General features: G+C 46.8%; 1 protein-coding gene across 2 annotated transcripts; it reads right to left on the bottom strand.

The window, feature by feature from the left end:
• Positions 1–72288: 72288 nt before the first annotated feature.
• LOC136579755 (N-acetyllactosaminide alpha-1,3-galactosyltransferase-like) lies at positions 72289–109538 on the bottom strand. 2 transcript variants are annotated; one of them, XM_066579816.1, is made up of 5 exons: positions 109469–109538; positions 82816–82889; positions 76625–76762; positions 75961–76231; positions 72289–73496 (listed from the first exon to the last, which is right to left on the bottom strand). In XM_066579816.1, exons 1-5 carry the CDS (start codon positions 109520–109522, stop codon positions 73089–73091), a joined length of 945 nt encoding a protein of 314 aa, XP_066435913.1. In that variant the 5' UTR covers positions 109523–109538; the 3' UTR covers positions 72289–73088. The 2 variants fall into 2 exon arrangements, with proteins under 2 accessions (XP_066435913.1, XP_066435914.1); XM_066579817.1 differs by lacking the exons at positions 82816–82889; positions 109469–109538 and adding an exon at positions 100170–100209.
• Positions 109539–121638: the final 12100 nt, after the last annotated feature.

The following is a 121638-nucleotide window of genomic DNA, read 5'->3' as shown; positions in this document are numbered from 1 at the left end:
AGATAGACTAGAATAAGTCACGTTTAACGAAACACCTAGTATGCTTTTATTGCTCCAGGGTTTATCAATGTTCTGCTTGGTTGCTGTTGTAGCTGGAAGAAGAGATCGTACCCTTAAACCTCAGGAGACTCCAAATCGGATCGTGGACCTTGGAGTATGGTGTTAAAGGGGTTGTCCCGCGCCGAAAAGGGTTTGTTTTTTTTTTCAACCCCCCCCCCCGTTCGGCGCGAGACAACCCCGATGCAGGGGTTAAAAAAGAACACCGCACAGCGCTTACCTGAATCCCCGCGCTCCGGTGACTTCTTACTTACCGGTTGAAGATGGCCGCCGGGATCTTCTACCTCCGTGGACCGCAGCTCTTCCGTGCGGTCCATTGCCGATTCCAGACTCCTGATTGGCTGGAATCGGCACGTGACGGGGCGGAGCTACACGGAGCTACACGGAGCCCCATTGAGAAGAGAAGAAGACCCAGACTGCGCAAGCGCGTCTAATTTGGCCATTAGACGGCGAAAATTAGACGGCAACCATGGAGACGAGGACGCCAGCAACGGAACAGGTAAGTGAATAACTTTTGATAACTTCTGTATGGCTCATAATTAATGCACAATGTACATTACAAAGTGCATTAATATGGCCATACAGAAGTGTATAGACCCACTTGCTTTCGCGGGACAACCCCTTTAAGAGCTTGTGGTCATTAGTTATAAAAGAAAGAAACAACGTAGTTTATGTGTCCTGTTATTTAGGATCTATAACACTCCGTTGAATAGAGAATAAGTTTGTCTACATACAGTAATTACTGTTCAATCAAGGACCACAGATGAAAGGGGCCTTATGGCTCTTATGGCATTTAATGCAAAAGTACTACAGGTACCATGTTGCTGATACCTGATTAGCCAGGTTCTAGAAAAATAAGCTCCTGAAGTAGTCAAAAAATCAATGCGTTTCCTCAATTGCAAAAAATATGCAATTGATTCATCAGGATTCTTGAGCTAGAGCTATAGAGTCCTTTGTCAATTTTTGGCGCGGACTGATAACTCCTATTTTCACATTAGGGATACACAGTTGTAATCTGAGTTAGGAGGTTGTGTTTAGAACAGATAGGAAGACTGAATATCAGACGATTGTGGATAGGTTACGTGTTATAAACCCTTGTTAAGTGTTGTGCGTGATTGAGATCTGTGCGCAGGGTAATGGTGGAGGTGTTGCTTACTATAAGCGCTTGACAGGACTGCTGCTGCGTATTTGGCAGTGGGGGCTTCTAATCATACTACTATTCAGCCAAAATGATAAAAGTGACTAGAGTAAGTAGTATTCGCTTAAATGTGCTGCAGCCTTGAGCTGTCAAATAACCTATGGTTAGGTCTATTTGAATACATAGACTTTTGCCCTAAATGATAAGTGCATTGACCAAGATAATGGCCTCAGCACTCAGGGTCCGATATAGTTTCCCCCAGAAAGCAACCAGAATACAGCTCCCAAATGCCTGCTAACATCTATAATAGTAGGTAATCACTTCCACAACACACACACATAACTGTCAGGATCAACGTCCCACAACCATCTGACAGACAGTATAGGCAGACCCCTGTAACATTTACGTGCCAGAAGTATAGGCAGAACCACAGTAACATTTTAGTAGCAGCAGTATGGGCAGACCCCTGTAACATTTATGTAGCAGCAGTATTGGCAGACCCCTGTAACATTTCAGTAGCAGCAGTATATGCAGACGCCTGTAACATTTCAGTAGCAGCAGTACAGGCAGAGCCCAGTATTTGTAACATTTCAGTAGTAACAGTATAGACAGAGCCGAGTAACGTTTCTGTAGTAACAGTATAAGCAGACCCCAGTAACATTTCTGTAGAAGCAGTATAAGCAGACCCCTGAAACATTTATGTAGCAGAAGCATAGGCAGACCCCTGTAACATTTTTGTAGCAGAAGTATACGCAGACCCCCTGTAACATTTACGTGGCAGAAGTATAGGCAGACCCCAGTAACATTATAGTTGCAGAAGTATAGACAGACTCCTGTAACATTTAAGTGGCAGCAGTATAGGCAGACCCCTGTAACATTTATGTGGCAGAAGTATAAGAAGACCCCAGTAACAGTTATGTAGCAGCAGTATAGGCAGACCCCAGTATCATTTCTGTAGCAGCACTATAGTCAGACCCCTGTGACATTTATGTGGCAGAAGTATAGGCAGACCCCAGTATCAGTTCTGTAGCAGCAGTATAGGCAGACCTCAGCACCATTTCTGTAGTAGAAGTATAGGCAGACCCCTGTAAAATTTACGTGGCAGCAGTATAGGCAGACCCCAGTAATATTTTTGTAGCAGACGTATACACAGACCCCTGTATTATTTCTGTCGTAACACTATAGACAGATCCCAGTAACATTTCTGTAGCAGAAGTATACGCAGACCCCCTGTAACATTCAAGTGACAGCAGTATAGGCAGACCCCTGTAACATATAAGTGGCAGCAGTATAGGCAGACCCCTGTAACTTTCTTGTAGCAGAAGTATAGGCAGGTAGGCAGACGCTAGTAAAATTTCTGTAGTAATAGTATAGGCCAACCTCTGAAACATTGGGATACCATGAGCGAAGGCTGGAAAAATTAGTTGGATAAGAGTGTAGACGTGGGCCCCAAAAATGAGTGTACCAAGAGTACAAGTGTACCTCTGAAAAATTTATCAACCGAGAGGGCAGGTGAAACCCATAAACATTTTTTTAAAGATACAGCTCACTGTTGCTTAATTTGTAACAGAGCCTGGAGGCAGCCCTGTTGAAAAAATTGGTTCATGTAACAGTCTCAATACTTTTGAAACTTAGAAAAATTGTAAAAACATTAGTAGATGTAGATGAGCCTTTTGGGCCACAGAGAAATTGGCCGTTCAGCGCAATGACATGTTGTTTCTGGAGGAGGAGTAGCAGGAAGAGGACTAATGTCAGAGACAGATTGACAAAGATAAATGCACTGTTTTCCTGGTGATACAGAAGAGTGCTTTTATCTGCGGTTGCAGCGAAAAGATTCTTTAGGTTCCGCTGCTCTCTGCTGGTGGAGAAGAGAAGTCTGGGGAAATCCAGGCTTTGTTCATCTTTATGAGTGTAAGCATGTCGGCACTGGCAGTTGACAGGCAGGTACGCTTGTCCATGATGATTTCCCCAGCTGCACTAAACGCCCTCTCTGACAAGACTCTAGCGGCAGGGCAAGCAAGCACCTCCAGGGCATACAGCGCAAGTTCGTGCCACGTGTCCAGCTTTGACAACCAATAGTTGTATGGAGCTGAGGCATCACGGAGGATGGTGGTACGATCGGCTACGTACTCCCTCACCATCTTTTTACAGTGCTCCCTCCGATTCAGCCTTGACTGGGGAGTGGTGAAGCAGTCTTGCTTGGGAGCCATAAAGCTGGCAAAGGTCTTGGAGAGTGTTCCCCTGCCTGCGCTGAACATGCTGCCTGATCTCCACGTCTCCCCTGCTACTTGGCCCCCGGAACTGTGCCTTCTGCCGCTAGCGCTGTCAGATGGGAAGTTTACGATCAGTTTGTCCACCACGGCCCTGTGGTATTACATCACTCTCGAACCCCTTTCCTCTTCGAGAATGAGAGTGGAAAGGTTCTCCTTATACCGGGGGTCGAGAAAGGTGTACACCCAGTAATCCGTAGTGGCCAGAATGCGTCTAACGTGAGGGTCACGAGAAAGGCAGCCTAATATGAAGTCAGCCATGTGTGCCAGGGTGCCAGTACGCAAGACATGGCTGTCCTCACTAGCAAGATCACTTTCAGGATCCTCCTTCTCCTCCTCGTCCACAGGCCATACACGCTGAACAGATGGGAGGCAAGCAGCATGTGTACCCTCTGCAGTGGGCCCAGCTGTCTCTTCACCCTCCTCCTCCTGCTCCTCCTCCTCCTCCTTCTCCAAAACACGCTGAGATATAGACATGAGGGTGCTCTGACTATCAAGTGACATACTCTCTTCACCCGTCTCCTGTTCCGACCGCAAAGCGTCAGCCTTTATGCTTTGCAGCGAACTTCTCAGCAGGCATAGCAGAGGAATGGTGACGCTAATGATTGCAGCATCGCCGCTCCCCATCTGGGTAGACTCCTTAAAGCTTCCGAGGACCTGGCATATGTCTGCCATCCAGGCCCACTCCTCGGTAAAGAATTGTGGAGGCTGACTCCCTCTACGCCGCCCATGTTGGAGATGGCATTCCACTATTGCTCTATGCTGCTCATAGAGCCTGGCCAACACATGGAGCGTAGAATTCCACTGTGTGGGTACGTCGCACAGCAGCCGGTGCTCTGGCAGATTAAACCGATGTTGCAGGGTCCACAGGGTGGCAGCGTCCGTGGTGGACTTGCGGAAATGTGTGCATATGCGGCGCACCTTGTAGAGCAGGTCTGACAAGTGCGGGTAGTTTTTCAGAAACCGCTGAACCACCAGATTGAAGACGTGGGCCAGGCATGGCACGTGTGGGAGGCTGCCGAGCTGCAGAGCCGCCACCAGGTTACAGCCGTTGTCACACACGACCATGCCCGGTTGGAGGCTCAGCGGTGAAAGCCAGAGGTTGGTCTGCTCAGTTAGACCCTGCAACAGCTCGGGGGCCATGTGCCTCTTGTCACCTAGGCTGAGTAGTTTCAGCACGGCCTGCTGACGCTTGCCCACCGCTGTGCTGCCGCGCCACACCGACAGCTGGCGACGTGCTGCTCACATTTCTTAATTGAGAGGTAGAGGTTGCGTAGGAGGAGGAGGAGGGGGAGGGTTTAGAGGAGGTGGCATAGACCGCCGCAGATACCAGAATCGAGGAAGGACCCGCAATTCTGGGTGTGGGTAGGACGTGTGCGGTCCCAGGCTGACTCGGTCCCAGCCTCCACCAAATTCACCAAATGTGCCATCAGGGAGATATAGTGGCCCTGCCCGCCAGTACTTGTCCACGTGTCCGTGGTTAAGTGGACCTTCCCAGTAACCGCGTTGGTGAGGGTACGATTGATGTTGCGGGAGACGTGCTGGTGTAGGGCTGGGATGGCACACTGGGAAAAATAGTGGCGACTGGGGACCGAGTAGCATGGGACCACTGCCGCCATCATGTTTTTGAAAGCCTTCGTTTCCACAAGCCTGTACGGCAGCATCTCCAGGCTGATCAATTTGGCAATGTGCACGTTTAATGCTTGAGCGTGCGGGTGCATGCCGGCGTATTTGTGCTTGCGCTCCAACGCTTGCACTAGCGACAGCTGGATGCTGTGCTGAGAGACCTTGCTGGATGGGGCCGAGGACAGCGGAGGTGAGGGTGTGGGTGCAGGCGGGGAGGCGCTCGTGCCTGTGTCCTGAGAGGGGGGTCGGATCTGACTGGCAGGTTGGGGCACAGGGGGAGAGGCAGTGATTTGACCCGGAGGCGGTGAACGGCCTTCGTCCCACCTTGTGGGGTGCTTGGCCATCATATGCCTGCACATGCTGGTGGTGGTAAGGCTGGTACTGGTGGCTCCCCGGCTGATCTTGGCGCGACAAAGGTTGCACACCACTGTTCGTCGGTCGTCCGCGCTCTCACTCAAAGACATCCACACCTTTGAAGACCTAGGCCTCTGCAGGGTGGCTTGGCGCGAGGGGGTGCTTTGGGAAACAGTTGGGGGAGTCTTCGCTCTAGCCCTGCCTCTACCCCTGGCCACCCCACTGCCTCTTACAACCTGTCCTGCTGCTGCACTTGTCTCCCCCTCTGAAGACCCCTCCTCAGTTGGCTTAGCAAACCAGGTGGGGTCAGTCACCTCATCGTCCAGCGGCTCTTCCTCCGAATCCTCTGTGCGCTCCTCCCTCGGACTTACTGCCCTTACTACTACCTCACAGATAGACAACTGTGTCTCATCATCATCGACCTCCTCGCCCACTGAAAGCTCTTGAGACAGTTGCAGGAGGTCCCCAGCCTCATCACCCGGACCCCGGGAACTTTCCAAAGGTTGGACATCATTCACGACAAACTCCTCAGGTGGGAGAGGAACCATTTTTTCCCAATCAAGGCAGGGACCCGAGAACAGTTCCTGGGAGTCTGCCTGCTCATCAGAATGTGTCATTTTCATAGAGTGAAGAGGCTGGGAGGAAGGAGGAGCAGCAGCGAGAGGATTCAGAGTTGCAGCAGTGGACGGCGTAGAAGACTGGGTGGTCAATACATTGCTGGATGCATTTTCTGCCATCCAAGACAGGACCTGCTCACACTGCTCAGTTCGTAATAAAGGTCTACCACGTGGACCCAAAAATTGTGATATGAAGCTGGGGACCCCAGAAACTTGCCTCTCTCCTAATCCCGCAGCAGCTGGCTGTGATTCCCCTGGACCAGGAACTCGGCCTGTGCCCACACCCTCACTTGTAGCTCCGCATCCTCGCCTGCGTCTACGTCCACGTCCTCTTGGCCTACCCCTACCCCTCAGCATGTTGTATTACGAATAGAGCAGACACAGAGCGGTGTGAATAATTATGCAATTATTGGCGTGCAGTTGGAGGCTGACAGCGGTTATGTAACGCACACTGCAGTCCGCGAAAAATTTTACGCTAGGCTGCAAAAAGGCCTAGCTGGGTAATAGTGAGCCACTACAACGTCCAGCGGTCATGCAGTAAAATGCACACGGTCACAGGTAGCCCTAAGAAGGAGGTTTTTTTCAATTTTTTTGGAAAAAGCAAACAGCCTAGATAGCGAGTATATGTCTTTCACTCTATCAGGGGCTGCCACCGCACGCTGTGTGTAAAGTTGAGGGGATGCACAGAGCGGTGTAAAAAATTAGGCAATTATTGGCCTGCAGTTGGAGGCTGACAGCGGTTATGTAACGCACACTGCAGTCCGAAAAAAATTATACGCTAGGCTGCAAAAAGGCCTAACTGGGTAACAGTGAGCCACTACAACTCCCAGCTGCCACGCAGTAAAATGCACACGGTCACAGGGAGCCCAAAGAAGGACCGTTGGGGTACTTGTTGACAGAATGCTACTCTACCACTGTCCCTGCCTCACCAGTACTGCCCCTATACTCTGTATAATTGACTGCAGACTGAGAAGGCTACAGTCTGCACAGCCCAAGATGAAAAAACAAATTTGTGCAAAACCGCTCCCAGCAGCCCAACAGTAATGCACACAGTCACAGGTAGCCCTAAGAGGGAGCGTTGGGGTACTTGTTGACAGGATTCTACACTACCACTGTCCCTGCCTAACCAGTACTGACCCTATCTTCTGTATAATTGACTGCAGACTGAGAACGCTATAGCCTGCACAGCCCAAGATGAAAAAAAATTTTTTTTTTGCAAAACTGCTCCCAGCAGCCACAACAGTAATGCACATGGTCAGATGTGGCCCTAAGAAGAACCATTGGGGTTCTTGAAGACGCTAACAGTAGCCTAACACTCTCCCCATAGCAGGAACAGTACTCTCCCTAATCTCTGCCAGCGTGTGTCTGAGGCGAGCCGCAGGCGGGACTGCTTTAAATACTCGGCGGTCACTTGATCTCACCAGCCACTCACTGCAGGGGGGTGGGATAGGGCTGGAACGTCACAGGAGGAATTTGTAATGCCTTCCCTGCATGTCTATTGGCTAGAAAATGGCGCAAAACATGCAGGGAAGGAAATGGAATTGACTTGAGTACCACGTGGTGCTCGTCTCGAGTACCGAGCATCTCGAGCACCCTAATACTTGAGCGAGCATCAAGCTCGGACGAGTACATTCGCTCATCTCTATCTCTTATCTCTCTCTCTATTTTTTCTTCTCTTCTCTCTCTCTACTCTCTGCCTTTGTCTCTGCATCTCTTTGGGTGCATTAACATGAATGCTTTTCCCACATGAGTTCCGCCTAATTGCAATATGGGTGGAACTTGCATAGGAAAATAACACATTGATTTCAATGGGTTAATGTACATGAGCAATGTTACGCTCACATCGAGAGTGCAAGATCGAAGAATCCCGGTGTGTCCTATGGAAGTAGAAAAAACACATTGTACTTACTTGTAAATGCAAGTTTCTCTATGTGATTTTCTAATTTTACTAATTGAACAACATGCGATTTTTACACACACCGAATACGCACGTTAAAACCGCATGTGCAGCGATGCGTTATCACACAAAGCACATCACACTTGTAGGAAAAATTGTTGGTTTGCAGATGTGATATTGGTCCACTGTTCCCTGTCAATGCACACTCATTAAACTATCTCTGTGGGCTAATTTCCACGGTTGATCTGGTTAAATGTCTGTTGTATTAGAATGGAAAGCAGTCTCTCTCTCTCCTTACCTCGTTGGCAGCACTGCTGTACATTCATCTCAAAAGGCAGCCATCAAGTAACACTTGCTGAATCCTCGCTTAAAATTTGACATAGGTCCAACCTAGTCCCTTCAACAATCCATAAATATTCTCTAGGCACCTCTCCGAACTGTTTTAGGGGATGTGATAGCTTGGGTTCAGCGGCCCATACATGGTAGAGGTATCCATTGGTGGAGTCTCTCTGGAGACGGGTGACTAGGCTTATATCCATAGTTCTGGGTAAAACATTCCCCTTTTCTCCGTTGACTTGTTTTCTAGTGAGCAAACCCCTGGGCTTTAATAACCAACAACATAAGCTTTCATAGCATATCTACATGGCCCCTAGAATCTATATTGCCTCCTACTGGCTGTCACCCACTCTTTCAGTTAACCCAGTTAATAGCATTCTTTGAGCTGGTATCCCGCACGGAGCTCTCAGCTCCTGCTGTTCTCGGTGCTATCAGCTCAGTGTGATACCAGCTGGGCACTTCCGGAAGAAAGCAGCTGTTTGCAGAAGACAGCACTCCCACTGTCTTCTGCAAACAGTTTGAGCCTTTATTTACACACTAGTAAGCTCTTAAAGGGGTTGTCCCGCGCCGAAACGGGGTTTTTTTTTTCAACAGCCCCCCCGTTCGGCGCGAGACAAACCCGATGCAGGGACTTTAAAAAAAAATCCGCACAGCGCTTACCTGAATCCCCGCGCTCCGGTGACTTCTTACTTACCGGTTGAAGATGGCCGCCGGGATCTTCTCCCTCCGTGGACCGCAGCTCTTCTGTGCGGTCCATTGCCGATTCCAGCCTCCTGATTGGCTGGAATCGGCACGTGACGGGGCGGAGCTACACGGAGCCGCTCTCCTGCACGAGCGGCCCCATTGAGAAAAGAAGAAGACCGGACTGCGCAAGCGCGTCTAATCTGGAGATTAGACGCCGAAAATTAGACGGCACCATGGAGACGAGGACGCAAGCAACGGAGCAGGTAAGTGAATAACTTTTGATAACTTCTGTATGGCTCATAATTAATGCACAATGTACATTACAAAGTGCATTAATTTGGCCATACAGAAGTGTATAGACCCACTTGCTTTCGCGGGACAACCCCTTTAAGTAACTAAGTAGCTACTTAAGAGCTTATGCAAAGTGATCACTCAAAACTGTCACTCAAACTGCAGCACCTTTGGTAATAGCTGGTCGAAGGGACAATTCGCGACTGTTGGCCGGCTGTAATGGAGAGGGCGAGATCAGGTCTGTGTTAAGCCGATGAAAATCTGTATGGCTAGGAGTACGGCCGGAGAAACAGCCATAAAAAGAGAAAATTTGCTAGTGCAGAAAAAGGAGGACATCACACAGAGATACAGTTGCCAAAAGAAAGAAACTAAGTGACCCCATGTCTAAAAAGAGTCTCATCCTATGACTGAGAAGGATGGAGACCATTTTCTTTGATTTGCAGGAGAAATAACATTCACCATGAAGTAAATAATCACCAAGGTAGAGCAAAAGTGATTGGCTAAAAGCCGACTACGGACATGTATGTTTCCACTTGTTGGTGGATTACAGAAAACAAAGCATCAAAAACAGATTCTTTAATGTGCGGTAGCCTAGTACAACAAAAACCCCACAGACGGCTGTTTATTAACAAGCACGGTTCTGGATATTAAATGTTGTATATACGTTACTGTCAGGTGACTATTTACTGCAAGGAATGCTCCTGACACCCTTTACAAACTCATTCATAGGCTGATCATGAACGTTTGTGCAACCTAAAAAAAAAATTGTCACCATCATTATGGAAGGGGGAGGAGATGTGCTGCCAAAAATGACAAGTAATGTAGGGGAAAAACGATTATTTGTTCTCCATGCAGTCTGAATCCGTCTATGTGAAGCATAGTTAAGTGATCACCAATTTGGCGCTCATCTTCCAGTTCATACCGAGCCATATAAAAGCACCCACCATAGATCAGAAGATAATTCAACCTAGAGGCTGTGGTGATCTAAGAAACCCCAGTGTAAGGACTGGCTAGAAACAGGAGGTTACGGAAGTCCCTATGCCAGCCCTCTCCTGTGTCCCTGCCTACTTGCCCCCCTGATCTAGGCCCCAGGGCGACAACTGGGCGACTGTCCCTACTCTGCACTAGGGACGTGACCCCCGGAAGGGAAGGGACAAGTGGGGAATAGTATGTGTAAATGTACAAGCTCAGTAGTACCAGGAAGCTGGGACAAACTAACTGAGAACGACAGACTAAAGGAGAAGACAAGCTCAGAGTCAGGGAATAGCAGGGTCAAAACCAACCAGGAACAAAAGACCAAGGGAGAAGACAAGCTCAGAGTCAGGAAACAGCAGGATCAGAACTAAAGGCAGACTGAAAATACGCGGGTGTTAGCTGGACGAAAACTAACCAAACACTGGCCAGGAGAGATGTGCTTCCGCACGGTGTGTCATGCGCTGCCGGCCAGCCCAAGTGACCACCAGCACGAGAGAGCCCCGAGTGGGGATGCCCACATGACCACCAGCGGGGCCAGGGAGGACAGCATGCACCCACCAAGCGCCGGTGCCCCCAGTGGTAAGCTTCTCCCTAAGGCCTCCTTCCCACGAGCGTGACGGGCTCCGCCGCGTAATATTACGCTGTGAAGCCCGTCACGGCGCCCCCCAGAGCCCCTATACTTACCTGCGGGAGATAGCGTGAAATCGCTTCCCCGCCCACCGCCGCCGCGTCACCGGCCGTGTCACGTGCACGGCCGGCCGTGTCACGTGACGCGGCCGGCCGCGTCATATGGCGTCATATGACGCGCGGCGGTGGGCGGGAAAGCGTTTTTTCACGCTATCTCCCGCTGGTTACAGCGGGAGATAGCGTGAACGGACGGCTTCCATTGACTGCAATGGAAGCCGTCAGCGCGTACAGCCCGTCCTTACCCGCAGAAAATAGAGCATGCTGCGGGTGAGGACGGGAGAAATCGCGGTGCGTAATTCCGCGGTGGAATTACGCATCGTGAGCATTGTGCTATTAGGTTCAATAGAACCTAATAGCAGGGTGCAACGCAGCGAATTTTTGCCGCGAATTTACGCGGCGTAAATCCGTTCGTGGGAAGGAGGCCTAACACCCATACAAAGGATAAGAATTAGAGATGAGCGAGCACCAAAATGCTCGGGTGCTCGTTACTCGGGACGAAATTTTCGCGATGCTCGAGGGTTCGTTTCGAGTAACGAACCCCATTGAAGTCAATGGGCGACCCGAGCATTTTTGTATATCGCCGATGCTCGCTAAGGTTTCCATTTGTGAAAATCTGGGCAATTCAAGAAAGTGATGGGAACGACACAGCAACGGATAGGGCAGGCGAGGGGCTACATGTTGGGCTGCATCTCAAGTTCCCAGGTCCCACTATTAAGCCCCCCCAACAATTTTTACTTCTGAAAAGCCCTCATTAGCAATGCATACCTTAGCTAAGCACCACACTACCTCCAACAAAGCACAATCACTGCCTGCATGACACTCCGCTGCCACTTCTCCTGGGTTACATGCTGCCCCCCCCCGCACGACCCAGTGTCCACAGCGCACACCAAAGTGTCCCTGCGCAGCCTTCAGCTGCCCTCATGCCACACGCTGGCCTCATGTCTATTTATAAGTGCGTCTGCCATGAGGAGGAACCGCAGGCACACACTGCAGAGGGTTGGCACGGCTAGGCAGCGACCCTCTTTAAAAGGGGCGTGGGGGGTTGCCCACAATGCTGTACAGAAGCAATGAGAAATATAATCCTGTGCCACCGCCATCAGGAGCTGCACACGTGGGCATAGCAATGAGGAACCTATGTGCTACACACTATTCATTCTGTCAAGGTGTCTGCATGCCCCAGTCAGACCGCGGTTTTTTATAGATAGTCACAGGCAGGTACAACTCCGCAATGGGAATTCCGTGTGCACCCACAGCATGGGTGGCTCCCTGGAAACCACCGGCGGTACATAAATATATCCCATTGCAGTGCCCATCACAGCTGAGGTAATGTCATGTTTAATGCAGGTGGGCTTCGGCCCACACTGCATGCCCCAGTCAGACTGGGGTTCTTTAGAGGTGGACACATGCAGTTACAACTCCGTGTGGACCGACAGCATGGGTGGGTGCCAGGAAGCCACCGGCGGTACATAAATATATCCCATTGCATTGCCCATCACAGCTGAGGTAATGTCATGTTTAATGCAGGTGGGCTTCGGCCCACACTGCATGCCACAGTCAGACTGGGGTTCTTTAGAAGTGGACACATGCAGTTACAACTCTGTGTGGACCGACAGCATGGGTGGGTGCCAGGAAGCCACCGGCGGTACATAAATATATCCCATTGCATTGCCCATCACAGCTGAGGTAATGTCATGTTTAATGCAGGTGGGCTTCGGCCCACACTGCATGCCCCAGTCATACTGGGGTTCTTTAGAAGTGGACACATGCAGTTACAACTCCGTGTGGACCGACAGCATGGGTGGGTACCAGGAAGCCACCGGCGGTACATAAATATATCCCATTGCATTGCCCATCACAGCTGAGGTAATGTCATGTTTAATGCAGGTGGGCTTCGGCCCACACTGCATGCCACAGTCAGACTGGGGTTCTTTAGAAGTGGACACATGCAGTTACAACTCCCTGTGGACCGACAGCATGGGTGGGTGCCAGGAAGCCACCGGCGGTACATAAATATATCCCATTGCATTGCCCATCACAGCTGAGGTAATGTCATGTTTAATGCAGGTGGGCTTCGGCCCACACTGCATGCCCCAGTCAGACTGGGGTTCTTTAGAAGTGGACACATGCAGTTACAACTCCGTGTGGACCGACAGCATGGGTGGCTCCCTGGAACCCACCGGCGATTCATAAATATATCCCATTGCAGTGCCCAGCAGAGCTGATGTAACGTCAGCTTTAATGCAGGTGGGCAAAAAATTAATTGGATTACACTGTAGGCGAGGGCCCCAAACAATTGGTGTACCAACAGTACTAATGTACCTCAGAAAATTTGCCCATGCCCAACCAAGAGGGCAGGTGAAACCCATTAATCGCTTTGGTTAATGGGGCTTAATTTGTAACTAGGCCTGGAGGCAGCCCAGTTGAAATAAAAATTGGTTCAGGTGCAAGTTTCAATGCTTTAATGAGCATTGAAACGTATAAAAATTGTTTACAAAAATTATATGACTGAGCCTTGTGGGCCTAAGAAAAATTGCCCGTTCGGCGTGATTACGTCAGGTTTCAGGAGGAGGAGCAGGAGGAGGAAGATCAATATTATACACAGATTGATTAAGCTAAAAGGTCCACGTTTTTGATGGTGATAGAGAACAATGCTTCCATCCGCGGGTGCAGCCTACGTATTGTTTAGGTATCGCTGCTGTCCGCTGGTGGAGAAGAGAAGTCTGGGGAAATCCAGGCTTGGTTCATCTTGATGAGTGTAAGCCTGTCGGCACTGTCAGTTGACAGGCGGGTACGCTTATCCGTGATGATTCCCCCAGCCGCACTAAACACCCTCTCTGACAAGACGCTAGCCGCAGGACAAGCAAGCACCTCCAGGGCATACAGCGCGAGTTGAGGCCACGTGTCCAGCTTCGACACCCAGTAGTTGTAAGGAGCAGAGGCATCACGGAGGACGGTTGTGCGATCGGCTACGTACTCCCTCACCATCCTTTTACAGTGCTCCTGCCGACTCAGCCTTGACTGGGGAGCGGTGACACAGTCTTGCTGGGGAGCCAGAAAGCTGTCAAAGGCCTTAGAGAGTGTTGCCCTGCCTGTGCTGAACATGCTGCCTGATCTCCGCGCCTCCCCTGCTACCTGGCCCTCGGAACTGCGCCTTCTGCCACTAGCGCTGTCGGATGGGAATTTTAGCATCAGTTTGTCCGCCAGGGTCCTGTGGTATAGCATCACTCTCGAACCCCTTTCCTCTTCGGGTATGAGAGTGGAAAGGTTCTCCTTATACCGTGGGTCAAGCAGTGTGTACACCCAGTAATCCGTAGTGGCCAGAATGCGTGTAACGCGAGGGTCACGAGAAAGGCAGCCTAACATGAAGTCAGCCATGTGTGCCAGGGTGCCAGTACGCAAGACATGGCTGTCCTCACTAGCAAGATCACTTTCAGGATCCTCCTCCTCCTCCTCGTCCACAGGCCATACACGCTGAACAGATGGGAGGCAAGCAGCATGTGTACCCTCTGCAGTGGGCCCAGCTGTCTCTTCACCCTCCTCCTCCTGCTCCTTCCCCTCCTCCTCCTCCAAAACACGCTGAGATATAGACATGAGGGTGCTCTGACTATCAAGCGACATACTCTCTTCACTCGTCTCCTGTTCCGACCGCAAAGCGTCAGCCTTTATGCTTTGCAGCGAACTTCTCAGCAGGCATAGCAGAGGAATGGTGATGCTAATGATTGCAGCATCGCCGCTCACCATCTGGGTAGACTCCTTAAAGTTTCCAAGGACCTGGCATATGTCTGCCATCCAGGCCCACTCCTCGGTAAAGAATTGGGGAGGCTGACTCCCACTACGCCGCCCATGTTGGAGTTGGTATTCCACTATTGCTCTACGCTGCTCATAGAGCCTGGCCAACACGTGGAGCGTAGAATTCCACCGTGTGGGCACGTCGCACAGCAGCCGGTTCTCTGGCAGATTAAACCGATGTTGCAGGGTTCGCAGGGTGGCAGCGTCCGTGGTGGACTTGCGGAATTATGCGCAGACGCGGCGCACCTTGCCGAGCAGGTCTGACAAGTGCGGGTAGTTTTTCAGAAACCGCTGAACCACCAGATTGAAGACATGGGCCAGGCATGGCATGTGTGGGAGGCTGCCGAGCTGCAGAGCCGCCACCAGGTTACGGCCGTTCTCACACACGACCATGCCCGGTTGGAGGCTCAGCAGCGAAAGCCAGCGGTCGGTCTGCTCAATCTGACCCTGCAACAGCTCGGGGGCCATGTGCCTCTTGTCACCTAGGCTGAGTAGTTTCAGCACGGCCTGCCAACGCTTGCCCACCGCTGTGCTGCCGTGCCGCGCCACACAAACAGCTGGCGACGTGCTGCTCACATTTTTTAATTGAGAGGTAGAGGTTGCGTAGGAGGAGGAGGGTTTAGAGGAGGTGGCATAGACCGCCGCAGATACCAGAACCGAGGAAGGACCCACAATTCTGGGTGTGGGTAGAACGTGTGCGGTCCCAGGCTCTGACTCGGTCCCAGCCTCCACCAAATTCACCAAATGTGCCGTCAGGGAGATATAGTGGCCCTGCCCGCCAGTACTTGTCCACGTGTCCGTGGTTAAGTGGATCTTCCTAGTAACCACGTTGGTGAGGGTACGATTGATGTTGCGGGAGACGTGCTGGTGTAGGGCTGGGATGGCACACTGGGAAAAATAGTGGCAACTGGGGACCGAGTAGCATGGGACCACTGCCGCCATCATGTTTTTGAAAGCCTTCGTTTCCACAAGCCTGTACGGCAGCATCTCCAGGCTGATCAATTTGGCAATGTGCACGTTTAATGCTTGAGCGTGCGGGTGCATGGCGGCGTATTTGCGCTTGCGCTCCAACGCTTGCGCTAGCAACAGCTGGATGCTGCGCTGAGAGACCTTGCTGGATGGGGCCGAGGACAGCAGAGGTGAGGGTGTGGGTGCAGGTCGGGAGGCGCTCGTGCCTGTGTCCTGAGAGGGGGGTCGGATCTGACTGGCAGGTTGGGGCACAGGGGGAGAGGCAGTGATTCGACCCGGAGGCGGTGAACGGCCTTCGTCCCACCTTGTGGGGTGCTTGGCCATCATATGCCTGCACATGCTGGTGGTGGTAAGGCTGGTACTGGTGGCTCCCCGGCTGATCTTGGTGCGACAAAGGTTGCACACCACTGTTCGTCGGTCGTCCGCACTCTCACTGAAAAACATCCACACCTTTGAAGACCTCAGCCTCTGCAGGGTGGCTTGGCGCGAGGGGGTGCTTTGGGAAACAGTTGGGGGAGTCTTCGCTCTAGCACTGCCTCTACCCCTGGCCACCCCACTGCCTCTTACAACCTGTCCTGCTGCTGCACTTGCCTCCCCCTCTGAAGACCCCTCCTCAGTTTGCTTAGCGAACCAAGTGGGGTCAGTCACCTCATCGTCCTGCTGCTCTTCCTCCGAATCCTCTGTGCGCTCCTCCCTCGGACTTACTGCCCTTACTACTACCTCACAGACAGACAACTGTGTCTCATCATCATCGACCTCCTCACCAACTGAAAGCTCTTGAGACAGTTGCTGGAGGTCCCCAGCTTTATCACCCGGACCCCGGGAACTTTCCAAAGGTTGGGCATCGGTCACGACAAACTGCTCAGGTGGGAGAGGAACCATTTTTTCCCAATCAAGGCAGGGGCCCGAGAACAGTTCCTGGGAGTCTGCCTGCTCATCAGAATGTGTCATTTTCATGGAGTGAGAAGGCTGGGAGGAAGGAGGAGCAGCAGCGAGAGGATTCAGAGTTGCAGCAGTGGACGGCGTAGAAGACTGGGTGGTCAATACATTGCTGGATGCATTTTCTGCCATCCAAGACAGGACCTGCTCACACTGCTCAGTTCGTAATAAAGGTCTACCACGTGGACCCAAAAATTGTGATATGGAGCTGGGGACCCCAGAAACTTGCCTCTCTCTTTATCCCGCAGCAGCCGGCTGCGATTCCCCTGGACCAGGAACTCGGCCTGTGCCCACACCCTCACTTGTACCTCCGCGTCCTCGCCCGCGTCTACGTCCACGTCCTCTTGGCCTACCCCTCAGCATGTTGTATTACGAATAGAGCAGACACAGAGCGGTGTGAATAATTATGCAATTATTGGCGTGCAGTTGGAGGCTGACAGCGGTTATGTAACGCACACTGCAGTCCGCGAAAAATTTTACGCTAGGCTGCAAAAAGGCCTAGCTGGGTAATAGTGAGCCACTACAACTCCCAGCGGCCATGCAGTAAAATGCACACGGTCACAGGTAGCCCTAAGAAGGATTTTTTTTTTCAAATTTTTGGGAAAAAGCAAACAGCCTAGATAGCGTGTATATATCTTTCCCCCTATCAGGGGCCACCGCACGCTGTGCGTGAAGTTGACGGGACGCACAGAGCGGTGTAAAAAATTAGGCAATTATTGGCCTGCAGTTGGAGGCTGACAGCGGTTATGTAACGCACACTGCAGCCTGAGAAAAATTATACGCAAGGCTGCAAAAAGGCCTAGCTGGGTAATAGTGAGCCACTACAACTCCCAGCGGCCAGGCAGTAAAATGCACATGGTCACAGGTAGCCCTAAGAAGGAGTTTTTTTCAAATTTTTTGGAAAAAGCAAATAGCCTAGATAGCGTGTATATGTCTTCCCCTCTATCAGGGGCTGTCGCCGCACGCTGTGTGTGAAGTTGACGGGATGCACAGAGTGGTGTAAAAAATTATGCAATTATTGGCCTGCAGTTGGAGGCTGACAGCGGTCATGTTACGCGCACTGCAGTCCGAAATTTTTTTTACACAAGGCTGCAAAAAGGCCTAGCTGGGTAATAGTGAGGCACTACAACTCCCAGTGGCCACGCAGTAAAATGCACACGGTCACAGGTAGCCCTAAGAAGGAATTTTTTTTCAAATTTTTTTGAAAAAGCAAACAGCCTAGATAGCGTGTATATGTCTTTCCCTCTATCAGGGGCTGTCGCCTCACTCTGTCTGGGAAGTTGACGGGACGCACAGAGCGGTGTAAAAAATTATGCAATTATTGGCCTGCAGTTGGAGGATCACAGGCGTTATGTAACGCACACTGCAGTACAAAAAAATTATACGCAAGGCTGCAAAAAGGCCTAGCTGGGTAACAGTGAGCCACTACAACTCCCAGCAGCCACGCAGTAAAATGCACACGGTCACTGGTAGCCCAAAGAAGTCCCGAGATGTATGCGCTATGATCGACAGATCATGTAACGAATAGGGAATGGAGGACATAGCTCCACCCCGAGGACGTCTGACGTCATGACGTCATCACGTATGGAGACGCCGGGCGGACGGCCCGCCCCTCCCGCTGCGCTCCGCTCTGTGGGGACGCCGAGACTGATCCTTCCCACCACACCGGGACGTATAGGATGACCACTACTTAAATGTGAGTTGTTTTTAGCGAAAATATGTAATTTTATGCTGTCTGTGCTTGATAAAGTCGTATGTTACGACGAAACGCGTTGCACTATAACAGCACTGAGTATGCAGAGATTGCATTAATAAAACGTTGAAGCGAGTGATGTTTGCAGCTTGATCCGGGGGTTCGGGTCCTGAGAGCGCGGGCAACTTTTTCTCATCTCACGGATTTTACTAGTGGGTCCTGCAATCCAGCAGGACACAGAAGCCCAGCAGCCATACGGACGAACCAGGGGATTTATATGCTAACGAGGACGTGGAGGTGTTGGTGAGGCCTCTAACCAGGGGTACTCACCAAACACCGGGTGAGTCAATCTCAATACTTTTTTTCTTAACTATAGCACTCCCAGGAGAGTGTTACATCTATTTCTATTTAACTCCTAGCCTACATCTATAGCGCTTCCCTGACGTGCATTTGCAAAGAAGGACCGTTGGGGTACTTTTTGACAGGATTCTACACTACCACTGTCCCTGCCTCACCAGTACTGCCCCTATACTCTGTATAATTGACTGCGGACTGAGAACGCTATAGCCTGCACAGCTCAAGATAAAAAAAAAAATTTTTTTTGCAAAACTGCTCCCAGCAGCCACAATAGTAATGCACACAGTCAGATGTGGCCCTAAGAAGGACCATTGGGGTTCTTGAAGACACTAACAGTAGCCTAACACTCTCCCCATAGCAGGAACAGCACTCTCCCTAATCTCTGCCAGCGTGTGTCTGAGGCGAGCTGCAGGCGGGACTGCTTTAAATACTCGGCGGTCACTTGATCTCACCAGCCACTCACTGCAGGGGGGTGGGATAGGGCTGGAACGTCACAGGAGGAATTTGTAATGCCTTCCCTGCATGTCTATTGGCTAGAAAATGGCGCAAAACCTGCAGGGAAGGAAATAGAATTGACTCGAGTACCACGTGGTGCTCGTCTCGAGTACCGAGCATCTCAAGCACCCTAATACTTGAGCGAGCATCAAGCTCGGACGAGTACGTTCACTCATCTCTATCTCTTATCTCTCTCTTTATTTTTTCTTCTCTTCTCTCTCTCTACTCTCTGCCTTTGTCTCTGCATCTCTTTGGGTGCATTAACATGAATGCTTTTCCCACATGAGTTCCGCCTAATTGCAATATGGGTGGAACTTGCATAGGAAAATAACACATTGATTTCACTGGGTTAATGTACATGAGCAATGTTACGCTCACATCGAGAATGCAAGATCGAAGAATCCCGGTATGTCCTATGGAAGTAGAAAAAGCACATTGTACTCGCTTGTAAATGCAAGTTTCTCTATGTGATTTTCTAATTTTACTAATTGAACAACATGCGATTTTCACACACAGTGAATACGCACGTTAAAACCGCGTGTGCAGCGATGCGTTATCACACAAAGCAAATCACACTTGTAGGAAAAATTGTTGGTTTGCAGATGTGATATTGGTCCACTGTTCCCTGTCAATGCACACTCATTAAACTATCTCTGTGGGCTAATTTCCACGGTTGATCTGGTTAAATGTCTGTTGCATTAGAATGGAAAGCAGTCTCTCTCTCCGTACCTCATTGGCAGCACTGCTGTACATTCATCTCAAAAGGCAGCCATCAAGTAACACTTGCTGAATCCTCGCTTAAAATTTGACATAGGTCCAACCTAGTCCCTTCAACAATCCATAAATATTCTCCAGGCACCTCTCCGAACTGTTTTAGGGGATGTGATAGCTTGGGTTCAGCGGCCCATACATGGTAGAGGTATCCATTGGTGGAGTCTCTCTGGAGACGGATGCCTAGGCTTATATCCAAAGTTCTGGGTAAAACATTCCCCCTTTCTCCGTCAACTTGTCTCCTAGCGGTTCAAACCCCTGGGCTTTAATAACCAACAACATAAGCTTTCATAGCATATCTATATGGCCCCTAGAATCTATATTGCCTCCTACTGGCTGTCACCCACTTTTTCACTTAACCCAGTTATCGCAAGAGTATCAAGAATGATGCTGTATGAAAAATTGTCGGGCATGAAGGAAGATGACATGGAACTATTCCTCAAAACCTGGCAGCCATGAGCCGATTCCTTAGGTATACCTGGTCTAAATCGACTTCTCAGCACCTGAGGTACCAGACCAGGAATGATTATTAGATTTCACCAAACATTTAATGGGAGGAAAATAAAACGGAAAACAAAACAGAGAAAGAACAGTTGGGGGGGATTTGGCAGGTAGGCGGCGACTTAACTATATAGAGTACAGTTTATTAATCATTTGTATGTTAGTTATTATATTGGATACATGAAATGCTGTATTTCGGTGATGTTGACGCCTATTGTAATGTTTGTATTGCTAAAGTCTCTAATAAAATTACTTTTTGAAATTTAAAAAGCAGGATGCAAATTACACAGCATTTCTACACAATTGCTGTGGATTTTTACTGGAAATCAGGCACATATCTGCAGTTGACTTCATATTATACGGCGCTCCCCTCACCTCCTCTGAAGACTTACAGATGTCAGCGCTTCCGGCTTCCGATTCCCAGTGGCCTGTAGTGGCTCCACCTGACCAGTGCCGACGCACCTGACCAGGCTGCTGGGAATTGGAAGCTGGGAGCACTGGCTAGCCTTCGGAGGATGCTATGCCAACTGGAAACTGTTGCAGCCGTGCTGAGGCCTGCACCTTGCCTGCAGACCAAACCAGGTTTTTGGTGTGCCCTTGCTTCTCCGGGAGCTGAGGGGTGTGGTAGCTGCAGGAGGAAGGTTAGTCAGCACCTGGTGCTGAGTAGATTGGCTCCTAACAGGGCCAGCACTATCTCCTGTGCTGGTCAATCACTTGAGTTGCATTTTGGACAGCGACAGAGCAACACAGCTTGGCGGAAGCTCTTCATGCAAGCTAAGTTCTTTTCTGTTTTGTTTGGTTCTGTTTCGCTCTATTTTGTGCTAGGGCTCCCTGATAGGGACTTGTTAGTGGCCCAGGTACGCATGCGGGCTTTTACTTGTCAGAGCGATCGGTCTGCCGAGTAGGTAGGGCTCCCTCCCAGGTTAGGGGACTATAGGGAGAGTATTCCCCATAGTGTTATGCTTCCTTTGCACAGTTGTGCCTTTGATTTATGTTATTGAGGTTGCACGTCCGGAGGACGCAACACAAACAATAAGTTCAGATACGGCATTAAAGAAGGACATGTGGGTTGATACAACACAATTTATTAATACAAATGAATAAATGATTAAAATAAAACAAAGTTACATAAAAACAGGTGATATTACATAAACATTTTGGTAAACAATAGTTAAACAATGGTTACATTAATACTCACATCACCAAGAGCCTTAGGTATACTTATCTGCTTTGTACATCAACCAGAGAAGCAACAGTGAAAAGTCAGAAAAACGAGAGGTCAGATAAAAGGGGCAATTGTCCATGACAGACCATATCCCAGTTCCTTTTAGTATTGATAGCTCAGTGATGTTCATCATGATGAGTGATTCTATATGTAGTTCCAAATACATGCTAGCTTGCGGTATCATAATAGAACTTTTGTTTATGATACACTCTGAGGTGTATCCGCAAGATCACGTTCACACATCATGGCTAGCAAATTGCAACTTTTGAAGTTAGCAAAATTCTAATTTGCCCATTTATCTCAGTGTGATTGGCCATCAAATCCATACTACAATATACGACACTGTGAGAGGACATTCCCCATCACAGGTCCAAAATGCTTCTAATCTGTATTACAATTTGTCACCTATTTTATACACTGTAACTATTTAGTCATATGCCATATACTCCAAGCTTTGCAACCAAGATGTTATCAATCTGAGACCTCCCACCATCTGAAGTAGCCAGCTTCATTGATGAAAGGTTCAGAATTAACAAGACTCAATTCCCTGGACAATGATGATCGTATCACAGAATTAACAAGACTCAACAGATTCATGGTGATACAGTGCATATGGACATAGTTTAAACAAACCTATAAAAATGGAATTGTAGTTAATACAATTAACATTGTTCTGTTAACTGTAGTTAATTCAATTAACATTGTTTTGGATAACTAAGCCTACACCAAACAGGTATAAAGTCCACGTGAGTGTTCATAGCATTTCGTATTTAAGGTTCAAAATGGAGGATAAAGGAACATAAATAGCCATTTATATGGCTTGCATTACCAAAAGATACAAAATGGAGGGCTACAAATAGCCAATTATATTTGCACCACAATCCACCCTTTGGCTATTTGTAGCCATACAACTATTTCATAATATGATCAAGATACATAAAATCAACATACAATTTAGGGCTGGAATATACATTTTGACATATTATTGTTTGATTTTCAAGTTCTATTAATGAATGATTAGCAGCTTCCAAATGTTTCCTTCAAATTTTCCATATGTTTCATATCCATGATGCATTCACTTTTTATTACTCTATTCCCTATATATTCATTTGCCAGCAACATAAAACATATCTTGTCAAATCTGGGTTTGAGGGAAAAAATGAAAAAAATTCAAAAACAGTCTTATATTGAATATACTTGTCTCTTTTTGCAAAAGTGTTTCCTCTTCTCTTGATCTTCTTTAGACCCTGAACCTACAGGGTTTCTGATACATAGAAGCAGGGGGATTATTGCGCCTTTACTGCTTTCCCTGGTTAGTCAAAGAACAGACCCTAAGTTTGAATCTGTCCCCGGCCATTACATTGGTGTCAATCAATCTTCTCTATTCTCCATGTGTATATGAAGTGCAGGTATCCACAGCTGACTAGAGATCCCCTTTATTCCACTGTTGCAAATGCCCTTTGTACACCATTTTGCTGCCCATGGCCTCCAGGGAGGAGCTATGATGCTTAGTCCTTCTTTGACATCATCAGCTGGCAGTTGTTCTGCAGAAGTCTGAGGATCACGCCAGTTTAGCAGCATTTGGGCACTGTTATAAACACTTGTCTCAGCATGTCAGTTCTTCAGGCTCAGATGAATAGTCACAGCGTATGGACAGATGCAGCATGCAATTTGGGAAGATGAAATTTCTAAATCACACTTGGAAAGTCGCAATGTCCTGGTGGAAATACCTCAGTTCATGAATTTACTCAGTCCCAAATAAACTTGATCCAAAATAATTCAGTCCATTGTAGATTAAACAAAACCAAAGACAAAATTTCAGTCCTGGGCCTTGTATGCTTTTCACACACCCCTCCATAAAAAAAAATAGATAAAACAAGATTCTGCTGGTCAAATTTATCAATAAAACAATCTCTGCCCAGAGTGACCTGATAAGTTTTCTGCTGTAGCAAATGAATATTTCTAATATTCCTAATTTTTCTACATTTCAGCACAAATACCTTCTATATATAGTAGACATTAGAGATGAGCGAGCATACTCGCTAAGGGCAATTACTCGAGCGAGCATTGCCCTTAGCGAATACCTGTCCGCTCGGAAGAAAAGATTCGGCTGCCGGCGCGGGGGAGCGGTGAGTTGCGGAAGTGAGTAGGAGGGAGTGGGGGGGAGAGAGGGAGAGAGAAATCTCCCCTCCGTTCCCCCCCCCCGCTCTCCCCCACCACTCCCCAGCCCCCGCCGCACCCGAATCTTTTCTTCCGAGCGGGCAGGTACTCGCTAAGGGCAATACTCGCTCGAGTAATTGCCCTTAGCGAGTATGCTCACTCATTTCTAGCAGACATATAACTAAAAAATTCTTAGTCATTTAAACAAATAACATAATATAAAACATTGCAAGTCAAGTCAATCAAGTTAACAATATAATAACCTTAGATTTATCATCACCATCGGTACAATTACTTATTTATCACATATGTTATCAAACACTGCAAACCAAGTTAATCAAATTTACAACACAGTTATCTTAGATTTGTCATGATCATCTTCATTTGTAGTTACATATTTACCACATCCCTTTCTTTTTGCGCGGATCGGCAACATTGCTATCACATTGATAGCAATGTGTGCGGATATCTGCATGCAAAAAAAATACCATTTAAAGCAAATCCGCGCGGATTCTGCGCGGATTGTATTTTTCAAGTGAACATGAGGCCTTACACTCTCCCTGTCTTCACCAATCCATCCATTCAATATGCAGTAAAGTTTCTGATCTACACAAATAACCATATATTTCATAAACCCCACATTTGTATTGTGTTCTGCATCGTCTCAGAGATGTAGATGCAAACCTGTTATCAGGATCCACAAACATTTAAAAGGTACAAGACAAACAAACATTAAACAAGGATCTTCTACAGCTAATATTCATTAAAAAGACATGGCTTGTTTTTTCAACACACACGAGTTCTTCTTAACTCCATATGCACTGGAGCTCCAAAGAATGAAAATTTTTAAAAAAAGACCTTGTCTATATTTAGGTTGTTTTTGGTTGGTTTTACAATGGATAGTGAAGCAAAGCTATCACGATTATAGATGAGCGAGTATACTCGCTAAAGGCAATTGCTCGAGCGAGCATTGCCTTTAGCGAGTATCTCCCCCTCTCGAGACTGCAGGTTCGGGTGCCAGCAGCGGGCACGGAGCTGCGGGGGAGAGCGGGGCGGAACGGAGGGGAGATCTCTCTCCCTCGCTCCTCCCCGCTACCTCCTACTGACAGCCGCTACCCACCGCTCCCCCGCGCCGGCACCCGAACCTTCTGTCTTGAGCGGGGGAGATACTCGCTAAAGGCAATGCTCGCTCAAGCAATTGCCTTTAGCGGGTATACTCGCTCATCTCTAATCACAATCTATTCTATCTATTGTATGGTGATATCACATGTCAATGAATGACCAAGGGTCTGCTCTTGTATTCCTACAAACAAACAAAGGTTATTAGCATCCCCTTCCACCAAACAGTCTTGACTTCTGCTCTGTAAAACCTATCATTAGAAAAGGAAAATAACATACAAAGTATTTATTTTTCAAACCCAAAGATCTGAGCCGGCAGATCATCATCCTAGTATTCCTTGCCGGATTATTTTTCCTGTTAGTTTAAAAGGGGAAAAGGAAAAACAAAATCATAATGAGACAAACATCACATTAAACAAAAAGATTATAGCAAACATTATAATCTTTCCACATTAGAGGATTTGCAGTTATATCAGGCACCTTTTTCCATGATTCTTCCCCTGTGTCATATAATCCCATTTTCTTATACATTCTCCACATGTCATCTGTACGGATCCCATCTAGTTTCTCCCATGGGATCCTATCTTTCAATAATACTGGGAACATATCTTTCTTGCTCACTCTATCTTGATTCACTTGTGTTCTAGTAGGATTGGGATTTTGATCTTGTTGTGACTCCTCCTCTTTTTGTTTTAACTCTTTCACCAATGATCCTACCTCTGAATAAAAATACTCTAACCTCGATGCAGAGGGTTGTTCCGGCGACACGGAAGGAGGGGCGCCTCTTTTGCTACGTGGCTCATTACACCCCCGCTGTGGAATTTCTGCATCTTTAATCATTACTAGAGATGAGAAAATCACAGTGGCCTATAAATTCTCATGAAGCTTCAAAATAACTCGTCACCGACAAGAACCTTACTAATACTAAAATTATAAATTTTATTAAATTTTTGTTAAAAGAAAGGGAAAGGGAGGGAGGACTATACACAAAAGTCCACAAACACAGAGAATTTGTTGTGAGTGTTGGTCCGTCTTCAAGGTGACTTGACCGTAACTCCACTCACAATTCTGTTATTTTCTAGGTGAGAAAATATTGCTTCTTTTTTTTATATTGTATTCCTCTTGTAACCTCTTAGTGCTGTGTATAGTTGATACTTGTAGCACCGGGTTATATTGGGAGATACAAATAGTCTCAAACGTTGAAAGTGATAAGATAATCTGACTCTGTCACCCGCACATTCTATTAATGCGTTTTTATGAAATCCAGAGCATTCATTCTTATCATACCCCTAGAGAAATATTAGCAAAGAGATTCAGATTGATAAAAGATCAGTGTTTTACTTGAATTTTCTATGTCTGTACACACTGTCACTGTACACACTATCAAACGACGCGTTTCTATGACACTATTTTCGTGTCACTTCATCAGGATGGATCAACCGTATGTACTTTAAATCATAGATTTTGCTTAGTTAGGGTTAGTGATTATCAGTTGTTCACTCTCTCCAGAGCCACGCGGCTGTACTGATGATGACAGATTGTGGCTTAAACCGTCAGAGAAAAAGGATCATTAATGCTTTAATATACGCTAGGAATGATCCGTTTTGACTTGACGTGTACCGGCTCCTCTATATCGTCCTCATAAGGATGGCAGACAATTCTCAGCCCCCCGCAATAGGTATATGTGTGTCCGCGCAAAATAATCCTAGCGGACAATAGATGTAACAACCCTTCTTCACTCTTGGTCCAGTACCTCACACAGCTAGATACAAAGTTCCTTTTGTGGCAAAACCCACATTTACAGGAATAGCATGTTAGTGCGTGACATGCCTGTATATATTGATGGTGATAAAGGTAACCCGCATATAAAACTGCTTTCAAATGTTAGGGTCACAGTGCTCGCAACCTCTAAATTCAGATAACTACTTTAGGCGGTAGTGACCCACATTTAGAAAGTGGACATACTATGGTGATCAACTTTTAGGCATTCAGTGTATAAGCTTCAATTGATTGCAATTTATGCATACGAGAAGCCTATTAAGATGCACATAAAGTTGAACTGATGCAAAGGTCCATGTCTAGCGGTATAGTACATAAGAGTACATAATACAAGGGTGTAACTGTGCAACTGAGGACATCTACAGGGCCCACATTTACGGGGCAAGAGAAGAGGAAAGGCCCACATTTATGGGGCAGAAGAGAAAAAAAAAAAAAAAGAAGCCCACATTTATGGGGCAGAGGAGTGTAAGACCCACATTTATGGGGCAGAGAGTTTAGAGTTTAGAAAGCCCACATGAGTGGGACAGAGATATATCAGAGCCACATCAGCTGCATTAGATGGAAAGCAGCTAACGTGACCATAGGGAGACAGAGCTGGTCTGTATGTGAGCTTTACCTTCTTTTATATACCTAGCTCCACCCTTTCTTCATGGGGGCTCGTCCTTCACAGCCAGTCAGCATTGCTCAGTCAGTATGGACTTATTAGCGAAATCTCGCGATATTTGTGACGTCATCACGTCACAGCGTCGCTCCGTACGTGGCCCCGCTGGGTCCTGGGAACTTCCCCATGCAGCCTCAGCGTTGCCAGCGTTACCGGAACGCCGGCACAGTAGCGGTGATGCTAGCATCATCACCTAGGTAACGGCCAGACAGCGGAGGTGTGTCTCTAATAGCGAAGGCATTGCCGGTGTTTCCAGGGCGCTGGCGACATGGCAGAGATGTTACCATGGCCACCAGGACGCTGAAACCTTGCACATGCGCTATGGCTCCAAAACGGGTGTTTGTCTTTCTGATACCTTCTATAAGCATTTTAGGATGGAGCTCCTATAGAGACACTTGATAATAGTGCCTAATGCAGTTTAAATACTGAGCAAGGGATATTTAATATGAATATAAATATAATTCATATGTCCCTACCATAAATGCTTCCAAGATTATTAAAGGCATAGGACAGGCATGCCCCTATTGATAACATTATAAACGGCCAAGGTCATTCTTTGTACCAAATACTACAGGACATTTTCTTCAGGGTATTTCTACCAAACAGGTAAGTCTACTTCTTATGGATCTCAGAAACAAGGAATCGAGGGAGATTTTCAGATATTATTTTATTTTTATTTTATTATTTATATTTTTTATATGATAGTTCTTAACTTCATTTTTAGTGGACTGGATTTTAGCCTCATACCCAGTTTTCTTCGCACACCGGTTGCGGCAGCACGGAGAACAAAAAGGATTTATACTTCAGCTGTAAACATTCTTATGATCATAATAAAGATCATGATGTTATTTATATCATCTCATAGGGCGCCATAAAAGACAGGTTTGATGTTACTACCCGAACTTCAAACATCAATCTTCTATATCTACTTTAATGCAGACAACGCATATGTTCCTTTAAATGAATGACGTAAAGGATAAGCACTCATTTAATCCTTTTGGTACACAGGAGTCCATTCTGAAGATACAACCAGATTCTTTTTGCTGAAGTCTTCTGTCTATATCTCCCCGTCTTCCATTGCTTCTTATTGTCTCTATTCCTCGGAACATTACTACATCAGGATTTCCGCCATGTTTTTCAATGACATGTGTTGCCAAACTTGTTTTCTCTTTCCTGTTTATATTTCCTACGTGTGCAAGCACACGACGGCGAAGCTGCTGCATCGTCTTGCCAATGTAGTCCCTCGGGCAAGGACACGTTGCCATATACACGACAGCATTTGTTCTACAGTTAATAAAATCTTTTATGATGTATTCTTTTCCTGTGGACGAACTCCTGAAGGACTTGCATCGATGCATGAATTTACACGCCTTGCATCCTGAACAAGGGTAGGAGCCTTTGACTGGCTCTGTTGGTAGCCACGTTGTTCTAAGCGATTTTTGAGAGAGATGGCTATGGACCAGGCGATCTTTCAGATTCCTCCCTCGTCTAAATGTAATCATTGGTCGTTCTGACAGAAAATCTTTGATGTCTCCATCTTTAGTGAGAATATCCCAATATTTACTTAGAATGTTACGTACATCTTGAGATTTCTCATCAAACGAGCCTATTACTCTGATCAGCTTATCATCCTTAATCTTCTGTTTGACTTCTAGCAGGTCCTCTCTTTTTGAAGCTTCCGCTTGATTATAGGCTTCTGTCACCACATTATCTGGATAGCCCCTATCACTGAACCTTTTCCGCATCTCTTGAGATTTAATACGAAACTCCCCCTCACTGGAGTAGTTCCGCCTTGCTCGAATGAACTGACTTTTCGGGATCCCCCTTTTCAGTGAGGCTGGATGATGGCTGCTCCAGTGAAGGAGAGTATTTGATGCTGTCTGCTTACGAAAAATTGTAGTTTCCAACTGGTCATTCTCTGTTTTTGAGACGGTCAAATCAAGAAATGTGATTTTTTGCGGATTAATCTCTGATGTAAGGAACAAATTGAGATCATTGTTGTTCAGGCTCAATACGAAGTTTTGGAATTCACTCGGATCGCCGGTCCATAGAATAAACACATCATCTATGTAGCGGAGCCACAAATCAATCGATGCAGTCCATCTCTCGTTTTCTTCGCTGAACACTTTGGTTTCCTCCCACCAGCCCAGGTACAGATTAGCATAACTGGGGGCACATGGGCTCCCCATTGCTGTACCCCTGAGCTGGTGGGAGAACTTACCCTCGAACAGAAAATAATTGTGTTCGAGGACAAATGTTAACAGTTGAAGTAGGAACGCATTATGCTCCTTTAAATAATTCCCCCTTTGGGACAGAAAGAATTCGGCGGCTTCCAGCCCTTTTTCATGGGGGATGGAACTATACAAGGACTCCACATCGAGACTTGCTAGCATAGTTCCGGGAGATAGAGAGATACCCTCTATTTTTTTCAGTACATCCATCGTGTCCCTGACATAGGCGGGCAGTGCTTCGACAAAGGGCCTCAATAGCTGATCTAAATATTTACTGATTCCCTGAGTTATGCTGTTGATGCCCGAAACGATAGGTCTTCCTTTAAGGGGCGTTAACCCTTTATGTATCTTAGGTAACCCATAAAAGGTCGCAATCTGTGGATTTTTTGGGTACATGAAAGAGAACTCCTTTTCACTGATCAATGATTTCTCTTTCGCTACTGTTAGAATCTTTTTGAGTTCTTTGAGGAAGCAATCAGTTGGGTCAGATTCTAGAGTTTTATACGTCAGTCTGTCATTTAGCATCTTGAGGCACATTTGTCGATAGTTCTCCCTGTCAAGGACCACGATGTTCCCCCCTTTGTCAGAGGGTTTCACTATAATCTCCGTATCTCTTTCAAGAGCTATCATCGCCTCCTTTTGTTTAGATGTTAGATTTTGTTGTTTAAAGTTCCTCTTTTGAGACAGGTCTTTAAGCTCTCTTAGGACCATGGACTCAAATAGATCAATAAAGGGACAATCCCCTGATGGTGTACTTGTACTTTTCAATCTAAGATCCGTAAATGGTCCATGTCCTGGATCCCTTTCGTTGTCATTTTCAAGGCATTCAAGCATTTCAAGCGCCTCAAAATCTTCAGGATCCAGGCCCATCTCTTTACATTTTTTCTTTCCTTCGATAATGAAATGTTTCTTCCAGCGCAACTTGCGCAAAAAAAGGGAAATATCTTTTGTCCACTCGAAGCTATTAAATCGGTTGGTGGGAATAAACGAGAGACCTTTTTTCAGAAGTGTTAGTTCATCCACAGATAAAGTTCTTGAAGAAAGATTTATCACTTGTAGTTCATCTTCATTCGAGTTATGAGAATTGTCCTTTAAATGCCCTGTTTCTGTTGGACTGCTTTTCGTCATTAAAGGGGGGTCCCTTGATTTCCTGGGTCTCTTATTATATGTTAAAAGGTCCCCATGCTTCCTCGATCTCTCAGCATATAGCTGGAGATCGGTTGGCCTAAAAAACGATTATCGCTGGGTCCATACCTCCCCCTGCCCCGTGCTCTAGATCTACTATTTCCCCTTCCTCTAGATCTTTCCGGAAAGTGAGCTCTTCTAGATGTTTCTGTACCTGAGAGTTCACCCTCTGATGAGCTTAGTTCTGATTCTGTGTGGGAGCGAGATTCATATACCCTATTTTCCTTAAAGTCGGCCAGATCCCTTTTAAATTGGAAATGTTTCCGTTCTTTTAAGTAACAGGTGTATTTCTCTATTGTTAGTTTCAGTGTATTCTCTCTTTTTTCAAAATCCTGTTCACTGGAGAATTTTTTTGTTTCTTTAATTAGTTCCTCCAGTGTTTTTCCATTTTTCTCAAGATTCTGCTTTTCTTCATCCAAGAGAAGGTTCATGAATCTAAAAGAGCTTTCCGTTGCTTCTTGCTCCCATTTCGTAAGAAAGGGACTGTTGCGTAGCTTCGGGGGGGGGGGGGGGCGATATGGACCCTGAGACCTCGTGGTACGATCTTATTCTCTAAATAATTAGAGAGACCTTGGACCTCCCACCATGTCCGTACATAGTCCTTGTAGGCTTTAGTAAGGCCTTTAAAGGCCTGATTGATGGATGTAACCTGAAAATTAGTGTCCAAGTCTTGGTTCGAGAATACAGACCTCGCCTCAGTCAGCCAGGAACCTGTATCTATCTGTCCTGACAGAAAACCAGCCATAAGGAAAATTCAAAAATCACAGTGGCCTATAAATTCTCATGAAGCTTCAAAATAACTCGTCACCGACAAGAACCTTACTAATACTAAAATTATAAATTTTATTAAATTTTTGTTAAAAGAAAGGGAAAGGGAGGGAGGACTATACACAAAAGTCCACAAACACAGAGAATTTGTTGTGAGTGTTGGTCCGTCTTCAAGGTGACTTGACCGTAACTCCACTCACAATTCTGTTATTTTCTAGGTGAGAAAATATTGCTTCTTTTTTTTATATTGTATTCCTCTTGTAACCTCTTAGTGCTGTGTATAGTTGATACTTGTAGCACCGGGTTATATTGGGAGATACAAATAGTCTCAAACGTTGAAGGTGATAAGATAATCTGACTCTGTCACCCGCACATTCTATTAATGCGTTTTTATGAAATCCAGAGCATTCATTCTTATCATACCCCTAGAGAAATATTAGCAAAGAGATTCAGATTGATAAAAGATCAGTGTTTTACTTGAATTTTCTATGTCTGTACACACTGTCACTGTACACACTATCAAACGACGCGTTTCTATGACACTATTTTCGTGTCACTTCATCAGGATGGATCAACCGTATGTACTTTAAATCATAGATTTTGCTTAGTTAGGGTTAGTGATTATCAGTTGTTCACTCTCTCCAGAGCCACGCGGCTGTACTGATGATGACAGATTGTGGCTTAAACCGTCAGAGAAAAAGGATCATTAATGCTTTAATATACGCTAGGAATGATCCGTTTTGACTTGACGTGTACCGGCTCCTCTATATCGTCCTCATAAGGATGGCAGACAATTCTCAGCCCCCCGCAATAGGTATATGTGTGTCCGCGCAAAATAATCCTAGCGGACAATAGATGTAACAACCCTTCTTCACTCTTGGTCCAGTACCTCACACAGCTAGATACAAAGTTCCTTTTGTGGCAAAACCCACATTTACAGGAATAGCATGTTAGTGCGTGACATGCCTGTATATATTGATGGTGATAAAGGTAACCCGCATATAAAACTGCTTTCAAATGTTAGGGTCACAGTGCTCGCAACCTCTAAATTCAGATAACTACTTTAGGCGGTAGTGACCCACATTTAGAAAGTGGACATACTATGGTGATCAACTTTTAGGCATTCAGTGTATAAGCTTCAATTGATTGCAATTTATGCATACGAGAAGCCTATTAAGATGCACATAAAGTTGAACTGATGCAAAGGTCCATGTCTAGCGGTATAGTACATAAGAGTACATAATACAAGGGTGTAACTGTGCAACTGAGGACATCTACAGGGCCCACATTTACGGGGCAAGAGAAGAGGAAAGGCCCACATTTATGGGGCAGAAGAGAAAAAAAAAAAAAAAGAAGCCCACATTTATGGGGCAGAGGAGTGTAAGACCCACATTTATGGGGCAGAGAGTTTAGAGTTTAGAAAGCCCACATGAGTGGGACAGAGATATATCAGAGCCACATCAGCTGCATTAGATGGAAAGCAGCTAACGTGACCATAGGGAGACAGAGCTGGTCTGTATGTGAGCTTTACCTTCTTTTATATACCTAGCTCCACCCTTTCTTCATGGGGGCTCGTCCTTCACAGCCAGTCAGCATTGCTCAGTCAGTATGGACTTATTAGCGAAATCTCGCGATATTTGTGACGTCATCACGTCACAGCGTCGCTCCGTACGTGGCCCCGCTGGGTCCTGGGAACTTCCCCATGCAGCCTCAGCGTTGCCAGCGTTACCGGAACGCCGGCACAGTAGCGGTGATGCTAGCATCATCACCTAGGTAACGGCCAGACAGCGGAGGTGTGTCTCTAATAGCGAAGGCATTGCCGGTGTTTCCAGGGCGCTGGCGACATGGCAGAGATGTTACCATGGCCACCAGGACGCTGAAACCTTGCACATGCGCTATGGCTCCAAAACGGGTGTTTGTCTTTCTGATACCTTCTATAAGCATTTTAGGATGGAGCTCCTATAGAGACACTTGATAATAGTGCCTAATGCAGTTTAAATACTGAGCAAGGGATATTTAATATGAATATAAATATAATTCATATGTCCCTACCATAAATGCTTCCAAGATTATTAAAGGCATAGGACAGGCATGCCCCTATTGATAACATTATAAACGGCCAAGGTCATTCTTTGTACCAAATACTACAGGACATTTTCTTCAGGGTATTTCTACCAAACAGGTAAGTCTACTTCTTATGGATCTCAGAAACAAGGAATCGAGGGAGATTTTCAGATATTATTTTATTTTTATTTTATTATTTATATTTTTTATATGATAGTTCTTAACTTCATTTTTAGTGGACTGGATTTTAGCCTCATACCCAGTTTTCTTCGCACACCGGTTGCGGCAGCACGGAGAACAAAAAGGATTTATACTTCAGCTGTAAACATTCTTATGATCATAATAAAGATCATGATGTTATTTATATCATCTCATAGGGCGCCATAAAAGACAGGTTTGATGTTACTACCCGAACTTCAAACATCAATCTTCTATATCTACTTTAATGCAGACAACGCATATGTTCCTTTAAATGAATGACGTAAAGGATAAGCACTCATTTAATCCTTTTGGTACACAGGAGTCCATTCTGAAGATACAACCAGATTCTTTTTGCTGAAGTCTTCTGTCTATATCTCCCCGTCTTCCATTGCTTCTTATTGTCTCTATTCCTCGGAACATTACTACATCAGGATTTCCGCCATGTTTTTCAATGACATGTGTTGCCAAACTTGTTTTCTCTTTCCTGTTTATATTTCCTACGTGTGCAAGCACACGACGGCGAAGCTGCTGCATCGTCTTGCCAATGTAGTCCCTCGGGCAAGGACACGTTGCCATATACACGACAGCATTTGTTCTACAGTTAATAAAATCTTTTATGATGTATTCTTTTCCTGTGGACGAACTCCTGAAGGACTTGCATCGATGCATGAATTTACACGCCTTGCATCCTGAACAAGGGTAGGAGCCTTTGACTGGCTCTGTTGGTAGCCACGTTGTTCTAAGCGATTTTTGAGAGAGATGGCTATGGACCAGGCGATCTTTCAGATTCCTCCCTCGTCTAAATGTAATCATTGGTCGTTCTGACAGAAAATCTTTGATGTCTCCATCTTTAGTGAGAATATCCCAATATTTACTTAGAATGTTACGTACATCTTGAGATTTCTCATCAAACGAGCCTATTACTCTGATCAGCTTATCATCCTTAATCTTCTGTTTGACTTCTAGCAGGTCCTCTCTTTTTGAAGCTTCCGCTTGATTATAGGCTTCTGTCACCACATTATCTGGATAGCCCCTATCACTGAACCTTTTCCGCATCTCTTGAGATTTAATACGAAACTCCCCCTCACTGGAGCAGTTCCGCCTTGCTCGAATGAACTGACTTTTCGGGATCCCCCTTTTCAGTGAGGCTGGATGATGGCTGCTCCAGTGAAGGAGAGTATTTGATGCTGTCTGCTTACGAAAAATTGTAGTTTCCAACTGGTCATTCTCTGTTTTTGAGACGGTCAAATCAAGAAATGTGATTTTTTGCGGATTAATCTCTGATGTAAGGAACAAATTGAGATCATTGTTGTTCAGGCTCAATACGAAGTTTTGGAATTCACTCGGATCGCCGGTCCATAGAATAAACACATCATCTATGTAGCGGAGCCACAAATCAATCGATGCAGTCCATCTCTCGTTTTCTTCGCTGAACACTTTGGTTTCCTCCCACCAGCCCAGGTACAGATTAGCATAACTGGGGGCACATGGGCTCCCCATTGCTGTACCCCTGAGCTGGTGGGAGAACTTACCCTCGAACAGAAAATAATTGTGTTCGAGGACAAATGTTAACAGTTGAAGTAGGAACGCATTATGCTCCTTTAAATAATTCCCCCTTTGGGACAGAAAGAATTCGGCGGCTTCCAGCCCTTTTTCATGGGGGATGGAACTATACAAGGACTCCACATCGAGACTTGCTAGCATAGTTCCGGGAGATAGAGAGATACCCTCTATTTTTTTCAGTACATCCATCGTGTCCCTGACATAGGCGGGCAGTGCTTCGACAAAGGGCCTCAATAGCTGATCTAAATATTTACTGATTCCCTGAGTTATGCTGTTGATGCCCGAAACGATAGGTCTTCCTTTAAGGGGCGTTAACCCTTTATGTATCTTAGGTAACCCATAAAAGGTCGCAATCTGTGGATTTTTTGGGTACATGAAAGAGAACTCCTTTTCACTGATCAATGATTTCTCTTTCGCTACTGTTAGAATCTTTTTGAGTTCTTTGAGGAAGCAATCAGTTGGGTCAGATTCTAGAGTTTTATACGTCAGTCTGTCATTTAGCATCTTGAGGCACATTTGTCGATAGTTCTCCCTGTCAAGGACCACGATGTTCCCCCCTTTGTCAGAGGGTTTCACTATAATCTCCGTATCTCTTTCAAGAGCTATCATCGCCTCCTTTTGTTTAGATGTTAGATTTTGTTGTTTAAAGTTCCTCTTTTGAGACAGGTCTTTAAGCTCTCTTAGGACCATGGACTCAAATAGATCAATAAAGGGACAATCCCCTGATGGTGTACTTGTACTTTTCAATCTAAGATCCGTAAATGGTCCATGTCCTGGATCCCTTTCGTTGTCATTTTCAAGGCATTCAAGCATTTCAAGCGCCTCAAAATCTTCAGGATCCAGGCCCATCTCTTTACATTTTTTCTTTCCTTCGATAATGAAATGTTTCTTCCAGCGCAACTTGCGCAAAAAAAGGGAAATATCTTTTGTCCACTCGAAGCTATTAAATCGGTTGGTGGGAATAAACGAGAGACCTTTTTTCAGAAGTGTTAGTTCATCCACAGATAAAGTTCTTGAAGAAAGATTTATCACTTGTAGTTCATCTTCATTCGAGTTATGAGAATTGTCCTTTAAATGCCCTGTTTCTGTTGGACTGCTTTTCGTCATTAAAGGGGGGTCCCTTGATTTCCTGGGTCTCTTATTATATGTTAAAAGGTCCCCATGCTTCCTCGATCTCTCAGCATATAGCTGGAGATCGGTTGGCCTAAAAAACGATTATCGCTGGGTCCATACCTCCCCCTGCCCCGTGCTCTAGATCTACTATTTCCCCTTCCTCTAGATCTTTCCGGAAAGTGAGCTCTTCTAGATGTTTCTGTACCTGAGAGTTCACCCTCTGATGAGCTTAGTTCTGATTCTGTGTGGGAGCGAGATTCATATACCCTATTTTCCTTAAAGTCGGCCAGATCCCTTTTAAATTGGAAATGTTTCCGTTCTTTTAAGTAACAGGTGTATTTCTCTATTGTTAGTTTCAGTGTATTCTCTCTTTTTTCAAAATCCTGTTCACTGGAGAATTTTTTTGTTTCTTTAATTAGTTCCTCCAGTGTTTTTCCATTTTTCTCAAGATTCTGCTTTTCTTCATCCAAGAGAAGGTTCATGAATCTAAAAGAGCTTTCCGTTGCTTCTTGCTCCCATTTCGTAAGAAAGGGACTGTTGCGTAGCTTCGGGGGGGGGGGGGGGCGATATGGACCCTGAGACCTCGTGGTACGATCTTATTCTCTAAATAATTAGAGAGACCTTGGACCTCCCACCATGTCCGTACATAGTCCTTGTAGGCTTTAGTAAGGCCTTTAAAGGCCTGATTGATGGATGTAACCTGAAAATTAGTGTCCAAGTCTTGGTTCGAGAATACAGACCTCGCCTCAGTCAGCCAGGAACCTGTATCTATCTGTCCTGACAGAAAACCAGCCATAAGGAAAATTCAAAAATCACAGTGGCCTATAAATTCTCATGAAGCTTCAAAATAACTCGTCACCGACAAGAACCTTACTAATACTAAAATTATAAATTTTATTAAATTTTTGTTAAAAGAAAGGGAAAGGGAGGGAGGACTATACACAAAAGTCCACAAACACAGAGAATTTGTTGTGAGTGTTGGTCCGTCTTCAAGGTGACTTGACCGTAACTCCACTCACAATTCTGTTATTTTCTAGGTGAGAAAATATTGCTTCTTTTTTTTATATTGTATTCCTCTTGTAACCTCTTAGTGCTGTGTATAGTTGATACTTGTAGCACCGGGTTATATTGGGAGATACAAATAGTCTCAAACGTTGAAGGTGATAAGATAATCTGACTCTGTCACCCGCACATTCTATTAATGCGTTTTTATGAAATCCAGAGCATTCATTCTTATCATACCCCTAGAGAAATATTAGCAAAGAGATTCAGATTGATAAAAGATCAGTGTTTTACTTGAATTTTCTATGTCTGTACACACTGTCACTGTACACACTATCAAACGACGCGTTTCTATGACACTATTTTCGTGTCACTTCATCAGGATGGATCAACCGTATGTACTTTAAATCATAGATTTTGCTTAGTTAGGGTTAGTGATTATCAGTTGTTCACTCTCTCCAGAGCCACGCGGCTGTACTGATGATGACAGATTGTGGCTTAAACCGTCAGAGAAAAAGGATCATTAATGCTTTAATATACGCTAGGAATGATCCGTTTTGACTTGACGTGTACCGGCTCCTCTATATCGTCCTCATAAGGATGGCAGACAATTCTCAGCCCCCCGCAATAGGTATATGTGTGTCCGCGCAAAATAATCCTAGCGGACAATAGATGTAACAACCCTTCTTCACTCTTGGTCCAGTACCTCACACAGCTAGATACAAAGTTCCTTTTGTGGCAAAACCCACATTTACAGGAATAGCATGTTAGTGCGTGACATGCCTGTATATATTGATGGTGATAAAGGTAACCCGCATATAAAACTGCTTTCAAATGTTAGGGTCACAGTGCTCGCAACCTCTAAATTCAGATAACTACTTTAGGCGGTAGTGACCCACATTTAGAAAGTGGACATACTATGGTGATCAACTTTTAGGCATTCAGTGTATAAGCTTCAATTGATTGCAATTTATGCATACGAGAAGCCTATTAAGATGCACATAAAGTTGAACTGATGCAAAGGTCCATGTCTAGCGGTATAGTACATAAGAGTACATAATACAAGGGTGTAACTGTGCAACTGAGGACATCTACAGGGCCCACATTTACGGGGCAAGAGAAGAGGAAAGGCCCACATTTATGGGGCAGAAGAGAAAAAAAAAAAAAAAGAAGCCCACATTTATGGGGCAGAGGAGTGTAAGACCCACATTTATGGGGCAGAGAGTTTAGAGTTTAGAAAGCCCACATGAGTGGGACAGAGATATATCAGAGCCACATCAGCTGCATTAGATGGAAAGCAGCTAACGTGACCATAGGGAGACAGAGCTGGTCTGTATGTGAGCTTTACCTTCTTTTATATACCTAGCTCCACCCTTTCTTCATGGGGGCTCGTCCTTCACAGCCAGTCAGCATTGCTCAGTCAGTATGGACTTATTAGCGAAATCTCGCGATATTTGTGACGTCATCACGTCACAGCGTCGCTCCGTACGTGGCCCCGCTGGGTCCTGGGAACTTCCCCATGCAGCCTCAGCGTTGCCAGCGTTACCGGAACGCCGGCACAGTAGCGGTGATGCTAGCATCATCACCTAGGTAACGGCCAGACAGCGGAGGTGTGTCTCTAATAGCGAAGGCATTGCCGGTGTTTCCAGGGCGCTGGCGACATGGCAGAGATGTTACCATGGCCACCAGGACGCTGAAACCTTGCACATGCGCTATGGCTCCAAAACGGGTGTTTGTCTTTCTGATACCTTCTATAAGCATTTTAGGATGGAGCTCCTATAGAGACACTTGATAATAGTGCCTAATGCAGTTTAAATACTGAGCAAGGGATATTTAATATGAATATAAATATAATTCATATGTCCCTACCATAAATGCTTCCAAGATTATTAAAGGCATAGGACAGGCATGCCCCTATTGATAACATTATAAACGGCCAAGGTCATTCTTTGTACCAAATACTACAGGACATTTTCTTCAGGGTATTTCTACCAAACAGGTAAGTCTACTTCTTATGGATCTCAGAAACAAGGAATCGAGGGAGATTTTCAGATATTATTTTATTTTTATTTTATTATTTATATTTTTTATATGATAGTTCTTAACTTCATTTTTAGTGGACTGGATTTTAGCCTCATACCCAGTTTTCTTCGCACACCGGTTGCGGCAGCACGGAGAACAAAAAGGATTTATACTTCAGCTGTAAACATTCTTATGATCATAATAAAGATCATGATGTTATTTATATCATCTCATAGGGCGCCATAAAAGACAGGTTTGATGTTACTACCCGAACTTCAAACATCAATCTTCTATATCTACTTTAATGCAGACAACGCATATGTTCCTTTAAATGAATGACGTAAAGGATAAGCACTCATTTAATCCTTTTGGTACACAGGAGTCCATTCTGAAGATACAACCAGATTCTTTTTGCTGAAGTCTTCTGTCTATATCTCCCCGTCTTCCATTGCTTCTTATTGTCTCTATTCCTCGGAACATTACTACATCAGGATTTCCGCCATGTTTTTCAATGACATGTGTTGCCAAACTTGTTTTCTCTTTCCTGTTTATATTTCCTACGTGTGCAAGCACACGACGGCGAAGCTGCTGCATCGTCTTGCCAATGTAGTCCCTCGGGCAAGGACACGTTGCCATATACACGACAGCATTTGTTCTACAGTTAATAAAATCTTTTATGATGTATTCTTTTCCTGTGGACGAACTCCTGAAGGACTTGCATCGATGCATGAATTTACACGCCTTGCATCCTGAACAAGGGTAGGAGCCTTTGACTGGCTCTGTTGGTAGCCACGTTGTTCTAAGCGATTTTTGAGAGAGATGGCTATGGACCAGGCGATCTTTCAGATTCCTCCCTCGTCTAAATGTAATCATTGGTCGTTCTGACAGAAAATCTTTGATGTCTCCATCTTTAGTGAGAATATCCCAATATTTACTTAGAATGTTACGTACATCTTGAGATTTCTCATCAAACGAGCCTATTACTCTGATCAGCTTATCATCCTTAATCTTCTGTTTGACTTCTAGCAGGTCCTCTCTTTTTGAAGCTTCCGCTTGATTATAGGCTTCTGTCACCACATTATCTGGATAGCCCCTATCACTGAACCTTTTCCGCATCTCTTGAGATTTAATACGAAACTCCCCCTCACTGGAGTAGTTCCGCCTTGCTCGAATGAACTGACTTTTCGGGATCCCCCTTTTCAGTGAGGCTGGATGATGGCTGCTCCAGTGAAGGAGAGTATTTGATGCTGTCTGCTTACGAAAAATTGTAGTTTCCAACTGGTCATTCTCTGTTTTTGAGACGGTCAAATCAAGAAATGTGATTTTTTGCGGATTAATCTCTGATGTAAGGAACAAATTGAGATCATTGTTGTTCAGGCTCAATACGAAGTTTTGGAATTCACTCGGATCGCCGGTCCATAGAATAAACACATCATCTATGTAGCGGAGCCACAAATCAATCGATGCAGTCCATCTCTCGTTTTCTTCGCTGAACACTTTGGTTTCCTCCCACCAGCCCAGGTACAGATTAGCATAACTGGGGGCACATGGGCTCCCCATTGCTGTACCCCTGAGCTGGTGGGAGAACTTACCCTCGAACAGAAAATAATTGTGTTCGAGGACAAATGTTAACAGTTGAAGTAGGAACGCATTATGCTCCTTTAAATAATTCCCCCTTTGGGACAGAAAGAATTCGGCGGCTTCCAGCCCTTTTTCATGGGGGATGGAACTATACAAGGACTCCACATCGAGACTTGCTAGCATAGTTCCGGGAGATAGAGAGATACCCTCTATTTTTTTCAGTACATCCATCGTGTCCCTGACATAGGCGGGCAGTGCTTCGACAAAGGGCCTCAATAGCTGATCTAAATATTTACTGATTCCCTGAGTTATGCTGTTGATGCCCGAAACGATAGGTCTTCCTTTAAGGGGCGTTAACCCTTTATGTATCTTAGGTAACCCATAAAAGGTCGCAATCTGTGGATTTTTTGGGTACATGAAAGAGAACTCCTTTTCACTGATCAATGATTTCTCTTTCGCTACTGTTAGAATCTTTTTGAGTTCTTTGAGGAAGCAATCAGTTGGGTCAGATTCTAGAGTTTTATACGTCAGTCTGTCATTTAGCATCTTGAGGCACATTTGTCGATAGTTCTCCCTGTCAAGGACCACGATGTTCCCCCCTTTGTCAGAGGGTTTCACTATAATCTCCGTATCTCTTTCAAGAGCTATCATCGCCTCCTTTTGTTTAGATGTTAGATTTTGTTGTTTAAAGTTCCTCTTTTGAGACAGGTCTTTAAGCTCTCTTAGGACCATGGACTCAAATAGATCAATAAAGGGACAATCCCCTGATGGTGTACTTGTACTTTTCAATCTAAGATCCGTAAATGGTCCATGTCCTGGATCCCTTTCGTTGTCATTTTCAAGGCATTCAAGCATTTCAAGCGCCTCAAAATCTTCAGGATCCAGGCCCATCTCTTTACATTTTTTCTTTCCTTCGATAATGAAATGTTTCTTCCAGCGCAACTTGCGCAAAAAAAGGGAAATATCTTTTGTCCACTCGAAGCTATTAAATCGGTTGGTGGGAATAAACGAGAGACCTTTTTTCAGAAGTGTTAGTTCATCCACAGATAAAGTTCTTGAAGAAAGATTTATCACTTGTAGTTCATCTTCATTCGAGTTATGAGAATTGTCCTTTAAATGCCCTGTTTCTGTTGGACTGCTTTTCGTCATTAAAGGGGGGTCCCTTGATTTCCTGGGTCTCTTATTATATGTTAAAAGGTCCCCATGCTTCCTCGATCTCTCAGCATATAGCTGGAGATCGGTTGGCCTAAAAAACGATTATCGCTGGGTCCATACCTCCCCCTGCCCCGTGCTCTAGATCTACTATTTCCCCTTCCTCTAGATCTTTCCGGAAAGTGAGCTCTTCTAGATGTTTCTGTACCTGAGAGTTCACCCTCTGATGAGCTTAGTTCTGATTCTGTGTGGGAGCGAGATTCATATACCCTATTTTCCTTAAAGTCGGCCAGATCCCTTTTAAATTGGAAATGTTTCCGTTCTTTTAAGTAACAGGTGTATTTCTCTATTGTTAGTTTCAGTGTATTCTCTCTTTTTTCAAAATCCTGTTCACTGGAGAATTTTTTTGTTTCTTTAATTAGTTCCTCCAGTGTTTTTCCATTTTTCTCAAGATTCTGCTTTTCTTCATCCAAGAGAAGGTTCATGAATCTAAAAGAGCTTTCCGTTGCTTCTTGCTCCCATTTCGTAAGAAAGGGACTGTTGCGTAGCTTCGGGGGGGGGGGGGGGCGATATGGACCCTGAGACCTCGTGGTACGATCTTATTCTCTAAATAATTAGAGAGACCTTGGACCTCCCACCATGTCCGTACATAGTCCTTGTAGGCTTTAGTAAGGCCTTTAAAGGCCTGATTGATGGATGTAACCTGAAAATTAGTGTCCAAGTCTTGGTTCGAGAATACAGACCTCGCCTCAGTCAGCCAGGAACCTGTATCTATCTGTCCTGACAGAAAACCAGCCATAAGGAAAATTCAAAAATCACAGTGGCCTATAAATTCTCATGAAGCTTCAAAATAACTCGTCACCGACAAGAACCTTACTAATACTAAAATTATAAATTTTATTAAATTTTTGTTAAAAGAAAGGGAAAGGGAGGGAGGACTATACACAAAAGTCCACAAACACAGAGAATTTGTTGTGAGTGTTGGTCCGTCTTCAAGGTGACTTGACCGTAACTCCACTCACAATTCTGTTATTTTCTAGGTGAGAAAATATTGCTTCTTTTTTTTATATTGTATTCCTCTTGTAACCTCTTAGTGCTGTGTATAGTTGATACTTGTAGCACCGGGTTATATTGGGAGATACAAATAGTCTCAAACGTTGAAGGTGATAAGATAATCTGACTCTGTCACCCGCACATTCTATTAATGCGTTTTTATGAAATCCAGAGCATTCATTCTTATCATACCCCTAGAGAAATATTAGCAAAGAGATTCAGATTGATAAAAGATCAGTGTTTTACTTGAATTTTCTATGTCTGTACACACTGTCACTGTACACACTATCAAACTACGCGTTTCTATGACACTATTTTCGTGTCACTTCATCAGGATGGATCAACCGTATGTACTTTAAATCATAGATTTTGCTTAGTTAGGGTTAGTGATTATCAGTTGTTCACTCTCTCCAGAGCCACGCGGCTGTACTGATGATGACAGATTGTGGCTTAAACCGTCAGAGAAAAAGGATCATTAATGCTTTAATATACGCTAGGAATGATCCGTTTTGACTTGACGTGTACCGGCTCCTCTATATCGTCCTCATAAGGATGGCAGACAATTCTCAGCCCCCCGCAATAGGTATATGTGTGTCCGCGCAAAATAATCCTAGCGGACAATAGATGTAACAACCCTTCTTCACTCTTGGTCCAGTACCTCACACAGCTAGATACAAAGTTCCTTTTGTGGCAAAACCCACATTTACAGGAATAGCATGTTAGTGCGTGACATGCCTGTATATATTGATGGTGATAAAGGTAACCCGCATATAAAACTGCTTTCAAATGTTAGGGTCACAGTGCTCGCAACCTCTAAATTCAGATAACTACTTTAGGCGGTAGTGACCCACATTTAGAAAGTGGACATACTATGGTGATCAACTTTTAGGCATTCAGTGTATAAGCTTCAATTGATTGCAATTTATGCATACGAGAAGCCTATTAAGATGCACATAAAGTTGAACTGATGCAAAGGTCCATGTCTAGCGGTATAGTACATAAGAGAACATAATACAAGGGTGTAACTGTGCAACTGAGGACATCTACAGGGCCCACATTTACGGGGCAAGAGAAGAGGAAAGGCCCACATTTATGGGGCAGAAGAGAAAAAAAAAAAAAAAGAAGCCCACATTTATGGGGCAGAGGAGTGTAAGACCCACATTTATGGGGCAGAGAGTTTAGAGTTTAGAAAGCCCACATGAGTGGGACAGAGATATATCAGAGCCACATCAGCTGCATTAGATGGAAAGCAGCTAACGTGACCATAGGGAGACAGAGCTGGTCTGTATGTGAGCTTTACCTTCTTTTATATACCTAGCTCCACCCTTTCTTCATGGGGGCTCGTCCTTCACAGCCAGTCAGCATTGCTCAGTCAGTATGGACTTATTAGCGAAATCTCGCGATATTTGTGACGTCATCACGTCACAGCGTCGCTCCGTACGTGGCCCCGCTGGGTCCTGGGAACTTCCCCATGCAGCCTCAGCGTTGCCAGCGTTACCGGAACGCCGGCACAGTAGCGGTGATGCTAGCATCATCACCTAGGTAACGGCCAGACAGCGGAGGTGTGTCTCTAATAGCGAAGGCATTGCCGGTGTTTCCAGGGCGCTGGCGACATGGCAGAGATGTTACCATGGCCACCAGGACGCTGAAACCTTGCACATGCGCTATGGCTCCAAAACGGGTGTTTGTCTTTCTGATACCTTCTATAAGCATTTTAGGATGGAGCTCCTATAGAGACACTTGATAATAGTGCCTAATGCAGTTTAAATACTGAGCAAGGGATATTTAATATGAATATAAATATAATTCATATGTCCCTACCATAAATGCTTCCAAGATTATTAAAGGCATAGGACAGGCATGCCCCTATTGATAACATTATAAACGGCCAAGGTCATTCTTTGTACCAAATACTACAGGACATTTTCTTCAGGGTATTTCTACCAAACAGGTAAGTCTACTTCTTATGGATCTCAGAAACAAGGAATCGAGGGAGATTTTCAGATATTATTTTATTTTTATTTTATTATTTATATTTTTTATATGATAGTTCTTAACTTCATTTTTAGTGGACTGGATTTTAGCCTCATACCAAGTTTTCTTCGCACACCGGTTGCGGCAGCACGGAGAACAAAAAGGATTTATACTTCAGCTGTAAACATTCTTATGATCATAATAAAGATCATGATGTTATTTATATCATCTCATAGGGCGCCATAAAAGACAGGTTTGATGTTACTACCCGAACTTCAAACATCAATCTTCTATATCTACTTTAATGCAGACAACGCATATGTTCCTTTAAATGAATGACGTAAAGGATAAGCACTCATTTAATCCTTTTGGTACACAGGAGTCCATTCTGAAGATCCAACCAGATTCTTTTTGCTGAAGTCTTCTGTCTATATCTCCCCGTCTTCCATTGCTTCTTATTGTCTCTATTCCTCGGAACATTACTACATCAGGATTTCCGCCATGTTTTTCAATGACATGTGTTGCCAAACTTGTTTTCTCTTTCCTGTTTATATTTCCTACGTGTGCAAGCACACGACGGCGAAGCTGCTGCATCGTCTTGCCAATGTAGTCCCTCGGGCAAGGACACGTTGCCATATACACGACAGCATTTGTTCTACAGTTAATAAAATCTTTTATAATGTATTCTTTTCCTGTGGACGAACTCCTGAAGGACTTGCATCGATGCATGAATTTACACGCCTTGCATCCTGAACAAGGGTAGGAGCCTTTGACTGGCTCTGTTGGTAGCCACGTTGTTCTAAGCGATTTTTGAGAGAGATGGCTATGGACCAGGCGATCTTTCAGATTCCTCCCTCGTCTAAATGTAATCATTGGTCGTTCTGACAGAAAATCTTTGATGTCTCCATCTTTAGTGAGAATATCCCAATATTTACTTAGAATGTTACGTACATCTTGAGATTTCTCATCAAACGAGCCTATTACTCTGATCAGCTTATCATCCTTAATCTTCTGTTTGACTTCTAGCAGGTCCTCTCTTTTTGAAGCTTCCGCTTGATTATAGGCTTCTGTCACCACATTATCTGGATAGCCCCTATCACTGAACCTTTTCCGCATCTCTTGAGATTTAATACGAAACTCCCCCTCACTGGAGCAGTTCCGCCTTGCTCGAATGAACTGACTTTTCGGGATCCCCCTTTTCAGTGAGGCTGGATGATGGCTGCTCCAGTGAAGGAGAGTATTTGATGCTGTCTGCTTACGAAAAATTGTAGTTTCCAACTGGTCATTCTCTGTTTTTGAGACGGTCAAATCAAGAAATGTGATTTTTTGCGGATTAATCTCTGATGTAAGGAACAAATTGAGATCATTGTTGTTCAGGCTCAATACGAAGTTTTGGAATTCACTCGGATCGCCGGTCCATAGAATAAACACATCATCTATGTAGCGGAGCCACAAATCAATCGATGCAGTCCATCTCTCGTTTTCTTCGCTGAACACTTTGGTTTCCTCCCACCAGCCCAGGTACAGATTAGCATAACTGGGGGCACATGGGCTCCCCATTGCTGTACCCCTGAGCTGGTGGGAGAACTTACCCTCGAACAGAAAATAATTGTGTTCGAGGACAAATGTTAACAGTTGAAGTAGGAACGCATTATGCTCCTTTAAATAATTCCCCCTTTGGGACAGAAAGAATTCGGCGGCTTCCAGCCCTTTTTCATGGGGGATGGAACTATACAAGGACTCCACATCGAGACTTGCTAGCATAGTTCCGGGAGATAGAGAGATACCCTCTATTTTTTTCAGTACATCCATCGTGTCCCTGACATAGGCGGGCAGTGCTTCGACAAAGGGCCTCAATAGCTGATCTAAATATTTACTGATTCCCTGAGTTATGCTGTTGATGCCCGAAACGATAGGTCTTCCTTTAAGGGGCGTTAACCCTTTATGTATCTTAGGTAACCCATAAAAGGTCGCAATCTGTGGATTTTTTGGGTACATGAAAGAGAACTCCTTTTCACTGATCAATGATTTCTCTTTCGCTACTGTTAGAATCTTTTTGAGTTCTTTGAGGAAGCAATCAGTTGGGTCAGATTCTAGAGCAAGGTTTCAGCGTCCTGGTGGCCATGGTAACATCTCTGCCATGTCGCCAGCGCCCTGGAAACACCGGCAATGCCTTCGCTATTAGAGACACACCTCCGCTGTCTGGCCGTTACCTAGGTGATGATGCTAGCATCACCGCTACTGTGCCGGCGTTCCGGTAACGCTGGCAACGCTGAGGCTGCATGGGGAAGTTCCCAGGACCCAGCGGGGCCACGTACGGAGCGACGCTGTGACGTGATGACGTCACAAATATCGCGAGATTTCGCTAATAAGTCCATACTGACTGAGCAATGCTGACTGGCTGTGAAGGACGAGCCCCCATGAAGAAAGGGTGGAGCTAGGTATATAAAAGAAGGTAAAGCTCACATACAGACCAGCTCTGTCTCCCTATGGTCACGTTAGCTGCTTTCCATCTAATGCAGCTGATGTGGCTCTGATATATCTCTGTCCCACTCATGTGGGCTTTCTAAACTCTAAACTCTCTGCCCCATAAATGTGGGTCTTACACTCCTCTGCCCCATAAATGTGGGCTTCTTTTTTTTTTTTTTTTCTCTTCTGCCCCATAAATGTGGGCCTTTCCTCTTCTCTTGCCCCGTAAATGTGGGCCCTGTAGATGTCCTCAGTTGCACAGTTACACCCTTGTATTATGTACTCTTATGTACTATACCGCTAGACATGGACCTTTGCATCAGTTCAACTTTATGTGCATCTTAATAGGCTTCTCGTATGCATAAATTGCAATCAATTGAAGCTTATACACTGAATGCCTAAAAGTTGATCACCATAGTATGTCCACTTTCTAAATGTGGGTCACTACCGCCTAAAGTAGTTATCTGAATTTAGAGGTTGCGAGCACTGTGACCCTAACATTTGAAAGCAGTTTTATATGCGGGTTACCTTTATCACCATCAATATATACAGGCATGTCACGCACTAACATGCTATTCCTGTAAATGTGGGTTTTGCCACAAAAGGAACTTTGTATCTAGCTGTGTGAGGTACTGGACCAAGAGTGAAGAAGGGTTGTTACATCTATTGTCCGCTAGGATTATTTTGCGCGGACACACATATACCTATTGCGGGGGGCTGAGAATTGTCTGCCATCCTTATGAGGACGATATAGAGGAGCCGGTACACGTCAAGTCAAAACGGATCATTCCTAGCGTATATTAAAGCATTAATGATCCTTTTTCTCTGACGGTTTAAGCCACAATCTGTCATCATCAGTACAGCCGCGTGGCTCTGGAGAGAGTGAACAACTGATAATCACTAACCCTAACTAAGCAAAATCTATGATTTAAAGTACATACGGTTGATCCATCCTGATGAAGTGACACGAAAATAGTGTCATAGAAACGCGTCGTTTGATAGTGTGTACAGTGACAGTGTGTACAGACATAGAAAATTCAAGTAAAACACTGATCTTTTATCAATCTGAATCTCTTTGCTAATATTTCTCTAGGGGTATGATAAGAATGAATGCTCTGGATTTCATAAAAACGCATTAATAGAATGTGCGGGTGACAGAGTCAGATTATCTTATCACCTTCAACGTTTGAGACTATTTGTATCTCCCAATATAACCCGGTGCTACAAGTATCAACTATACACAGCACTAAGAGGTTACAAGAGGAATACAATATAAAAAAAAAAAAAAAAGAAGCAATATTTTCTCACCTAGAAAATAACAGAATTGTGAGTGGAGTTACGGTCAAGTCACCTTGAAGACGGACCAACACTCACAACAAATTCTCTGTGTTTGTGGACTTTTGTGTATAGTCCTCCCTCCCTTTCCCTTTCTTTTAACAAAAATTTAATAAAATTTATAATTTTAGTATTAGTAAGGTTCTTGTCGGTGACGAGTTACTAGAGATGAGCGAGCACCAAAATGCTCGGGTGCTCGTTACTCGAGTCGAAATTTTCGCGATGCTTGAGGGTTCGTTTTGAGTAACGAACCCTATTGAAATCAATGAGCGACTCGAGCATTTTTGTATATCGCCGATGCTCGCTAAGGTTTCTATTTGTGAAAATCTGGGCAATTCAAGAAAGTGATGGGAAAGACACAGCAATGGATAGGACAGGCGAGGGGCTACATGTTGGGCTGCATCTCAAGTTCCCAGGTCCCACTATTAAGCCACAATAGCGGCAAGAGTGGGCCCCCCTCCCAACAATTTTTACTTCTGAAAAACCCTCATTAGCAATGCATACCTTAGCTAAGCACCACACTACCTCCAACAAAGCACAATCACTGCCTGCATGACACTCTGCTGCCACTTCTCCTGGGTTACATGCTGCCCAACCCCCCCCCCCCGCACGACCCAGTGTCCACACCGCACACCAAAGTGTCCCTGCGCAGCCTTCAGCTGCCCTCATGCCACACCACCCTCATGTCTATTTATAAGCGCGTCTGCCATGAGGAGGAACAGCAGGCACACACTGCAGAGGGTTGGCACGGCCAGGCAGCGACCCTCTTTAAAAGGGGCAGGGCGATAGCCCGCAATGCTGTACAGAAGCAATGAGAAATCCAATCATGTGCCACCTCCATCTGGAGCTGCACACGTGGGCATAGCAATGGGGAACCTATGTGCCACACACTATTCATTCTGTCATGGTGTCTGCATGCCCCAGTCAGACCGCGGTTTTTTATAAATAGTCACAGGCAGGTACAACTCCGCAATGGGAATTCCGTGTGCACCCACAGCATAGGTGGCTCCCTGGAACCCACCCGCTGTACATAAATGTATCCCATTGCAGGGCCCTGGACAGCAGAGCTAACGTCAGATGAAATGCAGGTGGGCTTCGGCCCACACTGCATGCCCCAGTCAGACTGGGGTTCTTTAGAAGTGGACACAGATGCATTTACAACTCCCTGTGGACCCACAGCATGGGTGGCTCCCTGGAACCCACCGGCGGTACATAAATAAATCCCATTGCATTGCCCATCACAGCTGAGGTAACGTCAGGTTTAATGCAGGTGGGCTTCGGCCCACACTGCATGCCCCAGTCAGACTGGGGTTCTTTAGAAGTGGACACATGCAGTTACAACTCCGTGTGGACCGACAGCATGGGTGGGTCCCTGAAAGCCACCGGTGGTACATAAATATATCCCATTGCATTGCCCATCACAGCTGAGGTAACGTCAGGTTTAATGCAGGTGGGCTTCGGCCCACACTGCATGCCTCAGTCTGACCGGGGTTTTTAATACATAGTCACAGGCAGGTACAACTCCGCAATGGGAATTCCGTGTGCACCCACAGCATGGGTGGCTCCCTGGAACCCACCGGCGGTACATAAATAAATCCCATTGCAGTGCCCATCACAGCTGAGGTAACGTCAGGTTTAATGCAGGTGGTCTTCGACCCACACTGCATACCCCAGTCGGACTGGGGTTCTTTAGAAGTGGACACATGCAGTTACAACTCCGTGTGGACCGACAGCATGGGTGGCTCCTTGGAACCAAACGGCAGTACATAAATATATCCCATTGCAGTGCCCATCACTGCTGAGGTAACGTCAGGTTTAATACAGGTGGGCTTCGGCCCACACTGCATGCCCCAGTCAGACTGGGGTTCTTTAGAAGTGGACACATGCAGTTACAACTCCGTGTGGACCGACAGCAGGCGTGGGTCCCAGGAAGCCACCGGCGGTACATAAATATATCCCATTGCATTGCCCATCACAGCTGAGGTAACATCAGGTTTAATGCAGGTGGTCTTTGGCCCACACTGCATGCCCCAGTCAGACTGGGGTTCTTTAGAAGTGGACACATGCAGTTACAACTCCGTGTGGACCGACAGCATGGGTGGATCCCAGGAAGCCACCGGCGGTACATAAATGTATGCCATTGCATTGCCCATCACAGCTGAGGTAACGTCCGATTAAATGCAGGTGGTCTTCGTCCCACACTGCATGCCCCAGTCAGACTGGGGTTCTTTAGAAGTGGACACATGGAGTTACAACTCCGTGTGGACCGACAGCATGGGTGGGTCCCAGGAAGCCACCGGCGGTACATAAATATATCCCATTGCATTGCCCATCACAGCTGAGGTAACGTCCGATTAAATGCAGGTGGTCTTCGGCCTACACTGCATGCCCCAGTCAGACTGGGGTTCTTTAGAAGTGGACACATGCAGTTACAACTCCGTGTGGACCGACAGCATGGGTGGGTCCCAGGAAGCCACCGGCAGTACATAAATATATCCCATTGCATTGCCCATCACAGCTGAGGTAACGTCAGGTTTAATGCAGGTGGTCTTCGGCCCACACTGCATGCCCCAGTCAGACTGAGGTTCTTTAGAAGTGGACACATGCAGTTACAACTCCGTGTGGACCGACAGCATGGGTGGCTCCCTGGAACCCACCGGAGGTACATAAATATATCCCATTGCAGTGCCCAGCACAGGTGATGTAACGTCGGCTTTAATGCAGGTGGGCTAAAAATTACTAGGATTACAATGTAGGCGAGGGCCCAAAAAAATTGGTGTACCAACAGTACAAATGTACTTCAGAAAAATTGCCCATGCCCAACCAAGAGGGCAGGTGAAACCCATTAATCGCTTTGGTTAATGTGGCTTAAAGGGGTTCTGACACAAATAATGTTTTTATGCTTTAGCAGCCATTGTTCCCTGGTCTGCCTAATGGACCCAGGGAACCCATGGTTTAATGGCTGCTAAAGCATAAAAAGATAATACTTACCTTGTCTCCTGTTGTTGTTGACATCGGGGGGTCATCTCCCAGCAGGCGCTGTTCCTCCTCTTCTGTCTGCACGAGCCGCGCCGCTCTGGGATCGCGCGCATGCGCAGTGGAGAGGTGCCCTCTGACAGGAGTCAGGACGGGCTGCGTCTCCACTGCGCATGCGCAGCACTCCGGAGTTCAGCAGGACGGACGGGCCGCCCACAGCAAGCACTGCTTGTGACGTGCTTGCTGTGGGCGGTCCGTCCGTTCACCTCGGAAGTGCCTGACGGATGGACCAGAGCAGGAAGCGGTCTTTTTGACCGCTCCTGCTCTGCTTTAAAGGCACAGAAGAAGATGCCGGCTGGAGGGGACATGCCTGGCGATCGGGCCAGGCCAGGCAAGGTGAGTACAATTTTTTTTTTTTGATGTCAGAACCCCTTTAATTTGTAACTAGGCCTGTAGGCGGCCCAGTTAAAATAAAAATTGGTTCAGGTGCAAGTTTCAATGCTTTATTGAATTGAGAATTGAAACGTATAAACATTGTTTACAAAAGTTATATGACTGAGCCTTGTGGGCCTAAGAAAAATTGCCCGTTCGGAGTGATTACGTGAGGTTTCAGGAGGAGGAGCAGGAGGAGGAGGATGAATATAATACACAGATTGATGAAGCTAAAAGGTCCCCATTTTTTATATTGATAGAGAACGATGCTTCCATCCGTGGGTGCAGCCTACGTATTGTTTAGGTATCGCTGCTGTCCGCTGGTGGAGAAGAGAAGTCTGGGGAAATCCAGGCTTTGTTCATCTTTATGATTGTAAGCCTGTCGGCACTGTCGGTTGACAGGCGGGTACGCTTATCCGTGATGATTCCCCCAGCCGCACTAAACACCCTCTCTGACAAGATGCTAGCCGCAGGACAAGGAAGCACCTCCAGGGCATACAGCGCGAGTTCCGGCCACGTGTCCAGCTTCGACACCCAGTAGTTGTAGGGGGCAGAGGCGTCACGGAGGACGGTTGTGCGATCGGCTACATACTCCCTCACCATCCTTTTACAGTGCTCCCGCCGACTCAGCCTTGACTGGGGAGCGGTGACACAGTCTTGCTGGGGAGCCATAAAGCTGTCAAAGGCCTTGGAGAGTGTTCCCCTGCCTGTGCTGTACATGCTGCCTGATCTCCGCGCCTCCCCTGCTACCTGGCCCTCGGAACTGCACCTTCTGCCACTAGCGCTGTCGGATGGGAATTTTACCATCAGTTTGTCCGCCAGGGTCCTGTGGTACAGCATCACTCTCGAACCCCGTTCCTCTTCAGGTATGAGAGTGGAAAGGTTCTCCTTATACCGTGGGTCGAGCAGTGTGTACACATAGTAATCCGTAGTGGCCAGAATGAGTGTAACGCGAGGGTCACGAGAAAGGCATCCTAACATGAAGTCAGCCATGTGTGCCAGGGTACCTGTACGCAACACATGGCTGTCCTCACTAGGAAGATCACTTTCAGGATCCTCCTCCTCCTCCTCAGGCCATACACGCTGAAAGGATGACAGGCAAGCAGCATGGGTACCCTCAGCAGTGGGCCAAGCTGTCTCTTCCCCCTCCTCCTCATGCTCCTCCCCCTCCTCCTCCTCCTCAACGCGCTGAGATGTAGACAGGAGGGTGCTCTGACTATCCAGCGACATACTGTCTTCCCCCGCCTCCGTTTCCGAGCGCAAAGCGTCTGCCTTTATCCTTTGCAGGGAACTTCTCAAGAGGCATAGCAGAGGAATGGTGACGCTAATGATTGCAGCATCGCCGCTCACCATCTGGGTAGACTCCTCAAAGTTTCCAAGGACCTGGCAGATGTCTGCCAACCAGACCCACTCTTCTGTAAAGAATTGAGGAGGCTGACTCCCACTTCGCCGCCCATGTTGGAGTTGGTATTCCACTATACCTCTACGCTGCTCATAGAGCCTGGCCAACATGTGGAGCGTAGAGTTCCACCGTGTGGGCACGTCGCACAGCAGTCGGTGCACTGGCAGATGAAAGCAACGTTGCAGGGTGCGCAGGGTGGCAGCGTCCATGGTGGACTTGCGGAAATGTTCGCTGAGCCGGCGCACCTTTCCGAGCAGGTCTGACAAGCGTGGGTAGCTTTTCAGAAATCGCTGAACCACCAAATTAAAGACGTGGGCAAGGCATGGCATGTGTGTGAGGCTGCCGAGCTGCAGAGCCGCCACCAGGTTACGGCCGTTGTCACACACGACCGTGCCCGGTTGGAGGCTCAGCGGCGAAAGCCAGCGGTCGGTCTGCTCTGTCAGACCCTGCAGCAGTTCGTGGGCCATGTGCCTCTTCTCTCCTAAGCTGAGTAGTTTCAGCATGGCCTGCTGAAGCTTGGCCACCGCTGTGCTGCCATGCCGCGCGACACCGGCTGCTGGCGACGTGCTGCTGCTGACACATCTTGATTGCGAGACAGAGGTTGCATAGGAGGAGGAGGGTGGTTTAGTGGAGGAAGCATACACCGCCGCAGATACCAGCAGCGAGCTGGGGCCCGCAATTCTGGGGGTGGGTAGGACGTGAGCGGTCCCAGGCTCTGACTCTGTCCCAGCCTCTACTAAATTCACCCAATGTGCCGTCAGGGAGATATAGTGGCCCTGCCCGCCTTTGCTTGTCCACGTGTCCGTTGTTAAGTGGACCTTGGCAGTAACCGCTTTGGTTAGGGCGCGTACAATGTTGCGGGAGACGTGGTCGTGCAGGGCTGGGACGGCACATCGGGAAAAGTAGTGGCAACTGGGAACCGAATAGCGCCGGGCCGCCGCCGCCATCATGTTTTTGAAAGCCTCCGTTTCCACAAGCCTATACGGCAGCATCTCCAGGCTGATCAATTTGGGTACGTGCACATTTAACGCTTGAGTGTGCGGGTGCGTGTCAGCGTACTTGCGCTTGCGCTCAAACACTTGCGCCAGCGACGGCTGGACGGTGCGCTGAGAGACATTGGTGGATGGGGCTGAGGACAGCGGAGGTGAGGGTGTGGGTGCAGGCCGGGAGACGGTCGTGCCTGTGTCCTGAGAGGGGGGTTGGATCCCAGTGGCAGGTTGGGGCACAGGGGGAGAGGCAGCGGTGCAAACCGGAGGCGGTGAACGGCCTTCGTCCCACCTTGTGGGGTGCTTGGCCATCATATGCCTGTGCATGCTGGTGGTGGTGAGGCTGGTGGTGGTGGCTCCCTGGCTGATCTTGGCGCGACAAAGGTTGTACACCACTGTTCGTCGGTCGTCTGCACTCTCAGTGAAAAACTGCCACACCTTTGAGCATCTCGGCCTCTGCAGGGTGGCATGGTGCGAGGGGGCGCTTTGGGAAACAGTTGGTGGATTATTCGGTCTGGCCCTGCCTCTACCCCTGGCCACTGCACTGCCTCTTCCAACCTGCCCTGCTGCTGCACTTGCCTCCCCCTCTGAAGACCTGTCCTCAGTAGGCTTAGCAAACCAGGTGGGGTCAGTCACCTCATCGTCCTGCTGCTCTTCCTCCGAATCCTCTGTGCGCTCCTCCCTCGGACTTACTGCAATTACTACTACCTGAGTGATAGACAACTGTGTCTCATCGTCGTCGTCCTCCTCACCCACTGAAAGCTCTTGAGACAGTTGCCGGAAGTCCCCAACCTCATCCCCCGGACCCCGGGAACTTTCCAAAGGTTGGGCATCGGTCACGACAAACTCCTCCGGTGGGATAGGAACCATTGCTGCCCATTTTGGGCAGGGGCCCGAGAACAGTTCCTGGGAGTCTGCCTGCTCCTCAGAATGTGTCATTGTAATGGAGTGAGGAGGCTGGGAGGAAGGAGGAGCAGCAGCCAGAGGATTCAGAGTTGCAGCAGTGGACGGCGTAGAACTCTGGGTGGTCGATAGATTGCTGGATGCACTTTCTGCCATCCACGACAGGACCTGCTCACACTGCTCATTTTCTAATAAAGGTCTACCGCGTGGACCCATTAATTGTGAGATTAATCTGGGGACGCCAGAAACGTGCCTCTCTCCTAATCCCACAGCAGTCGGCTGCGATACACCTGGTGCCCACACCCTGACTTGGGCCTCCGCGTCCTCGCCCGCGTCCACGTCCTCTAGGCCTACCCCTACCCCTCAGCATGGTGTATTACCAGTAGTGCAGAAACAGAACGCTGTAATTAAATGTGCCGCTTATTGGCCTGTGGTTGGAGGCTGACTTCGCTTACGGAACGCACAGCAGAGCCAGGAAAGAATTTTGCGCAAGCCTGTAGTGAGACATAGGTGCGTATGTCTCAGCTAGTGGAATTCACAGTGCTCAAGCAGTCAAGTGGCCAAACGCCACTCGTAGGCCTTAAGTGTTTTGCTTCTATTTTTTAAAGGCTGAGTTGAGACAGCAGACAGATACTGTAGGCAGCGTATATATGTATACTGTTTCCCTGTGGACGGGATGACGGCGGTGATGTCATGGGCAACGCAGAGCCAGGAAACAATTTAGTGCACGCCTGTAGTGAGACGTAGGTGCGTATGTCTCAGCTAGTGGAATTCACAGCGCTGAAGCAGTCAAGTGGCCAAACGCCACTAGTAGGCCTTAAGTGTTTTGCTTCTATTTTTTGAAAGGCTGAATTGAGACAGCAGACAGATACTGAAGGCAGCGTATTTATGTATACTGTTTCCCTGTGGACGGGATGACGGCGGTGATGTAACGGGCAACGCAGAGCCAGGAAACAGTTTTGCGCAAGCCTGCTGTAACACTTAGCTGCGTATTAATTAGGACTACTACCCCCAGCAGATACGCAGTACACTGAGGACGGTCACAGGCAGCCCAAATTTAGTTTTTTTCCCAAATTTGTTTGAAAAAGCCCACTGCCTATATAGACAGTATATCTCTTTCACCTTTCCCACTGTCCCTGCCTCACCAGTACTGGCCCTATACTATGTAAAATTACTGCAGACTGTTTCCCTGTGGACGGGATGACGGCGGTGATGTAACGGGCAACGCAGAGCCAGGAAACAGTTTTGCGCAAGCCTGCTGTAACACTTAGCTACGTATTAATTAGGACTACTACCCCCAGCAGACACGCAGTACACGGAGGACGGTCACAGGCAGCCCAAATATAGTTTTTTTCCCAAATTTGTTTGAAAAAGCCCACTGCCTATATAGACAGTATATCTCTTTCACCTTTCCCACTGTCCCTGCCTCACCACTACTGGCCCTATACTATGTACAATGACTGCAGACTCAGGACGCAATGCTCTGCACGCCCGAAAAAAAAAAAAAACGTGCGACACTGCTAAAAGCAGCCTCAACAGTACTGCACACGGTCAGATGTGGCTTTAAGAAGGACCGTTGGGGTTCTTGAAGCCTAAGATAACTCCTAATGCTCTCCCTATAGCAGCAGCAGCATCAGTAGCACTTTCCCTGATCTATGTCAGAATGCATCTGATCTCCCCAGCCACTCACTGCAGGGGGGTGGGATAGGGCTGGAACATCACAGGAGGAAGTTGTAATGCCTTCCCTGTCTTTCTATTGGCCAGAAAAGCGCGTTAATGTCTCAGAGATGAAAGTGAAAGTAACTCGAACATCGCGTGGTGCTTGCCTCGAGTAACGAGCATCTCGAACACGCTAATACTCGAACGAGCATCAAGCTCGGACGAGTACGTTCGCTCATCTCTAATCATTACCTGTTTATTTTGGCCCCACTGTTTCTTATTAAGCCCCCTTTCCTGGTACATCCTCCAGATGTTTCCTGTGCTTATACCATCTATTGTATCTCTCATGGCCCCCATCTTTCAATAATGAAACCCGATTCTTACTATTAATACTATGTTCCCTATCTCCTCTTTCCCTGTTAGAAAATTGCTGGGGGCCCTATTCTCCCAAATCCCCTAATTGTCTGACAGCCTCCAGGATGGCTCCTGTTTCCTGCGCAGTCTGATTAACCAATAAAGCCATAATAACAGACTTGTACGCTGGCGGGGCACATCTAATAATTTTATTCCTCACACCCATCAAATAGGGCAACTGTAACATTTCATATGCATGTCCCACAAAAACAGATGTTTTCATGATCTCTTCTTTAATACGCTGAATACAATCTCTTACCATAAGCCACTACAAGTCATTACAAGGCCAATCAGCTTCACTGGGATATTTCTCACTACACCCCCGGGCTGCTACAGCTAACATATTTATTAACCTTCCTTGCTCAGTATAATCACGGAATGCTGTTTGGACATTTGGCTCTTGACTAAGGCTGCATTCCCAGGAACGTATATCGGCTCGGTTTTTTACGCCGAGCCGATATACGTCGTCCTCATCTGCAGGGGGGAGGATGGAAGAGCCAGGAGCAGGAACTGAGCTCCCGCCCCCTCTCTGCCTCCTCTCCGCCCCTCTTCACTATTTGCAATGGGGAGAGACGGAACGGGGGCAGGGCTAATTCTCGGAACTTAGCCCTGCCCCCGTCCCACCTCCTTTTATTGCAAATAGTGCAGAGGGGCGGAGAGGAGGCAGAGAGGGGGCGGGAGCTCAGTTCCTGCTCCTGGCTCTTCCATCCTCCCCCCCTGCAGATGAGGACGACATATATCGGCTCGGCGTGAAAACCGAGCCGATATACGTTCGTGGGAATGCAGCCTTAGGGTGATAAACCTTTTCACATCCTGTGCATCCAAGTTAACTCCTGACACTCCCTGATCATACAGGCGTACCATCCAAGCTATTAAACTTTCTCCAGACTTCTGCTGAAATCTACCAATAAGATCAGTTATTTCTTGCTGAGAAAAGTCTTCTATTGTGTTAGTAAATTTAGCGTTTATCTGTCCATAAGTATTATAGTAGTGCAGTACACAGGATAATATTAATAATAATAATAATAAACTTTATTTGTATAGCGCCAACATAATCCTCAGCGCTTACAGAAGGGCCTGTAGAGGGCTGAAGACAGGACTTCTGGTGCTAGGGTTAACACAAAGGGGTGGAGCTGGAACTAGAAAAGGGCCAGTTCCTGCCCGAATCAAGGAAGGGAAGGAGAGAGGACCAGCACCGCAGAGCTGAGGTGCTGCAGGCTGGTGGCCTAGCAAAGGCCAGAGTCCGACAGGGACGACAACTCTGGACTCACACCCAAGTTGGGGGAGACGTTGGCTGAGAGAGCCAGAGAGCAAGCTTTGTGGAGCTGGAAGGGCTGCTAGCCCAGGGTCTAGTGCAGACCAGGAGTTTGACAGGTAAGACAACCCTAAACTCCCCACCCAGGTGGGGTGCTTATTTGAACTATGTTTTTTGATTGCGGTGATGAAAAATAAAGGCTGGCAGGAGCCAAATAAAGAAATCTATGTCTCTGGAGTTTCTACACATGTGGTGCGCCATTTTCATGAAGAGAGGTCAGTGATCCCGAGGCGAGCGTACCCCAACTTGCAACATATGGTGGAGGATGCAGTGGCCCACAAAGCTGCAGGAGCAACACGTGGATGTCTGCTGGGAGTAGTGCTGCTGTATGGAGAGTTTAAAGGGCCAGGAGGCCGAGTGTGCGATTGCTGCTGTATGAAGAGTTTAAAGGGCCAGGAGGCCGAAGCTGCGGTTAAAGGGCCAGGAGACCGAAGTTTGCGGTTGCTGTGGGAGCAACAGAGGACCAGGCAGAGGACGTCTGCGAGGCAAGTTAGTGAACTTGTTTAGTTGCTTATTATGGACTGTGCAGTCAAGATGGCGGGTGGTGCAGGAGGCTACCAAAAAGAGCCATGCTTCGTCTGTTTGCAGAAGGACTTATGTATGTATTGATGTCCAGTGGCAAAGAGGTCAGTAAAACCCCACTGGCCTGTGTTGCAGGCTAACTGCAAAGCTTTCAGGGCACAGCAGGAGGTGTCCCCGCCAAAGGACTGTAACAGAGATCTAGAGAAGAATCCATGGAGTGGTGAGGCTACTAAAGAGACTGTGAGTTCTGGGCAGTATGGACTTGAGAGTGAAAAAATTGATGCCAATGTGATTAAAATGCTGCATAATAGAATGTTTTCCTTGCAGGAGAGTACTAAGAAAACTGCAGTGTCTGCATTGGGTGCAAAAAAGTTTAAAAACCATACAGTACATAATGTGTTGCATGATATGTTTTCTGTGCACGATGACACCATGAAAGCCGCACAGTGTGCACGGACATTTAAGAAAGATTTGTCTGAGAACTGTGTTGCTGACCGGGTGGTGCAAGAAAAGTCCATTAACCCTGAAATGTCATGTGTGGGGGATGGTGGAATGTATTTTGTGCCTAATATGTGTAGATATGTTTGGCAAATGAAGTCAGGATGTGAACAGGGTGCAATGAGGAGTGCAGCCAACGCCCATGTGGGAGTCAGTGCAAATATACCTCTAGTGAAAGAGGGAAGAAATAATGAAGATAATGTGTGTAGGATTAGAAATGCTGGAGTTAGTAGTACTAGGCCTTTAGAGAGAGAAAGGATAGATGGTACTAAAGATGCAAAGAAGAGAACAAAGAAGAAAAAGGCTTCTGCTAGTGAGGCAGGTGAAGTTGTCAGGGCAGATCCTGAGGTCCAGGGTGAGACAGCAAGAGAACACTTGGTTCAAATTCAGGGGGATTTGCACCAATGCAAGCTCATGTAAAGTTTCCTGAGGAAGCATCACAAACTGCTAATAGAAAGTATGAAGTTCAGTTACAGAAAGAAAGGACTATCTTGTGTCTGCTTGGAGAAGAGGCCAAGAGGCAAAGGCTGTAAGCAGAGGAGCAGACAGATAAATTTCTAAAGGAAAAGGAAAGTATTCTCCAAGAAGCTGAGCAGCAGAAAGCAGAGAGTGCAGCTCTCTTAAAGGAGAATGAGCATCTTGAGAGATTGGCTAAGGAGGAAGCTGATCACTGGGTGTTGCTGAAACAGAAGAATGTTCAGTGTGAACAGAGCTTAGAAGAGATGAGAAGTGAGAAAAAGAAGTATAAGGAATATCTTTCAACAGCCCGTGAATAGATACAAGACCTCAGAGATGTAGCCAGAGATGACGTTGATCGCAGAGTATGTCTGGAGGCACAATCTGTGCAGTATGAACAGGACTATAAGAAACTGCAAATGAAATCCCAAGAGTTGGAGATGACGTGTTGCGAGTTAGAAAGTGCTTCTACAGATGCACGTAATTAAACTACAGGTTTGCAGAATCAGGTTGCAGTGTTAAAAATGCAGTTAGCAAAGAAAAATGGTGAATTGGAGTTCCAGATAAGTCAGCTTAAGGAAAAGCTGGAACTAGAGAAAGCTGCTTGCAGTCAGGCAGAGAAGCAAGCAGAGATCTTGAAAGACTTACTGGGTTAGGAGGCACTGCATGAGAGACTGGGGTCCCAGCTACAGATGAGTTTGGATGAGAAAGCTGAAATACATGGAACCCAGATCCAGGAGCTGGAACGGAGTCATGCTGTAGTTGTGGGGAAACTGTCTAAGCAGTTGAAGCAAATTGAAAAAGTGAAAGAAACATGGAAAATGAGTGTCTTGAGCTGACCCAAAAGGCTAAGGGGTTGTTGGAAGACAAGTGTGCATATGAGTGCAAGAGAAATACGGTGGAAATGCAGCTCCAAGAGCTACAAGTAAAAGTCACTGAAAGTGACAGTGTGCAGACAGCATTGTCTAAGCAGGTGAATAGACTGCAGGTGAAGCTGGAAGCTCAGACTGAAGAGTCTCAGAGGCTGGTGCAAGAAGAGACGCAGCAGAGGCTTGGTCTTAGTGCACACCTGAAGATAATGCAAGATGAGAAAGATGTGTTCCTCAAGCAGTTAGAGGACGATGCAGAAACTAAGAGAAATCTGTCAGAGCAGATTGCAACACTTCAGGAGCAGGTGTCAGAGATCAAAGAGAAACTGTATGAGAACCCTGCATGCTGGGTTATGGTTGAAGAGCAAGACAGTGAAATCCTAGAAGTGGAAGCGATAAATCAGCTGTTTTGTATTCAAACTGATGTCTATGATGAACTTGAGAAGTTTACAGTGAGTCTTCAGCAGGAAGTAGAAGACATTAGTGTGGAGCTTGGTTACCAATGTCAGATGGTGTCCAACTGGGAGAAGAAACAAAAGATGTGTGAACAGTGGCTTACTGAGGAGAAATCAGTGCCTCCTAAAGATGCAAAAGTAAGGCTTAACAAGCGGGTGTGCACTGAAGTGCAAGACTGGATTAGCACCAAGACAGATGCTGAAAAGAGAACCCTGATACGGGAAAAGCTAAAAGGTGTGTTCCAACAACCAGTAGAAGGAATGGAGATCCTGTTGGAGAATATTAAGAAAGAGACTGAAGGTGGCGTCAGAAGAAAAAGTGGTATTGCCACGGTCCGCTAAGAAGTTAAGTGCAAAGGTGAAGCTCTGGGAGGCAAAGAGTCATATTGCTGCCAAGAAGATTCAGAGACTAGAGAGGTCTAGGGCCCAGTTCAGACAAGTGAAAAGAAAGCAGACCCTGTTGAATTCTAAAAAGGAGATAAAAATTGTAAAAGTCATTGATAAAGTGAGAGCTGAGCCACAGATGGGAGGTGAGCAATCATCTGAAGTTCAAGTGACCAAAGATAAGGCAGAAGGTGAAACTGCTGAAGCAGAGAAGGCCATGAAGGTAGCAGAGACTGGGGAAAAGGCCTTAGAAATTACTCCTGTCCTGGATAAGGAAGTTGTGCAAATGAATGGAAGTATCTCTATGGTAGAAGGCACACAGATGGAAATAAGTGCACATGCCGCTACTGAAGTGCAGACTGAAGAAATGGCACCTGCAACAGTTGAACAGACGTGATGTATGATGTGAAGTATTCAATGTGGACGTTGAGCTTCCGAAAGTGCCAGTTAGGGCAAGAGACCCCCCGAGCCTGGAGTTTTGACCCTGGAGGGCCAAAAAGAAAGTGTGATACGGCCTACGGGCTATATCAAAGGGGGGATTGTGTAGTAGTGCAGTACACAGAAGGGCCTGTAGAGGGCTAAAGACAGGACTTCTGGTGCTAGGGTTAACACAAAGGGGTAGAGCAGGAACTAGAAAAGGGCCAGTTCCTGACAGAATCAAGAAAGGGAAGGACAGAGGACCAGCAAGGCAGAGCTGAGGTGCTGCAGGCTGGTGGCCTAGCAGAGGCCAGAGTCCAACAGGGACGACAACCCTGGACTCACCCAAGCAGAGAGAGAACCAGTGCAGCAGAGTGGAGGTGCTGCAAGCTGGTGGCCTAGCAAAGGCCAGAGTCCGACAGGGATGACAACCCTGGACTCACACCCAAGTTGGGGGAGATGTTGGCTGAGAGAGCCAGAGAGCAAGCTTTGTGGAGCTGGAAGGGCTGCTAGCCCAGGGTCTAGTGCAGACCAGGAGTTTGACAGGAAAGACGACTCTAAACTCCACACCCAGGTGGGGTGCTTATTTGAACTGTGTTTTGTGATTGTGGTGATGAAAAATAAAGGCAGGAGCCAGAGAAAGAAATCCATGTCTCTGGAGTTTCTACACGTGTGGTGAGCCATTTTCATGTAAGAGAGGTCAGAGATGCCGAGGCGAGTGTACCCCAACTTGCCACAGTATCTACTTGCTTTCTTCTAACAGCTGATTTAGCCTCTACAGATAAGGAATCTACTCCTCTTTTGTTTATCATAACCCCCATCATCCTCTTCACTACAGCTAGAATCCCAGATATTTCCATCCCATTTATCTGAGTCCCATTTAACCCCTGCTTCAGCTATGGCAAAAGCAACTTTCCTTTTATTTACTCTTCATCTTTTCTTACACTTATACTGAGCCACTCGTACTGCTGCCTTCTCAGCCACATTCTGATACCCATCACATTTATCCATAAGCAACTTGTTCTGACATTGTGCGATATTCAGTGCACTCTCCGCATTACACAACTGCTTCTCTAACACTTGAACCAACAATCTCTCTTTCTCTTTGTATTCGGTAAGCTTCTAACAACATCCATCCACATCTGGACACATTCATAAAATCTTTTTCTTTCCTCAATTTGACTTTTTGCAAACAAGCTACCACATTCCCTGGTTCTGCATCCTTCAAACACTTTTCCCATGATTCACTTAAGCCTGCACATTTTGACCATTCAGCAGACAATGTATCATATGGAGTCTCCTCCCACCCTGGGATGTCAACAAATTCATTTACTACCTTCTTTTTCTTAAAAGGAGACATGTTTTATGCAATATCACACAATTTTTCTAGGTTATTAGACCGAGTTCTTAAAATTCCAGATTATCGGAATTTTGCTAAATATCAACCACTGAACCTTCTGCGTATCCTGTTCACAGCGCCATTTATGTTTTGCCAACTGGAAGCATAAAGTTCGGATATGGTTTTAAAGAAAAACAAGTGGGTTGTAACAACACAATTTATTAATGCAAATGAATAAATGAAACAAATTTACATAAAAGTAGGTGATATTGCGTAAATATTTTGTAAACAATTCTTAAACAATGGTTACATCAATACTTACATCACCAAGAGCCTTAAGTATACTTATCTGCTTTGTGCATCAGCCTGAGAAGCAAGGCGAAAAGTCAGAGAACAGGGGGTGCCTTAGGAACAACACTGCGAGAGGACATTCCCCATCACAGGTCCAAAATGCTGCTAATCTGTATTACAATTTGTCTCCTATTTTACACACTATAACTACTTAGTTATATGCCATATGCTCCAAGCTTTGCAACCAAGATGCTATGAATCTGAGACCTCCCACCATCTGAAGTAGCCAGCTTCATTGATGAAAGGTTCAGAATTAACAAGACTCAATTCCCTAGACAATGATGATGGTATCACAGGATTAACACATTTTAACAGATTCATGGTGATACATATGGACAAAGTTTAAACAAACCTATACAAATGGAATTGTAGTTAATACAATTAACATTGTTCTTGTAATTGTAGTTGATTCAATTAATATTGTAACTGTAGTTAATTCAATTAACATTGTTTTGGATAACTAAGCCTACACCAAACAGGTTTATAGTCCACATGAGTGTTCATAGCATTTCGTATTTAAGATACAAAATGGAGGATAAAGGAACATAAATAGCCTTTTATATAGGCTTGCATTACCAAAAGATACAAAATGGAGGGCTACAAATAGCCAATTACAGTTAGGGCCAGAAATATTTGGACAGTAACACAATTTTCGCGAGTTGGGCTCTGCATGCCACCGCATTGGATTTGAAATGAAGTCTCTACAACAGAATTCAAGTGCAGATTGTAACGTTTAATTTAAAGGGTTGAACAAAAATATCTGATAGAAAATGTAGGAATTGTACACATTTCTTTACAAACACTCCACATTTTAGGAGCTCAAAAGTAATTGGACAAATAAACATAACCCAAACAAAATATTTTTTTTTCAATATTTTGTTGCGAATCCTTTGAAGGCAATCACTGCCTTAAGTCTGGAACCCATGGACATCACCAAACGCTGGGTTTCCTCCTTCTTAATGCTTTGCCAGGCCTTTACAGCTGCAGCCTTCAGGTCTTGCTTGTTTGTTGGTCTTTCCATCTGAAGTCTGGATTTGAGCAAGTGAAATGCATGCTCAATTGGGTTAAGATCTGGTGATTGACTTGGCCATTGCAGAATGTTCCACTTTTTTGCACTCATGAACTCCTGGGTAGCTTTGGCTGTATGCTTGGGGTCATTGTCCATTTGTACTGTGAAGCGCCGTCCGATCAACTTTGCAGCATTTGGCTGAATCTGGGCTGAAAGTATATCCCGGTACACTTCAGAATTCATCCGGCTACTCTTGTCTGCTGTTATGTCATCAATAAACACAAGTGACCCAGTGCCATTGAAAGCCATGCATGCCCATGCCATCACGTTGCCTCCACCATGTTTTACAGAGGATGTGGTGTGCCTTGGATCATGTGCTGTTCCCTTTCTTCTCCAAACTTTTTTCTTCCCATCATTCTGGTACAGGTTGATCTTTGTCTAATTTGTCCATAGAATACTTTTCCAGAACTGGGCTGGCTTCTTGAGGTGTTTTTCGGCAAATTTAACTCTGGCCTGTCTATTTTTGGAATTGATGAATGGTTTGCATCTAGATGTGAACCCTTTGTATTTACTTTCATGGAGTCTTCTCTTTACTGTTGACTTAGAGACAGATACACCTACTTCCCTGAGAGTGTTCTGGACTTCAGTTGATGTTGTGAACGGGTTCTTCTTCACCAAAGAAAGTATGCGGCGATCATCCACCACCGTTGTCTTCCGTGGACGCCCAGGCCTTTTTGAGTTCCCAAGCTCACCAGTGAATTCCTTTTTTCTCAGAATGTACCCGACTGTTGATTTTGCTACTCCAAGCATGTCTGCTATCTCTCTGATGGATTTTTTCTTTTTTTTCAGCCTCAGGATGTTCTGCTTCACCTCAATTGAGACTTCCTTTGACCGCATGTTGTCTGGTCACAGCAACAGCTTCCAAATCCAAAACCACACACCTGGAATCAACCCCAGACCTTTTAACTACTTAATTGATTACAGGTTAACGAGGGAGACGCCTTCTGAGTTAATTGCAGCCCTTAGAGTCCATTATCCAATTACTTTTGGTCCCTTGAAAAAGAGGAGGCTATGCATTACAGAGCTATGATTCCTAAACCCTTTCTCCGATTTGGATGTGGAAACTCTCATATTGCAGCTGGGAGTGTGCACTTTCAGCCCATATTATATATATAATTGTATTTCTGAACATGTTTTTGTAAACAGCTAAAATAACAAAACTTGTGTCACTGTCCAAATATTTCTGGCCCTAACTGTATATTTGCACCACAGAGGAGGTGAGGGGGAGCGCTGCATAATAGGATATCAGCTGCAGATACATAGTGGGAATCACTTTAATGGTGACCAGATGTCCCAAAAACAGGACAAAAGTCGGACAAACATCCCGAAAGTGGATTTAGGCAGGACACAGGGTCCCAAAGCGGGACTGTCCTGCCTAAATCGGGACGTCTAGTCACATTATATAATATAAAGTCATATTCCTGGCTTGAAATAAGCTGTTTAGTATTATTTTCTACTCTGCAGCATTCGCCTCTTCCTCAGAGACCTTGCCGCTATTCCACTTCCAGGCCTCGCTGCTCACAGGCAGCAGCAGATGGAAAGTCAGAAGAATGAAAAGACGCCTTTTTAGCTTCCATCTTGTTTAAGATTCATGGGAGTGGGTCTCACCTTTCATAATGTTTTGAAACAGGTTATTTAGGGTTCGGACCAACATATCTCTACATTTTCTATAGCATAGGACTGTAAAACTGTCAGGGTCTGGGGCTTTTCCAAGTTTGAGAGTTTTAATAGCATAAAGGATCAGAAGAGATTTTTGCGTTCAGAGAATGTCTTTGTGAATAAGGGCTCGTACCCACTGGCGATAGACTTTCCTGCGATGCGAGAGTGAGTGAAAACGCATCATTATGAAGCCAATGATTTTTAATGGTTTTACTCCCATTTGCGAAGTCTTCACTCAACGTTTGCAGAGGTAATAAAAATCTGCGCTATCGCCCATTGTTTTCAATGAGGCTGGCGGCATTGCGCTCCCCTGACACAACTGTGGGAGCTATGTAAGGGGATTCCATCATGAAGAAATCCCCTGTCACAGCTGTGGCAGAGGTCCGTGATGCTATCCCATTGCTTTCAATGGGGTCGGCACTGCTGCCGCCCCATTGAAGACAATGGGATGCAGGCATCCCCTGCAGTGATGATTTTCAGGGGGAGGGTGGGAGGCTTGCAATATGACCAATCACAGGCAGCTCTCAGCTGTCTATTAATGACGGCTGAACGCTGTCTCTGATTGATCACAGTGTTCAGCCAATCAGAGGCAGAGTTTTCTGGAGGTGGGGATTTTTCAATCCCCAGTCACCAGAAGACAGATGAAGACTGACGGGGACAGAGAGAAGAGTCGGACTGCTCTTCTAGGTAAGTTAATTAATTAGTTTTTTTAAAGCTAGGGATGATTTTCGGGGTAGGACTTATATTTCAAGCCAACCCCCCCCCCCCCCCCCCCGAGAATCATCGCTTCAGGGGATGCCTTCATCCCATTGCTTTCAATGGGGCAGCAGCAGGAGCAGGTCGGGTTCTTATCTGTCAGACACAGCTGTTTCCTGGTTAAATAGCGTTCATTGAACGCTATGTACTAAAGAATGAAAGTGGATGTGTTATCTCCACTATGCGACCCCGCAGGCCCCTGTTACAGTGGAACAGCAGAGTCCTAGCAGACCCTAATATCAACTCTGCGAATGACTACTGTCACTACAGGAGAATGTTTTCCCCTGTAACTGGGGCTCCAAAGGATGCACCAGCTACAGTGGAAAAGTGTAACTTAAACAAAAAAAGCCGATGTAAATGACCCCAAGAGGTCTTACATGATGTCATGGGGATCATGAAGGTAAAAAAGGTTACGAAAATAAGTATAAGAAAATTATATAGATAGATAGATAGTGAAAACCCTCACTCACTGACTGACTCCACTTGATTATTGAATATACTGAGGAGAATATATCTCACCTCTATGTGTATATACTGAGGAGAATCTACCTCCCCTCTATGTGTATATACTGAGGAGAATGTACCTCCCCTCTATGTGTATATACTGAGGAGAATCTACCTCCCCTCTATGTGTATATACTGAAGAGAATCGACCTCACCTCTATGTGTATATATGTGGAACAGTATCAAATGCTTTGGAAAAGTCAAGATGCACAAAATCCAGTGACTCTCTCCGGTCCAGTCTAGAACTTACCTCCTAGAATAAGCTATTCAGATTGGTTTTACAAGAGTGACCCCTCATAAACCCATGCTGATACAGAGTTATACAACTATTTTCCTTGAGGTCCTCCAGAATTGCATCTCTTAGAAACCCTTTAAACATTTTACCCACAAGTAAGACTTACTGGCCTGTAGTTTCTCACTCTTTGACCCGTTTTTGAATACTGGCACCTCAATGGATGTGCGCCAATCCAGTGGCACAGACCCCGTCACCATAGAGTCCTTAAATATAAGAAACAACAGTCTGCTATCATATTACTCAAGTCCCTTAGAACCCGGGGTATATGCCATCAGGAATCTGTGATTTGTTTATTTTAATCTTTTTAAGGCGGCTCTGCACTTCTTTTTGGGTTAAACTGGTGACATTTATTGGCGAGTTTTCTTTATCACTCTGCATCTCATCTGATATATTCTTTTCCTCTGTGAATACACTGGAGAAAAAACTATTAAATATGAAGAATTGCTTACTTATCATCATCCTCTTCAATTTTTCCCAAGGTCCAAAGTCGATTCTGTTATGAAGGACATTGGATTGTTGTCCTTCCTCTAACCACTCGAAGCTTGCAGCTCCAGGCTCTTGTTTGCTCCCACGAGACCAGCATTGTTCTAGGATAGTGATGGCGAACCTTTTAGAGACCAAGTGCCCAAACTGCAACCCAAAACCCACTTATTTATCGCAAAGTGCCAACACGTCAGGGGGCGGGGCTTATCACGATATATGATTTCACCCCTGTCATTTTAAAAAGGACAGGGCCACTTCAAAATAGACAGGGTGCAGCTTTTGATTGCATTTTGGATGCAGAAATGCTGCAGAATTTGCCATGGCAATTACTGGCACATGCAAACATACACCAGCGGTAACAGGGACACCCCACGGCGGCCCCAGCGGTAACAAGGACACCCCACTGCGGCCCCAGCGGTAACAGAGACACCCAACGGCGGCCCCCGCGGTAACAGGGACACCCCACGGTGGCCCCAGCAGTAAAAGGGACATCCCACGGTGGCCCCAGCAGTAACAGCGCCCCTTCCCCACGGCAGCCCCAGCGGTAAAAGCTCCCCTTCCCCACGGTGGCCCCAGCGGTAACAGCGCCCCTTCCTCATGGCGGCCCCAGCGGTAACAGCACCCATTCCCCAACGAGACCCATATACCATTACCGGAAGATGGGGTACATATATCTTGTCACCACCGGAAGCTAGGAGTGTGACAGGGTTTCCATTCAGGGATGCCCCTGTCACACCCCTAGCTTCTGATTGGCTACTTGCATGCAGGTTCTAGCAGCAGCCTGTGCCAAGCTTTTTGCCTGGCCTCCAAGGTTACGCCAGTGTCCCCACACTCATGACCCTGCGCTCCCAGCCTGTCACGCTCATGACAGTGCGCTCCCGGGCCCCCTCCCCCTGTGGCCGTTGTCACTGTGCTCCCCACTGTTCCACTCAATGCCGGCTGTGTCTGGCCATGTGCCCCCGCCGTCACTGGCCTCCCTGCTATTAGCCTGCATGCCGCCGCTGTACATGTTTCTCCAGTGCGCCGGCCCAGCGGGGACACTAACAGCGGGGGACCAGTCCCGCCGGTGGACACTGACAGTGGCGCAGGAGGCATGGAATATGCCGGCCCACAGCTGTAGTGAAGAAGGGAGCGCGACAGTCCGCCACGACTGACAGCGGGGGACCAGTCACAGCCGCGGAGCAGGCAGGGAAGATGCTGGGCTGCCACTGCAGTGAAGAAGGGAGCGCACCAGGGACACTGAAAAAGCAAAGAGTGAAGACCTTCAGGGAAAGGTGAGGGAGTACGCCGCCAGGGACATGTCTCACCTGCCAGGGCCATTGGTCCGTCCTGCTGTATCTGGTCTCCCAGTCCGAAGCTAGGGGCGCCAACGTGGTGAGCGGCCGATGGCTCTGTGTGCCAGCAGAGAGGGCTCTGCATGCCAAAGGTTCGCCACCACTGTTCTAGGATAAAATGCTCAAGGCCCTTTTACGCAAGCCAATCCTCATTCAAATTCTCGCTGGATTGAGGCTCCACCTCCACTCACTGAGTAATTATAGCTGGAAAGATCAGTGTAAAGAGGCCCCAATTGTCATCATTTGCATATTTTGCACATCTGGTTCAAGTGAGAGCATATCACTTATTAGGCAATTATCTATGCTTTTTGGAATACTACACTAGATTGCGCATTTCCTTTTTTTAATCTTTCCTTGCATCCTTCAGTCACAACACCTTTTGGTATCCTTCTCAAATGTAGTTTTCATTTAGATTTCTTTTCAAATGGATCCATTAACAGCTCAAGAGGTTTCCAACAATGTAGACTATGACACATGTGTCAAACACAACCAAATACGTCTTTTCCTTCACCTGTGCATGGCACAACTACTGCTTAAGTCATGAACAAAGGCTATAGTGCTTATAATATAGCAATAACCTTTATCTGTGACTCAAGGCACAGTCGTACCATGCACAGATGGAAGAAAAATCATATTCGGCCATGGGCCATAAGTCTGACGACTATGGACACTAAAATATGTAGAAAGTAGTGGCAGCATCAATATGGGAGTATACAGATAGTTATAAAATAATCTTTAAATATTAGGCCTCCTTTACACAGGCGACAATGACATCGTTGCTACATACACGCAATTTTGTAACTTCAGTGATGCTTTTTTCTAGAAAGAAATGTGGCATCGCGGCGCTGCTACCTGTGATTTTCTTGTGCGATAAAATTGCACGATTTTTTTGCAAGAAAGTTAAGAAGACTTTCTAATGTTAAAATCGCATTGCATCGCATGAAAATCACAAGTTTGTGCGATGCGATAAAATAGGAGCTCCATAGGGAAATTTGAGCTACAAAACATTGCAAGTTGCTGGCATATGTAGCAACTCGCAATTTTTTTTTCTCACAATGTCACAGGCTACAAAACATCGCTAATTTTAAGGAACCCATAGGAAAGCGTGGGCTTCACATACATGCGACTTGTTGCACTGTTGCATTGTGAGAAAATCACACGATTTTGTCGCCTGTGTGAAATAGGCCTTAAGCATAAAAAGACACCTAACATCTTGACTGGCACAGGTGCATTTGTCAAACTGCCCGCTGACTCATTTTTCTGTCTTGACGAGCAAAAAAATCCTGACAAAGCTATTTGTTTTGGTACAAGGCAGCAGAATCCTACAAGGTAGGGATAGGCTTTATCTTGCATCCTGTTGCACAACCCAATCAGTTTCTTTTAACAATGATAAAAAAGGTACATTTCAATAGGATGAAACAATGTGGTGTGACCCTGGCCTTCTCCAGACTTCAATGACACCCAGTCACAGCTTTACTACACCAAAAATAAAAAGTTAACAAAAAACATTACTTCTAAAAAGTACAAGTTTCATCACCTGGGTATAACAGAGTCGTTCCCCAGCTGTAGCCTTAAAACTTTTTACCTCTCCCCATTTCCCCTCAAATATCCCAATAATGACATACCACTTACTTTTAGATAATTTGGCCACAGCAGCCATTTTATTACAAACATATGTAACATATTGAGTACCCCACCATCTGTCGCCTCACTATTTTGGGAAATATCCATACTGCCTCCTGCTTCATACCAGTTGACTTGGGAGACCCAATTTTCCAATAGCCTCTCCCCATGAGCCATCTGACTCAGGAGACCCAATTTTCCAATTGCCTTCTGGCACAAGCCAACTGCCTTGGGAGACTCAATTTTCCAATTGCCTCCCGCAGCGAGGCAACTGACTTGGCAGACCCAATTTTCCAGTTGCCTCCCGTCGCAAGGCAACCGACTCGGGAGACCCAATTTTTTAATTGCCTGTTGCCTCCTGCCAACTAACTCAGGAAACCCACTATCAATTACCAGGCTACACACTCCACCGTCTCTGCGAGGACTCTGTCCTGGCAGAGCTAAGAGGCGACAGAGCCACCCTAACCATACCAATGTGAAGCAGATGGACTCCAATGCAAGGGAATATGTCTTGTGCCCTGAAACATGGACAAACTCATCACAAGGATAGAAAAGGCTGGAGTGGAGGCCTGCAGGGCTGTGGGAGAAGGCCAACCGTGACAGGGCGGCTAACGAGGAGTAGGAAGGGAGGGGTTAACAGAAGGAGGAGGGGGCAGAATTAGAAAGTCCAAGGAAAAAAGAAGAGGAGGAACACAAGAACAGGAAGGACAGTTGGAAAAAGAAGAGGGAACTGCAAGGAGAAGTTTCAGTCTTTCTGGGGAGTTTGTCCATGTTACAGGGCACAAGACATATTCCCTGCCATAGGAGTCCATCTGCTTCACGTTGGTCACTCACTGTCCAGTCACTTAGGATAAGTAACCGCCTCGTGGCTTCCTTTGTCTGGGTCATACTCGTGTTTTCTCATAGCTTTTTTCTGCCCAGCGCAGTTTGTAATACCTCAGCCATAACCAGTTGTCCCAGCAATACTCAGGGGATAGCACCTTTGATGGTAAATATTCCAGAGTTAGGTACCTGTTCAGGTGGCTTTCATCATGCCAGATGGCCTCCACACCAATTTTTTTGTCCTTTAAGATACCATTTAGACAGCTAGAGGTGAGGTTACTGAGGTGAGCCAGTGATCCGCCAAACACGGCTGCATGGTAGTAAAATATACCCATTGTGGGAGGTATGAAGGCTGCAGATAAGGAGTTTGTCTCATATGGAAACTTATCTCTGCTTAGTAAGTAATATGAAGAATGTAGCTGAGCCACAAGGTCACCGAGAGTCTCCGGTCCATAATTAGAAGAGAATATCTAAAGATATGTAGAGAAAGAAGAAAATATAAGGGTATTGTCCTAGACTGTCCACGTATCCATTTGGCATTGAAATGGGTGTTTATTTGTTGGAGTACGTTCTTTAAAAGCGATCCTCCAGTTTTGGGGTAAAATCTGTCCGCAAATGGAGAGATGGAAAGGATGTAAATTACCGGCAGTAGTAGTTTTCGGCCATCACTCCAATCTGACGGTTCTGGGTCCCATTTTCAGTTGCAATTTTCTAACTAGCTAATGCACACTGTGCACTACTCTCTGATTGGCCAGCTTTGATCACGTGAGCAGTGCTTGCCAATCAGAGAGCAGGTATAGTATATTGATTATATCTATATATCCAAATAGCCAATCTCCAATAAGGGGAGTGCACAGAGAACAATACCAAGCCAGTTTCTGAGAAATACAATGTGGAAAAAACGATGTATAGAGCTCCATCACATCTACTGATAAATTAATCTTTATTAGAATATATCCATAAAAAAGTAAAAACGCTCACATGTGAGAACAGGGATCTGTGCGTTTCGGCAAAAAAAACTAAGCCTGAATCATAGCATATAGCCTGTATAAGAAGCAAGTAATTTAAAGGCAACAGGATATGACATAACAAAAGCATGACCACTCCTACTAATGAATAATGACCACTCCTACTAATTAATAAATAATGAGGAAAGGAAACACATGAAAACCAATAGAAAGCAATACAAAAACATTAGTATATATACATAAAATCAGATCTAAGGTTAAGACTATGTGGAAATTTGTTTTTTAACTGCATAATCCAATAAATCTCTCTTGAAAGCACTTCTTTAAACCAATCTCCATCTCTTGCCAGGCAGAACACCCTTTTTATGCCAGTGACTTTAAGTGAGAATATATCCCCATAGTCTCAATATACCTGAGGAGTGATCAGAGCTAGATGTATGCTCAGCAATAGGTAGTTCTAATTTACGTGATGTACATCTGCCATATTGCTCACAACAGGAATGATGATATCATTTCCAAATAATTATAACAAGTCTGGGATGTCGTAGAGGAAGAAAATATTTTAATATGGAGCACAGACGGCATCTTGGTTGGGCACATCTGAAACAACTTGCTGGAGCTATATACATATAGATTTTTGCACATAGTACATTGGTAGTCTAACACTGCCAATGCACTGTGGGGCATCAATAGTCTGAAAATTGCATTGGCCATCTTGAACAGCCAATATTGGGACCAGGATCCGGCAGATTGGAGGGACAGCAGGATAATTGCAGGTAATATGCATCCCGCTGGAGGATCGCTTTAAAGATTGTTAAATATAAAGTATCAACAGGGAGATAAGTGATGGGTCTAAAGGAGGATGCGGTAGTGAATTTGAGAGGAAGTGGTGTCATCTTCTGATTTCATAGTGGATGTGAGACACTGAGAGACCTAAAAAAAGTATCTCCCATGCATCTGGGTGAGAAGGTGCGTCATAGAACAGAGAAATTACATTCAAAAAGGAGAGAAAAGACTAGAAAGGATTCCAGTTGTTGGGATGCAATACGCAAATTACAGGATAGGAGATAACTTGCTGATCAGTGGTGGCCTCAGCACAGAGAACCCCACTATCCTGAGAACAGGCTCCCATATCCCCCTCTAGCTGTCTCTGTGGGGTCGTTTCACCCTCCATTGTGCTGTCAGAATGTCTAGAGTGCTGGTTTAGCATGCGCACCCACTGCTGCTCAACTAACTACGGGAGTCCACTGAAAATTAATGGAGCGGTAGTGCACCTGCATAACTAACACTCCATTCAGTCTCCTCCTCACTGCGGAGGTGCAGTAATCCCGCAGTGAAGAGGATGGGAGACACAGGATGCCCATTCTCGGAATTAGTGGGAATTTCAGAGGTTGAACCCCAACCAATCGGCAAGTTATCTCCTCTCCTATGGTTAAGAATAACTTGTGGTTCTAGTACAACCCCTTTAAATACCATTGCAGTACCACATGCTTAGAATGATTGGCGAATGACTAACAGCTAACGGTGAAAAGGGACTAGTTTTGCCTACTGTTGTGCTACAGACATTATAATGGTTATTAGTAAAAGCATGCTTTCAAACAAAGCATGTGTTGTCAATGTCATTCTGTGCCAGCATCTTGACTGGTTCCCCACCACCCCTGCAACAGGCGGTTCTGGAAAAGTTGTGTGGCTGTGCAGAGTGAGGTAAGCCATTTGTATTGGAAAATTAATGACTGGTTAGCGTTTGTTAATCAGGCTTCCCCCAATGTTTGCTGGAGAAGATGAAGGTGCTCCAAGTCCTGCAGCTATGGCTAACATTGTTGGCCCTTGCCTGCTGGTTGAGGACATGAGTCAATCCCTTCTAAGCCCAGTCCTTGCTGAAGCAGTGCCACCCCTACTGACGGTACAGCTTTATATCTATCTAATCATCTCTTCCCATTTATCGACCACAACATAGTCATCATACCTGATCAACATCCATGCAGAAAAGGTAATCCACATGACCACGAGCAAGAGGCAGCACTATATCTTGCAGATCCATCATGCGCATCATAGAGATGTCCTGCCAGCGATCCCGGAGAGGCACCTGTAGGATGGTGATGGACATAGTAGGGCGCACATACATCGTGGGCACATCTTTTGGACTGTCAGTAAGGATATAAACTATGCAGGGCAGGCTGGGCATGAAGTAGCGATTGGCAGAAACCAGGAAGTCCTCAAGGTAAGTCTCAAGATACCTGAAGAGAGCAGAGCAGAAATGACATTAAAACACCAATCTATCCAAATGCAATATGCATGAGCAACCAGAAATGCAAATATGTTCCTAAAATACCAAATTGATGAATTACAGGCACAAAAAATAAATCCTACTGCAATCAGGGGCACGAACATACATCGATTGTTGGCCATCTTGGATCTAGGTCTTCTAGTCACCCACCAGTTTCCAAATATGCACCGTCGTTCTTGCTTGCACTTCACTACCCTCCATGTTAGTCTATCTTATATATATTACTCCCTCTTTCAAGCTGGTATCCATCCTGGCTGCTTGGATATGGCCCTCCTATACTGTGGTATAAACTGCCCACGTGTATTCTGTAAGAGGCTTTAGAAAACAGATCATGTCCACTCACTTTCCAACTGCAAATACCGAGAGACCAACAACAGTTCCATGATCCTGATGAAAGCGATTTTCCTCCTCGTGATCAAATGTTCCTTCCCACACGATAGGTGCTCCCCAAGATGTTGTAGAAGGCACCTTAGGAGAGCAACTAAAAGAACATGCCAAGTATAAAACAGAGCGAATACCACCATATTAATTACCACATATGAAGCTACATACAACTCCATAGCAACATTGGGTTGCAGAGCAATCACGGGGAAGTTGCCCTTTACTGTGACCACTATGCAAACTCAATGGGCATATCCACTACGCTTCCTAAGCCAGTTTGCGGGCATACAACAGACACAGTTTTCACAAAAGTGCGAAATTGTGTTTTTTTTTAAGGCTTTTATGTTGGGCCCTGACACTTTTTCAAAAAGTGGACAGGGTCTAGTGGGTTAAGCAACTGCACATTCATGTATTAATCGGGTAGTGCAGCTATTCTAAATTCTATATTTAAATGGCCGCCAGGTTGGTGGTCTAAGTGTCTACAGCTATTACACTGTTCAAAAGTTGACTAAAAAACCTGAAGTCTCAGGTGAAGACTGGGTTCAGGCAAAAGAGAAGCAAAAATGGTGTAACATTTACCAAACCTATAAATCATATGTATGTAAATCAGTCCTAAAGTGGTTTAAAGGGGTTGTCCTCGTGGTCTATGAGGGGGCTTGGCTATCTCAGAGGGAAGTTCCCTGCTGGAAGGAATAGGTCCTGCTGTGGAAGACTAGGTGCAATCAGTATGGGGAAGTTCCACTTGTAGGACCTCCACTGAGCCTGAGATTAAAGGTCACAGCACTAGTTTGTCCTTGGGGCACCCTTGAAGTTTTTCCTGCACAACCACTGTGAATTGTGCAGAGCTGCATTGGAGGTTGAGAAAGTAGAGGCTCCATGTGGAAATGATGTGGTTTACAGCAGTGTTCCCCAAATCCAGTCCTCACGGCCCCCCACAGGTCATGTTTTCAGGATATCCTATAGTAAGAACACCTGTGGCAATGTCTGAGGCACTAACAATAATTACATCACCTGTGCAACACTGAGCAAATCCTGAAAACATGACCTGTTGGGGGTCCCTGAGGACTGGAGTTGGGGAACACTGGTTTACAGCAAACATAAAAAACTAGTTTGGCTTGTTGGTAACAAAAGCAAGTTACTTCCCATCCTCCAATCTCAGTTCTTTGACAATCCTTGTCACAGGTTCTAGTCAGTTCATTAACCCTTTAATGACCAGAGTTTAATCAGTCCTAAATGACCAAACACTTGAGTGATTTTACGCATGTAGTGGTTTAACGCCCCTAATTTTTTTCTCTTTGAATTAGCAATTATTTTTATGGCATAGGACAGTTTTTTAATACCTTTATTACATACATTTATCTTTTTTTCATTTTAGTCCAGGTAATGTGTGCAAATAATTTTTTTAATTTCTAGTTCTTAAAATGCAGTTGCACCCGGGGCCAGGAGCCTTAGGGGGCCCATAAGGCCTCTCTTCTGCATATAGAGAGCCCAGTACTATGAATAAATCATTATAGTTGGGGGCCCTGTTACAGTTATAGTTTTTGCAATGGGGCCCAGAAGCTTCAAGTTACGTCTCTGGATGTGAGAAGTTAATCTTGGAAGGAGCAACCACCCCAACCCCCAGCCAAACTGTCTAAAGCTTAATGGTCCTTTTACATGGGACAAGCTGTTGGCAAATGATGCCCAGGAGTGACTATCCTTGGCACAACTTGCACAACTCCTACCCCTGGTCACCTATATATAAGGATGTACCCACCTCCAGTGTACTCTGACTAAAGGAAGTGTCATTTCTATGTGTAGCTTCTATTTATGACAATGTGTAAAGAAGTGACTTACAAGTACATTAGGGAAAAATCTACAAGGCTGGGCAGAATCCAAGAGCACTAGTATTGGTATGGAGCTTCCTACATTACTTTATTCTAAAGGCTAGTGATGTAAGATCAGTGGAATGAATGTCACTATTTCTTACTGAGAGAAGAAACACACTGTTATCATACACAAAAATATGAAAAGGCGACTGGCAGGAAAAAGAGAGCAAAAAAAACTGTCATCGGAACAGTCAGTAGCTTAAGTCAGTACCGCTGTCTGTGATTTGAATGAGGTGAATGAAATGCCCCGCCCCCTGAGACAGGCTAAACGGGCTGCTGAACACTTAAGACTTGACTAGGGGTACACAAGAGATCTCCAGTCATACACATATAACTATCATACCATACACACAGTTTCAAACATACGGTGACTGTACTAAATCGGCATGAATTAGCTTGAAATTGATTATATTTGACTAAACATTAATTATTAGGGAGGAGCGAGTATACTCGCTAAGGCACTACTCGCTCGAGTAATGTGCCTTAGCCGAGTATCTCCCTGCTCGTCCCTAAAGATTCGGGGGCCGCCGCAGCTGACAGGTGAGTTGCGGCGGGGAGCAGGGGAGAGCGGGCGGGAGAGAGGGAGAGAGAGATCTCCCCTCCGTTCCTCCCTGCTCTCCCCCGCAGCTCCCCGCCCCGCGGCGGCACCCGAATCTTTCGGGACGAGCGGGGAGATACTCGGCTAAGGCACATTACTCGAGCGAGTAGTGCCTTAGCGAGTATACTCGCTCATCCCTATTAATTATGCATGAAAATATTAAATGACTTTAAGCATGAAAATTACTGTAGAGAGCACGAGCAAATAAACTTTAACTTGCAATATGCCTTTACTTTTCTTTACTTACTCCAGCACATAAACATTTTTAAACGCTGCATTAACTGGTATGAAACTTTTCAACATGAAAAAACATTTCTTTTCAGTCATTGAATTAAGGTATTATGAAAAAACAAGAAAACAAAAAGTGTCTCTTACACAAAGAGTTCTAAGGAAGTCTTCCAATCTCAATTAGCCACCTGCCAGTGACTCCTCATTGTCCTCCATCCTTGCGGAGCAGGTAGAAAGAGAAGTATATGCAGTGTCTATGCTAAGCACAGGGGACACAACGGGTTTCCTCAGCGGTGTCTGTGGGAGCAAGCGTGCTGGAGTCTGTCTCTCTCCCATGAAGTGGAAGCTGAAGTTATTGCCCCCATAAGTGAGCACAAATGTGATTGTTCTCAGCAAGAGAAACGACGTAATCTTGTAGAATCTTCTCTAACCACGGACATGACATAGGAGATATGAGAGTTTTGATATTGAAGGGTGGTTTCAAGTCACAAAACCACAGAAGAATTTGGGAGTATAAATTGATAACAACCTTTGACACGCTGAATACTGGGTTAAATTATTCCCCAGGATTTATGCGTGAATGGGAAGTGTGAGACTTGATTGCACAGATAAGACCCCCATCAACAGTAATTCAGGGACCATAAACTTTCACTCCCTTATCAGTATTTAGCTAAAAATGTTTGTGTATCTCTTATAACAATTCGAGCCTGTTGACCTTTCCCCCCCCCTCCAACAGTAATTTAGAGACCATAAAACTTTCACTCCGCTATCAGTGCCTAGACAAAAAAAGTTTGTTTTCTGGTTTGCAGAATTCCTTTTAAGTGCGAACCAATCACATCCATATCTGTGCCTTGTCATAAGTATGTATGTTATAAGTGTGTATAAATATGCATGCCTCTTCAGATCCAATCCATTTAAGCCGGAAGAAGTACCCTGCGTTTGTACGAAAGCTCGCTATTATTACATCATGTATTTTTGTTAGCCATTAAAAGGTATCATATCTACAAGATTACGTCGTTTCTCTTGCTGAGAACAATCACATTTGTGCTCTACTGGCTAACACGGTACCAGATCTTTGTTTTCATTGAGCACAAATGGACGCAGCAATTCTGGGATATACTCCCAGACAACTCCATTGCCCCGGTGAATCAGGATCCAAACTAGGTGTCCTGCCTGGGCTGTCACTCCATTTCTCCTGAAAAAATGCTGGGTTGGAGGAGGCCTTGTAGAACCTTCTATATCCTCTGATGTTGGGAAGGTGGGCAGCCTAGTGATCTGTGGGTCCTCCTCCCAGTACAATGGCAGCCTCTGAGGAACCGGCTCCACAGCAGCCACAGGAACACTGCACAGCCTCTGTGTTCTATCAGTGGGATTCATTTTGCTGATCACCTGGCCAAAACTGCTCTGAGCCCTTGAGTCTGCAGCCGCAGTTAAATCCTCCCACTTTGGGTACCAGAAAGTCCCTTCAGTGGGGGTAGTCCCGCCCCCTACTTTGCGCCAGGCCAGGGCATTTTCTTTTTGGCGCCAAGCACCTTTGGCGGGAGTGAGCCAGAGAGGAGAGCATTATTATGAAATAGGTGCCATCGTGGGTGGCCCCATTGAAATTTAAGCGGCAGTCCATCAGACTTCTTTTAGCGCAGCAGATTAATTCCTGTGCCAAGTGACGCCAGAAAAAGGCACGGATGCAACACCCCAGAGGGATCACCTCGGACACTTCACTACTGTGCAGAACTGGGATGAAAAAGTGACATGTCATGGCGGCACTTACCAGGCTATGGTCCCTGAGGAATATCAGATAGCCAAGGCCAGAGCAGGATTGTAGGCCACCTTTGACACCCCTAGGATAGGGAATCCCAATAAATGGGTTGATGGGGGTAGTAGTAGATATCACTCATGACGCCACCGTTCGCACACACTGGTATGCTACACGGTGGAGAAGTACACTTGTGTATAGTACCTCGGGTCCCCAGGAACGGTTAGGTCCTGCTATAACTTTTACTTAAAGGATAAACTTTTACAACACAGGTATTCAACGCAATGCAGGTACAATTCTCTTTGGGTGCCAGTAGGCTAGAGCTCAGATGTCAGGGAGAATACACAGGATGAAAACAGTCCTACAGCCCATGTTATCTGGCACCACACCTGGACTGGGAGCACTCCAGAGGAGGAAGGAGGGTAGGGGGTCACTCCACAGACACTCCAGCAGACAATTATTTACAGCAAAAGACTTAACAATAACACCCTGCATGGCAGGCGCGTGGGTGTGTCCCTATAGAGTACCTCTGTGCGGTGATCCAGACTTTGGACGGCCACACAGAAAAAATCTGTAGTGTGAACTTGTACACCTGTGTGATGGGTTCCTCTATACACAACTATTGTAGGTTACTCTCACTCTATGATCTTGGGACACACTCCATTCACATCCAGACTTCACTCGCTACAGGATGTCGCTCCTCTTCCTCCATCTTCACCTACATGGAAACTGAAGGTGCTTCCATGCGGCTCTATGTTAGCACTCTCTCCCAGAAGATGTACTCCTTTCCCACTCTCAAGCTTTCCTATTTATACCTTCACTCATACCCCATGACATGACAAACTGATGCATCTACATGCAGGCAATGATTTTATTAGAGTTAACCTCTCAAGCGCTGCAACTGTGCAACACACACACTGGATATCACGGAACAAGCTTTGTACAATGCATCTACATAGCACAAAACATGTATGACATTTATGGAGGGGACCAGGATGGTGTTCTGGGCCACTACACCAACAACACTGTCCCCCCTTCTGGGCACGCCGCTGCCGGCAACACTGTCCTGGCCCCGTTCTGTATCGGTGTACAACGCACTCCATGAGGCCGTTACGCTGCTCTCCACACTTTGAGGGGATGCGGCCACTGACGGCTACTCCGCTCCCCTGCCTCCTCTCCCTTCAGCAGTGCATCTGCTGAGAGGCAGATTGGGAGCAGAGTACAGCAGCCGTATTTCGCTGCTACGGCACATGGGAGAACAGTGTGGTGCTGGGGTCATCTCAGCGCTACAGCAGTGGCAGCGAGCTGTATGTTCCCCCGGTGGATGAAGAATCTTCCCGGCCAGCCAGACTAAAATGCAGCCAATCAGGAGTTAGGGGCGTGACAGGGGGCTGTATGTTCCCTGGTCGATGAAGTATCTTCCCTGCCGGCCGGACTAAAATTCAGCCAATCGGGAGCTAGGGGACTGATAGGAGCGACCCTTCATGCAAGCCCTGTCAAACCCCTAGCTTCCAGTGGCGTCAAAGTACAACAGTACCTCCTTTGCAACCCCTATGGTTATGCCCCTGACCGGAACCAGTCATAGCCTCTCCTCTTTTCTAAGTGTTAGCACTGGAGACAAGACATATGCATTTGTAGCTTTTTTTGCTTTTAGATCTTTGGGAATTACGGTAGCAATCAAAATCTGTAAATGTTTTCATACTCACATTAAGGATCTCATGTAGATAACATAGGTTAGAAACATAAGCAGTATGCAGCAGAGTAGCCTTTGCTTGGTAGTCTGTATCGAGAGACATTTGGATGAAAACAGATTATTAAGAAACTTAAACAGAAAAAAAAACAAAATAAGTGTAAAGGCTTCACCGTGTGGGCATCAGATTGGTCCACTATCTGCACATGCTAGGACAATTAATACCCTATTATTCATTAGTTTTATTGCAATAACACATTAATAACATTAATATTGCAATAACACATTAACTCAGGCAAAATCTTAAAACAGCGAACATATATCCAAACAGGGCCATTGTAAGTAAATGTAATCCTACATGCAGTGCACTGTTGCAGCATCCCATAGGGAGACCCCAGACACCTGACATACGTGGGAAGCTGAGAGGGTAGAGTGCTGACTTGCCACGATGGCACTTACCATGCTCCTTCCCGGAGGGACACACGTAGTCAAGGCCAGAGTAGCACTGCAGTCCACCTAAGACACCCCTAGGATAGGGAATGCCCACCAAACTGGATAACAGGGGGTTAATTGTCACGCGTGACGCCACTGTCCCAACACTCACACCGGTGTACTTGAATAAAAGATAAACAATACAAGGCAGTTCAATTGTAGACTTCACAGTGCATGCAAATGAATAGACTTCAGAACTTAAGGCTGATTTAGACTCAACGATTTTCGCTCAAAAATCGCTCAAAGCAATCTCTTGAGTGATAATCGTTGTGTCTAACTGCACTGACATCGTGCAGTTTTCGTTAGGCCTTCGCTGATCTTTCAGCATGCTGAAAGATCAGCGATCAGTTATCAGGAATTCACAGCGGGATACAGCTGTTACTATTGTTTCAGCTGTATCCCGCTCCCTGAGGACAGGCTGGATATGAAGAACTGACATTGTGCAGTTTTCGTTAAGCCTTCGCTGATCTTTCAGCATTCTGAAAGATCAGCGGTCAGCTGTCAGGAATTCACAGTGGGATACAGCTGATACTGTTTCAGCTGTATTCCGCTCCCTGAAAACAGGCAGGCTATGAAGAACACAGCTGACCAGGTGTGTTCTCCATACCCTGCTCGCAGCACTCAGATGTATAACAGCCAGGCGCTTCGAGCAAAGAATAGCTGGATGCAGAAGACAAGCAGCCCACCACGCTTGTCTTCTGCATCCTCTGCTCGGAGCGCCCGGCTGTATAACAGCCAGGTGCTCCATGCGAGGAACAGCTGGATGCAGAAGACAAGCGGCCCCGCTTGTCTTCTGCATCCCCCGCTCAGAGCGCAAGTTTATTGGTCAACGTTTGAGCGATCACCTTGCGTTGTAAAAAGAACACAACGATTATCACTCAAAAATTGCTCAAAGCATTTTTTGAGCGATAATCGTGTCTAAACCAGACTTTAGTACCACCACACGACTCTTACAGGCTCAAAGATGCACATGTGTGAACAGTGATTATTATCTTGTAGTACCTCCACTCAGCCTTGGAGACGCATGGCTGTGACAAATAAAGGGTGTACCTCTATGCGGTGATCCACACTTCAAACGGCTGCTTGGGAAAAACAGAAGAGTAGATGGCCTTTGCCTTGAAGGAAAGTTATTACTCAGAAATGCTCTCTCTCTCTCTCGAGGCTCACTCTATTAACATTCAATCCCATTTGGTACGGGAGATCTCTCCTCCACTTCCATCTTTACCACATTAAGGCTGAAGGTGCCCCCATGTGGCTCTGTGCTTTAGACTCTCTCAACTCCAGAAGATGAAACAACAACTCTTCCAGCTCTCAATCACTCACATTTATAACCTCTCTCATACCACATGACATGGCATACTTGATACATTGACATACAGGCTTTGGATTTTTTAAGAGGTTAACCTCTCAAGTGCTGCAGCTGTGCAACAGACATACTGGAAATGACAAGACAGCTTTGCACAGTGCATCAACATAAGACATACATGTGTGACATTTATGGGGGGGGGGGGGGACCAGGATGAAGTACTGGGTCACTACACTGTATTAAAGGGATTAATGAGAATCTGTCAGCTCTAATGAGCCTCATAAACTAAACTTGGGCTGCTTGTCTTCTGCATGCAGCTGTTTACTGCTCGGAGCGCTGGCTGTTATGCAGCCGAACGCTCCGAGTGGGGTTTTAAGAACACAGCTGTGTTCAGGGAGCGGGATACAGCTGAAACAATAGTATCAGCTGCATCCCACTGTGAAATCCTGATAAGGCTAATCGTTGTCTTTTAGCATGCTGAAAGACAATGATCAGCGACTGCTTAACGAAAACTGCACGATGAAAGTGCAGTTAGACACAACGATTATCGCTCAAAAGGCAGCTTTTGAGCGAATTTTGAGCCATAATCGTTGTGTCTAAGTGGGCCTTTAGTCTTCTATTTTATGTACTGAGCTTGGTTCTGAAGCCATATTTATATTATGGATTTTGGTTTTGGTGCTGTGTTATGATGGGGGCGTGCCAAAAAACATTCAGCGCAGGCTGCCTTTAAACTTAAGGTCATCACTGTATTGAGATAATATGAATGATGATAATATTTGTAAATACATTATACAATATAATTAGGTGTCTGATCTGGGGTAACATATTAGTGCTTAGATGAGGTAACATATTAGTGCCTAGGTGTTTGTTCCACCATTCCTAAGCCTGTAAAGGTAAGGGCACACGGAGACGCCTAGATTTACTTTTAAGCTTTTTCCAAGCAAATCTCGATATGAATATTTTACATGGGGCTGGTCAATGTTTATGCTCAAGAGAGAACGGCTCCAATTCAGAACTTTCTATGGGGCCCATTCCTTTCTAGTTACACACATACATGTCAGAACAATTTTTTTTTATTGTTCCCAGTGAGGGGGAGGAGGATGTGGAGAGGTAAGGTACATTCTTTTCACAGTGGCCGTTGGCACTCTGTGTAACCTCATATCAATACACAATCATATCACATACTCTTCCAAAAGCCATAACTTTTTTAATTCTTCCGCCAACACATGAGCATCTGTTTATGGCAGAATGAGTTATATTATTTAGCTGTACCATTTTACATACTGTATTGAAATGCTTTTAAAACTTTTAAAATATGGTTAAATGCAAAAAAAAATAATGGCGCCATTGTTTTTTAATTTTTGTTTTTAGGACATACGTATTATGATTTACAATGATGTTTAACTTATTGCTACCATTTTGGGGTACTTACAACTACTTGATCACGTTTTAAATAGAGATGAGCGAACACCAAAATGTTCGGGTGTTCGTTATTCGGAACGAACTTCCCGTGATGCTCGAGGGTTCGTTTCGAACAACGAACCCCATTGAAGTCAATGGGCGACCAGAACATTTTTGTATTTCGCCGATGCTCGCTAAGGTTTTCATGTGTGAAAATCTGGGCAATTCAGGAAAGTGATGGGAATGACACAGTGACGGATAGGGCAGGCGAGGGGCTACATGTTGGGCTGCATCTCAAGTTCACAGGTCCCACTATTAAGCTACAATAGCGGCAAGAGTGGGCCCCCCCCCCAACAACTTTTACTTCTGAAAAGCCCTCATTAGCATGGCATACCTTTGCTAAGCACCACACTACCTCCAACAAAGCACAATCACTGCCTGCATGACACACCACTGACACTTCTCCTGGGTTACATGCTGCCCAACCGCACCCCCTCCCCCCCACAGCGCACACCAAACTGTCCCTGCGCAGCCTTCAGCTGCCCTCATGCCACACCACCTTCATGTCTATTTAGAAGTGCGTCTGCCACGACGAGGGACCGCAGGCACACACTGCACAGGGTTGGCACGGCTAGGTAGCGACCCTCTTTAATAGGGGCGGGGCGATAGCCCACAATGCTGTACAGAAGCAATGAGAAATATAATCCTGTGCCACCGCCATCAGGAGCTGCACACCTGGGCATAGCAATGGGGAACCTATGTGCCACACACTATTCATTCTGTCAAGGTGTCTGCATGCCCCAGTCAGACTGGTAATATGCACCTTAACAGTAACCGCGTTGGTGGTAATGTGTTGGTGACTGCGGACCTAGTAGCACGGTTGTATTTTGTTGGTTTTCGGAATGTGGCCAGGATTAAGTAGGCCGTGGCGGGGGGATGGTGGGGGGGCTCTCTTGTAGTGTCGGTAAAGGTGAAATTCTTGGACTGCCACCAGACGAACCAATGCAAAGGCATTTGCCAACAATGTTTTCCCTGTTGGAGGAGGAGGGGGATGTTTTTGAGGCACTACGTGTCCTCTCCACGTGTCCGTGGTTATATGCACCTTAACAGTAACCGCGTTGGTGGTAATGTGGTGGTGACTGTGGACCTAGTAGCACGGTTGTATTTTGTTGGTTTTCGGAATGTGGCCAGGATTAAGTGGGCCGTGGCGGGGGGATGGTGGGGGGGCTCTCTTGTAGTGTCGGTAAAGGTGAAATTCTTGGACTGCCACCAGACGAACCAATGCAAAGGCATTTGCCAACAATGTTTTCCCTGTTGGAGGAGGAGGGGGATGTTTTTGAGGCACTACGTGTCCTCTCCACGTGTCCGTGGTTATATGCACCTTAACAGTAACCGCGTTGGTGGTAATGTGGTGGTGACTGCGGACCTAGTAGCACGGTTGTATTTTGTTGGTTTTCGGAATGTGGCCAAGATTAAGTGGGCCGTGGCGGGGGGATGGTGGGGGGGCTCTCTTGTAGTGTCGGTAAAGGTGAAATTCTTGGACTGCCACCAGACGAACCAATGCAAAGGCATTTGCCAACAATGTTTTCCCTGTTGGAGGAGGAGGGGGATGTTTTTGAGGCACTACGTGTCCTCTCCACGTGTCCGTGGTTATATGCACCTTAACAGTAACCGCGTTGGTGGTAATGTGGTGGTGACTGCGGACCTAGTAGCACGGTTGTATTTTGTTGGTTTTCGGAATGTGGCCAGGATTAAGTGGGCCGTGGCGGGGGGATGGTGGGGGGGCTCTCTTGTAGTGTCGGTAAAGGTGAAATTCTTGGACTGCCACCAGACGAACCAATGCAAAGGCATTTGCCAACAATGTTTTCCCTGTTGGAGGAGGAGGGGGATGTTTTTGAGGCACTACGTGTCCTCTCCACGTGTCCGTTCCATGTAAGCAATAGTAGCACTCAAGACAGGCCCCAGTAACAATTCTGAAGCAGCAGTATAGCGGGAGCGCAGTCTTCGTTCCATGTAAGCAATAGTAGCACTCAAGACAGGCCCCAGTAACAATTCTGAAGCAGCAGTATAGCGGGAGCGCAGTCTTCGTTCCATGTAAGCAATAGTAGCACTCAAGACAGGCCCCAGTAACAATTCTGAAGCAGCAGTATAGCGGGAGCGCAGTCTTCGTTCCATGTAAGCAATAGTAGCACTCAAGACAGGCCCCAGTAACAATTCTGAAGCAGCAGTATAGCGGGAGCGCAGTCTTCGTTCCATGTAAGCAATAGTAGCACTCAAGACAGGCCCCAGTAACAATTCCGAAGCAGCAGTATAGCGGGAGCGCAGTCTTCGTTCCATGTAAGCAATAGTAGCACTCAAGACAGGCCCCAGTAACAATTCCGAAGCAGCAGTATAGCGGGAGCGCAGTCTTCGTTCCATGTAAGCAATAGTAGCACTCAAGACAGGCCCCAGTAACAATTCTGAAGCAGCAGTATAGCGGGAGCGCAGTCTTAGTTCCATTTCAGTAGCCTTAGTATAGCCAAGGCACAAGTGACATTTATGTAGCTAAAGTGTAGGCCAACCCCACACACCTTTCTGTACCATGAGTGCAGGCGAAGAACATAGAAATTACTATGATTACACTGTAGGTGAGGGCCCGAAAAAATTGGTGTACCAACAGTACTAATGTACCTCAGTAAAAATTGGCCATGCCCAACCAAGATGGCAGGTGAATCGCTTTGGTTAATGTGGCTTAAGTGGTAACTAGGCCTGGAGGCAGCCCAGTGTAACGAAAAATTGGTTCAAGTTAAAGTTCCAACGCTTTTAAGCTAATTGAAACTTATAAAAATTGTTCTGAAAAATTATTTGAGTGAGAATGTGGCCCTAAGAAAAATTGCCCGTTCAGCGTGATTACATGAGGTTTCAGGAGGAGGAGCAGGAGGAGGAGGAGGAGGAATATTAGACACAGATTGATGAAGCAGAAATGTCCCCGTTTTGGATGGTGAGAGAGAACGTAGCTTCCATCCGTGGGTGCAGCCTACGTATTGCTTACGTATCGCTGCTGTCCGCTGGTGGAGAACAGAAGTCTGGGGAAATCCAGCCTTTGTTCATCTTGATGAGTGTTAGCCTGTCGGCACTGTCGGTTGACAAGCGGCTACGCTTATCTGTGATGATTCCCCCAGCCGCACTAAACACCCTTTCCGACAAGACGCTAGCCGCAGGACAAGCAAGCACCTCAAGGGCGTACAGGGCTAGTTCAGGCCACGTGTCCAGCTTCGACACCCAGTAGTTGTAGGGGGCAGAGGCGTCACCAAGGATGGTCGTGCGATCCGCTACGTACTCCCTCACCATCCTTTTACAGTGCTCCCGCCGACTCAGCCGTGACTGGGGAGCGGTGACACAGTCTTGGTGGGGAGCCATAAAGCTGGCCAGGCCCTTAAAGACTGTTGCACTGCCTGGGATGTACATGCTGCTCGATCTACGCACATCCCCTGCTACCTTGCCCTCGGTACTGCGCCTTCTGCCACTAGCGCTGTCGGCTGGGAATTTGACCATCAGCTTGTCCGCAAGGGTCCTGTGGTATAGCAACACTCTCGAACCCCTTTCCTCTTCGGGAATCAAAGTGGGCAGGTTCTCCTTATACCGTGGATCGAGCAGTGTGTACACCCAGTAATCCGTCGTGGCCAGAATGCGTGCAACGCGAGGGTCACGAGAAAGGCATCCTAACATGAAGTCAGCCATGTGTGCCAGGGTACCAGTACGCAACACATGGCTGTCCTCACTAGGAAGATCACTTTCAGGATCCTCCTCCTCCTCCTCCTCCTCCTCCTCAGGCCATACACGCTGAAAGGATGACAGGCAATCAGCCGGTGTACCGTCAGCAGCGGCCCAAGCTGTCTCTTCCCCCTCCTCCTCATCCTCCTCATGCTCCTCCTCCTCCTCCTGTATGCGCTGAGAAATAGACAGGAGGGTGCCCTGACTATCCAGCGGCATACTGTCTTCCCCCGCCCCCGTTTCCGAGCGCAAAGCAGCTGCCTTTATGGTTTGCAGGGAATTTCTCAAGATGCATAGCAGAGGAATGGTGACGCTAATGATTGTAGCATCGCCGCTCACCACCTGGGTAGACTCCTCAAAATTACCAAGGACATGGCAGATGTCTGCCAACCAGGCCCACTCTTCTGAAAGGAATTGAGGAGGCTGACTCCCACTGCGCCGCCCATGTTGGAGTTGGTATTCGACTATAGCTCTACGTTGTTCATAGAGCCTGGCCAACATGTGGAGCGTAGAGTTCCACCGTGTGGGCACGTCGCACAGCAGTCGGTGCACTGGCAGCTTAAAGTGATGTTGCAGGGTGCGCAGGGTGGCAGCGTCCGTGTGGGACTTGCGGAAATGTGCGCACAGCCGGCGCGCCTTTACGAGCAGGTCTGACAAGCGTGGGTAGCTTTTCAGAAAGCGCTGAACCACCAAATTAAAGACGTGGGCCAGGCATGGCACGTGCGTGAGGCTGCCAAGCTGCAGAGCCGCCACCAGGTTACGCCCGTTGTCACACACGACCATGCCCGGTTGGAGGCTCAGCGGCGCAAGCCAGCGGTCGGTCTGCTGTGTCAGACCCTGCAGCAGTTCGTGGGCCGTGTGCCTCTTATCGCCTAAGCTGAGTAGTTTCAGCACGGCCTGCTGACGCTTGCCCACCGCTGTGCTGCCACACCGCGCGACACCGACTGCTGGCGACATGCTGCTGCTAACACATCTTGATTGCGAGACAGAGGAGGAGGAGGAGGAGGAGGAGGGTGCTTTAGTGGAGGAAGCATACACCTCCGCAGATACCACCACCGAGCTGGGGCCCGCAATTCTGGGGGTGGGTAGGACGTGAGTGGTCCCAGGCTCTGACTCTGTCCCAGCCTCCACTAAATTCACCCAATGTGCCGTCAGGGAGATGTAGTGGCCCTGCCCGCCTGTGCTTGTCCACGTGTCCGTAGTTAAGTGGACCGTGGCAGTAACCGCGTTGGTGAGGGCGCGCACAATGTTGCGGGAGACGTGGTTGTGCAGGGCTGGGACGGCACATCGGGAAAAGTAGTGGCGACTGGGAACTGAGTAGCGCGGGGCCGCCGCCTCCATGATACTTTTGAAGGACTCAGTTTCCACAACCCTATACGGCAGCATCTCAAGGCTGATGAATTTTGCTATGCGGACGGTTAACGTTTGAGCGTGCGGGTGCGTGGCGGCGTACTTGCGCTTGCGCTCGAACACTTGCGCAAGCGACGGCTGAACGGTGCGCTGAACTACACTGCTGGATGGGGCCGAGGACAGCGGAGATGAGGGTGTGGGTGCAGGCCATGAGGCGGTAGTGCCTGTGTCCTGAGAGGGGGGTTGCATCTCAGTGGCAGGTTGGGGCACAGGGGGAGAGGCAGGGGTGCAAACCGGAGGCGGTGAACGGCCTTCGTCCCACCTTGTGGGGTGCTTGGCCATCATATGTCTGCGCATGGTGGTGGTGGTGAGGCTGTTGGTGTTGGCTCCCCGGCTGAGCTTTGCGCAACAAAGGTTGCACAGCACTGTTCGTCGGTCGTCAGGCGTCTCTGTGAAAAACTGCCAGACCTTAGAGCACCTCGGCCTCTGCAGGGTGGCATGGCGCGAGGGGGCGCTTTGGGAAACACTTGGTGGATTATTCGGTCTGGCCCTGCCTCTACCCCTGGCCCTGGCCACCGCACTGCCTCTTGCAACCTGCCCTGCTGATGCCCTTGACTCCCCCTCTGAAGACCTGTCCTCCTGAGTAAGCGTTGCACACCAGGTGGGGTCAGTCACCTCATCGTCCTGCTGCTCTTCCTCCGAATCCTCTGTGCGCTGCTCCCTTGGACTTACTGCCCTTACTACTACCTCACTGCAAGACAACTGTGTCTGATCGTCATCATCCTCCTCACCCACAGAAAGTTGTTGAGACAGTTGGCGGAAGTCCCCAGCCTCTTCCCTCGGACCCCGGGAACTTTCGAATGGTTGGGCATCAGTGACGATAAACTCCTCTGGTGGGAGAGGAACCGCTGCTGCCCAATCTAAGCAGGGGCCCGAGAACAGTTCCTGGGAGTGTTCCCGCTCCTGAGCAGGTGTCATTGTAGTGGAGTGAGAAGGCTGGGAGGAAGGAGGAGCAGCAGACAGAGGATTCGGATTTGCAGCAGTGGACGGCGCAGAACTGCGTGTTGACGATAGGTTGCTCGAAGCACTTTCTGCCATCCAGGACAGGACCTGCTCACACTGCTCATTTTCTAATAACCGTCTCCCGCGTGGACCCATTAATTGGGCGATGAATGTGGGGACGCCAGAAACATGCCTCTCTCCTAATCGTGCAGCAGTCGGCTGCGACACACCGGGATCAGGAGCTCGGCCTGTGCCCACACCCTGACTTGGCCCTCCGCGTCCTCGGCCGCGTCCACGTCCTCTAGGCCTACCCCTACCCCTCAGCATGCTGTATTACCAGTGATTTGATTTCACAGGCAGGAAATAAATTGGCGCAAGACTGCAGGCCAAATATAATTTTTTCCCTTTTTGGAAAACGAAAGGCCCCACTGCCTCTAGTGAATGAATAATCTAAGTTTAATAACTGTGCTGTGTCCCTGCTAATGTGTCACAGAACGTGAGGGTAGCAGAGTTATTATAACTCTTGGAGAGCAGGTATTTTTTTCCCAATTAAGGAAAGCAAATGGCGAAGCCAGCAGTAAAGCGTAGCTGGGTGCGTCTGATTTAGCAATGTTGTTCAAGCAGCTCACACGTGTCCACCGCCCTTAGGACGGACAGAGGCTGGACAAATAGATTTGTTTTCAGTTTTTTTCCACCAAAAGGCAGCACTGCGTATATTCAATGAACATGAGAAGTTTAATAACTGTGCTGTGTCCCTGCTAATGTGTCACAGAACGTGAGGGTAGCAGAGTTATTATAACTCTTGGAGAGCAGGTATTTTTTTCCCAATTAAGGAAAGCAAATGGCGAAGCCAGCAGTAAAGCGTAGCTGGGTGCGTCTGATTTAGCAATGTTGTTCAAGCAGCTCACACGTGTCCACCGCCCTTAGGACGGACAGAGGCTGGACAAATAGATTTGTTTTCAGTTTTTTTCCACCAAAAGGCAGCACTGCGTATATTCAATGAACATGAGAAGTTCAATAACTGTGCTGTGTCCCTGCTTATGTGTCACAGAACGTGAGGGTAGCAGAGTTATTATAACTCTTGGAGAGCAGGTATTTTTTTCCCAATTAAGGAAAGCAAATGGCGAAGCCAGCAGTAAAGCGTAGCTGGGTGCGTCTGATTTAGCAATGTTGTTCAAGCAGCTCACACGTGTCCACCGCCCTTAGGACGGACAGAGGCTGGACAAATAGATTTGTTTTCAGTTTTTTTCCACCAAAAGGCAGCACTGCGTATATTCAATGAACATGAGAAGTTTAATAACTGTGCTGTGTCCCTGCTTATGTGTCACAGAACGTGAGGGTAGCAGAGTTATTATAACTCTTGGAGAGCAGGTATTTTTTTCCCAATTAAGGAAAGCAAATGGCGAAGCCAGCAGTAAAGCGTAGCTGGGTGCGTCTGATTTAGCAATGTTGTTCAAGCAGCTCACACGTGTCCACCGCCCTTAGGACGGACAGAGGCTGGACAAATAGATTTGTTTTCAGTTTTTTTCCACCAAAAGGCAGCACTGCGTATATTCAATGAACATGAGAAGTTCAATAACTGTGCTGTGTCCCTGCTTATGTGTCACAGAACGTGAGGGTAGCAGAGTTATTATAACTCTTGGAGAGCAGGTATTTTTTTCCCAATTAAGGAAAGCAAATGGCGAAGCCAGCAGTAAAGCGTAGCTGGGTGCGTCTGATTTAGCAATGTTGTTCAAGCAGCTCACACGTGTCCACCGCCCTTAGGACGGACAGAGGCTGGACAAATAGATTTGTTTTCAGTTTTTTTCCACCAAAAGGCAGCACTGCGTATATTCAATGAACATGAGAAGTTTAATAACTGTGCTGTGTCCCTGCTTATGTGTCACAGAACGTGAGGGTAGCAGAGTTATTATAACTCTTGGAGAGCAGGTATTTTTTTCCCAATTAAGGAAAGCAAATGGCGAAGCCAGCAGTAAAGCGTAGCTGGGTGCGTCTGATTTAGCAATGTTGTTCAAGCAGCTCACACGTGTCCACCGCCCTTAGGACGGACAGAGGCTGGACAAATAGATTTGTTTTCAGTTTTTTTCCACCAAAAGGCAGCACTGCGTATATTCAATGAACATGAGAAGTTTAATAACTGTGCTGTGTCCCTGCTTATGTGTCACAGAACGTGAGGGTAGCAGAGTTATTATAACTCTTGGAGAGCAGGTATTTTTTTCCCAATTAAGGGCTCATGTCCACGGGCAAAATAGGATTTAAGATCCGCAGCGGATCTCCCGCATGCGGATCCGCATCCCATAGGGATGCATTGACCACCCGCGGGTACATAAATACCCGCGGATCGTCAATAAAAGGGATTTAAAAAAAAATGGAGCATGGAAAAATCCGGACCATGCTCCATTTTCGTGCGGGTCTCCCGCGGGGACGGCTCCCGCGGGCTTCTATTGAAGCCTATGGAAGCCGTCCGGATCCGCGGGAGACCTAAAATAGGAATTTAAAGTATTTACCATCCGGCGCGGGCGGGGAAGGTCAGCTGTTCCTCACGGCCGCATCTTCCTTGCTTCGGCTCGGCGGATGTGCCCGGCGCATGCGCGCGGCACGTCGGCGACGTGCCGGCGACGTGCCGCCGGCGTCAGGAATTCATCCGCCGGCCGAAAATGAAGATCCGGCCGTGAGGAACAGCTGATCTTCTCCGCCCGCGCCGGATGGTAAATACTTTTAAATTCTTATTTTCGGCGCTCATGTCCGCGGGGCAGGAGGGACCCGCTGCAGATTCTACATGTAGAATCTGCAGCGGATCTGATTTTCCCCGTGGACATGAGGCCTAAGGAAAGCAAATGGCGAAGCCAGCAGTAAAGCGTAGCTGGGTGCGTCTGATTTAGCAATGTTGTTCAAGCAGCTCACACGTGTCCACCGCCCTTAGGACGGACAGAGGCTGGACAAATAGATTTGTTTTCAGTTTTTTTCCACCAAAAGGCAGCACTGCGTATATTCAATGAACATGAGAAGTTTAATAACTGTGCTGTGTCCCTGCTTATGTGTCACAGAACGTGAGGGTAGCAGAGTTATTATAACTCTTGGAGAGCAGGTATTTTTTTCCCAATTAAGGAAAGCAAATGGCGAAGCCAGCAGTAAAGCGTAGCTGGGTGCGTCTGATTTAGCAATGTTGTTCAAGCAGCTCACACGTGTCCACCGCCCTTAGGACGGACAGAGGCTGGACAAATAGATTTGTTTTCAGTTTTTTTCCACCAAAAGGCAGCACTGCGTATATTCTATGAATAATAACTGTGTTGTGGCCCTGCCTATACAATTCTTTCCCTGCAGTATCAATGGAGGGTGCAATGGTCTGCAGAGGCGATTTTGAGAAGCAAAAAAAAATGCAGCACAGCTAACAGCAGCCTGGACAGTACTGCACACGGATAAATATGGCCCTAGAAAGGACCGTTGAGGTTCTTGAAGGCTACACTCACTCCTAACACTCTCCCTGCCTATGCAGCACTTCTGTCCCTAATGCCAGGTGCAACGGTCTGCAGAGGCGATTTTGAGGAAAAAAAATTTGCCACTGCTAACAGCAGCCAACACACAGCTATCAGTGGCCCTAATAAGGACCTTTGGAGGGTCTTGAAGCCTACACTAACTACCAATTCTTTCCCTACAGCAGCTCCGGTACAAACAGCACTGTCCCTCATCTAACTCACACCGCATCTGAGGCGAACCGCGGGAGGGGCCGACTTTTATGTTCGGGTGACACCTGATCTCCCCAGCCACTCACAGCAGGGGGGTGGTATAGGGCTTGAACGTCACAGGGGGAAGTTGTAATGCCTTCCCTGTCTTTCAATTGGCCAGAAAAGCGCGCTAACGTCTCAGGGAAGGAAGTGAAAGTAACCAGAACACCGCATGGTGTTCGTTACGAATAACGAACATCCCGAACACCCTAATATTCGCACGAATATCAAGCTCGGACGAACGCGTTCGCTCATCTCTAGTTTTAAACAATTTTATTTTTTTGGAGACGGGATCACTCCCCCACACAATTCTAGTGTCGTGTCATTTTCTTTACTAGTGTTCACTATGCAAAACAAATAAGGCAATATTTTTTAGATTTTAGATTTTTATGGTCGTGGCGATACCAATGATGCTTTTTTTTTATCAGAAAGAGGTTTTCTCGAAACTTTATTTTTTTACATTTTACTAAATTTAATTTTACGTATTTTTCTGTTACTTCCACTAAAACTCAATTGATCACTCGTATACTGTTTGCCTTGACTACTGCAACTTGCTGCTCATTAGCCTTCCGGGCTCCAGACTCTTTCCTCTCCAATCCATACTAAACGAGGCAGCTAAACTCATCTTCCTATCCAACCGCTTCTCAAACGCCTCTGCACTATGCCAATCGCTGCACTGGCTGCCCATACACTACAGAACTTCAAACTTATCACCCTCACCCACAAAGGTCCCCATGGCGCCGCACCACCATTTAGCACTTCCCTCCTGTCCATACATCACCCATCCCGCATGGTCCACTCTGCCAACACAGTCAGATTAGATGTTCCCTTATATGAACCTCACATGCTCGCCTCCAGGACTTCTCTAGAGCAGCACTGATCCTCTGGAATGCTCTACCCCAAAACATTCAGACAAGTCTGGACACACGGAACTTCAGACGCACCTTAAAGACGCACCTCTTCAAAGACACATACCAAACCTCCTGATCGAGTCCCCACCCCTTCAATCTGCCCCCTTGCCCCTATGGCTTTACACTTTTGCTTATCATTTATCCTTTCTGCCTTACACCTCCTGCACTACCCCCACCCTGTTTGTATCCTAAAAACTGTATATCACATGTTAACGTCGCATAGCCATGTTCCCCCTTGCTCCACTGCCTGCCCCTGTGCCTTCTGTATCACCACCAACCCCTTTGTTTCTAAATAATTGAAAACCACATGTAGGTTTTGTAATTTCTGTAATTTTCGTATTGTTTGTGTTCCCCATGTGCCTCGAAAGCGCTGTGGAATAAGTTGGCGCTATACAAATAAAGATTATTATCATTATGTGTCAAGTAGTTTCACAATTGCAATCTACAGGCCCGTATCGAAAAAGGTCGGACACTAACGCTAGTTCATCAAAACCTCCGGTTGTGTAATTATACCCCCAATCAGCTGATGAACGAACAATGCTCATTCATAGACTGATCAGATCTTTTGTGCAGCTTAAAAGTTCATTGTTGTCAATGTAATGGCCCAGTACTTCTATTCATGGCCCCCTCCATAAATGTCATCCATAAATGTCATACATGTAATGTCTTGCGTTGGTGCACTGTGCAAAAGTGTCTTGTCATTCTGTTATGTGTATTGCAAAGTGAGAAGTTAAGTGTCTGCAGAAGTGTGGGTGATGCTTGCAATGTATCAATATGTCTTGTCACTTGGTATGAGTGAGAATATAAATAGGAGTGTGTGAGAACGGGAAGAGGGTCTCTATTTCTCCTGGGTTCCTGAGAGAGAGTGCCAGCCACATGGGGTTACCTTCAACCCGCATGTGGTGAAGAATTGAGGAAGAAGAGAGGTTCCCTGAGAGTGTATGTTCCAGTGACGAGAGAGGAGTGAACCTCAATTGAAGAGAGAGAGAGCAAGCAAGAAGCAGGTGCCACTTCCAAGGCCTAGTACAGAGGTACTCTTTATTCATCTTCTCCTATGCAACCGTCCTGAAGTCTGGGATCACCGCGTGAAGGTACTCCCATTTATTTGTCACATCCAGCTGTCTTGAAGTGTGGGATCACTGGGTGGAGGTACTCTCAAGTCTTTCTAATACCTGCACTGCAAATTATTGTAATTTGTGCTATGTTTGCAAAAAGTTGTTCCAGTAAAGTTTTGCCAGGCCCTGACCATTCCCAGGGATCTGAGGTACGTTACTTCTGTCTGGGGCTGCATTTATTTACCACCAAGGGTCATACCAGTGGGTAACGGAACAGTGGCGTCACCCGTGACATCTGGTATCCCTGTTCTACAGCTTATTGGGCATCCCTATCCTAAGGGTGTCCGGAAGAGGCCCAGCGCTATTCTGGCTGAGGCTACATGTGTCCCTCCAGTAGAGAGCCTGGTAAGTGCCACCATGACAAGTAACCACTCTACCCTCCCAGCTCCTCAACGTGTGCCTTGTGTCTGGGGTCATCCTACGGGACGCTGCAGCAACCTACTTCTTCTTGGCGTCACAAACAGGATAGCATCCTCTGTGCCATATCATCCTGCCTGCGATGACGCAGAGGTACTACCCAAAGAGAAAATGAGGAATCTCAAGAAGTAATGATGAGAGAAAAAAATACAAAGAAAATTGACAAGAAGGGAAAAGGATAGAGATGGACCGCTCAGGAGGAATCTGTCATGCCTTAAGGAAATAAAATAGGTGCAAAATGAGTTAGAGCTTATTCATATGAGCGATATTCTTGCGCAAGAATAATGCACATGCATAAAACTTGCACAAATACGAAATCCATTCTTTTGAAGGGTAGGCTTTCGCTCCAACCTCTGTGTATTTGGAGCAGAAGCCTCTGCGCTGACCTCTATGTAGTGGCCGGCGCTTGTAACTGCAGGCACAGCTCCCATTGATTTTAATGTTAGCTATGCCTGCAGTTACAGGCACCGGCCACTACATGGGAGGGTGGTGCGGAAACTTCCGATCCAAATACACAGAGGTTGGAGCGGAAGTCCGTGTTTGCATGTATTGGATAATGCCTCCTCCCACATATAATGTGTTATATTATAGGTTTGCCCTTGAATGTAGACCTGCATGGAACAGGCCATGTCCCATATATGGTTGTGCGTTTCGCTTTTTCTCAAATGACTGGCCTGTGCTCGCACGGACTGAGTCATGCCATTGCCTACCCTTCTTATCTGAGTCATGCCTAGCCTTCTTATCTTATTACAGGTTGTCCCATTGACATGTGTTTAGTGTATTTAATATTGCAATTTTTTGGTAACTGAGTAGTGGTCCTAGAATACAGTACAATGGATAGTAAAAGAGACAGTGATAATGGATAATGATCCAAGTTGAGATTTATTGTTCACCCTGTTCATTGGGTTGAGATAACCCTGATGTTATTTATTAGGGTGGTTTCACATCTGCATTGGAACGTCCAGTTTCTATCACAGATCCAGTACAAAATACCAGAATAAAAAGCACTGTATGCAACGCTTGCCTTCTTGGAAAAAACAGGGCAGCTGAGCGGAAAGCAACTGACCTCATCGTAGTCAATGGGGTTCATTCGGTTCCGTCCTGAGATGGAGCCATTTGGCCAGTGGATTCCCCTTTCCTGCTCCCTGAACGGAGCAGTAAAACGGAACCCCCAACACAGATGTGAATCCAGCTTTACTGCTATAGTTAAGCAGCTATTGATGGCCATAAGGCTCTGCAGCCTGGTCAGACATGTCCACCTCTGACTGGAGACCGAAAGTAAATAATAACTAAGGTAGAGCAAAACTGATTGGCTAAAAGCCGACTACGGACATGTATACTTCCCCTTGTTGGTGGATTACAGAAAACAAAGCATCAAAAACAGATACTTTAATGTGCTGTAGCCTAGTACCACAAAATCCCCACACATGGCTGTTTAATAACAAGCACGGTTCTGGATATTGTATGTTGTATATACATTACTGTCAGGTGACTATTTACTGCAAGGAATGCTCCTGACACCCTTTACAAACTCATTCATAGGCTGATCATGAACGTTTGTGTAACCGAAGACGTCTTTGTCACCATCAGTATGGAAGGGGGAGGAGATGTGCTGCCAAAAATGATAAGTAATGTAGGGGGAAAACGATTATTTGTTCCCCATGCAGTCTGAATCCGTCTATGTGAAGCCCAGTTAAGTGATCACCAATTTGGCGCTCATCTTCCATTTCATACTGAGCCATATAAAGCACCCACTAAAGATCAGAAGATAATTCAACCTGGAGGCTGTGATGATCTAAGAAACCCAAGAGAAAGGATAAGAATGCCATGTACTAATGATAATCAAAGATCAACTGCTGTAGAAAAAGCAGATTATCAGGTATATGAAGAAGACTCACCATGTTCTCAGTCCAGAAGTTGACATTCTTGTATATAAGTTTCCAGTAATTCTCAAAGTTATTTACTAGAGATGAGCAAGCACCAAAATGCTCGGGTGCTCGTTACTCGAGTCGAACTTTTCGCGATGCTCGAGGGTTCGTTTCGAGTAACGAACCCCATTGAAGTCAATGGACGACTCGAGCATTTTTGTATATCGCCGATGCTCGCTAAGGTTTTCATTTGTGAAAATCTGGGAAATTCAAGAAAGTGATGGGAACGACACAGAAACGGATAGGGCAGGCGAGGGGCTACATGCTGGGCTGCATCTCAAGTTCCCAGGTCCCACTATTCAGCCACAATAGCGGCAAGAGTGCCCCCCTTCCCAACAATTTTTATTTCTGAAAAACCCTCATTAGCAAGGCATACCTTAGCTAAGCACCACACTACCTCCAACAAACCACAATCACTGCCTGCATGACACTCCGCTGCCACTTCTCCTGGGTTACATGCTCCCCCCACCCCCCCCCGCACGACCCAGTGTCCACAGCGCACACCAAAGTGTCCCTGCGCAGCCTTCAGCTGCCCTCATGCCACACGCTGGCCTCATAGCCACACCACCCTCATGTCTATTTATAAGTGCGTCTGCCATGAGGAGGAACCGCAGGCACACACTATAGAGGGTTGGCACGGCCAGGCAGCGACCCTCTTTAAAAGGGGTGGGGCGATAGCCCACAATGCTGTACAGAAGCAATGAGAAATCCAATCCTGTGCCACCTCCATCAGGAGCTGCACACGTGGGCATAGCAATGGGGAACCCATGTGCCACACACTATTCATTCTGTCAAGGTGTCGCATAGCTCAATCCACACCGCAAGCCGTCTGCGCTCTGCCCCCTACCCAAGTCAGTCAGTGTCTTTGTGCCAGACAGGTCAAACACGGCGATGGGAGCTAAGTTTGCACCAACAGCATAGGTGGGTCCTAGGAAACCCAAGACACGAACAAAAAATTGATCTGAGCGGCCAAACATGGCAGACTTGCACCGTGGCCACGACATAGGCCTCGGCCCACAGCTTCAGCAATCCTAGGCAGGAAGCGGACTTTCACTGCACCCAGGACATAGGCTTCTGCACAAACCCTCAGCAATCGCGGGCCTACAGCGGACTCCAATGCTAGCATAGCTGTGCACGTCTCATTAGCGCTGTATTGCTCCTGTAGCTTGTCCCAATGCAGTGCCCCGGATAGTAGAGCTAACGTCAGATTAAATACAGGTGGGCTTCGGCCCACACTGCATGCCCCAGTCAGACCGGGGTTTTTTATAAATAGTCACAGGCAGGTACAACTCCGCAATGGGAATACCGTGTGCACCGACAGCATGGGTGGCTCCCTGGAACCCACCGGCGGTACATAAACAAATCCCATTGCAGTGCCCTGAACAGCAAAGCTAACGTCAGATTAAAGGCAGGTGCGCTTCGGCCCACACTGCATGCCCCAGTCAGACTGGGGTTTTTTATAAGTAGACACAGGCAGGTACAAATCCCTATTGTGAAGTCCGTGTGGACCGACAGCATAGGTGGGTCCCAGGAAGCCACCGACGGTACATAAATATATCCCATTGCAGTGCCCTGGACAGCAAAGCTAACGTCAGATTAAATGCAGGTGCACTTCGGCCCACACTGCATGCCCCAGTCAGACTGGGGTTTTTTATAAGTAGACACAGGCAGGTACAACTCCCTATTGTGAAGTCCGTGTGGACCGACAGCATGGGTGGCTCCCTGGGACCCACCGGCGGTACATATATAAATCCCATTGCAGTGCCCAGCACAGCTGAGGTAACGTCAGGTTTAATGCAGGTGGGCTTCGGCCCACACTGCATGCCCCAGTCAGACTGGGGTCCTTTATAAGTAGACACAGGCAGTTACAACTCCGTGTGGACCGACAGCATAGGTGGGTGCCAGGAAGCCACCGACGGTACATAAATATATCCCATTGCAGTGCCCTGGACAGCAAAGCTAACGTCAGATTAAATGCAGGTGCGCTTCGGCCCACACTGCATGTCCCAGTCAGACTGGGGTTTTTTATAAGTAGACACAGGCAGGTACAAATCCGTATTGTGAAGTCCGTGTGGACTGACAGCATGGGTGGCTCCCTGGAACCCACCGGCGGTACATATATGAATCCCATTGCAGTGTCCAGCACAGCTGAGGTAACGTCAGGTTTAATGCAGGTGGGCTTCGGCCCACACTGCATGTCCCAGTCAGACTGGGGTTTTTTATAAGTAGATACAGGCAGGTACAACTCCCTATTGTGAAGTCCGTGTGGACCGACAGCATGGGTGGCTCCCTGGAACGTACCGGCGGTACATATATAAATCCCATTGCAGTGCCCAGCACAGCTGAGGTAACATCAGGTTTAATGCAGGTGGGCTTCGGCCCACACTGCATGCCCCAGTGTGACTGGGGTTCTTTATAAGTAGACACATGCAGTTACAACTCCGTGTGGACCGACAGCATAGGTGGGTCCCAGGAAGCCACCGGCAGTACATAAATATATCCCATTGCATTGCCCAGCACAGCTGAGGTAACGTCAGATTAAATGCAGGTGGGCTTCGGCCCACACTGCATGCCCCAGTCTGACCGGGGTTTTTAATACATAGACACTGGCAGGTACAAATCCCTAATGTGAAGTCCCTGTGGACCCACAGCATGGGTGGCTCCCTGGAACCCATCGGTGGTACATAAATGTATCCCATTGCAGTGCCCTGCTCAGCAGAGCTAACGTCACATTCAATACAGGTGTGCTTCGGCCCACAGTGCATGCCCCAGTCAGAGCGGTAATATGTACCTTAACAGTAACCGCGTTGGTGGGAATGTGGTGGCGACTGCGGACCTAGTAGCGTGGTTTTATTTAGTTGGTTTTCAGAAGGTGGCCAGGATTAAGTGGGCCATGGCGGGGGGATGGTGGGGGGGCTCTCTTGTTGTGTCGGTAAAGGTGAAATTCTTGGACTGCCACCAGATGGACCAATGCAAAGGTATTTGGCAAGAATGTTTTTATTGTTGGAGGAGAAGGGGGATGTTTTTGAGGCACTACGTGTCCTCTCCACATGTCCGTGGTTATATGCACCTTAACAGTAACCGCGTTGGTGGGAAATGGCCTCGCCACCATCATGTCTTTGGGAAGCCTCCGTTTCCACACCCCAGTGACATAGCATTAGCAGCGGTATAGGCAGAGCCCAGAATTAGTAACATTTCAGCGGTAGCATTAGGACAGGCCCCAGTAACATATCACTAGCAGCATTATAGGGGGAGCACAGTATTAGTTCCATTTCAGTAGTAGTAGCAGTCCAGACAGGCCCCAGTAAGAATTCCGAAGCAGCAGTATAGGGGGAGCACAGTCTTAGTTCCATTTCAGTAATAGTAGCAGTCAATACAGGCCCCAGTAACAATTCCGAAGCAGCAGTATAGGGGGAGCACAGTATTAGTTCCATTTCAGTAGTAGTAGCAGTCAAGACAGGCTACAGTAACATTCCCGTTGCAGCAGTTTAGGGAGATAACAGTCTCTTAACAATTATGCGCAAGGCTGGGTATTAATTCAACAACTACTACCCCCAGCAGAGACGCAGTAAACTGAAGGCAGTGACAGGCAGGCCTAATATTGTAATTTTTTTTTACTTTTTGTGAAAAAGCCCACTGCCTGTGATATGCGCTGTATTTCGATTACCCTGTTGGAGGCTGACTTCGCGTACGTAACGCACTGCAGAGGCAGGCAAGAATTATGCGCAAGGCTGGGTATTAATTCAACAACTACGACCCCCAGCAGAGACGCAGTAAACTGAAGGCAGTGACAGGCAGGCCTAATATTGTATTTTTTTGAACTTTTTGTGAAAAAGCCCACTGCCTGTGATATGCGCTGTATTTCGATTGCCCTGTTGGAGGCTGACTTCGCGTACGTAACGCACTGCAGAGGCAGGCAACAATTATGCGCAAGGCTGGGTATTAATTCAACAACTACTACCCCCCAGCAGAGACGCAGTAAACTGAAGGCAGTGACAGGCAGGCCTAATATTGTATTTTTTTTGAAGTTTTTGGGAAAAAGCCCACTGCCTGTGATATGCGCTGTATTTCGATTGCCCTGTTGGAGGCTGACTTCGCGTACGTAACGCACTGCAGAGGCAGGCAACAATTATGCGCAAGGCTGGGTATTCGTTCAACAACTACTACCCCCAGCAGAGACGCAGTAAACTGAAGGCAGTGACAGGCAGGCCTAATATTGTATTTTTTTGAACTTTTTGGGAAAAAGCCCACTGCCTATATAGCCAGTATACCTCTTTCCCTGTCTCACCAGTATTGCCCCTATACTGAGTAAAATGACTGCAGACTGAGGACGCTATGGTCTGCACGCCCGATATACAAAAAAAAAAAATTGTGCAACACTGCTAAAAGCAGCCTCAACAGTACTGCACACGGTCAGATGTGGCCCTAAGAAGGACCATTGGGGTTCTTGAAGACTAAAATAACACCTAACACTCTCCCTATAGCAGCAGCAGCATCAGCAGCACTGTCCCTGATCTCTGTCAGAATGCATCTGTGGCGAGCCGCGGGCGGGGCAGATTTAAATACTCGGGTGTCATCTGATCTCCCCAGCCACTCACTGCAGAGGGGTGGTATAGGGCTGGAACGTCACAGGAGGAAGTTGTAATGCCTTCCATGTCTTTCTATTGGCCAGAAAAGCGCGCAAATTTCTCAGAGATGAAAGTGAAAGTAACTCGAATATCGCGTGGTGCTCGTCTTGAGTAACGAGCATCTCGAACACCCTAATACTCGAATGAGTATCAAGCTCGGACGCGTATGCTCGCTCATCCCTATTATTAACCAGGGGATTATGAGTAGGTAGTGGTTATTAGTGTATCTTGACGCCACTAGGAATTCCTGGTGGAGTCAAGTTTGACAGGGGGTGACGCCCCCTGTACCTGTTTGGCTGTACATCAGCCTGCTGTGCAGGTCCTTGAAGGTAACTGCAAATGTATACCAAAGCCATGTAGCGGTCCATAGTGATGCCGCGCAGCCCCAGCTGCAAGGCTGCTCCTGGCCCACGACACAGAAGGCGGAAGAGGCGTTTGTTTCGTAGCGTAGCACGGCCCGAAAACCACAGAGGGCAAAGCCGGCTAAACCACTTCTTCCGGCCCACAAGCGGACCCCCCCATGTGAGTCTCACGCGGCGGTCAGTGCAGCAGGGAGGCCACAGCGCTGATGTAAGAGAGATACTTCCAGCCACCATCCGCACACTCTGGCAGCACAGCAGGCAATGAGAGAGCATTGCAGGGCAGTCAGATGACTGCATTACCAGTGACCGGGGGCAACAGCGGTGGGGAATGGCACAGGCAGCGCAGCTGAAGCAGGGAGCCTACAGCGTCAGGACTTTGACACAATGGCGGGTAAGACACAGGGAGTGGGGCTCACTTAGATTCCACACCAGTTCAACCACACATCCATCCATGCACATTCTAGGACCTTTAGGTATTGCGCTAATTGGGAGTTAGGGGCGTGACAGGGGTAGAACACCTGTCAAACCCCAACCTTCCGATGGCATCAAGATACACTAATACCAGTGGTGCAGCCTTTCACGTCTCATCTCTAGCTAGAGACTCTTTACAGTCAAAGTCGGTACTGTATTTGTAATGAACTTTGGATAGACCTCACCTAATGATCTTCTGAGTTCTGCCAGAAAAGGCTCTACTGTGTAGGGAAGGAAGAGAATCTACGCTGCAAGCAGGAAAATTGTGTCCATTGTAGACAATGAGAGGAATAGATCAGGAGCAGCTACACGAATCCCTCTGTCAGTTTGTTGGAGTGTATCAGTCTGGAGTTCAGGCAAAATGTGGTGTCCTGGACAGCGCCTCTATATCTCTTGACCTGATAGACCTATAATGCTTCACAGATTGTGATAGTTTGAAACAGTCAAATTGTTAAGACCCATTTACACGAGCAGATAATCGGTCAAAGATCGCTCAAATGACAGTTTGAGCCACAGCTTTCAGCGTTTATTTTGCGTAAAAAATAATTGGTATTCAAGTAGCTTCTCAGCTACTTAAATGCCAATTATGTATGTTAATGAAGCCTTCCCTGAGCATAGCTAATAGCCCGAGGGAGGATATTAGCTGAGCTCAGATCCTTTGTTCTCCACGGGAAACAATGTTATCGATAAAACTGATTGCTAAAATCAAAGGAGCTTGATATTAACAATCAGAGAAAAGTGCCCAAAATGCAGGTGCCCCGCCCCATTTACACGCACCGATTATCGCTAAAACGAACGCCGATGAGCGAATTTTTAGCTATAATCATCCAGTGTAAATGGGCCTTTAGTCTGGAGTTCAGGCTATTAAGCTCACTTTAGCATTGTCTAGACTGGAGACTACGCAGGTGAGAGCAGGACGAGTGATGTACAGGTGTGCTGCACGTGATTGTTAAAAGGAATGTTCTTAACAACAAAGGAGAAATAGCGGCTCCTTAACAACAGTTCTTTTATTCTTCTTTTATTCCATAAAATTATAAATGATAAGTACCACGTGATACCACGTTTAGGAATATGGTCTCTTATCTCTCTCTTTATTTTTTCTTCTCTTCTCTCTCTCTACTCTCTGCCTTTGTCTCTGCATCTCTCTGGTTGCATTAACATGAATGCTTTTCCCACATGAGTTCCGCCTAATTGCAATATGGGTGGAACTTGCACAGGAAAATAACACATTGATTTCAATGGGTTAATGTACATGAGCAATGTTACGCTCACATCGAGAGTGCAAGATCGAAGAATCCCGGTATGTCCTATGGAAGTAGAAAAAACACATTGTCCTCACATGTAAATGCAAGTTTCTCTATGTGATTTTCTAATTTTACTAATTGAACAACATACGATTTTCACACACACGCAATACGCATGTTAAAACCGCATGTGCAGCGATGCGTTATCACACAAAGCACATCACACTTGTAGGAAAAATTGTTGGTTTGCATATGTGATATTGGTCCACTGTTCCCTGTCAATGCACACTCATTAAACTATCTCTGTGGGCTAATTTCTATGGTTGATCTGGTTAAATGTCTGTTGCATTAGAATGGAAAGCAGTCTCTCCTTACCTCGTTGGCAGCACTGCTATACATTCATCTCAAAAGGCAGCCATCAAGTAACACTTGCTGAATCCTCGCTTAAAATTCGACATAGGTCCAACCTAGTCCCTTCAACAATCCATAAATATTCTCCAGGCACCTCTCCGAACTGTTTTAGGGGATGTGATAGCTTGGGTTCAGCGGCCCATACATGGTGGAGGTAACCATTGGTGGAGTCTCTCTGGAGACGGGTGACTAGGCTTATATCTAAAGTTCTGGGTAAAACATTCCCCCTTTCTCCGTCGACTTGTCTCCTAGTGGGCAAACCCCTGGGCTTTAATAACCAACAACATAAGCTTTCATAGCATATCTATATGGCCCCTAGAATCTATATTGCCTCCTACTGGCTGTCACCCACTCTTTCACTTAACCCAGTTATCGCAAGAGTATCAAGAATGATGCTGTATGAAAAATTGTCGGGCATGAAGGAAGATGACATGGAACTATTCCTCAAAACCTGGCAGCCATGAGCCGATTCCTTAGATATACCTGGCCTAAATCGACTTCTCAGCACCTGAGGTACCAGACCAGGAATGATTATTAGATTTCACCAAACATTTAATGGGAGGAAAATAAAACGAAAAACAAAACAGAGAAAGAACAGTTGGGGGAGATTTGGCAGGTAGGTATGGCTCAAGGGGAGAGGGTGGGGGAGGGACAGGAGAGAAGGAATTTATACGGCACACAACACATATTGCAAGAGTGAAGGGGGGGGGGGGGCAAGAGAGGGGAGGGAAGCGAGGGGATTAAAAGTTTTTTGACTCGCATAGTATGTTTTGACAAGGTGTGTGAATTTTATATGTTTAGTTTATTCCAATGTTTTCCTAGCCACCCCCTGCGTGGGGAATTTATCAAAGCCTTTCAAAGTGTTAAACTGCAAATAATGCAATAAAATATTCTGAAACAGAATGGAAAACAGAATACCTTATTCATCATTGCACACACACTATAATGTAGACTGGCAAAATGAAAACTCTTGCGGTCGTGGAACATTTCCTGCTGGGCAAAAGTTGAGTTTGTGGTGCACATCAGGTTGCATCCGGCAGAGAACATCAATGTGCAAAATCAAAGCCTTTTTGGTGCATAGAAATGAATCTTTTCAGCATGACTGAGTACATATATGGTATGCACAGTCGTGCTTTTAATAGGGTATCTACAGTGAACGATCACTGCATTAGGAACAGCTGCTCAGTAATAGATTGATCCTCTTTTTTGGGTGATCACAGCTTTCAGACATCGGTGAACATTTTCCACAAGGTGGTGAACATCCCCCTATACTCAACTCAACCCATGCCCATTGCAGAAGCCCCATCAGTTGGTGCACATTTTGTGGATAAGTGTTTTTAAGGAGCCGGCTTTTCTCTTTTGTTGTTGCTATTCAAGCTGTTTGACTCAGCCTGAACACCTGGAAACCTTCAAGCCAAGCGGGGTAAATATTACCTACTAAGCAGAGGAAGATAACATTGTGTTATTTGTTTTACAATGTTCTTCTTAACCTGTTCGGTGCCTGACAAACCTGAGTACAGCACATGTGGGGATACCTTTTTTTGACCGGTAATTGCCAATCCCAGAAGGATGATAGTGCCAATATGAAGTCAATGCATATGTATTAAATCTATACACTTATTTTAGGTAATCCATAAACATAAAATAGAGAGGAATTTTTTAATGTTGGACTGATGTAAAAATAAAAAAAATGCTCTGCAGATGCTGAGATTTTTCTACCATTGCTTCAAGGCTATGTTCACATATAGCAAATTTGGTGTAGATTCACACCAAACTCTACATCAAAACTTGCTTGTAACATATGGATTTTTGATGCACATTTCACCCCCTCATTTCAAAAGGTGAGATCCACAACATAAACTAACGTGTTGCACATTTCATCTGCACGGCATGTTAAATCCAAAATAGATTTTGCATAGATTTGTTTCCCCAACATGTGCAGAATCTTGGTGAACTCCTTCTCCTGCTCTTCACTGAAGTTACCAAGGTTTTCTGGAAAGCAATCCAAGTGGCTGTGAAGGTTGTAGATCATGATACTCGTGTTAGAGCCAAGATTTTTAAAATTGGTGAGCGTGTTCTCCATTAATTCAGAATTCTAGGAGAAAAACTCCACCAAGGCATAAGAGCGATAACAGGGAAGATCGGATACTTACATGATGGTAGATTACTTTTGGAGCCTTCAGCAAGATTGTCCTGGTAGATCCCATTCTAGAAATTCCCACAAAAGTGTGTGTGTGTGCTGAATGACTGATATATGTTATAATGTAAGGCGACCAGATTTTTCAGTGACAAAGCAGGGCAGAGGGGTGTGGTCGGGTGGCGGAGCTTACCACAACATACGATTTTACCTCCATCGTTATATAAAGCACAGAGTCCGTACTTTCCCGACCTTTTCAGGGTGATTTCATTTAGAGAGCGTTCTTTGTAGGTTGCATAGTCCTTAACTCCTTCAGTGGCAGGTTTAGGTAGTCTTCAGCACATTTCAATTTTTACAAGATTTTCCGGGCATGCCACTAAAGGGGTTAAATGTTCATAAGCTCATTAATGTATAATTATTTGCTTTTCTTTTCTACTCAGTTCCCAAGAGCTGACTTGTTTAGCCTGGTTAAATAGAATAAAATGGGAGACCTGTGTAGAGGTGACTTAGGGCGCGGTCACACGAGCGTAGGCGTATTTACATTCGCACGTGCGCAGCGTTTAATCGCCGGAAAGAACGTTTTTCGGCGATCATGACCAGAGCTAGAAAGCGTATTATCGTTTGTTCCTACTTTGCAAACTATCTTTTCGGCCATCGAATATGCGTTGGCGCGTATTTCAGTCGCATATGTTCCGTTTTTTTCGTGTTGCCGTTTTTACGCGCCGTAAAATCACCCGTGCGAACGAATACATTGGAAACCAATGCCTCAGATGGTCACGTTTATACGATTGGGCGCAAAAACGCGCCGTTTATGCGCTCGTGTGAACGCACCCTTAACTATATAGAGTACAGTTTATTAATCATTTGTATGTTAGTTATTATATTGGATACATGAAATGCTATATTTCGGTAATGTTGGCGCCTATTGCAATGTTTGTATTGCTAAAGTCTCTAATAAAAATACTATTTGAAATTTAAAAAGCAGGATGCAAATTACACAGCATTTCTACTCTATTGCTGTGGATTTTGACTGGAAATCAGCCGCATATCCGCAGCTGACTTCATATTATATGGCGTTGCCCTCACCTCCTCTCAAGGCTTCCAGCTGACAGCACTCCTGGCTTCCGATTCCCAGCGGCCTGTAGTGGCTCCACCTGACCAGCGATGCCGCACCTGACTAGGCCGCTTGGAACCGGAAGCCGGGAGCACTGGCTGCGGGATCCCTTCGGAGGAGATGAGGGGGAGCGCTGCATAATAGGAAATCAGCTGCGGATACACAGTGTGAATCACTTTAATGGTGACCAGATGTCCCAAAAGCAGGACAAAAGTGGGACACACAGCTCTGCTACATGCACGTCACACTCACAGCTCTGCTACATGCACATCACACACACAGCTCTCCTACACGTGTGTGTCAAACACACACAGCTGTGCTACATGCGTGTCACACACAGCTGTGTTACATGCACATCACACGCACAGCTCTGCCACAAGCGCATCACATACATACCTCTGCTACATGCACGTCTCACACACACAGCTCTGTTACATGCATGTCTCACACACACAGCTCTGTTACATGCACGTCTCACACACACACAGCTCTGCTACATGCAGATCTCACACACACAGCTCTACTACATGCACGTGTCACACACACAGCTCATTTACAGGCACATCACACGCACCAGCTCTTTTACAGGCACATCACACGCACAGCTCTGCTACATGTACCTCACACACACAGCTCTGCTACATGCATGTGTCACAAATAGCTCTGCTACATGAGCGTGTCACACACGCAGCTTTGCTACATGCATATGTCACACATACACACAGCTCTGATACATGCACATCACACATATGGCTCTGCTACTCCATCTCACACACGCATGGCTCTGCTGTTCTGTCTCAAACACGCACGGCTCTGCTGCTCCGTCTCAAACACGCACGGCTCTACTGCTCCGTCTCACACACGCATGGCTCTGCTCCTCTGTCCGAAAACAATGGCTTCACTTTGTTTTTCTCCTGTAGTGCAGACCTGATAATTACAGCGGCATAACGGGACAATCACAGAAAAATGGTCGTTACTTACTGACTGAGGAGTGCATATAGATGCATCCTCCTCTCACCACGCAGGTAGCTAACTACAAAATGGAGAGGCCAATACCACCTGTGCAGGACACCGATAAAACAACCACTCACACTGCCTCTTGATAATGAGGGGGGTGGATGCTTGGTGTACACTCCCACACATAGTGGATACAGGGTGCCAGACCATTCTGATATATGTAGTTCACCATGCAGACCTCTGTGATTGGTTTTAATTTTTTATTTCCCCTTCTGTGATGCACAGGAGAAAAACATGCCCATATGTTTAAACCCTAATGTGTATTTACTGAGGAGAATCTACCTCACCTTTACGGCGGTTTACATCGCCAGTACAGAGCGTAGTTGTGCGTGAACAGGATTTTGAAAAAAAAAACAAAAAACTGCGGGAAGATAGGTCCTACCGTAGCTTTACCGTGCGTAGTTGTATGCCGCAAAATGATTAATGAGGCGGCGTGGGACTGGGGGCGGGGAGTGAATTATGTAAGTTTGAATAGCGAGCGGTTAGGGGGAAGGGGCGGAGCTATAGACAGGAAGAGAAGGGAGTGGGGAGCGGGAAAGTCAGTGCGAGTGGAGCTAGCGAGAGAGAAGGAGCGGAAAAGAAGACGTATTACAAAACAAAAGAAATTGTTAAAAGAGCGGTGGAGCGGAGTGAGGAAGCGGCCGGTTAAAAGAGGAGGAAAGACCAGGAATATCGGGTGGAAGAAGAGGCGGCGAAAGGGAAGAAAGAGCGGGACTATCGGGTGGAAGAAGCGTGCAGCGGAGGAAGAGGATCGGGTGAGCGCCAGCCCAGAGGAAAAGACACCGGAGGATTACAATTATGGAGGACTTACACGGGATGATAAGAGAAGCGGTGAAGAAGGACGGGACCCGTTGGCTCGAGGATCTGCTGGCGACATGCAGGACACCCACGGAGCAGACAACGACCGCCGGGCAGGAGGAGCAACACCAAGCACCGGGGGAGGACGTCGGTATCCAGGAAGAGGCTCCGCGGGGTCGGCCGCGGCGACGGAAGCAGCCTCCGGCAAGGCTCAGCCTGAGCCCAGCGAGAAAGAGAGGAGGACTAAGGGACAGCCGCGCCAGCGATTGCCCGAGAGGGTCCGGAAGCCCTAGTGGAGGAGGGGCGCCGGTACCTAGGCGCGCGGCGGGGAGACCGGCAGCACTAGCTCTACGGTCTGCAATTTCCGGGGGTCCGGAAAGCGGAGGACATTGTTCGGCAGCCGGGGCAGGCTCTGGACGTTGGCAGGAGCGCGTATCCGGGCGCAGGACTACAGCGGCAGCGAGAGGTGAGCTCAGGCAGAGCGGAGAGAGGCAGGGGAGCACGCGGTTAGGCCGCCCGTCCTCACAAGATGGCGGCACAGCACGTGGGGGGGGGGGGGAGGGCAGCGCTGGAGGTGCACAGCAGCTTAGCCACATGCAGCAAGAGTAGAGAAGGTAGGGGCAGCGAGAGGAGGAAAAGAAAAGCAGCCAGCAGGGCCACATACAACCCCCCATCACATAGCCCAGAGAGCTACAGCAGTGGGTCTGGCACCAGCAGGGGGGAGGGGAAGCAGTTTGGGGGAGCCCATAGGGGAACTAGCCAGTTCAGGAGAAGAAGGTCACATAGTTTTGGAAAGGGGGGCAAGGAGGCGACAGTACATTCCCGCCAGCAGGCCTATTAGTCGCACTCAGCAACAGCCCCCCAGACACGTATTAATCCCTCCGCAGAGTATGGCCGTAGCGGGGCCGCAGCAGTTGGGCCAGTTAACATACAATGACCCATATGAGCCACCAGGTTCTTACCGGCGATGTTATATTAACCCCCAATACATTGCCCCACCAGCCGAATACTCAGACTACCCCCATTCACAAACCCAGGCCCCTCGCAGGAGTTCCAAGAGGCAGGGCCAGGGGGCTAGACAGAGGCAGAAGGCGCGAGCTAGGCAGGAGAGGCAGGAGCGGTTGGAACGGGAGCAAGCGCAGCAGCCAGGATTTGCACGCAGCAGCAGTGGTAGGGCGCGCGAATCAAGTACCAGCAGCGGGCAAGAGGAACCGCAGCGATTTGTGGAACAGCCTCGGCGGTCGGACCCGCAGTCATCCCTCTATCGTGAGGACCGGGAACGTCGAAGTTGGCAGGACCACACGCAGAGTCGTTCAAGACGGGACCAGCCTGGCATGTCGCAGTCTGAAAGTAGAGGAAGGGCTCTGTATCCAACAGGTCAGCAGCCCGCGCACGAGTCGGTCAGGAGCCGCGGGAGCGGTACAGCGGGGACATCACCCTTGGCAACGCCGGAGGTCGGTCCAGCTGGTGAGTCCGAAATATATGATGTTTTAAAATGTGTGATGGATCCCGCAAAGGTTGCGGAGAAAAGTGATGTGGTTACGGTGTTGCGGTCGCTGCTGAGCAGGATTGAACCTAAAGAAGGGCTTTTAGTGTCCTGTGTGGCTCCAGGGGGTTCAGGCCCGCCTGTGGGTAATACCGGTGTTAGCTCAGCAACCGGTGCAGATGCTGATCCGTCAGTTGGTTTGCAATATGGTGATTCGTTATATTGTGGTGTCGCCCCGCTGGGGGTTGGTTTGACGGATGACGTGGTGGAAAAAATTAAGAGTGGTGTTTATGTGGATATATGGTCCTTGCTTTCAGCGGACCACGTAATGGTCGATAAGGAACAGAGTTCAGAGCGTGGAACTGACAAAAAACCTAAAATAGCGAAGACCTTTGGTAACTGGCTGCAGGCATACATGGTAATGGTACATGTTACGTGCCAGCATCAGCCTGCGAAAGGTCCAGAGATGATGGTGTACTTAAACACCATATATAGCGCTTATCGGCTGCACGGGGGTGCGGCCTGGTGGCGCTATGACGAGGACTTCAGGCGGCGTATTTCGGGTAAAAGTCACATCAGTTGGGCCTCTAAGGCCACTGATGTGTGGATACAGTTGATTTTAGCGCAGCGGCCAGCTAAGGCGTCCTTTCCAGGGGCAGCCGCGGGGAGCACATCCCAGCAGCCTGCGGCCTCCCCTAGACCAAACGGCTCTTGTTGGTTATACAATGAGGGCCACTGCAGGTTTTACGCGACCTGCAAGTTCAGGCACGAGTGCTCTGTATGCGGGGGGCAACATGCGGCGGTTCGCTGTTTCCGCAAGCAAAGAGCAACGCCCGCGGTGGGTGGTGCCGGCGGCCCAGCGAACGCCAGTGAAAAGCCGATACCTGGATCCGTGGTTAGACAGGTACCACAAGAAACAGGAAGCAAAAATCCTTAGAGCTGGATTTTTGGAGGGCTTCAGAATACCGTTCCTTGACCAGCCAATTACGACGCTATGCCCTAACTTAAAGTCGGCAAGAGACGACATTGAGTTAGTAACGGAGAAGGTTATGAAGGAGGTGGAGCTGGGCCGTATGGCCGGGCCATTTGATGTCCCTCCATTCGAAAACTTGCGGGTGTCCCTGTTGGGCCTCGTGCCCAAGAAGGAATCCGGAAAATTTCGACTCATCCATCATTTATCGTTCCCAAGCGGTGGATCGGTAAATGACGGCATTTCAAAGGCAGAGGCAGCCGTGGCTTAGACTTCGTTCAACTGCACGGTACGTTTAGTGAGGTCGGCGGGCAGGTTTGCCCAGTTAGCGAAAACTGACATAGAATCGGCGTTCCGGCTGCTGCCGGTCCACCCGGATTGCTTCCATTTGCTAGGGTGTAGGATCGAGGACAGGTTTTTTGTGGACATGTGTTTGCCGATGGGATGCTCCATTTCATGTTATTTTTTCGACTTGTTTAGTTCATTTTTGGAATGGATGTTACGTTATGAAACGGGCATCACATCGGTAATACATTACCTGGATGATTTTTTGTTCGTCGGTTCAGAAACGTCAGGGGATTGCGGTTTTTTTATTGACGAATTTCCAGAGACTCATGCGGGAGTCCCGCTGTCGGCGGAAAAGGCGACGGGCCCGGTCACGTGCTTAACCTTTTTAGGCATTGAAATTGATTCGGTAGACATGGTCTTCCGGCTACCAGAGGAAAAAGTGGCGAAACTACGCCAAGTGGTGGGGGACGTGGCCCAATGCAAAAAAGCGACATTGCGGCAGATTCAGGTTCTGCTGGGTTTGTTGAATTTCGCTTGCAAGGTTATCCAATGGGTCGAGCCTTTTCAAGGAGATTATCATTGGCAACGGTGGGAGTTCGCGAACCGCATCATTTCGTACGGGTGACAGCAGGAATTAAAGCAGACCTGCACATATGGAGGGTTTTCCTCCATTCATTCAACGGGCAAGTGGTATGCCCTAAGGAGGATGTGGAAGGCCCGGTGATCAGTTTGTTCGCCGATGCGGCGGGATCGGGCGGTTTTGGCGTAATTTATAATAACCATTGGTGCAGGGAACCCTGGCCTAGGTTATGGAAAGAAAGAAGGTGGACAAAAAATATTACTTTGCTGGAATTTTTTCCAGTGGTAGTGGCAATTGAATTGTGGGAATCAGAGTTACGGGATCGTAAAATCTGTTTCTGGTCTGACAATGCAGCGGTCGTGCAAACCATAAATAAGCAATCTTCTGCGTCCCCGCCGGTTTTGGTTTTGTTGAGACACGTGGTATTGCGATGTTTGCAAAGTAATATATATTTGCGTGCGAAACATGTCCCAGGTTGTGACAACGGAGCGGCTGACGCACTCTCTCATTCGCAGATGGAGCGGTTCAGGGAGCGGCACCCACGGGCGGATGCCGAGGGGGTACGCTGCCCGCCTTCCTTGTGGAATCTGGCCGAGGAGAGCTGCTGAGGCTGGTGGAGTCATCGGTTGCAGTGGCAACGTGGAGAAGTTATAATTCTGTTTGGGCAACATGGTTGAGATTGGTGGGAGGAACGGTGTTAGGGGGTGTAAGAGCGAGGGCGGGGACGCTGGACATGTTGGCGGAATTGCGGGATAAGAGGTCGTCCGTCTGTGTGGCGAAAAAACATCTTGCTGGGGTTGCTTTCCTCTTAAAATTACACGGTGTGGCGGATGTAACGAAAGAGTTTGTTTTCCAACAGATTATTCGGGGTTGGAAAAAAGAAAAAGTACTAGCGGATACACGGCGACCCATTACGTTAAAATTGTTAATAATGTTATTGTCGGTTTTGGAAAGAGTGTGCTCGGATGCATTCAAGGCGTTGTTGTTCAGATCCGCATTTTTACTCGCTTTTTTCGCGGCGTTGCGCATCGGTGAGCTGGTGCCGGCAAGCAAAGCGAAACCCGGGGGTTTAGGACAAAATGATGTGATTGCCACGGAGTCATCTGTCAGAGTTTGCGTTAGGAAGTCAAAGACGGACTTGTATGGTAGAGGCGACTGGCTGACCATTAACAGTTCGGGCGACAGATGGTGCCCGGTGGGCATGTTGAGACTTTTTATCGCCAGGCGCCCTGCAGTCAGCACATTTTTGGCCCATGCGTCGGGGGCACCGCTTACCCGTTTTCAGTTTTCGGCGGTTTTGCGTTCGGCTTTGAAAGAGTTGGGCCTGGATCCGGCGGAATTTGGAACCCATTCCTTCAGGATTGGGGCTGCGACGACTGCGGAAGCACACGGTATGACAGAGGACGGTTCGAAAAAGTTGGGAAGATGGAAATCCCAGGCGTATAAGTCGTACGTTAGGCCAGATCGGATTGTGGAGGGAGCGTTGGTCATGGATTGAGTTGCTGTAATATAGTTTTGGTTTTCGGGCAATTGGAACCCGTGGAAAATTTTTGGGTATACTAGGGTTTTGTTTTCCTATGTTGATTCTTTATTTCAGCGCACGAACCATGGCATGTTTGGATTCTGGGACACTCGTTCATCTATTGGGCCGAGAGGAGAGCGGCAACGCGACCCATGGGAAGGAACCTGGGTCTGAGCGGAGCACTGGTTAATTGGGTTGGAGTGCGGGGGCTTCAATGGCCCCGTTTGTTACAGTTGGTACTAAGGATAAGCAAGTGGACCCCCCGGAAAGTTATACTGGTCGTTCATGCCGGGGGGAACGACTTAGGCACCACAGAGATGAACGATTTGTTGGTGCTCATGAAGCAGGACTTGCTTCGGTTCCGGGACTGCTTTAATGACTGCATCTTGGTCTGGTCGGATATAGTGGCTTGGAGATATTGGAGAGGTGCCAGGGATATGGACGCCATTGAGCGAGTAAGGAAATTAATAAACTTACGCATGTCCAGGTTCGTACAATCACTGGGAGGAGTGGCAGTCCGCCACTGGGAGCTGGAGGATAAAGAGAAAGGAGCCTTGAGGATGGATGGCGTACACCTCAACGAGGTGGGATTGGACACTTTTTTGTCCGGACTGCAGGACGGGGGGGAGATGGCTTTGGAGAGGGTTGGCGGGGTGGGGCGGTATGCGCCGTAGGCGTACGGCGCATGCCGTGTGGCCGGGAGCTTCCCATGCGGGCTACGGCGCAAAGGAAGGTTTACAGGCCAATGGATAGGGGCTTACGAACGTCCTTGGGGCCGTTACGGTATTAAAATAGTTCAATTAGGCATGGGAGGTTTATAGTCAGATAAAGTTAATAAAGTTAAATTAAATAAATAAAGTTAAAAGTATATGTTTGAAAATATTTAATAAAGCTGTGGCCAACCCACGTTTTCACCAAGAAGTTGTTGGTATGTTTTTGGTTATAGGTAAGTGAGCTAGAATTAAGGTAAGGTGCTCCCAGTCTTGTATGTCGCAAAATGATTAATGAGGCGGCGTGGGACTGGGGGCGGGGAGTGAATTATGTAAGTTTGAATAGCGAGCGGTTAGGGGGAAGGGGCGGAGCTATAGACAGGAAGAGAAGGGAGTGGGGAGCGGGAAAGTCAGTGCGAGTGGAGCTAGCGAGAGAGAAGGAGCGGAAAAGAAGACACCCACCCACCCGCCCGGTGGAGGGTAGGAGGAGAGGTGTTTTTTGGCGTAGGGACAGTTTAGGAAGTTGTCACAGCGGAGGTAAGGCCGGGAGCTTCCCATGCCGGCTACGGCGCAAAGGAAGGTTTACAGGCCCATGGATAGGGGCTTACGAACGTCCTTGGGGCCGTTACGGTATTAAAATAGTTCAATTAGGCATGGGAGGTTTATAGTCAGATAAAGTTAATAAAGTTAAATTAAATAAATAAAGTTAAAAGTATATGTTTGAAAATATTTAATAAAGCTGTGGCCAACCCACGTTTTCACCAAGAAGTTGTTGGTATGTTTTTGGTTATAGGTAAGTGAGCTAGAATTAAGGTAAGGTGCCCCCAGTCTTAATACTACGTGTGGGAAAGATAGGGCAAGTCCTATATTTTCTCGCCCGTAAAGTTAACCTGCAAGAATCCTGATAGTGAAAACAAAACCATTGAAATTAATGGTCTTGTTTTGTTCTGTTATGCGGCTATGATTATCACACCAATTTTTTTAAATGCAAGAATAGTACTAAGCAGCTGCCCCCTTTAGTATAAGGTAGGTGTGTGGGTGGCGGTTCATTAGTACCTTCACCTGTGGTACTTCTCCCTACCCTCTTGTATTAGTATATCAGTAAGTATATGGCCGCTTTCTTCTTTTTTGTCAGTACATTGTGGAAGATAATATGTACCACGAGAGAAGAATAGGAGGAGCTTTGTAAACCCTAGAAGGTTAAGGGGTATGTAATTGTAGTGTCCCAGAACCAGAGTCCTTGTTACACCCCAGTGCAAAGTTGTCGTGTGGTTTCATAAAGCACATTTTTCACAATGCATAATAATATATATTGTTTGTATTTTGCACTGCACTGCCTTATATTTGCAGAACCTTGCATAAGTTCAGGCTATGCAGAGATATAAGGGTTAAATTGTACAGATGAGATGTGATTTTGGTTATCAAGCAGACCCTCAGCAGATGTTGCAGAGTTCCACATCCCCCGAGAATGTGGGAGGGACCCGACAGCAAAGGTAGTCAGTTGTCTCTTGGAGGGGGAAGGGGGGAGTAACATGTGAGCCAAGAACAAAGGGCAGACAGAGAGAGAGCTACTGGAACCTTGACCCACTCTGCCATTTTTTTGTGCCAGTCCACGCTGTGCAGCGGATTACTGTGTGATGAGCTCCGAGGAAGAGAGACAGAGCTGAAGCTAAAGACAGAGAGGATAAGTTGTACAAGGACCTCCCTGCGTATGCTGTTTGTAACTTTTGGTGGAGAACAGTATTAGTCAGCTAGCACGCTGATGAATTGTCCCCGCATGCGTCATTCCAGGTACTGCATGACGGAACGGAATTGTGAGTACCAAGTGAATATTGTAATGCAGTGTGAATGGGCCCCACAGCAGAGGTTAATCTAAATTGGACTGTGTATGTCAAGAATTGAGTCTAACTGTTAGCAAAGATATTCCTGCTACCAGCCAAGTAAGGGACATTTCCAAGTGCATCATAGACTGCATCGTCAATATCTCTGCTGAAGCAGCCACCTTTAAAGTCACAATAACCAAATGATCTCTATATCAGGGGTGTCAAACTCATTTTCACCGAGGGCCACATCAGGTTTTTGGTGAACTTCAAAGGGCCGATTGTAAGACAGTACAGTAAGGGCTCGTTCACACCAGCGTATTTGCATACATAATATGCAGAGAATAGAAGCCATTGATGTCACTGAGTTCATTCACATGATGTATATTTTCACACAGCAGGACCTATTTTGTTTCAAACTACGCACCCCGATAGGCCATTGAAGTGAATGGGCCGCGCAAATACGTGGTGAATGCGCAGGAAACCTATGTATTCAATGCATATTTGCGCACCATCTCAGTCGGCCAATCTGCGTTCTTTTCTGCGTGCCCAAATACACAGGCATAAGCGATTTTCGATTGCGCAAATACGTAGCGTATTTGTGCGACCCAAATGCAATTACGCCCGTGTGAACGAGCCCTAATAGTGACCCCGATAGTGGTCGCAGTAGTAATAGTGACTCTGATAGTGGCCTCAGTAAAAATAGTGACCCCTATAGTGGTCGCAGTAGTCATAGTGACCCCTATAGTGGTCGCAGTAATAATAGTGACTCTCATAGTGGCCCCAGTAAAAATATTGACCCCCACAGTAGACCAATTAGTAACAGGGTACCCCACATGGGCCCAAGTAGTAACAGGGTACCCCACAGTGGCCCCAGTAGTAACAGGATACCCCACAGTGGCCCCAGTAGTAATAGCGACCCCTACAGTAATATAACCCCCTCCCAGCAGCAATATAACCCCCTCCCAGCAACAATATAACCCCCTCCCAGCAACAATATAACCCCCTCCCAGCAACAATATAACCCCCTCCCAGCAGCAATATTAACCCCCCCACCCAGCTACATTAATCCCCACCAGCAATATTAACCCCTCCCCCCTGCACCAATATTAACCCTCTCCCCCCTGCACCAATATTAACCCCCTCCCAGCAACAGTATTAACTTCCACCCACCCAGCAGCAATATTACCACCCCCGCAGCAATATTAACCCCCACACACGCCCAGCAGCAATATTAACCAACCCCCCCTGCACCCAGCAACAATATTAACCCCCACCAACCCAGCAGCAATATTAACCCCCCCAGCAATATTAACCCCCTCCCAGCAACAGTATTAACCCCCACCCACCCAGCAGCAATATTAACCCCCACCCCCACCAGCAATATTACCACCCCGCAGCAATATTAACCCCCTCCCAGCAGCAATATTAACCCCCCCCATCCCTTCCCAACCCGGCAGCAATATTAACCCCCTGCCAGCAACAATATTAACCCCCTCCCAGCATCAATATTAACTCTCACCCCCACCAGCAATATTACCACCCCACCCGACCCGCGCAGCAATATTAACCCCCTGCCAGCAACAATATTAACCCCTCCCAGCAGCAATATTAACCCCCCCCCCCCAACACACCAGCAATATTAACTCCCTCACCCCCGGCAGCAATCAGCATTATTAACCTCCTCCCAGCAAGAACAATATTAACCCTCACCCCCCCAGCAGCACTATTAACTTCCCCCTTCCCCAGCCATATGCTTACCTCCTCCTTGCTGTCAGCGCCACTCCTCCTCGGATCGTGCTGAGCCCGGGTGGCATATTAACTTTTTCCACAAGACTTCTGCACTATTGAGCAATTCCAGCAACCTGATTGGTTGTTTGG

This window comes from Eleutherodactylus coqui, chromosome 10 (genome assembly GCF_035609145.1).
Source record: "Eleutherodactylus coqui strain aEleCoq1 chromosome 10, aEleCoq1.hap1, whole genome shotgun sequence".
Lineage (NCBI taxonomy): Eukaryota > Metazoa > Chordata > Amphibia > Anura > Eleutherodactylidae > Eleutherodactylus > Eleutherodactylus coqui.
This window is presented reverse-complemented; position numbering and strand designations above follow the sequence as displayed.

Bases quoted from the DNA above. Each gene is read 5' to 3' on its own strand.
- LOC136579755 (XM_066579816.1), bottom strand. From the start codon at position 109,522: ATGGGATCTACCAGGACAATCTTGCTGAAGGCTCCAAAAGTAATCTAC. The intron at 76,763-82,815 runs GTGAGTATGAAA...ATGTTCTTTTAG, and splicing joins ATCTACATGAGATCCTTAAT to TTGCTCTCCTAAGGTGCCTT. The intron at 73,497-75,960 runs GTATGATGACTA...ACATATCTTTAG, and splicing joins TCTGCATGGATGTTGATCAG to ATATTCTCTTCTAATTATGG.